Genomic DNA, 139,971 nt, shown 5'->3' on the forward strand with positions numbered 1-139,971 from the left:
GCCAAGCAGGGCCAGTGAGACTTGTGAAAGCAACGGAGGTGGGTATGGATGGGTCCAGTGGGTAGAACTTGCTTTTTCTCAGGTTGGCCTCCATTCTGACCCCTTCCGGCTCAGAGCCATAGAGAAAGCGTGAGCTATCAGAGGAGCGTCAACAGGAGGGAGAACATGCTGGGTCTCCTAACCGCAGAGATAGAAAGAGAGCTACCTTTTCTGACCCTCCTCCCTGCCCCCCTCCCCATTCTTCTGCTTTCTTTTTAAAATTTAAAGTTTCATGTGTGTGTTTTTGAGATCAGGTCTCTTGTAGCCCAGGCTGGCCTTGAACTCCCTATGAAGCTGAGGATGACCTTGAACTCCCCATCCTCCTGCTTCCACCTCCCAAGTGCTGGGGTTACAGGCATGTGTTACCATGCCTGCTTTTTAAAAGCTGTGCTGGGGACTGGACCCACTGTTCCATGCACGCTATACAAGCACTCTGTCAACTAAGCTAGTCCCCAGCACTTCCCTGTTCTTTTTGTTTTGTTTTGGTTTGGTTTGGTTTCGAGACAGGGTTTCTCTGTGTAGTTTTGGTGCCTGTCCTGGATCTCGCTCTGTAGACCAGGCTGGCCTCGAACTCACAGAGATCCACTTGGCTCTGCCTCCCGAGTGCTGGGACTAAAGGCATGCACCACTGCCACTCGGCTTCCCCATTCTTTTTCAGACACGATCTCCCCATGTATCCCAGGCTGGATTCAAACTCACAGGCCTCTTCAGTGTTCCAACTGCAGGGGCTACTGGTGTGTACCACTACACCTAAAAGTTTCAATTCCTTTCCCCCATTTCTTCTTTAAGGTTTCCTGTCATCCGTGGACCACTCCTCTGCTCGGACAGGTATGGCCAACCTTTTGACTTTCTGATACGTTGTCGTCTACAAATTCACGGCTGTCTTGGAATGCATCTGGCATGTAGACTGCAGGTTGGACATCCTTGTGGGCTTAAACCTTTCAGTGGCTTTCTGTCATCCTTCGGGGGAAAAATATCCTAAGAGTATCTTTGTCCAAAACATCCTCCTGTCTAACCCACTATGGTGGCCACTGCCTGTTTTTCCAGCATTTGAGAGGCTGAAAGGGGAAGATTGCAAGTTCAAGGCTGGGCTGGGTTATTTGGTAAGTTTAAGGCCAACCTGGGGTACAGAGCAGGACTTTGTCTCATTAAAAAATTAAAATCTTGGGCTACATAGTTAGGAGCATCATCTATTCTTGCAGAGGACACAGGTTCGTTTCCCAGCACTTACATGGCCGCTCACAACCAACTGTAACTCCAGTTTCAGGGGGTCTGACACTATATTTTGTCCTCTTAGGGCACCTGGTATGCATACATACCTCCTGGCAAGATACTTATGCACATAAAATAAAAACAAATACTTTTTAAAAATTAAAGCCCTTCTCTCAGATCTGGGTGCTATTTCTTCTTTATGGACTCTCCCAAACCACATGATCCAGTGATCAAGAGAAACCCAACTCAGAGGGATGGTGGCACACACCTTTAATCCCTTCACTCAGGAGACAGAGGCAGAAGGATCACTGAGTTCAAGACAAGCCTGGTCTACAGATCGAGTTCCAGGACAGCCAGGGATACCAGAGAAACACTGTCTCAACAAACAAACAAACAAACAAACACACAAACACAGAGGCCCACCTTAGAGTCACCCCAGATTGGGCTCTAGTTTTTCATGGAACACAACATATCTGAAATTAGATTTTCCAGACACAAAATGGAGTCACTGGTGTCAGCTGTAGCCAAGAAAAGGAAAAGGTGGACAGACATGAATTTGTCCTAGAAATCCTGTTTTTTTTTTTTAAAAAAAAAAAAAACCCCGGGGGCTGGAGAGATGGCTCAGAGGTTAAGAGCGCTGACTGCTCTTCCAGAGGTTCTGAGTTCAATTCCTAGCAACCACATGGTGGCTCACAACCATCTGAAATGAGATCTGGTGCCCTCTTCTGGCCTACAGTCATACATGTTGTACACATAATAAATAAATAAATCTTTAAAAAAAAAAAAAACCCCAAATCCCATAATAACAGCAACAACCAAAAAGCCATGAGTGGGTAGCACTTGCCTGTAATACCTTTGCTGGGGAAATGGAGACAGGAGTATCTCCAGGGCTTGCTATGCCAGCCTAGCTCAATTGGTGAGTTGCCAGTGAGAGACCCTGTCCAGATAAATAAATAGTGAATGGTACCTCCTGGGGAATGACACCCGGGGCTGGCTCTGGCCTCCACCCTCAGAACTATGCATGTGCAAGCATGGGAGATACACACACAGGGGCACTTGCTCACACACACACACACACATACACAGGCACATGCACGTGTGTGCACCTGCTTGCACACACACAAATACACACTGAGAACAGTAAGTAGAAGTGGGTGTGGCCTTGAAAACTGTCCCTGCAATGTGCCACCCTACTCGGCATTACTCCCTCTCCACTGCTTCAAGACCTGACAGTCTTCAGGCAAAGAAGATATTGTTGGGATCGCAGTGTGCTTTAAATACCAGATACACCATCTGATGTCGAAAGAGTCAGAAGCAAAATGGTCACTGCACAGGAACCAAGAATCTCACTTCATATTCTTTAACCACTTTTCAAGTCTTTGTCATGTAGAGGCAACCTGAAATTAAAAAAAAAAAAAAAAAGGAAAATAAAAACTTTGATGTATTCTTAAAAAAGAAAGAAGTGGGTGTGGTGGCAACCACTTCTAAGGCCAACAACCATCAGAAGGTTAAAAGAGAAGGAACACGCCGGGCGGTGGTGGCGCACGCCTTTAATCCCAGCACTCGGGAGGCAGAGCCAGGCGGATCTCTGTGAGTTCGAGGCCAGCCTGGTCTCCAAAGTGAGTTCCAGGAAAGGCGCAAAGCTACACAGAGAAACCCTGTCTCGAAAAACCAAAAAAAAAAAAAAAAAAAAAAAAAAAAAAAAAAAAAAAAAGAGAAGGAACACAAGTCACAAGTTCAAGGCCAGTGTGAGCTATGTAGCAGGATGTTCGGGGTGCGGGGAGGTGATGAGAAAGTCGGGAGGCTATGAATGGAGGGTTATTGTGTGGCTCCTGATAGTAATTATCACCAGAGACCCTGTTAGAACCACAGGCTTGGGATGGTGAGATGGCCCAGCAGATAAAGGCGCTTGCCACAAAGACTGGCAACCCATGTTTGATCTGAGTTTGATCTACCCATATGGTGAAAGGAGAGAACCAAGTCCTACAAGTTGTCCTGTGACACACACACACACACACACACACACACACACACATACACACACACACACACACACAATTAAAATTTAAAACAGAGGCCAGTCTGGTCTACAAAAAGAGTTCCAGACCAGCCAGGAAAACATGGTGAGACCCTGTCTGTCTCACATTCAATTTTTTTTGTTTGTTTTTGAGACAGGGTTTCTCTGTGTAGTCCTGGCTGTCCTAGAACTAGCTCTGTAGACCAGACTGACCCTGCACTCAGAGATCCACCTGCCTCTGTCTCCCAAGTGCTGAGATTAAAGGTGTGTTCCATCATGCCTGGCTTCACCCCCAATTTTTGGGGGCATTTTTTGAGACAGGGTTTCTCTGTTTAACAGTCCTGACTGTCCCAGAACTCACTTTGTAGACCAGGCTGGCCTCAAACTCACAGAGATCCTTCTGCCTCTGCCTCCCACGTGCTGGGATTAAAGGTGTGCATCACCACTGCCTGGCTTCACCCCCAGTTTTTAAAGTGAGAACCACAAGCTTGCAAACAAGCTGTCACAGCCTTATACAAAAACTTCTATATGACATTTCTTCAGCCCAGCAACTAACTCATCCACTTCAGACCAACACTTGCTATTAATCATTGTGTCCTGGGCTCATTGTTTCTAAATATCTGACCTAATCCTCCCATCTTGTGTTGAAAAATGTCCCCCTGAGCTGGGCATGGTAGCACAAACTTGTAATTTCAGAATGTTTTGGAGGTAGAGGCAGGAAGATCAGGAGCTCAAGGCTATACTAGAAAGTTTAAGATCAGGAGACACTGACAAAACCAAGGGCCCCGGAAGTGGTTAAAAGCAATACTTCCTGGATGTGTGGTGTATTAGGTAACTGTTCAGAGCCTCAGTTTTCTCATGTATAAAATGGGCATAGGAGTTATTATCTGTATCATGAGGTTTCCTGAAGGATCAGAGGATACACATTGCAATGACTCCATATATTCGTTGTTACTAAAAGGATCATGGTGGAAAGCTGAGGACGTGGTTCGGTTGATCAAGTGCCTCACCTAGCGTGCTTGAGGTCCTGAGTTTCATCCCCCACACCACAGAACCCCAGTCATGATGGCACTTGGAATCCCAGCAATTCAGAGGTGGACACAGGAGGATGAGGAGTTCAAAGTCACTGTTGGCTACATAGTGAGTTCAAGGCCGGCTTGCTATATAGACCTTGTCTCAAAAGGGGAAAAAAGGATTTGCGGTTATGATTTATTGAAGATGACGACTCTCTTCAAGGCCTAAAATAATGCTGAATAAGCCAGGAGTAGGGAAAGTAAATCTTCACAGGGTGTGTGAGTCTCATGTTCCAACAACTGTCTCGAGGAAATGATGTCATTATGGAAGAGGTAAGGAGAAAGAGAAAGGGCTGGAGAGATGGTCTCAGTGGTTAGGACCACTTGCTCCTCTTACAGAGGATGCAAGTTCAATTCCCAGCACCCATATCAGCCAGTTTACAACTGCCTGCAATCCCGTTTCAGAGAATCTGAGGCTCTCTTTTGGCCCTGAAAGGCATTGGTAGGCATATGGTGTGTATACATACACTCAGGCACAGGCACACAGGCATATACATAAAATGAAATAGAAAAATAAATCTTAAAAAAAAATGAGCCAAGCTGGGTAGTGGTGGCACACACACCTTTAATCCCAGCATTGAGGAGGTAGAGGCATGTGGATCTCTGTGAGTTCAAGGCCAGCCTAGTCTACAGATCAAGTTCCAAGACAACCAGGGCTACACAGAGAAACTCTGTCTTGAAAAACAAACAAAACAAACAACAGAAAAAGTAGAGGGTGAAGACGGGCCTCCATTGGTGGAGTGCCTGCCTTGCATGCATAAGGCCTAGGTTCCGTCTCCAGAATGATACAACATGGTAAAACATGCCTGTATTGCCAACACTGGGGAGGTAGAAACAGGAGGATCAGAAGAAGTTCAAGGCTGGGTCGGGGAATGTGGCTCCGTTGGCAGAGTGCTTGCCTAGCATGCACAAAACCGCAGCGTCTATCTCTAGTGCTTCATTAAACTGGGCATAGTGGTGCACGCCCCATTGGCATTGCTCTGTGACTTCTAACATTGTCTCCTGTGTCAAGCAACTCAAAGAAAACACAGATTCAAGTAACGGATTATTTTAATCCTGGGAGCTTCCAGGGCCTCCTGTTCCATGCCTGTGCTCTCTTTGTGTGTGCACACATGTGTGGGTGCATGTGCTGGAGTACGTGGGTGAGTGAGGCCAGAGGACAACTGTGACTTTCATCATTTAAAGGCCGTTCACTGGCCTGGAGCTTGCCAAGCAGGCAGGGCTAATGACCAGCACGTCCCAGGGATCCTCTTGTGTCTACCTCCCCAGGACTGGGATTACAGGTGTGTTCCATGTCTGAACTTTATTTATTATGTATACAGTGTTCTGCCTGCATGTATGCCTGCAGAAGCGGGCAACAGATCTCATTACAGATGGTTGTGAGCCACCATGTGGTTGCTGGGAATTGAACTCGGGACCTCTGGAAGAGCAGTCAGTGCTCTTAACCACTGAGCCATCTCTCCAGCCCCCTTTCTTTCTTTCTTCCTTCCTTCCTTCCTTCCTTCCTTCCTTCCTTCCTTCCTTCCTTCCTTCCTTCCTTCCTTCCTTTCTTTCTTTCTTTCTTTCTTTCTTTCTTAACACAAGGTCTCATGTATCCAGGTTGGCCTAGAACTTCCTATTAGCACGGGGTACTGTCAATCACTAAATCTACTGCCTCCACCTCTGGGGTGCTAAGATTACAGGCATGCACTACCACACCTGGTTTTGTGAGATGCTGGGAACGGAACCCAGAGACTCATGCATTCTAGGCAAGCACTCTACCAATTGAGCTACATTCCACCCTCCGACAGAGTTTCTCTTAGGTAGCCTTGGATTTGTGATCTTCCCGCCTCAGTCTCCCTGTCTGGGATTACATGCACGAATGCTCACATTCTGCCTCCCCTGCCCCCCACGGCCCCTCTCTGAGTGGTCCATCTCATTCCCACACTTCCACAGACAGCAGGTGTGGATAAGCAGTAGAGGCATGCCTTATGGGGTTACGACCTTGTGGGGCCACATTTCCGGGCCTGTCTTCTTTCCCCATTGCACAAAGCTGGGCCTCCGGCTGGAGCCTGGGTTATCTTGGAAGGGGTGTGTGTGCAAGATTAGGAGGTCTGGAGTCTGGACAGACAGGGAACCTTGTCTTTGGAGACACCCCTTCCCCCAAACACATGGTGGCCTTTTGTCTGTCAGAACTCTTGACACCCCTTTCATCTGACGCAGAAACAAGGAAATGGGAAGCGGATGTTGCAAAGGGCGTGCAGGGAGGAGAGTAATGTCTGCGTGTCAGGAATGGAGCGGGGGAGGGAGACAGGGCGACGATGCGCCCCGGTGCCATCTTTTCTTTTTTGTATTGGGAAAGTGTTCTGCACTGGGCTACATCACCGCCCCCCCCTTTAAATTTTAGTCTGACTTATTTATTCTCAGATGTGGGTGTGGGCTGGCTCATGCTATGACCCGTATGTGTGTGAGGTTGTCAGTCTTGGCAGCAAGCACCTTTACTCACTGAGCAATCTTGTCAGCCGCTCGTTGCATTTTCTTTTTTTAAAAATGTGGAAAATGAAATTCATTATATATCTATAATATGTACATATACATACATACTACAATACATGTATCTCTCTCTCTCTCTCTCTCTCTCTCTCTCTCTCTCTCTCTCTCTATCTATCTTGAGCCCTCCTAATAAGTCATTTATTGCCCAACTCTTGTATTTGACCTAACATCCTTGGGACTATTAGGTACAATCTTTTTAGAAAGGTACAAACAACTTCCACCAACCCAAAGGCTAAGAACGTTCTTGGATAGCATCTGAGCTCTATGGCAGAGATGGCCTCTCTTTCCTGTGTCCCGCCTACCTGATGTTCCCACCCAGGTATTTGAGAAATACCTTGACTTATGACTTTCTTTGTCCTTTGTTAATGTAAACCTTGATGACACTGTTACCCCACTGGGCCGTGGTATTTGGGGTAACCTAAATCTGATTCTGGACCATGGTCACTTCTTTTGGTTTCAGAATAAATCATCTTATTACCTTTCAGGTGTGAGCTGTGTTTTGTGTTAAGAGGGGAGGGGACCCTTTTAGTCACAGAATTATTCAAATGTATACAACGTGTACCAATCAGTCTGCTTTCACAATCATCAGCATTAGCTACTGTTTTTCTTTTAGTGTGTGTGTGTGTGTGTGTGTGTGTGTGTGTGTGTGTGTGTGTGTAGAGATGAGCATCAGATGTCTTTCTCTATCACGTCACTGCACATCTTATTTGTTAAGACAGGGACTCAATGTGAGCCTGGAACCCAATGTTTTGGGCAGGCTGGCTGGCCAGTGAGCCCCTGGGATTCGCCTGTCTTCCCCATTCAGCACTGGGGTTACAGATATCGCACCTGGCTTTTCCATAGATGCTGGGAATTGAAACTCAGATTCTTTTTTTTTTGGGGGGGGGTGTTCTCTGTGTAACCCTGGCTGTCCTGGAACTCAATTCTGTAGTTTGAAGCTATCCTCAAACTCACAGAGATCCACTTGCCTCTGGCTCCAAACTCAGATTCTAAAGCTTGTGTGGCAAGCACTCAACCCATGAGCCACCTCCCACGATCGCTCCACCTCCAGCATTCCTGCCAGCTCCTGTGTGCCACGCTCTGGATTATGGCATTCCTGTTGCTTCTAGGGAGCTGCAGTGGGGCCCATTACTCATGGTCTTTATGGAAGATCCTTGAGGAACCCTTTAACACGAATTCTCTGAGTCATTCTACACTTGCTTCCTGTCACTGTCCCAAGAGATGCAGCCTTCAGCAAGAGTGTTCAACTTATGACCATCTAGGTCCTCGATGAAGATAAACAGCAGCTTGGTTGTTTTCTTGTTGAAGAACCACAGAACCAGGCAATGTTGTAACTGGCAGTTCCTTTCTCCAGCTCATGAGAATAAAATGTGAAAATTAAAAAAAAAAAGTCATATTTTCTCCAGGCATGGTGGTGCATGCCTTTAATTCCAGCACTCAGGAAATAGAGGCAGGAGGGTCTCTGTGAGTATGAGGCCATCCTGATCTACAGAGTGAGTTTTAGGACAGCAAGAGATGCATAGTGAGACCCTGTCTCAAATGAACAAGCAAAAAAAAACCCCAAAAAAATTAATACAGAAAGGTTTCTACTCTCCTACCTACTTTCTCACCTTAGCTTTTTTTTTAAGCTCAGACTTACCTCAAACTCCTTATGTAGCTAAGGATGACCTTGAATTCTTAATCCTCCTGTTCTGCCTCCCAAATACTGGTATTTCAGGCTTGTGCCACTACACCGGGCTAAACTTCTATTGTTTCTGAAATGTGTAAAAGAAACTAGACGTTGTCTACCCTTTGCAGACTGGCAAAAGGTATCACCTACTCGAGCTGATGCACTGTATCAATAATTTCTCTCCCATTACTGCTCAATATTATTTTATGATATTTATGTACATTTTAGCCCTTTATCTGTTGAAGGACATTACTAGTTTGGGGCTATGAGTAAAGGTGAGGCAAACATGTGTGTACAAGTTTTCAACTGCCCAAGGATATAGAGGTCACAATTTTGGGTTTTAGTTAACCGGGTCTCTCATAGCCCAAGGTGTCCACTAAGTCCCTATGTAGCCAAGGCTGGCCCTGAATTCCTCCTGATCCGTTTCTGCTTCCAACTCCCAAGCTGTCATTGTCTTTTGTGTGTGGGAGGATTGGGATGTGAATTTTACTAGTGTGTGCTTAAGTGCAGAGGTCAGAGGACAACTTGTGGGAGTCAGTTCTCTCGTTCCATCCCGGGTGACTTTGGAATTGAGCTCAGATTGTCAGGCTTGGTGGCAAGCTCCTTTAACCTCGGAGCCATCTTTTCGGCCCCCAGGATGTGCACTTAAAATTAAGGTAATATTCCGTAAATTCCTATAGTATTTCCTACTCAAATACAAGAATTCAGGGACTTTGCAACGAGCCCGCTTCCACGTAACAGGGAAGCTTTGATCGACGTTCAGAAGTGACCGAAACCTTTAGAACGCTCTGGGGGCACCGCGCAGGACGTCTAGATGCGAGGGCAGTGACCATTTTGTTTCAGTGAAAGAGGACAAACACTCTAATCCCAGAACAAATGCGAAGACGATTTTGACAGGTAAGGACGCCACATCCGCGTTCCCGAAAGGACAAGTAGTCTTGCAGGGGATCCGTAGGGCACCTACGCACCGGCGCGCTAACGCCCCGCCTTAAGGGCGAAGTCAGTTTGTGAGGGCGGAAGTGCGCCCGCCCGGAAGCTGGAGGGTGGAGCGATGGGAATGACGCGCAGGAGCGCCAATGGAGTGCCGCGGCGGGCTTGTTGTCTTACACCGGTGGGTAAGGGCTAACGGTTTCCGGTAGTGGTAGCCCCCCCGGAGGTGGGAGCGAAGAGGCGAGGACGCGTCCCGAAAGCCCGGACCCCTGCAGCGCCTGCGAGATGATGGGCTACGAGGCGTCCGAGTTGGAGTCTATGGAGGGCGAAGAGGCCGTGGAGGCCCCGGGGCCAGCCCCGGAGCCGCGAGCCCCGGAGCCGCGAGCCCCAGAGCCCGAGCCCGAGCCGGGCTTGGACTTGAGCCTGAGCCCGAGCCCGTTGCCCGAGAGTCCGGAGCGGCGGGACGGCAGCCCGGGACGGCGGAAGGGGCGTCGGGGCGGCAGCCGGAGGGGGCGGCAGGTGAGCAGCGGCGAAGCCCCGGCCCCCTGCTCGCCTAGCGTCCGGGACTCCGCCGCTCACCGTTCCGCCCTCTACTCCCAGGTTCGTTTTCACCTGGCGCCGTCCTCCCCGGGGCGGTCCGAGCCGCTGCTCGCGCCCGGTGCACCGAGCGACGATGCCGCGGCGCCGCACGAGCTGGAGGCGCCGGCCCTGCAGAGCAGCCTGGCTTTGAGTCTGGAGCTGCAGCATGCGCGCGCCGCCGTCGCCAGCGGCCAGTTTGATGCCTCGAAGGCGGTGGAGGAGCAGCTGAGAAAGTCGTTCCAGACCCGCTGCGTCCTGGAGGAGACCGTGGCGGAGGGTGAGGGGGACAGGCGCCCGCCCCGGCGCGGTGGTCTGGGGGAAGGACGCTGCTCACCCTCGCTTTTCCTGCGCTCGCAGGGTTGAACGTGCCGCGCTCTAAGCGACTCTACCGAGACCTAGTGAGTCTGCAGGTGCCAGAAGAGCAGGTTCTGAACGCGGCGCTGAGGGAGAAGCTGGCGATGCTGCCGCCGCAGCCCCGAGCCCCGCCCCCGAAGGTGAAGGAAGGGATCGGGGATCTGGCTTCCCCCCCCCCCCCCCCCCCCCCCCCGGGCTCTCTTCCTCCATCCGGAATGTAACCTTGCATTGGGCCTCACCTTCCCCACAGGAGGTGCTCGGGCAGGGACCAGACATGACCATGCTGTGCAACCCAGACTCTCTCTGTTACGAATCTCCGCACTTGACAGTGGACGGGCTGCCCCCGTTAAGGCTTCAAGCCCGGCCCCGCCCTTCAGAAGATACCTTTCTCATGCATCGGATGTTGAGGCGCTGGGAAGCGTAGCCTCCACAACTCCCCATATTGCCAGTCTGTACTTTCGTTAAAACTGTTTCCTCACAGAATAAAGTTTTTTTTTTTTTTTTAAAAAAACAACTTAGTTCCTCGTGGGAAGAAGCTACCTGTAGGTGTAAATTTTCTTCCCTCCCCCCACGATGGCAAGTGGAAAGCCACCGTCTAAGTGTGGGGTCAGATTTTCTTTTCCGCTTAAATCACCTTTGTTTTGGTTAGAATTAGAATTTCAGACTTAGCCTTACATCATGGTGCCCTATCCCAGGACTTGGGAGGCCGAGACAGAAGGATCCTGTGTTCAAGGAGTCTGAACTATGCAAGTTATTTCTTTTAATGTGGTTTCAGGCTGGGTAGGTTCAGCTCAGTGGTAGTATCTAGTTAAGCATGTACAAAGCCCTAACTTTAATCCCCAGAGCGCGAGTGCGTGCGTGCGTGTGTGTGTGTGTGTGTGTGTGTGTAAGTGTATGCACAGGTAATAGAATGCTTTAGATTTCCACTTTGGCTGAGTGTGGCGATGAACACTTGTGAGGTAGACAGGAGGGTTGGGAGTTCCAGGTCAACCTAAGTTAGGGGATACTGTCTCAAAAACCACCATAGGGAAAAAAAATGCACCCTCACTCTGCCCCATTTATAAGAACAACTTTTAATGTTTTAATCTATATAGCTCTGGTTGTCTTGGAACTCATGTAGGCTGGTCTGGTCTTGAACTCCGATTTGCCTGCCTCTGCTTCCCAAGTGCTAGGATTAAAGGCATGCACCACTATACCTGGCTATTCAAATACTTCTGTTCAAAAAGTATTTACCCAAATGTGGGTATTAACATTAAATAACTGCTTGAAAGGAGACTTTCCCTATTTCATTTGAGTATTGCCCGTTTTGTGTGTGACTAACAGAGTGCTCAGTGTTTGTTCAATGCAAGGTTCCAGCAATCCTTGACAAACCAATGAAGACCTTCACTGTGCAAACCATCATGGGTCCTAGAGCAGGTTATTGGCTCCGGGCTCCACTTAACCCCACTGCCAAGCCCTCCAAAGTTAGCCTTCCACCTCACACTCCCATACACAAACACTTGTGGGGTTTCTTTTGGAGGAAGGTAAGTGGGACTCAAGCTACATACCAAAATTTGCATTACCCCTCCCCCTCTCCCCTTTCCTGGGTAGTGTTTAAGGACCAGGCTGTAGGCAAGTCAGTAAGGATGTTTTCTTAGTTGATTGATGAGGATAGGGCCTTGGCCCATTGTGGGAGGGGCAATCCCTGGGCTGGTGGTCCTGTGGTTCATAAGAAAGGCTAAGCAAGCTATGAGGAGCAAGTCAGTAAGCAGCACCCTTCCATGGCATCAGCTCCTGCCTTCAGGTCCCTGCCCTCCCCTACTTGAGTTCCTGTCCTGACTTCCTTTGAGGATGAACTGAGATGTCAGATCTTTGCTCATGGTTGTTTCATCACAGCAGTAGTAACCCTAACTAAGACAGGTACTAACAGTCTTCCACCCACGAGATACTGTCTCACCATGCAGCCCACCCAGGCTGGCCTCAAACCTCAAGAGATCAGCCTGTTTATTTCCTCCCAAGTCCTGGGATAAAGGGCCAGTGTGCAACAACCAGCAAAACCCAGCCTCCTGAGACTCTGGGATGGGCAGACCACATATTCCTACTAAGAGGTACCATCCCACTAGAAAGTGCCAGACACAGGTGCAGGGGCCACTGCCCTAGTTATCAAGTTTATTGTGCTGTTCTCACATTCCAAACCTAGCTCCCTCTCCCACCGGGGGACAGCAGAAGGAAGGATTTTCACAGTACCTGTGTGTCTCCTTACCAAACTTCCCCTCTAACACCCTTAGTCCATACATGGTCCACTTAAGTGCAGCTAGGAACAAAGGCCGAGAAGCGGGAATCTCCTTTGGAGAACAGGAGGAAGGGCCTAGAGAATTGGACATTCTCCCTTCCCATGCCCTAGGAGGACAGTCAGCAAACAGTCCATGCCATCCAGCCCAGCAGGCTGGGAGAGGAAGCTGATGTAATTCCAGCACAGCTGGGCTTACTCAAGTGCCGGAGGTGTCAGGGAGAAAACTTGGGAGAAGCAACTTAAGAAAAGCTCTCTTTACAGATCCAAGAAAGGAAACTTTTTGGAGTTAGACAGGAAAGACCTTGGGATAATTTCCTCTTCCCCCAGGTCCTCAGGAGCAGCAAGGGCAGCCTCTTCACACCTTCTGTTCAGAAGGCCACTTAGTGGCTGGGGGAACGGGCCTTGTGGAACAAGTACACAGGACGCTGGAAGCCTAAAAAGAGCACACAGAAGATAGGTGGGTAGGACCTTGAGATTCTCCACGGGGCCAGCACCCTCTCAACCAGGACCCATTCCTCCCAGTGACAAAGCAAGCCACTCTTACCTCTGGAGGTGTTACTCGGTGTGGCCACAAGCTCATAGCTGGAGAAGCCCACCTCTGGAGATGTCAGGTAGGAACTGAACTGTTCTGGCTTCAGCTGGATTCGAAAGTAGTTCTTATAGATTGTTTCCTGGAGAAACAGGGGAGGGGGGTCACTTCAGCTCACCATCCCTTCCCCTGGCCAAGAATGACAGACACCGTTTTCTCTTTGCTCACAAAGTCTGAGCTGGTATGGTGGTACAAGCCAGTCATCTCAGGTACTTAGAAGGCTGAAGCAGGAGGATGAAGAGTTCAAGATCAGCCTGCACTATGGAGCCAGTTCAGGCTAGCAGCTTAGCCAGTCTCGAAATAAAAAGGGCTGACTAGGTGGTTGGTGGCGTATGCCTTTGATAGCCCAGAACTCAGGAGGCAGAGGCAGGTGGATCTCTGTGAGTTCCAGGCCAGCCTGGTCTACAAATCGAGTTCTAGGACAGCCAGGACTGTTACACAGAGAAACCCTGTCTTGAAAAAACCAAATAAATAAATAAAAATAAATGGGGGAGGGGGGAAACACCCAAAACAAACAGGCTGGGGCTATAGCTCACTGGTAGGACACCTTCCCTGCCATTTGTGAAGTCTGGAGTTTAGTCCCCAGTGAAATAAAAAGATGATTATCCCCATCTCTACAGAAACCCAACTCACCGTCAGAGACTTTCTCCTGCAGTAGGAGGACCATGGTTGGGGCTCCAGAACCAGAATGCCCCCAGGGCGCAGATGGCGGTAGATCCGGCGGAACATGCGCTTCAGCCCCTCGTCACCCCAGTTCAGGTGCACCCACTTGGTGAGGCTGAGGCAGAGCACCACATCATACTCAGGTCTTTGGGCATCCACCAGCTCATCTCGGTCCAGGACATAGTTACCCTGAGGGCCAGAAGAGGGGAAAGAGGTCAGAAAGAGGGTTGAGAAACGCCACTGGCCCCACAACCACCTGCAGACTCTGAGACCAAGTCCTACACACAACCTCACTCGGCCCTGGGTGGCCTTCTCGGAGGCTCCTCCCGATAGATATTTCGGCCTCATGTTCTCTCTTCTCCCTTTCCTGCCTCTGCTTCCTCCCGTGCTAAACCAAACAAACCTAAACGGGAGCCTGTGCAGATGTAAACTGAACTAATTATCTGAGGGACAACTGGAGAATACTGGAATGCTCCCGAGGCCCCAGCCTGTGCCTACCCCAGCCCAGGGGACCTCATATACAAAGGCAGTGGTTCTAAAGACCAAGGCCCTTCCATATAGGCTCTTCCCATTAGGTCTGGTAACGTTTCAGGCCTATTCTTTCTCCAATGAAATGAAAAACGTTAGGAAACCTTTGGAAGGTAATTTCATCACCACTCCCCGAAGACATTTTTTCAGGCTAAGCCATGGGCAAACATTCCTCTGGATGGCCTAACAACTGCTCAGTGGACGAAGCTGGTGGAGAGGGGACATATGCTCTATCAGGCTGGGAACTCTCTCCTCACTGCCCCTCTCCTGCTATTCAGAGGCAGCACGGAGAAGACAGAAAGCCAAGCCTATTGGGTTCCTGACCAGTAACTTCAACAGTCTGTGCTGTATCCAGGGAAACGAAAAGAAGCTGATGCAAACATGGTCCCTATCAAAGGCCCCAAACTACACATACTGGAGTGCCACCAGTCTCCCCCTCCCCCAGGAGATTTGAGGGCAAAGTTCCATCTGGGCAGAGCAGTAGAGGTTACCCCCAAGGGAAGGTGGATTGTCTGGATTATAGTCCCCACTGGAAGCAGGACAAGTCAGCCCCCATATCAGGGACGAGAACCTTGTAGTCATGAGAAAAGACCAAATGTTAGAGCCTGAAGGTAGAGATCCCACTTTTCAGGTTACAGGAGCAGAGACAACACACCCAGTAGAGATTCTCTGGCCAATCCAGACTGTTCTCTCCAGATGTTCTTGTAAGGAGGAACAGATGCAGGGATACACCTCTAGGTCATGACCTTCCCCCCAACACATTCCTATTTAATCTCATCTTCACACTTGGACCCTATTCCAAGAGCCTCTGGACTCTCTTACCGTGACGAAGACGACATTGTTGGGGAAGACAGATGTGTCTGCTCCATCCAAGGGCACTTGGGGTGCAGCGATGGGACCCCGGCTGGCTGTCAGTGAGGCTGGGAAGCAGCTCCTTTTTCGGACAGTGGTAGTCCCTTCCTCCCCCTCTGTCCCTGGGTCACCCTCAGAAGTCTGGGCTTGGAGACGAAGCTCCTCAGATAGGTAGTGTCGGATATTTTGGCGGGCAGAGTGGATAAGCCGTGGATCAATGTCCAGCCCCACCATACGGGCAGGGCCCCACTTGCAGGCAATACTTAGGGTCAGATGGCCAACATTGCAGCCCAGATCTAGGACGTCCCGGCCTTGAAACCACTCGGGCTTCAATACCCGAAGGCGCACGTCCTCGCAGGAAGGATTGCGATAGCCATAGTACTTGCAGTAGTTCCCATACTGGAACTTTCGCTGTTGCTTTTTGAAGCCAGTGGCAGGTAGTGGGTGGTGATGACGGCCTCCCCCACTCCCTCTGCCCTTTTCCTTGGAACCCTGGCTTCCACCCCTAGCCCCTGCCTCCGACTTGCTGGAAGTCCTGCGACGTTTGCGATGTCGGGAGGAGGAAGATGAAGGTGCAGAGGTAACTGAGGCAGCCGGAGGGGCAGAAAGGGAGCCTGAGGAGCCCTGAAGGGCAGAGGGAAGGGGAGACACAACCTCATCCCTGCAGTTGATGGCTGTGTTGAGTTCATAAGGTTGAGGGGCATCTCGGCTCTGGCCCCTGTGCTGCTGCGTGGCACCCTCCCCATGGAGTGAGGGGGTGAGAGGGTCAGTGGGCAGCACGGCGTGGCTATCGTTCCCTCCAGATGCCTGCTGCTGCTGCTGCTGGTGGTGCGGTCCCCGGTGTCTATGGCGCTTGCGACCAATCTTGAGTGGCGAGGCAAGAACTACATGGGCCTCATCAGTGCAAGTGTTGAGACTGAGCGGGTCAGTGATATCTTTGGGGATGAGGATCTCCACAGGGTCTCGCCCCTTGGCCGGAAGTGGGGATGACTTTGGGGTCTCCGCATTGAGCGCTCGACTTACTTCCTCATCCAGGAGGCTATTCAGGTTCAGTGGATCAAATATATTGCCCCCCAGAAGAAAATTGGAGGGTAACACTGAGTCGCAGTCCGAGTTCACCCGCCGGCGCCTCTTGAAGGCCGGATGCTTGAAGCCTCCACCGCTCCCTCCCCCTACGTTACAGCTATTTCTTCTTTTGCCCCCGCCACCCCCGGGGGGTCGGTGGGGCTGGTAGCCATTGCGAGGTCGAGGAGGGGCCGGGGGACCCAGGTCCGTCCCGCCCCCTCCCCGGCGCTCCTCCCCCACGTCCGCAGGAGCAGTGGCTCGCCCGTGGGGCTCCCCGTGCGCCTGTGCCTGGGGGCCGCCCCCTCCGCTGGCTGCGGCCCCGGCCGAGTGCGCGCGTGGGCCCGGCCCGCGTTCCGTCCCGTCGCGGAGCTCCCCGGAGGCAGCCTCCCGGTGCGATCGCACCTCGGGGCCGCCCCCTCCGCCCGACTCATCTTTGAGCGGCGGCGGCGGGGCCGGCACCAGAAAGGGCTCCTTCTCCGCCGCCATCTCGATCATCTCCTCGCCCCGTTTAATTTCCCCTTCCCAAGCGAAGGTACCGAGAAGAGATCAAGGGGGAAGCCCCCTGCAACCCTTCCTAAGACCGCCTCCCTCCCTCCCCTTCCCCGAGTGCGCGCGCAGCTCCGCCTCGCGCCCAAGCGCCTCCACCTCCCGCCCGCGACACACCAAGCGCGCCCCACTCGCCCGCGAGACCAAAACAAGATGCCCGCGAGACCGGGACAAGCCGAGGGAGCCACTGCGCGTGCGCCGCCACCCTCGTCGCCGCCGCCACTACCACTCCGCCGCGAGCGCGCACGACGGGCGCGCGTTCCGCTCGCCCAGCAGCCACGCATGCGCACCCCGCCACCACCCGGGCTGCGCGCGCATCGGGAGTGCGACCCAACTTAACGGCTCCGAGAGTTTAAATACAGCCCCCCTCCCCTCGCTGAGAGCCTCCCCCTCCCCCAGCCCGAGACGCCCACCGCCCCACACGGACACCCGACTTCCCTTCGCCGCTAAGTCCAAGCCCTACTGATATCCTTTGTCTCTGCCGTGCGATCCCACCCACCGTAGGCGGGGAACGGGAGCTGGTGTGAAAAGGTCTCCTTGACACCCGACCCTTGTTCCTGAGGAATGGGTCTCCGTGGTCTCCGCCCGGCTCTAAACCCAACAACCTCCCTGCCCCGCCTCCTTCCTCCCCCATCCCCGCCCCTCCTCGAGGGCGCCTGCGCACAATCCTTTCGGGCTTGCGCGGGTAGAAGGAGCGACACGTGCTGGCGGTGACGCCCCGCCCCTTCAGCCCTGGGGGCGGGGAGCGTGACGTCGCTTCCTCGGGTTAGGTACACGCAGCGTGCGTCAGCACGATTCCAAGGGGTGTGCGCGTTTCCCAGCGAAAGGGGCGGGGCGTGGATTATTCATGAGATCTTCCCTCTTCCTTCCGCCCATCTAATTAGAATTAGGGGGACTTAATGGGAGTCGTAGGGGGAGAAGGATAAAGTAGGCGAGGAATCAAGCACGCTGCCTCAAGAACTGTTATCAATAAAACGCAATACATCATTTGAGATAGTTTCTGAATTGAAAACAATTAAAAAAGAGCACTAAAACATCCGACGGGGTCCAAGTTCCTCTTCCCCTGAGGAGGCCCAGCCGTTCTCGCGACCCTCCTCCTTTCCCCAACTGCGAACACCTAGAGAACCACGCCTTCCCCCCGCCCTACACCTACGTCTGGACTCGGACGCCTCCGCCAAAGTGCGGCGCCTGCGTATCAGTCCCCAGTGGCGTTGTCAGCGCCAGCGCCATCGCGGGTGTTGATCCTGCAGCACTGAAGCTGCAGCTCTGCTCCACTTTACACACGAGCGAGTGTGGGCGGGAAAGGGTAACGACTCGCTTTCCCCCCTGCTCCGGTCAGTGGGGAGCACTGATTCCAGTCCCCAGAGTGATGGCTGGCCGAGGTTCCCTGCCAACAGACTGTCAGAGCACTCTAGAGGCAGGAGTGGAGCTCAAGATGGTCTCAAACAAAATATAAAAGCGTGAGGGGGACGAAAAGATAAGGGTTATAGCATGAAAACAGGAAGGAGAAGGCGATTTGAAGCAGAGATACGAGAACGAAGTGCCTCAGGCGCTCCGCTGTCTATCGGAAAAAAAACCGGCACCCGCGAGGATTATGGGACTTGTAGTTTCACCAGGCCTTAGTTTGGAAGATGGCGGTATAACTCTAGCCGCGCAAACGCAAAGCGGCTTCCAGGTGCGCATGCGCACCACCTCTGAGCGCACGCCGCTGGGGGGCGGAGTTTGTCCGCGTCCTCGCGCCTCCTCTTGGTGGCGGGAAAAGTAGGTCGAGGTGGAAAGGCTGTGCGGAATGGCTGCGACAGCGTAGGCTGCGCCTCGTCTTTAGGTCCTCGTCGCCCCGGAAGGTAGTTGGCTTTTATCCAGCTGCAGAGGAAGGTGTTAGGTGCGGGGAGTCCTGGTCCCTGTCGGCTGAGGAGAAATTTTCTCCTCAGCGCCACAGCCGCCCCTACGCCTCTGCCCTCGGAGTCGCTCATTCAAATCACTCGCAACAAAAGTAACCGAGTATCGTGGCGGGAAATGAGGCCGAGCGGGAGCCGAGGGGAAGAGGCGGTCAGGGTGGGGGAATAGCAAAGCGCTGCTTGACGCTTTGGGGGAGGCGAGGGTGGTTGGACTGCGTGGGACCCCGTTTTTAATGGCTGGCCCAGAGAGAGCTGGTGAAGAAAGAAGACCAGTGAAAGTTTTTATTTTGGGGTTTTCTCCGTGGGGGCGGGTATTTAAGCCCCGCATCTTTTTTTTCCAGACAGGGTTTCTCTGTGTAGCCCTGGCTGTCCTGGAATTCATTCTGTAGCCCAGGCTGGCCTCGAACTCCAGAGATCCGCCTGCCTCTGCCTCTGGGATTACAGGTGAGCCCCGCCGCCCAGGCAGTGGCGCCGCATCGTGGTAGCTTGTAAGCCGAAAGGGGGCGCTCCGTGAAGGCGGAGGACACGTGCTCCTTGCAGTGAGGACATCCCCGAGGGCTAGCCTGAGGTTCTGGGACAGGGTCAGGGACGGACACGAATGGAGGCTGTCCCGAGACTGATGTCAAGAATAGAAATAACGTCAGCTGTGGCGAAAGAAAGTGTTTTGCTCACAAGTGACCACATCCTCGCCCCCTCCCTCCCCTTCCGCAGACAAGGTTTCTCTGTGTAGCCCTGCCTGTCCTGGAACTCACTCTGTAGACCAGGCTGGCCTCGAACTCACAGAGATCCGCCTGCCTCTGCTTCCTGAGTGCTGGGATTAAAGGCGTGCGCCACCACTGCCCGGCTTCTTCCCCCCCCTTCCCCGAAATAATACACTTTACCATGGATTTGATTTGTAAATTTCTATGGAAAGTTTAATTTGGTTAATTACTTCTGAAAGTAAGTCAAGGCAGATACTCCTAGTCTTTCTTTTCTTGTTAAATGTTTAAAAGGTTTGCCGAGCTTGTATGCGTGCTCACAAAGGGAACTTAAAAAAAGGTTATGAGAATAAGCAGGAATGCATAGGCTGTTGGACATTTATGTCAAAAGGCCAGTAACTCCATCTTTTTTTTTTTTTTTTTTTGTGGTTTTTCGAGACAGGGTTTCTCTGTGTGGTTTTTGGTGCCTGTCCTGGATCCCACTCTGTAGCCCAGGCTGGCCTCGAACTCACAGAGATCTGCCTGGCTCTGCCTCCCGAGTGTTGGGATTAAAGGCGTGCGCCACTGCTGCTGGGAATTAACTCCATCTTAAAGGAAATGAAAATTTTTATCTTGAAGTTTTATTACTGTTTATTTGTTGTGTGGGGTGTGTTTGTGTGTTCGTGTGTGCACATGTCATAGAGCATGTGGAGGCCAGAGGACAACCTGTTTCCCCACCACCACCACCATGTGGGTTCTGGGATCAATCTCAGGTCATTAGGCTTGGCAGCAAGCACTCCTGCCCACCAAGCCATCTCCCCAGCATTTATTGATTTGTGTATTTATTATTTAATTATTTTCAGAGACAGGGTCTTGTCTCGAAGTCACTTGTAGCCCAGACTGGACTCAGAGTTGCAGCAAACGACTTCATCAGTCTCTTAAGTGCTGGGATTACAGCCTCCAGCCACTGACTGTCTTAAATGAGATTTTCCCTGTATATACGTGTTCTGCCTGCACACCAGGAGAGGGCACCAGATCTAGACAGTTGTGAGTTACTGGGAATTGAACTCAGGACCTCTGGAAGAGCAGCCAGTGCTCTTAACCTCTGAGCCATCTCTACAGCCTTAAATGAGATTTTTTAAATTTTTAGGTTTTTAAATTTAAAGGTTTTTCCTTTTTCTTTTTTTGGCAGGGATTTTCTGTAGGTCTCAAACTAGAACTCACCCTCCTGCCTCACCCCTAGAGCTGGAATTCAGACATGACTCACTATCCCAGCTTAAAGGAGGTTAAAATTAGTCCTTTTTAACAGCGGAGTCTTGCAATATAGCCCTCAAATTTGAATTCTAAATCCTGCCTTAACCTCATGAGTGCTGGTATTAAATAGAGTCTTTTTGAATTTTAGAAACTCTTGGAATTTATGATAATAGACAATACTGAAGGATTTGCTTTTCCTTAAGGAATGGAGAATCAATATAAAGAGGGAATAATTGCATATTCAGGAGGGGGACATCATAAGGTGCATAATTAATGCTTTTTGACAAATATTGGCAGCACTAAATTAAAATATATTTGTAAACATATTTTTAAGTTTATGAGTATATGTTATTTATAATAATGGTTTCATTATGATAAATTTGCCATGTGTATATTTCGATCATATCCACCCCAACTAACCTCCAACTACCTCTCTTATTTCCATCTTACCAGTGGCTTCACCTTGAAAATGTTTCTCTCCTCAGCAACTAGTGCTGCCTTCGGATCTTTGTAGAGGGGTGGGGTCTTATGAGTCCCCTCCTTGCTTTTTTTTGTTCACTGAGGTATGGTCTTGTGTAGCCCATGCTGGCCTTGAATTTCTCATCCTGATTAGAGGTTTGTGTCATCATGCTCAACATACCAGATTTGGTCTCTTATACTCTTAAAATCTGTGGAGAAATCCAAGAAGGTTATTTTATTTTATAAGTAAGTATGTGTGTGTAAACCATATATGTATGAATGCCTGAATAGGCTGGAAGAGGGTGCCAGATCCCCGGGAGCTGTGATTATAGGCAGTTGTGAGCCACCCAACATGGATGTTGAGACCTGAACTTGGGTTCTCTGGAAGAGCAACAAGCATCTGCCCTTATCCTCAGAACTGTCTTTCCAGCTGGGATTGTCTATCTTTTTTTTTTTTTTTTTTTTTTTTAAATTTCCCTCCCTCTCTCCTTTTCCTATGAGAGAAAAGAGAAATTAAAACCTCAAATGGAGACTGGGGAGATAACTCAGCAAGTAAATACCTACCTTACAAGTAGAGGATCCCTGACGTGGTGGTGTGGGTCTGTGACCTCAGCACTGGGAGGTGGCACAGTTGGATCCTGGGGGCTTGTTGACCAACCAGTCTCTCTGAAATGGCAAGCTCCAGGTTCACTGAGAGACCCTGCCTCAGAAATATAAAGTGGAAAATGATGAAAGACTTCATATCATCAGCTCCGCCTTCACACTCTCACAAGTGCAAGTTGATATTTTGCGTATTTATTAACTAGTTTTTTCCTCTCTCTGGACCAGTTTCTTAATATTTGTTATTGTAGAAGAAGCAAATTCATCTCAAACAGGGAGCAGCAGCTTGACTTATCAGAAAGTAACTTCCTGGATTTCTCTTATCTATTAATTGGGGTAGAATTGTTGAAAATAATATTCATCTCATTCCATCTTCAGATTAAGTGGAGCTGTTTACTATACATTACTGCTTATAGAGTTGCTACATCTTATTAATGTAATAGTGCAATAATGCTCCATAACTTTTTTCTTTTTTATGAAAAAATTAATTAGATCTATTCATTTCCTTTGTGAGCATTTTATCTGAATGTTATGTATGTACACCATTTGTGTGCTTTGGTGTCTGCCAAGGTCAGAAAAGGGCATCTGAGCCCCTGAATTGGAGTTACAGATGGTTGTTAACCACTGTGTGGGGGCTGGGAATTGAACCTCAGTCCTCTGCAAGATCAACAAATGCTCTTAACTGCTGAGCTATCTCTCCACCCCTCCTCTCTCTTCCCCTCCCCTCCCCTCCTCTCTCCTCTTCTCTTCTCCCCTCCCCTCCTATTCCTTCTCATCCTCGTCATCCTCCTCCTCCTTCTCTTCTCCCCCCCCCCCTGTGTGTGGTGTGTGTGTGTGTGTGTGTGTGTGTGTGTGTGTGTGTGTGTGTGTGTGTGTGAGAGAGAGAGAGAGAGAGAGAGAGAGGGAGAGAGAGAGAGAGAGAGAGGTGGGGGGACAAGGTCATACTCTGTAGCCCTGGTTGGCTTGGAACTCATACCATGCTTTTCTGGAACTCACAGAGACCTGCCCACTACTGCCTTCCAAGTGCTAGAATAAAAGTATGTGCCACCATACCTAGTTCATCTGTAATTTTTTTTTTGAGACAGAATTTCTCTGTGTAGCCCTGGCTATCCTGGAACTCACTCTGTAGCCAGACTGGCCCAAAATTCAGAGATGTGCCCACCTTTGCCTCCTGAGTGCTGGGATTAAAGGCGTGCATCAATCCCTGCTGTAATTCATAATTTGTATTTTTTTCTCTGAGGGCAATGACTGCAGAGGCCAGAAGAGGGCCCCATTTTCTGGAGCTGGAGTAACAGGCAACTGTGAGCTACCTGATGTGGAAGAGCTACAAGCATTCTTAATCACTTGAGTCATCTCTCCAGCCCTATGATCTATAATTCTCCCTAGTTAGTTGGAGCTCCGGAAACATATTAGTCTGCAGCTCTGTATAGTTTTAAATAAGTTGTTTTTTCGTTTTGTTTTATTTTGAGGCCTGATTTCACTGTGTAGCCGTCTGTCCCAGAACTCACTTTGTAGACCTGGCTGCCCCCTAACTCACAGAGATCCACCTGCCTCTACTTCACAAAATAAGGTTTTGAAGCTAAATATTCTTTTTTTTTTTTTTTTTTTTTTTTTTTGGTTTTTTGAGACAGGGTTTCTCTGTGTAGCTTTGCGCATTTCCTGGAACTCACTTGGTAGCCCAGGCTGGCCTCGAACTCACAGAGATCCGCCTGGCTCTGCCTCCCGATGCTGGGATTAAAGGCGTGCGCCACCACCGCCCGGCGAAGCTAAATATTCTAAAGTTTGCAGTTTGTGAAGAGCATTCTTTTTTTTTTTAAAGAGTATTCTTTTATGTATTTAAACAATTCAGTTTTTGAATTTGTGTGTGTGTGCTCGCGCAAATGCATCAGAGTAGAGTATAGTGGCTAGCTTCATACACACACCTTGCATCTACCTAAAACTGCTCCTCAGAGACATTTTGATCAGTTCTTTGTGTTTTCTCGAGCTGGTTTATGAATATAACCGGTTATGTAAGCGTGCATTTTAAATAGCCAAATGTCACATCAAGTTCACACATTTTCACTCTGCCTTTTCTCTTTTTACAGGGATTTCTCATGATCTGCTTTGAAATTATGGAGTTGAGAGAAGAAATATTTGTCATATGTGGCCAAATTAATACTCATTTTGCAACCTTTTATTCAATTGTTTTTAGCTTGTATTCAGGATTATAGTTAGGGAAAAAAAGAGATCAAATTATTGTTTCTCCCCCCAGTTTCCACTTGCCTTTTTTTTTTAAATGGAGCAAATGTATGTGGGGACTAACAATGATGAATTAAGATGGAAACAGTATGAAAATATGCTCCTTACTATAGAAGAAAAGTAATTGCTTCAGAACAGCACGCCTGAATTATTCATATGTGTGTGTGCACATACAGATACATGAAAAGGAGCGGGGGAAAACGCCAGAGGATAATTTAAAAACACTTTACATTTAGCTTAATGTGGCCAGTGCCTTCTGAACTCATCTTGTGATTTAACGGAAGGCACCTTATACCTTGGGGTCTATCTCGTAGATTTGCTGTGAGAGTTAAATGCGATGATGCGTAAATGGTAAAGAAGAACATAGTCTATGCTCAATATGTGTCAGTGACTAGGAAGAACAAAACATTGACTTAGTGTAGGACAACTGAGAGTCCATTCCTGAGGATGAACTGTGATGGTCAAAGATATTTTCATTGCTAGGTTTTAGTGTAGAAGAGTAAGATAGAAGATGCTAAGTTCTAAGGGGACTCTTGCTGGTTGTCACATGTTTCAGAGCTATAATCAGTAGAATCCAGTATTCTGAGAATTTTTTTTTGGCTTGAATGTTGAAATAACAGAAAAACAAAGGTTTTTCTTTCTTTTGCATAGGGACCTCTGAATTAGGTTGGAGAATTGCCAAGTTATCTGTGTCCTAAGTATTTGGGGGAACTTTGTGAAGAGAGTCACCTTTCACTCCCAGCACTGACCATGCCCTACTACCACTACTCCAATACTACCTCTGCTTCCATCACTGCTGCTACTGTGTCCATCTAGTTAAGTGCCTGCCTTATATCAGGCATTCAAAATACTGAGGCCTGTGTCTCAGACCTGTAATCCTAGTTATTTTGTTGAGTGAGGCAGGAGGGTTACAAGTTCAAAGCTTGCCTGGGTTACAGAGTGAGTTCAAAGCCTCCAAAAGAATTCAAGGCCAGCCTTAGCACCTTACGGAGACCCTGTGTCAAATAAAAAAGGGCTGGGACTATAGCTCAGTGGTGAAGTGTTTGCCTGGCCAGCATGTACAAAGGCCTAAGTTTAATATCCAGTACTGAATAAACATAAAACCAAGCATTGTTGCTTATCTTCAAAGCTGCAGCAATCTGAATGCCCAGGCACAAAATCAGTACTGATGTAGGGTAGGAATGGAGTGAAGAAGGTGGAAGTATTGTCCTGGGTCCCAGACAAAGAAATCTAATCCCAGAAGACGGAAAAAAAAAAAAAGGAAGTTTAAATGATGTCTAACCAAAGTATAATAATTTCTTCTAACAGAGGCAAGGAAAGTGTAGTTTCTGAACTGGATGATGGCAACATTACAGAATTATGAAGGTGAGCCAAGGATGAGAGGTGTTCGCTTCATACATTTCTCTCTCGTTTTCCTTCCATTCATCCTTTCCTTCAAAGAGGAATTCTAGACCCATGTTATCTGTTCAGTTTGTTCAAATTGCCATTTTCCTAGTTGCATTAAGCAAAATAAATATGACTTAGAAACAGTCCTGTGGGGCTGGAGAGATGGCTCAGAGGTTAAGAGCATTGGCTGCTCTTCCAGAGGTCCTGAGTTCAATTCCCAGCAACCACATGGTGGCTCACAACCACCTGTAATGAGATCTGGTGCCCTCTTCTGGCCTGCAGTCACATATGCTGTACACATAATAATAATAATAATAAAAAAAAAAAAAAAAAAAAAAGAAACAGTCCTGCTTGGGACCAGAGAGATGGCTTAGTGTTAAGAGCACTGCTGCTCTTCCAGAGGACTCAGAGGTGGTTCCCAGCACCCACATCAGACAGTTACAGCTGCCTGTAACTCCAGCTCCAGGGGACTGGATGCCCTTTGGCCTCCATGGGCACCCACATGCCAAAGTTCACACACATTCACATAAATTAACAAAAATGAATAAATCTTTAAAAAAAACAGCCATGCTCAAAGAATGTATGAATTTACAGGGAGAAAAATGCATTTAAGTATTTATAATATGAAGTTAAATACGCTGAATGCCATGAGAGAAGTACAAAGTGTTATAGATGCCCAGAAGAAATAGATTATCACTTATACCTGGTGGGATCAGTATGCTTTTCATAGAGGAGATGGCATCAGACTAGGCCTTGGGAATTTTATTGTGTTTTGTTTAGTTCAGAGACATTCCTGTGTGCATTTTGATCAGTTAAAATTAAAAATAGATAAAAAAGATTAAGCTTTGAGTCATTTCTAAATGCTCAATAGTTTTTTTTAAAGCTTATTCTCACGAAGTTAAAATGAGCCTATTTTTAAAAAAATCAGTTCACACTTGAATAATTCACCTTCCTACATGCTTGTATTAATCATTTTGAATTAATGGTACAAAACTTGGAGTATGTTAGAACCAACTGATCTTGTCAAATTACAAATTTCGGGGTCTCACTCTCAGCTGCTTAAAGATAATCTCAGGGCTAGGGGGATGGGGTGTGCAGGGAGGGACTGAGAGATGTGGATTTGTTGAAAGCTCCTTCCATCGAATTCTGACTTGACTACTCCATGGGCAGTGTTTGGCCATCTCTGTTGACATGAGTTTCCTAAATTTTATTTGATCCTTCAGAATCTGAAAAAGGGACAAAGAAAACCTTTGCTCCACCTACACAAAAAACACATAACATGAAACCCCAGCCTAAGTCATGGAAGGAGGAAACCCTGGGGACCAGTTCTCCAGAGGCCGAGGCCAAGCCAAGCCGCCTGAAAGCCAGCTCAAAGAAGAGGGAGCATGGTCCAAGTGGGGGCCAGGAGAAAAAGCGAAAGGCTCAAGACAAACTGGCTGAGAAGAAAGGAAAGGTACGTGTCACACGCCAGTGGGACAGTCCCTCCTGCTCTGTTTCCTGGATAAGCCAGATAAACAGAATCCTTTTGTGTTGGGGGGGGTGTTACTGAGGAATGATCCCTAGACCCCATGCATGGTAGGCAAGCATCGTACTACTGAGCTATTTTTTCATTCCCAGGGGCTTTTAGCCCCGGCTGGCCTGGAACTTCTTATGTAGACCAGGCTAGACTCAAACTCACAGAAATCTGCTTATCTCCGCCTCCTAACTGCTGGGATAGAAGGTGTGCACCACCACACCTGTGTTGTTTTTAATTTTGAGATGGGGTCTTTCTCTGTTTCCCAGGCTGCTCTTGGAATTGCAGCCCTTTCACTGCCACTTCCTTCCTGAATACCTGGGGTTGTGGGCTTGTTCTGCCATTGTTTATCTCATTTTCTTTTCTTTTTGGCTATTTGTTTGTTTGTTGTATTTTGTTTTTCAAGACAGGGTTTCTCTGTGTAGCCCTGGCTGTTCTAAAACTCCCTCTGTAGACCAGGCTGGCCTCGATCTCAGAGATCCACCTGCCTCTGCCTCCTGAGTGCTGGGATTAAAGGTGTGCACCACCACTGTCTGGCCTTCATCTTATAAAAAAACACTTGGTTTTGAGACAGGGTCTTGTAGCCAATCCTGGCTTGGATCTTGTTTTGTAGCCCCAGGCTGGCCTGGAACCAATGGTAATTCTCCTGTCTCACCTTCCCAAGTGTTGAAATTAAGATGTAAGCCATTATACACAGCTTTTTCAATATTTATCTTTTTTAAAGATTTGTTTGGGTTGGGGATTTAGCTCAGTGGTAGAGTGCTTGCCTAGCAAGTGCAAGGCCCTGGGTTCGGTCCTCAGCTCCATAAAAAAGAAAAAAGAAAAAAGAAAAAAGAAAAAAGACTTGTTTATTTATTATGTATACAGTGTTCTTCCTACTTGGTGCCAGAAGAGGGCACCAAAATCAAATTATAGATGGTTGTGAATCACCATGTAATTGCTGGTAATTGAACTCAGGACCTCTGGAAGAGCAGCTAGTGCTCTTAACCTCTGAGCCATCTCCTGTTTTTTCAATATTATTCATTAAAAAATTCATTTTTTTATTCATTAAAAAAATTTCCAGTTTCTTCTGAAAGAAGCCAATATGTTTTTAGTTTTTTTTGAGATGGAGTCTCATGTAGCTCAAGGTGGCTATGAACTTGCCATGTAGCCAAGGCTGGCCTTGAATTCCTGATTCTTCTGCCTCTGTCTCCCTAGTGTTGAGATTACAGATGTGTGCCACCATGCTGCATTGTCAAACATGTTTTGATGAAAGTGTTTAGCTAGAAATAATGGGACAAGGTGGGATAAAGACTCGAGCAGAAATTCGAGGAGATGCTGAAGAGTTTCCTTTTCACCAGCTCTCTTGTCCCCAGGAGATCTGGGTAGTTTGTTGATGCCGTTGACTTGATACCTATGGTTGTTTTAATCTGCTGCTCTATGTAAACAAGGCTTCCCTGACTGGTCAGAGGTGAGAAACTGAAAAGACAAGCAATTTTCCTTCCTTTCCCCAGTCTCTGCAGGAAAAACCAACTCTTACCAACGCAGAATTTGAGGAGATTTTCCAGAGTGTACTGCAGAAATCCCTGCAGGAGTGCTTGGGTATGGCCTGGTGTGAAGAGAAAAGGCTTCCTTCCATTAGGCAGAGTGGCCGTCATCCTAGGGGTAATATAAGTCGACAGCTTCTTTCTTTCCTGCCTTCCTGAGAAAATCTTAAATGATACTTGAAATATTTAATTTCAATAATGTGATTTCAATTAATGTCAATAGGCCTGTGCTAAATCATGTAAGAGAAAGGTGAAAGAAAACTCTTTTGGAAAAGTAGGTGATACAGATCCACATGGCCTCACCTGAGTTTTCCAAATGCAATTTTAATTTACTCATATATGTTTGCAATCTACTTAGAAAAGATAGTTTCCCCAGATTTGGAGAATGTACTTTATGTGCATGTATATTTAAATTACATTTTATTATTTATTTTTTAGTGTGTGTGTGAGTGAGCATGCATGCCTTTGGTTTGTGTGTACAGGTGAGAGGAGAGCTTGTAGGCATAGCTTCTCTCTTTGTACTATGTGGGTCCTGGGGATTGAGCTGGGGTTATCAGGCTTGGTGGCAAGTGCCCCTACCTGCTGAGCCATCTTGCTGGCCCATATCTGTAATACTGGTTTGATTCTTTTTAGGGATTTGGTTTTTATTACTATTTATTTAATGTCTCTGTGTTTAAGTATATGCACAAGTTTGTATGTGTCTGTGCTAACGTATATAGATGCACGTATGGATGCATGTGTCAGCTCGTGTGGATTGAGGCAGGAAGTCAACCTTAGTTGTCGTTTTTCAGGCTCTACCTTGTTTTTGAGACAGTGTCATCACTAGCCTGGGGCCCAGCCAATTCCTCTAGTCTAGGCTGCTAGGAATCTTAGGAATCTGCCTGTCCCAGTCTCCTCAGTGCTGGGATTACAAGTGCATGCCACCACACTTGATTTGTTTTGATTTTCATGAGTTAAGAGGATTGAACTCAGGTCCTCATACTTGTAAGGCAAACACTTTATCAGCTGAACTATTTCCCCAGCCCTTGGTTTGTTTTTTAGAATAAAAAGTGCTGTCGTATAGGAGTTTGAGGAAAAATAAGATAATTTTATTGTATACATGTACTATATTTTATTACATGGCCGCCCTGGAATGAGGCTGATCAATATGGAAAGGCTTGCAGAAAGATAAGGATTTTAGTTTCTCTTGAATTTTAATGATTTCAAGTTCTATCCTGTGACAAAATACCAAAGGTAGACTCTTCTAAGCACAGAGGTAAGATATGTGAATGGAATGCTGTGGTTGAGAAATACTAGAGCATTTGTTTTCCTTTGTGTCTTCTCTGCTTGTAATGCTTTGTTTTGGAAGGGTTGGGGTCTGGCCTTAATTTTGCAGAGACTTCCTGTGCCCAACCCATAATACCTACCAAATCAGACAGAGAACCAGGAATTGCTCCTTCAGCAGATAATGAAAATGCTGATGGGTAAGTTTATCCCAGAGGGACAAGTTGAACACAGGGTGGAGGTGACATGGGTAAACTGTGACCCGTCTTCCAGTCTGTCTATTTAGTCATCTATTATACTTACATTGATTTCTCTTGGCTCAGGAAAGATGCCTGTTAGAGTTAGGAAGGAAACAGGCAAGGAGTTGGATAAAATGACCTCAGGAGACCTTAGGAGGCCTGGGAAGTTGTATGTGTCTTTTGGGAATTGAACCCAGTTCCTAGTGCATGCTAAGTATGTGCTGGACCACTGAGTTACATCTCCCTATTCAAGTCTAGAATTCCTGTTTCCTTTTAACCCCTGGACTCTTTCAAAGGATTGGCATTGCAAGTGTCTCTCTGAAAGTTTTTTATTTGAACAATATCATTCTCAGGGAGAAGGTAATAGTATCTGATACTCCAGAGATTGCATCTTCTCTGGAAGAGGAAGTGAGCTCTGAGACAAGGATATCTAAGCCAGGCCAGCCAGTTACTGAACCCTCTAAGAAGAAATTCAACAGACTTTTTTCAAGCAAAAGAAAGAAGAAAGCTGGTAAGTATCATCATATGGACTCTAAAAAAGATTTTCTATTTATGTGTATGTATGCGTGTCTGTGTGAGTGTATACCATGTGTATGTGGGTATGTATAGAAACCAGAAGAGGGTGTTGGATCCCCTGCAGCTGGAGTTACAGGTGGTTGTAAGTTGCCCAAAGTGGGGCCTAGAGCCAAACTAGGATCCTCTCTCTAGCTCCCAGACACCCTTTTTACATTTAAATAATATTATTTATTATCAGTGGCGGGCATGCACATACCGTGGTGTATGTGTGGAGGTCAGAGAACAATTTTTGCGAGTCAGTTCTCTCCTTCCACTGTGGCTTCTGGGGATGGCCATCTTGCCTGCCCAAGTCAGTTGTCCTTGAAACCTGGTTCAAATACTTATTCAAGAAATTAGAGGATGGGATAGTGTTAGGCTAAGATTTTTCTGCCCCAGGCTTAGAACTTTCTGGTGATCCTGTCACTATTTTTTATTGCCTACAGAGATCCTGTCACAATGTCTTGTTTTATTTTCCCAGAAGATGAGAAAATCCAAGATGGACATGAGTGCAGTCTGAAAGACAAACAGAAGACAATGATTCAGGATCATTCTCAGATCCGGGGCCAGCAGAAAGAAGAGGAAGGTGGTTTTGGTGAGCTCAGCTGAGTGTGGAAAAACTTGGGCTGAAAGTTCGAGATGGGGGAGATATGCAGTGACTAGGATGCTAAGGAAACCACAGATAATATCTCTTTCACAGCTGCTTCTGAGAGGACATGGGAAGAGGGAGAAAGAGACAGATTTCATCTGTTTGGTTACTTATTCACACAGTCTACACTCTGTGCCTGGTACTTTAGATGGTGTCCAGGAAGAAAACTAAGGTGTGGCCAAAAAAGCGAATAGAACAGTTAGGAGAGGGTGATGTAACAACGTCAGGCAAGGAGAGAATTTTATGAAAGAGAGAGCACCCAGCCATGTCAGATGCAACCCCAGAGAAGTCAGGATGAGGATTTAGACATGTTCAAGTACATCACAATTAGTAGCTATCAGGGTTTCGGTTGTGGCTGCTGTATGAGTTGAGCAAGGTGACTGGCAGGCTATAGTTGGTTAAGAATTGGCACTAAGATGACTTAGTTGTTAAAATGCTTGCCATGCAAGCGTGAGGACCTGTGACAGATCACTAGCACCCACATAAAAAGCACCCACATAATGGCACACTCCTGTAGTCCTTGTCCTGGAGAGGTGAGACAGGAGAGTCCCTGGGGCTCACTGGCCAGACAGTCAAGGTGCAGTGAGAGACCATCTCAAATTTTTGTTTTTTCTATTTTATTTTTTCGAGACAGGGTTTCTCTGTGTAGCCCTGGCTGTCCTGGAACTCGCTCTGTAGACCAGGTTGACATCAGACTCAGAGATCTGCCTGCCTCTGCCTCTTGAGTACTGGGATTAAAGGTGTGTGCCACCATGCCCAGCTCCAAAACTTTTTTCAAAGGTGGAGAAGCCATTAAAAAAAGACATTCAATGTTGACCTTTATCATCTACATGCATGTGTACACATGTATACATGTATACACACATAAACACTCCCCACCCCCACCATTAATTTAGATGTGAAAAGTAAGAGGGGGAAAATGGTCGATAAAAGGGAGTGAAGTGAAAATTATAGTATGGTTTTTCTTTTTATAATTACCTTTTTTTTTTTTGAGACTGTGTTTCATGTAGTCCAGGTTAGCCTTGAATTTACCGTGTAGTTGAGGATGACCTTGAATTCCTGATCCTTCTGCCTCTCCCTCCCAAGGGCTAGATTACAGGCATGTGCTGCCTTTATTGTATGTGTAACTTTATTGTAAAGGAGAGGGTTAGGAGGTAGCTCAATGGTAGAGCAGTTTCCTAGCTTGTACAAACACCTGGGCATGCCTTTCAACACCATCACAATGAAAAGTGGAAACACAACACAACAGTAGTAACATGGGCAAATAAAAGCAATGCCCCAATGGAAGCGGGCAGTTGAACATATTTATATGCCAAAGGATAGTTATTTATAGAGGGAGGGATGAAGAGATAGGACTGGGAAGAGCCAGAGAATTTATTCTTCATCTGAAGGCTGAAGTCTTTGATGGAATGAAGGTTAGGATGGATGAGGTAGGAACTCATTTCTTTCTTCTGTTTTTTGGTTTGAGATTGAACCCAAGGCCTTTTATATGCTAACCACGAAGTCTGCCACTGAATCACTTTGCTAACTTACTATTTTCATAGTAGTTCTTAGTGACTTATATGATGTGTCTGATATAGGTGCAAGAAATGATGAACAAGGGCCAAGGAGATGGATCAGTTGATAAAATGTTTTCCACAAGTATGAAGGTTTGCGTTCAAATCCCCAGAGCTCACATAGAATTGGATGCAATAGCACACACATGTAAACACAGGGAGATAGGAGGTGGAGACAGGAGAATCTTTGCAAGCTTAATAGTCACTTATCCTGGCATATACAGAAAGCAAAAAAAAAAAAAAAAAAAGAAAGAAAAATGAAGGTGACGTTGTCTTCTGATCTCCACACACATGCTGTAGATGTACATGGCCTGTATTTACATACATGCCACAGCATGCTTGTACCTACATTCACACACACACATAGATAAAACAAAATATCAAAGAAAAATGATGAACTGGGCTGGGTGTGGTGGCACACACCTTTAATCTCAGCACTCAGAAGGCAGAGGCAGGCAGATCTCTGTGAATTTGAGGTCAGCCTGGTCTACAAAGTGAGTTCTAGGACAGCCAGGGCTACACAGAGAGAGAAATCATATCTCAAAACAAAACAAAACAAAACAGAAAACAAAATGATGAAGCAAACAACCTCCCCCCTAAAACAAAAAGAGATGATGAACTAATCTGATAACCCTTCCTTCATAGAAATTACAATTTAATGTGTCAGATAGATAATAGATGTATCAAATAATGATGATATGACCTTGAGAAATTAGGTATAAGAAATAAAATAGATCACTCAATGTATCAGTAAGTTTAAAAAATAAAAAAAATAGGTAATAATTTGGAAGAAAACAGACTTAGACACATTAAAAAAAAATCGAGCTGGATGTGGTGGCCCATGTCTTTAGTCTTAGCACTCAGGAGGCAGAGGCAGGCAGATCTCTGTGAGTTGGGGGCCAGCCTGGTCTATGTAGTGAGCTCCAGATCAGCCAAAGATACATATTGAGATCATGTCTCAAACAACAACCTAGAATGGTAAGTATAAGGACCAGTGAAATAAAAATTCAGCTAGTGTCTGATAATGTGCATATATGTACATAGTTTAAATTTTTCTTTGCGTGTATGTGAGCATATATATATGTATTCATGTTGTGTTTGTCCATGTTTGTGCAAGTACATGCACATTCATATGTGTGTGTAGGCCAGAGGCAACCTCAGCTGTTGGTCCTCAGGAACTATCTGTCATTTGTTTTTGAGACGGGCTCTCATTAGCTTAGGTTGGCAGGCCAGTGAGCCCTAGGAATCCACCGGTCCCCATCTCCCCAGTGCTGATTACAAGTATTTGCCCCTGTTCCAATAATTAAAAAAACCTTTTAAGTTAGTTTAATTTATTTGTGTGTGTTTGTGTACATGTACATGTACATGTTCCTGACATGTGTGGAGGTCCCAGACAACTTGCAAGAGTTGGTTCTCTCTTTCTACCATATGGGACTCAGGGATCAACTTAGATCATCAGGCTTGGTGGCAGGTTCCCTTAACCGCTGAGCTGTCTCATCAGCCTGTGCTCATCTTCTTTTCACATGGGTTCTGGAGATTGAACTCAGGACTTGTAATGAAAAGTACTTTACTGACTGAGTCATCTCTTCATCCATACATTTACATAACTTTTTATCGTAAAAGCGTACATTGGTTTATATATTCTTGGAGAGACACACTCTGGAAAGACTGCAAGCACCAGCTTGGTAGTAAGCCTGGACTTAATACAATTACATGATAAAGGAGGAGCTGGAAGTGTGATCTCTCGATCAGCTTGTTTAGGGCTTAATCACCCAAAGGGAAGATCTAATTAGATTATTTCTCAAAAGGAGAACTAAGAAGTTTGTCAATGAATCACTTTTTTTCTGTTTTTTTTTTCTAGTTGCCAAGGAGAGGAGAGCTCTCCTGGTATAGGATGTAGAAAGGGACTGACTATCATAAATACAATCTGTAATAAATGTGGTGAGGAAAAACAACATCATGTCATGAAAGGAAACAGTGGAGCCCTAAGTAAGGTTAGGCCAGCCAGTGAGTACATTCCTATGGAGACTGTTTCAGCTAAAACCTGAAAACTAACTAGAAGTTATCTAAGTGGAGGGTAGGAGGAAGTTTTAGGTACGATAAGATAATTTGGTATATTCTGAGTATCTGTGTTCTGTGATCAGGGGAGGAGGCACAGGGAGCGGCTTCAGAAACATGGAAAGAGATAGGCAATAACTCAATAAATAAAAACAAAATTGTACCAGGCTTTTTCTTTTGGGCTACCAACTAGTTCCCAAATCATTGACACAGAAGCTTATTATTAGTTTTGAAAGCTCAGCCTACCTTAGGCTCATTTCTGGCTAGCTCTTTTAACTTGAATTAACCTGTTTCTCTTTATCTATCTTTTGCCTCGGGGCTTTTTACTTTCTTTTTGTATATCTTACTTTCACTGCTTCTCATGTTTTCTGGCTGGCGGTTGCCTGTCTGGCTTTGGGTAACTCCCTCGTTCTCTCCTCCTCCTTCTCTTGTTCTGCCTTTCTCTCTTGAGCCTAGATTCCTCTTCTTATTAATTCTCTCTACTCACCAGTCCTGCCTATCCTTTCTCCTGCCTAGCTATTCGTCTTTCAGCTCTTTATGAGACCAATCATGTGCCTTAGGCAGGCAAGGTGAAACAAATGCAACACATCTTTACATAATTAAACACACATCCTTACATTGTTAAACAAATGCAGCATAAACAAAAGTAACACACCTCTACACAGTTAAAGTAATGTTTTGCAGCATAAACAAATGTAACACATCTTTACCTAGTTAAAATAATATTCCACAACAGAGATAGACGGTAACTCAATAAAAGAAAATACCATAGACAAGAGAGATGGTTCATCACTTACAGACGACCTGAGTGTGATTCTCACCACCTAGGTCAGGTGGCTCACGACCACCCATAATTCTAGCTGTAGGGGATTTGATGCCCTCTTCTGGCCTCCATGGGCACATGCACTCATGTGCAAACATACAGATACATATATGTACCCAGATGTATAAATATAAATAAAATATTTGAAAGGCGAATACCATATAGTGAGAATTTCATCCCAAGGGCAGTGAGAAGCCATTGGTGGGTTGTATCCAGATGAACAACATCTTCAAATTAATGTTTGAAAATGGTCTTCATTAGAGAATGGAGTGTGGAGGAGGACAAGTCTATTAATAACCGAGTGCTATTATCAGGATGTGTAGTGGCAGCTTGGACTAGGATGATGAAAGCAGAGATAGAAGTGTGTGGTTTTATAATATTTTAGAGATAAAATCATAAGAACTAGGTAATGATTAGTAATTGGTAGCCTATGAGAGAGGAAATTATCAAAAAAGATTGGTCTCTGGCATAATCATTTACGTGACAGGAAATGGAAATGGGGTAGAAGAAGACGGTGTGGGAGATGATTAAATATTCTGGTTTTGGTGCATAAAGTTTGAGCTCCATATGAGACGTCTAAATAGAGTAGGACGGGGAGAGTAGCTCATCAATAGAGCTTGTGCTCAGCATGTATGTGGTCCTGGGCTCAGTCCTCAGCACCACAAAAGTTATCAGTACAGTACAGCATTACCATACGATATACTACCATACAGGCGTCAAAGAGCAAAGTCACTTAATTCATAACAGAAGCCAAAAGTGTACAACTGTGTATCATCATGTATGAAAAATGGATTTAAAAACCGTAGGGCTGGGCGAGCTGGGCTTAGGGGACAGTGTGGTGTGAGGAGAGAAAACCTTTGGCTGAGCTTTGGAACCCTGAGTTTTTGAGACTGGATGGAGAACAGAAAGAACTGAGCAAAGGGAAGAGACGGAAACTGCCAGGAAGCTGAGAGGACACAGGGGATGAGGTATCACAGAGGACAGATAGCTAGCCTTTCAGGAAGGAGCCATCAACCAGAATGCTCTGGACATGTGCTGGTTACATCAGTCTCCATTGTCATGCAGCCGCATACTCGCACATGGTGAGCAGCAAGCAGATCTTTTTGTTCCCCCTCTCTCATTTTGTATTAGTTCTTTGAGAATTTTAATAATATTTTTTTATATCATATTCACTCTTCCCTCAACACCTCTCAGATCCACCCCACTTCCCTACCCACACAACCTTTTGTTCTGTCTCTTTCTCAACTTGTCAAGTACAAAGAGCTGCCCCACCCTCTTGGGTGTGCGGCTTTCCACTGGGGTGTAGACAGTTTTCTTTAAGATCGAGGCTCTCTTTTCTAGTTTTGCTGGGTCACCTCCATAAATACCAAACTATTAGGGGCAATTGTATTGGTAATTGTTTTTATTTGCTTGCTTAGTTTTTGCTTTGTTTTGTTTTAAGAGACAGGATCTCTTGTAGCCCAGGCTGGCCTTGGACTCCCGATCCCCCTGCCTCCTAAGTTCTGGGATGACAGCCCTGAGCTACTGCACCAAGTTAGTGAGGTGCTAGTGATAGGACCCAGGGCTTCATATATGCTAGGCAAACACTCCACTGATTAAGCTTCACCCCAGCCCCAGCAGCTGTCATTTCTAACTAACATATCATTCCCAATTAGTATTTTTTTTATCTTGTTTTAAATTTTATTTTATGTGTGTGGGTATTTTGCTTGCATGTATGTCTGTGCACTGTGTGCATGCTTGGTGCCTGCAGAGACCAAAAGAGGTCAACTCCTTTTGAACTGTAGTTATAACTGATTGTGAGCCACCATATGGGTGCTGGGACTTGATCCCAGACCCTCTGGAAAAACAAGTGCTGGTAACCACTGAGCCATTTCTCCAGACCTCAGTATTTTATTTTTAGATGAAGTACTTAAGAAATGATCCATACATAGTATAATGATGTTTTGAAAGGACCCAAGTGTAAGTCTGAGCCATGATTCCAGTGGGATGAGATTAGACATGGGTGAGGTATATCCCTGCGTTTGAAGATGTTTTAAGTAAAATTTGACAGTGGGTAAAAATTTAACACAGTAAACTTACAGGCAAAACATTGTTTGATGATATCAAATCTTTTTTGTTTGTTTGTATGTACATGTGTAAGTGCATGTGCATATGTGTATATGGTGTGTGTGTGTGTGTGTGTGTGTGTGTGTGTGTGTGTGTGTGCGTGCGCGTGCGCGCGCACATGTGTACTAGAGATCAACCTTAGGTGTCTTCCTCAGTTACACTGTTTTCTATTCTGAGATGAGGTCTCTCACTGAACCTGCACGTCACTGATTCAGCTAGGCTGGCTGGCCAATGAACTCCAGGGATCCTGCTTTTATCTTCCTAGCACTGGGATCAAAGGTGTGCACTGCTGTGCCTAGATTTCACATGGATGCTGGAGATCAAACTCAGGTCCTCATGCTCTTGGAGTGGATGGGATAGCCTGGAGGGCTGCAGGCCGAGCTAAAGTGAGAGTTGCAGGACTCTGAGCAGCTGAGGTGGGGAGGACAGGGCACGCTGTCAGAGGATGTTTGGACATGTGACTTTCTGACTTGACTGGGTCATGCAAGAGTGGGAGTAGGTTACTGAGGAGGTGTATGGAAAAGGGCCAAGAAATGAAGATGGGGTGCTCCTGGGGTATTCCTGTGATGTGATTGTCATCTGAACTGAAGGCTTGAAGTGGAGAGGTAAAGACTGAGTAGGATGCCACCATCTTTTCGAGACAGTAGGGCAAGATAGTGCCTAATGGAGGGCACCTCAGAGAAAGGGTTTCTGCAGGAGGGAGAGGCTTAGTAGCAGTGGAAATAAAGAAGTTTGCCCTACTTTCTGCCTCGAGAGATGTGGGGACTGTGAGAAGAAACAGACTCCACTTAGAGATCTGAGGTAGTGGTTGAGTGGGGGCAGTGTCATTAGCATCCAGGTCTCAAAATGAAGATGGGGGTGATGGAGATGGCTTGGTCAGTAAAGTGCTTGATGAGCAAGTGTGAGGACCTGAGTCTGGGCCTTTGTTAAAACCCACATGAAAGAGCTAGGTGCAGTGATGTGTGCCTCTAGGCCCAGTGCACAGGGAGCAGGGGCCGGAAGAATCAGGGAGCTCCAGGTTCAGAGAGATCCCGCCTTAAAAAGTAAAGTGAAGGGGGCTAGAGAGATGTCTTAGTGGCTTTTGTAGAGGACCTGAGTCCAATTCACAGCACCCAGGTCAGGTGACTCACAACTGACGTTAACTTCATCTCCAGAGGATCCAATGGCTATGACTTTCTCCATGAGCACTGCACTCCACTCACACACTCCTACATACACATAACTAAAAATAAAAATAAACTCTTACCAGGCATGGTGGTGCATGCTTTTAATCTGGGCACTTGGGAGGCAGAGGCAGAGGCAGACGTAACTCTGAGTTTGAGGGCAGCCAGCTACACAGTGAAACCTTGCCTCAAAAAAAACCCCACAAAAACAAACAAACAAACAAAAAAACAAACACAAAACAATAAATAAATAATTCTTAAAAAAAAAAAGATTTATTATGTATACAGTGTTCTTTCTGCAGGCCAGAAGAGGGCACCAGTTCTCATTCCAGATGGTTGTGAGCCACCATATGGTTGACTGGGAATTGAACTCAGGACCTTTGGAAGAACAGCCAGTGCTCTTAACCTCTGAGCCATCTCTCCAGCCCAAACAAATAATTCTTTAAAAGCCCATGTGCATGTGTGTACATACACGCACACACATACACACATAACCCCCAAATCACATACCCCAAAAATAATAAGATGGGGTGCAGTAGGGAAGGGTGCTGATCATAAACCTCTAGACACACACACACTCACGCACACACGCATGCACACACACACACACACACATACAAACACGAGCATGAGGATGTGTGAATAGTTGTTTCTCAAGCTTGTGAAGTTTCATAGAATAAAGTGGAAAAGTTGAGTGGATATAAGTGGAGGTCTGAAAGGTGATGAATAAAAGAAAGCCATGGCCTTGGTGTGGGGACAAAGTAAGTGGTTAAGAGAGTACTGCTGGACCCAGACCTGGGTCTTGTGGAGGAGGATGAACTCTGGACATTGGTCTTAAAGGATGCAACTTGGTCATTTTTTTATTTTATAATTAACTTAATTTCACATATCAGCCACGGATTCCTCCATCCTCCCTCCTCCCACCCCCCAGCCCTCCCCTCCAACCCACACCGCATTTCCATCTCCTCCAAGGCAAGGTCTACCCTGGGGAGTCAGCCCAGCCTGGTAGACTCAGCCAGGCAGGTCCATTCTCTTCCTCCCTACACCAAGGCTGAGCAAAAGAGTCCCAGCATAGGCCCCAGGCTCCAAAAAGCCAGCCCATGCACCAAGGACAGGTCCGGCTCCACTGCCTGGGGGCCTCCCAAACAGTTGAAGCTAATCAACTGTCTCACTTATCCAGAGGGCCTGCTCCAGATCCATGGGGGCTCCTCAGCCATTGGTTCACAGTTCATGCGTTTCCACAAGTTTGGCTATTTGTCCCTGTGCTTTTTCCAATCATGGTCTCAATATCTCTTGCTCATACAGTCCCTCCTCTCTCTAACTTTGTCATTTTTTAAGGATTTATTTTGTTTTTAATTATGTGTATGCATGTGTCTGTATGTGGATTTGTGTACATGAGTGCAGTGCTTTCTGAGGCCAGATGAAGAAGTAGGATCCCTGTGCTGGCTAGTTCTTTGTCAGTTTGACACAAGCTAGAGTCACTGGAGAGGAGGGACCCTCAATTGAGAAAGTGCCTCTGTAAGATTGGCAAGCCTGTAGGGCATTTCTTAATTAGTGATTGATGAGAGGGCCCAGCTCATTGTGGGTGGTGCCACCCCTGAGCTGGTGGTCCTGGGTTCTCTAAGAAAGCAGGCTGAGCAAGCCATGGGAAGCAAGCCAGTAAGCAGCACCCCTCCATGGCTTCTGTATTAGCTCCTGCCTCCAGGTTCCTGCCCTGTTTGAGTTCTTGTGACTTTCCTTTGTTGATAAACTGTGATGTGGAAGTGTAAGCCAGATAAGCCCTTTGCTCCCCATGTTGCTTTGGTCATGGTCTTTCAACACAGCAATAGTAACCCTAAGACAGTCCCCGAGGGCTGGAGTTACAGGCAGGTGTGAGATGCCCTGTGTGGGCTGGGAACTGAACTGGGGTCCTCTGAAAGGGTAGCATGTGTTCTGCTCTTAATCATTGAGACAGCTGTTCAGCCCCACAAGCTTGTAATTTGATAACAGAAGGATAAATCAGTTGAGATTTGGGTAAGAATTTCAATTACAGATACTGTGCACAGAAGAGGTGCTGGTTAGTACTTAGAGACTATTATATTAGTGTGATGTCAGAGAGTCGGACCCACTGGCCTGGAACTCACCAAGTAGGCTAGGCTAGTTAGCCAGTGAGCCCTAGGGAATGTGCCTCTCTCTGTCTCCCCAGTACCAGGATCACAAGCACCCATCACCATGCCCAACATTTTTTACATGGGTAGTGTGTGGATCTAACTCAGTTCTCCTGCTTCCAAGGAAAGCAGCCTCCTAGCCCCAAGCTTTCTGTTTCTTTTTTTTTTTTTTTTTTTTTTTTCCGAGACAGGGTTTCTCTGTGTAGCTTTGCGCCTTTCCTGGGACTCACTTGGTAGCCCAGGCTGGCCTCGAACTCACAGAGATCCACCTGGCTCTGCCTCCCGAGTGCTGGGATTAAAGGCGTGCGCCACCACCGCCCGGCCTTTCTGTTTCTTTATGATAACAGGATGGACCCTGTGGCTTTGCAAAAGTTAAAAAAGTATTCTACAGAACACTGAGTGGAAGTTAAGGCATTTGTGAGCTGCCCCATGTGGATGCTGGGAACTAAACCCTTGGAAAACGGTGCATGCTGGGCTAAGGCAACCTTTCTGTTTGATGTCACTACAGGAAGCATCACTTGTGCCTGGTAGAGAGAAGATGACAGTTTAAGGCTTGAGTTCTAAGGTCAGCTCTGTCACCGAGTTAGGTTGACCTTCAGCAACTTGTCTTCCCCGAGCTTTCACTCGGCTGTTTTAATTCAGAGACTTGACTAGATAGTATGTCTGCGATATGATTCAGGGGCCATCGGGAAAGTTACATTGAATTTAGTTGGATCGAAGAAGGATGAGTGTGTTTTTGTCTCACCTTCGTTTCTCCCCATCACAGGCCAGTGTCTCATCTGGGTCCAGTGTTCCTCTCCAAAGTGTGAGAAATGGAGGCAGCTGCGTGGAGGCATTGATCCCTCAGTTCTCCCAGATAACTGGTCTTGTGATCAGAATCCAGGTAGAAAGGAATGGAAATGTTTTCCTTCAGTTTTTATTACCCCTCCATTTCTTTCCCAACGTGTCTCCTTTCAGTTAGGTACAACTCAGATCGAGCTGGCATTGAGGGTCCTTGTGGGCACTGGGAAGGGAGGATCTTTCTGTTCTGTGGGAGGAGGGAAGGGTGGCCTGGGAACCTTTGTGAGTACACCGAGTGAATTCCACCTGTGTCAGCCTTGCCTGATGGTATTAGTGCTTCCTGGAATATGGGTGTTGGACTGTGGATAGAGAGGGATATATGACTCGGGGAAAAGCAAGTGAGAAAGACCCAGTGAGCTTAGCATTCATTCTAGAATGTTAGAAGGGGTTAGCTGGGACAGATTATGACCATCTTGTCCAGCACACTTATTTTCCAGACGAGAAAGCCTCTTAGAGAAACGACCCCCACACTGCTCCACAGAGGGGCAGAGTCACACTGGGATGGGGCAGGACCCCCTTGCCTGGAGCTGCATTTCCTCTATGGGTTTCTGGTCTCTCCCACCTGCAGCCTGTACCACTTCCCATTGCCCTGTCTGTGGTCTGCCTCCTGGTTTCATTCTTTGAGCCTCCTGTTTCTATAGTCCTTCTCTTTTGACAGACCTGAACTATAATCACTGTGATATTCCTGAGGAGACCTGGACAGGGTGTGAGAGCGATGTGGCCTATGCCTCTTATGTTCCAGGATCCATCATCTGGGCCAAGCAATACGGTTACCCCTGGTAGGGCACCATGACAGAGAGCATCTTTCCTGAACTTGGGAGTGGTAGAGTCATGCGGGGAGGAAAGGATATGGCAATCATTTGTCATAGATGTGGTACCTTCATTAGAAAGAGCATCAGTGAGGGAAAAGACAGAGGGCTGAGCTGGAAGCCTTTGGAAGACTGTAGGTTTCAGGGTGGAGGTGGGATCTCTGGAAAAATGGGTCCAATGATACTGCAGTGAGTGGGGGGGGGGGGAAGAGGAGGACCTAAAGCAATCTCTTGTTTTTGAGACAATGCTAGCCTTGAACTTGAAATCCTGCCTAAGCTTCCCTAGTACCTGAATTGTAAGGCACATGCCACCAAGCCCTGATTCAAGGCATTTAAAAATGTTGAGATGTGAGAGGCATGCAAAGTAAAGAGAAGGATGGTAGGTTAGCCTCTTTTCTGGTGACAGTCAGAGGTTCTGTCCACAGCCTTGCTAGGATGACCGAGATTTCTTTGATGCTGGTGGAAGTCAAGTCAGTAATTTGGCTAACGGAGTATAGCTTTTGGATCTTCTACAAAACATCTTGCTCTTTTCCATGTGTGCATGATGGTGAGGTTGTGTTCTGATCATAACCTCTTTCTCTCCCATTCCATCCCTCTTCCCCAGGTGGCCAGGCATGATAGAATCTGACCCTGACCTGGGGGAGTATTTTCTTTTTGCATCTCATCTTGATTCCCTGCCGGTGAGTTTCTTGGTTCTGCCGAGCAGCAGCATAACCATCCTAACATGTTTAGAGTTAGAAACATGGATGTAGCCAGTAGACACATGTGGAAGCAAACACTTAACTGGAGTGACAGATATGGAGGGAAGATAAACACACAGAGAGAGGAACTTGTATTGAGATACATTTGCTTCCTAGCATGGCGTTTTTGTTTTGTTCAGTACACATTGCTTGGGATTCCTGAGGTCAGCGTAGAGGAACAGTGGAGTGAGCTGGGTAGGTGAGCCAGGGCTCAGGGAATATACGAGCTCCAGCATCTTCCCCGTGAATCCCCCTCCCTCCCCCACACTCTGTCTTTCTCTACCATTTCTGACAAGGGAAAAGCAGAGAGAAGGGCAGGAACCAAACAAGCCCATCTTTTGTTACAGTCCAAGTACCATGTGACATATTTTGGAGAAACAGTTTCTCGTGCGTGGATCCCAGTTAGCATGCTGAAGAACTTCCAGGAGCTGTCCCTGGAGCTAGCCAGAGTGGTGAGCAAACTTTGGGCATCTGCTGTGATACAGGGAACAGGGCATTTTTGTGTGTGAGTCTTCGTTTGCTGTTGTTTGAGAGAGGGTCCCAGGCTTGTTTGGAACTCACTGTGTAGTCAAGGATGACCTAGAACATCTGATCCTCCTGCCTCCAACCTCCTAAATCCCAGGATTACAGGCAAGCACCACCATACCACTTTCTGAGTCAGTTTGGGAGTTGCAGCGGTAAGGGCCCAGGTTAACTCAGGGTTTCTCAATCCCAGCACTGTGGGCATCTTGGTCCGGATAGTCCTCTGCATGCAGGTGTTAGCAGCACCTGTTCTGCATGCAGGTGTTAGCAGCATCCCTGGACACCGCAGCATCCTCTATCCTATGTCTTGACCTCTTCTAGTTGTGACAGCTAAATAATTGTCCCCAAACTTTGTCTCCTGGGAGACAGTCTTCCCTAGTTGAGAAGCATGTGGTTAGCTAAATCGTATTTCTTCCCTATAATCATTTGGGGTTTAACTAGCCTTAAAGTGAGCAGAGATCCTGAAGCCCAGTGTGATGACCTTTGGAATTATGGAGTTGGGAGAAAAGATGTTTGTTGTATGCCTACTATTCAATCGAGCTACGAGCATTAAACTGCTGGGTTCAGAGGAACTCGTGAGAAGCTAAAAAGTGGAGTCCCCTGAACTTCAGTCTTCTTTTCCTTCAAATCCCTGTGTGATTCACTGTGGAGGGCACTAAAGCATCAGAGGTTTATTGGGAAGGAGAGTGTTGCTTAACTATCAGTTCCAGATACTGACATGACACACTGTTCTTAATCTTCCGGGGCTCAGAAACAACAACTGTAGCTAAGATAATGCCAAGTCAGGGGTGGTGATTCACATCTATAATTCAGCATTCAGGAAGCTGAGGTAGCAGAGTTGCTGTGAATTTGAGGCCAATAGGCTGTAGTGAGTGCCTGGCCAGACTGAGCCACAGTGTGTGAAGAAAGAGAGAGAGAGAGGGAGAGAGAGAGAGAGAGACAGAGAGACAGAGAGACAGAGAGACAGAGAGAGGTAGTGGTATGTTGTGGTCACTTTTCTAATATTATTATTATTAATTTTTCTTTTAAAAATATTTATTTTATTTTTAATTGTGGATATGTGCACTTCATGCAAGTACTTACAGAGGCCCAAAGCTTCAGATCCCCTGAGGCTGGAGTTTAGATGGTTATTAGTTGCCTGATGTGGATGCTGAGAACTGAACTTGGGTCCTCTGGAAAAGCAATACTTAGCTGCTGAGCCATCTCTCTAGCCCCATATTGAATAATTTCAAGAATTATTAGTTATTTGAGAGTTTTTATGTTGACTATTTTTAAAGATATATCTATCATGAACTCTAACCTTCTATCTTAGAAAAAATGCAAGAACAAGGACTATGGCCAGAAACTGGAGGCAGCCATAAGGATGGCTCACAAGGCAGAGCAGATCAGTGTTCAGGTGGGCGAGTGCCCAGCCCACAGGCTGGGTCCCCCTGCTGCCCCACAGCCGGGATCTGTTTTCCCTGCCTGGCCGGGTTTCCTGATGCCTAAGCCATCCACTCCTTTTCTGCCCTGGGACAGGTGGTGTCTTCTCTCAGCCCAAACACAGTTTTTACCCTCAAATCCCTCTGGAAGGATAAGGGTGGGGTAGAGAATGACACGTGAAGTTTTCTTTCCTAGTTACTTGTCCCATCATGAATAAACTAGAAAAGAGATTATAATTAATCTCCATTAAAGGATCAGATAAAACTAATGTGATATTTCAAGTGAAAATGGTTTGGAAGATGAACACAGACTTTGTCATCACTAGAATCTAGAAGACAGGGCAAAAGCTGGGTCTGGGAGGGTGGTGGGGGACACTGTTGTAACCTGGGAGGGTGGTGGGGGACACTGTTGTGTCTGGGAGGGTGGTGGGGGACACTGTTGTGTCTGGGAGGGTGGTGGGGGACACTGCTGTAACCTGGGAGGGTGGTGGGGGACACTGCTGTGTCTGGGAGGGTGGTGGGGGACACTGTTGTGTCTGGGAGGGTGGTGGGGGACACTGTTGTGTCTGGGAGGGTGGTGGGGGACACTGTTGTATCTGGGAGGGTGGTGGGGGACACTGCTGTGTCTTGGTTCCCCAGGAGCGGGTTAACTTGTTTGGTTTCTGGAGTCGATACAATGGATCTGACGGCCGTGGGGAAGGGAAAGGTAGGAAAGTAGTGGCGGGAGGGTGGAGAGCCCCTTCTCCCTGTCGGACCCAAGCCTGCACCACCCTCCCCATTCCAGATTCTCTAGTGGGAGCTCTTGTGACTGTGACCCAGGAGAGGATGAGACAGGGTATGTGAGTGTGATGAGTGCGACCGTGGTGACATGGGAACCATCCCGAGGGCTTGGCAGGCAGGGTTGGAAGATGGAGTTCCAGAAATCACCTCCACCTCACCAGATGCATCGTGGATACATAGTCTTCCTTCCTTTCTCTCGCCTAGATTTGATGGTCTGTGAGCCCAGCAGCCCCGAGTCTTGTCTGGAGAAAGAGAAGGACTCAGAGGAGGAGAAGGAGGAGAAAGAAGAGAAGAAAGTAAAGCTGCTTTAGAAAAAGTTCTTGTGACATTTCTGCTTGGGATTCCTGGAGGGATGCGGTTGGCATAGAGTGGCGGTCCCTGTGAACCATCCAGCCCCAGGCACTGACAGGCTGATCTCACCCTGAGGCTCCCAAGGGTGGGGTGGTGGCGGGGGAGTTTTCCTTCCTCGCCGTGGGACTTTCTCAGCCTTTTAGGAGATTCCTTCTTGAGCACAGTCTCAATTTGTGCTGTGTTCCTTTGGTTCTTCATGTAATTTTGGGGAGCCCCTAGTGTTTTTTCCACTTCTTTCTCCTGGGTGGGAACTTAAGATGTCACCCCTTTTCTTAGTATCACTGTGAAACATGCATTTTTCTCTTTCTCTTTTAGTTTATTGGGTTTTTTTTTTGGTAAAAAAATTATTACATTTATTTACTTGGGGGTGGGAATGCATGCCAGAGAAAAATTTGAGGGAGTTGGTTCTCTCTTTCTACCATGTGGGTCCCTCCAGCGGAACTCAAGTTGTCAGGCTTAGAGCCACTGAAACATCTCACAGTCTCTAATTTACACCCCCCCCCCGGCTTAATTTCCTTCGTATGCATTCAATCTTTGCATTGACTGGTACTAAACAGGATGGGAAGGTGACCACATGTTTTCTATGTCCTGCTACAGGTTTAAACTGCATCAGGCTGCAACAAAACCAAATTTGACTTTCTGAAGCCCACCATTATTCTCTAGCACCCCTCTACTAAAGAGAGAATATGTGTGCAGGTGCATGTGTGTGTAGGTGTGCACACATGTATGTGCAAATGTATGCGGAGGCCACAGGTCAATCTCAGGTGTCATTCTTCAGGTGCCATCCACCTTGGTTTTTGAGCTCTATCTGGAACTTGTCCATTTAGTAGGCTGGCTGACAAGCCCCAAGGATGCACCTGTTTTCATGTCTCTGGTGCTAGATTACAAGTGTGCCCCATCACATGCAGCTTTTTTAGTTTGTTTTTTGAGACAGGGTTTCTCTGTGTAACAGTGCTGGCTGTCCTGGAACTTGCTTTGTAGATCAGGCTGGCCTCGAACTCATCACACAGTTTTTTTATGTGTGTTCTGGAGATTGAGCTCAGTTCCTTGTGTTTGCATGGGAATCACATGACTAGGTGCCTCCTCAGTTTTAGGAAGAATTTTGTGATTCAATTTACTTTTTTCTGTTTTTTCCCTGTTGAAGGACCCAACTTTGCCTAGACCCAAGCCAGCTAAAATACAGACCAAAAAAAACAAGTCAAGAGGTAAGGAAGACAGCCGGAAAGGGGCAAGTCCCATAGGTAGGAGGGCAGAGGCAGAGAGTAAGTGTTTTCCAATAGCTGTGCTGGGATGAATCTCCTCTCCAGGACCTGAGAGTACAGGCTGGGCCAATGCCAGGGAGGAAGTCACAGTGCCTCGTTCTTGTTTCCAAAGACTTAGGTGAAAGGTGTAGGGCTCAGCTTGGTCACCAAGGTTGAGTTCTTGGAGAAGGCTGGTTCTGAGGAGAACCGTGGTGGGGAGAAGACCCTGGGTCAGCAATGTCAAGATGGCTAGAGCTGAGGGAACCTGCTGGACTGAGAATGAGCAGGAGATGTGGGACGAGGCAGAAGCAAAATGTGTGGCTACCGTCTGCCTTGCCAAGCTATCAACACATTTTCTTCATGCTTGGGGACTGGGGCTTTACAGGCCCAGCAGGAGGACGAGCCAGGACTCCAAAAGAGAAGACTGTGAAGAAGTCTCTGGGCAGTGAGTCTGCATTCCCTCCTGGACCCGTTTTGGGAGGGAAAGAAGAACAAGGAAATTCAGACCTGGACCATCCAGGTAGGGCTCAGAGACTCGAGGGCCGTGGGGAAATGAAGACCTTGTCTGCATCTCCTCTTCTTGGGTCATTTCTGAACAATTCTATAACTCTTCATGCTTTTGTGCTGCAGTAGGAGGGTTGTGAAGTTGAGGCTGGCTGTTTGTACATGAGTTCTAGGCTAGCATGGGCTATGTAGTGCGACCCTTTTCCAAAACATCAAAAAAAAAAAAAAAAAAGGGCTAGGAAGAGGAGAAGGAGAATAAATGAAATTCTGAATGAAAGACCGTGTCTCAGATTGAACCTAGAACATACTTTATAAACTTAATTGTGGCCAGTTATAGTATGGAAGGCCTTTAATCCTAGAACCCAAGAGGCAGAGGCAGGCAACTCTCTGAGTTTCAGGCCAGCCTGGTCTATATAGTCTAGGCCAGCCAGAGCTACATAGTGAGACTCTATTTCAAAATAACTAAATAAACAAACAAACTTAGTTGTTACTAATTTGATTAAATCCAAGGATAAGCCAATGGTAAAGAGCATTTATTGATGTGGGCTGGCTATGTGGATGCTTGATGCTTCCATGATGTTCTCTCTAAGTCTTTCAGTGGTTCCATTACTAGATAGTTGGCATTTTACACTTATATGTTTTGTTTGTGTGTGCATGTGTGCATGCCATGGTGCAGATGTAGAGGTCAGAAGGCAACTTTTGGGAGTCAGTTCTCTCCTTCTACCATGTGGGTTCCCCCACTGAACCATCTTACTGACTTGTTTTATTATTGAGACAAGGTCTCACTATGTAGTCCTAGCTGATGGGGAACTCACTATGTAGACCAGGCTGCCCTTGAATTCACAGAGATATACCTGCCTTTGCCTCCAGAGTGCTGGAATTAAAGGTGTACACCACCATGCTCAGCTTCTGATTTTTTAAAATATAATATTGTTAATTCTTTTTTTAAAATGTTTTGAGACAGGGTTTCTCTGTGTAGCTTTGGAGCCTGTCCTGGAACTCACTCTGTAGACCAGGCTGGCCTAGAACTCACAGAGATCCACCTGCCTCTGCCTCCCGAGTGCTGGGATTAAAGGCGTGCACTACCACCGCCCGGCTAATATTGTTAATTCGTTTTTAGAACTTTTCCTCTTTCTTTTTTGGGGGTGGGGATGGGGTGAGATTTAAGATAGGAAATCTCTGTGTAGCCCTACCTATCCTGGAACTCATTCTTGTAGACCAGGCTGGCCTCGAACTCACAGAGATCCACCTGCCTCTGCCTCCTGAGTGCTGGGATTAGAGGGCATGTGCTACCACCGCCCAGTTTAGGAATTCCTTACAGTGTATTTTGGTCATGTTCACACCTCCGCTTCTCCTATATCTATGCTCTTCACACTCCTCTCCCTAATCACACAGCTTGAGTTTTCTTCTTCCCTCACCAGTTTGTCCAGCTAGTCTTGGAGTGGGGCCTGGCCTGGAGTGTGGTTGCCCTACCAGGGGTCAGTCATAGATCAAAGAAAACTGACTTTCCCTCTCCCATCAGTGATCAAGCTAAATCAAGCACTGGCTGCTCTTCCAGAGGACCCAGGTTCAGTTTCTGGCACACACACGACAGCTCACAACCATCCATGACTCTAGTTCCTGGGGATCCAACATCCTCTTCAGAGCCCCCTGGGCACTTCCCGTATGTGATGCATATACATGCAGGGAAAACAACAATATCCACAAAATAAAATTAAATCTTCCTTAAAAAATGCCAGCAGCATCTCAGCCTGTAGTGAGATTTCATGTCCTTTCCACACTGAATTTTATCTGTTTAAGCTTGTGTAGATCTTATACCTGCTGTCACAATCACTGTGAGTTCATTTGTGCAACTGTCCTGGTGTGTTCAGAAAATACTGTTTCCACCACCTCTGGCCCTTATACCGCCTTTTGTCCTGACCCCCCTCTTTTCTTAACGATCCTTGAGCCTTCGGTAGAGGGGTGTGGTATGTCCTGATGAGGACTGAGGTGCCACAGTCTCTCATTCTCAGGACGTTGACCAGTTGAGCGACTCTGTTAATTGTCACCTGATGCAAGGAGAAGCAGCTCTGACCAGGTTGAGAGACGCACAGATCTGTGGGGACAGCAGTGAAGTTGTTAGAGTCACTTTAATTCCATGTCCATTAAGTAGAGGATGGGAGTGGATTTTCCTTAGGGCCTAAGATTGTCACACACAGGTTCTTGGACCCTTTAACAGTGCCAGGTCAGGGTTCCATCTCATGGAATGGGCCTTAGATTTTTTTGTCATTTTATGTATTTATTTTTAATATATATATATTTAAAATTTAATATATATACCTATTTAAAATTTTTATATGTATGGGTGTTTTGCTTGCGTATATATCTGTGTACCACATGCATGCTTGGTGCTCACAGGGGCCAGAAGAGTGTGTCATATCCTCTGGAACTGGAGTTACAGGTGGTTGTGAGCCACCGTGTAAGCACTGGGAATTGAAACACAGTCTTCTACAAGAGCAGCATGTTCTGTTAACTGCTGAGCCATTTTTCCAGCTCCTTGACATTTCAGATAAAAATGTACTAAGTAAGGCTCAGAATTGTTCAGATTTGTTCAAGACCCGTGTTGACTACACAGCTAACACAAGGCTGGAGTCCAGGTGTGATCTGAAAGCCCATGTTGCGAATTCTGATGAAGACTATCCTTCCAGATGCTTTAAACATAAGAATCCAGAAATCTGGCTTGTAAAACATCAGGATAGGTTGACTTAATGGGACTATCAACTTTGTCCTTTTTTCTCTTTAGGCCCTAAAAAAAAATTTAAGACTCCTGAAAGCAAGGCCTCAGCTACTAACTTACTCAAGGAGAAAGCATTTAAAATTGTATCAAAGTGCTCTGCTCCATCAGCTCCACACGGGGCTTGTCCATTGGGAAAGGAAGATCTTGGGCCTCAGGAGCCCCTGACCCAGGAGGCAGCAAGTTTCCCCCCTGAAGAAGATGGTTCCAGTGACCTGGACTTGGAGCAACTCATGGAAGACATTGAAGAGGCAGAGGAGAGAGGGGAGTCGCAGCAGAGGGATGGCTCAGAGGAGTTCCTGGCGGGTCTCTTTGAGGAGTAGTGTGCTTTGGTCCTTCTACTGCTAACTACCTCTCAGTGATCCTGAGCAGATGTTGAATGTCGGGGTTGGTGACCTGCTCCAGGCTTCAGGTCAGAGCTGTGCATCCTGGGTAATAAAGCAGGTCTCTGGGGTCACTGTTTAGGCTGGGCTTCCTTTCATGTCACTATGGCAACCTGCCTTCTCTGGAGGGTATAGGAGGCTGGGGACAGCAGCAGGACCCAGGCCTGGGGAACCTTCAGAAAAGCATCTCTGTGAGTCCTGGCTCCCCAGCTTCCTGGAAGCAACATGGCCTTAGGAATGCATTGTGACCATCTGGTGTTTAGTTCCCTGTCTCACACCATCTATCTAGGGTTGTTGCCGATGTCCAGTGTGGTGGTCCATGGGAACCAGTCACTGTGTACTGGTTATTACCCTCCCAGATGTGGGTGTATATCATGTAGACTGGCTGCCAGCATTTGGGACATCCCCTGCCTTGGGCAGCTAGAAAAAAGTGATAGAGGAGGGGATCTTAGAGGCCAGAAGTTAAGGGTCACGTGAGTGACTCTTAATTATATTCATTTAGGCAAATTCTGTGGATTGTTTTTATTTTTGTGAGGAAGATCTAGGAAGTTAGAAAAGGGAACTGGGAATTTCTGATTTTCTCTGAGCTCAAACGCCCTGACGTGTGGATTTCTGTCTCTGGCCATGGGTATCAGTGACCCATGAGATTTTGTCTCTGGCTGTGGGTATCAGTGGAAGCTGGGAGTCTTCCTACTAGAAACACAGGTGACTCTGAGATCGTCACCCAGACCCACTCATTTGGCCTTTACGATGGAGTACACAGTCTCTTCCTGGGGGTTCCCATGGACGGGCTGGCAGGGTGGTGTTCCTGGGGAGGCTGAGCTTGAGAGGGCAATGGAGGCGTACACGATGTTGTTATCCTGTGGGGACAAGAGGTTAGATGGCAGCAGTGCAGCTGTGGCCACCATAAAGCAGCAGCTGCAGCCTGAGTGTCCTGCCCACACCTGCAGCAGCTGCAGCCTGAGTGTCCTGCCCACACCTTCAGCAGCTGCAGCCTGAGTGTCCTGCCCACACCTTCAGCAGCTGCAGCCTGAGTGTCCTGCCCACACCTGCAGCAGCTGCAGCCTGAGTGTCCTGTAACACCTGCAGCAGCTGCAGCCTGAGTGTCCTGCCCACACCTGCAGCAGCTGCAGCCTGAGTGTCCTCTCCACACCTGCAGCCTCCACCCTTCTGCCTCCTTCTTCAACATCCCTTTAACTTCCCTCAGGCCTGAGTCTGAGTGGCTTACCTTGGGGTTCTCTTTGGGATCCATATATTGCCCTAGAGAAAAAGGAACACAGAGTGCTAAAGTCAAGGGAAGGGAGACAGATGGCTGGGAGTTCCAACAGTGAGGTGAGGACCTTGGTTACATGGGAGGGACAGGGTGATGGAGGGAAAGGTGGAAATACTGAGGGATGCTTATGTAAGTGTGGGGTCTTGGGAGAAGAAGGCAGAGCCAGGTGGGGAAACAGGAAGCTGGCAGAATTTACCTTCAGGTTCAACATTCCCAGTGTTTTCAATGAGGTCCCTGAATAGGAACAAATGGACAACATATCAGAATCTGGACAGGAAAAGGTTAAGACATTAGGTGCTGGGCTACAGAGATGGCTCAGTTAGGAAAGTAAGTGTCATATAAACACGAAGTCCTGATTGTAGACCCAGGACCCTCAGAATGCTGGATGCTGGAGAAGCAGAGACAGGCAGATAAATCCCTGGAGTTCACTGGCCTGGACTAACAGTAGAGCTCTAGAGTCAGGGTCAGACCCTGTCGCAAAAGATAGAGTGGAGGGCTGGAGAGATGGTTCAGCTGGCAAAGTGCCCACTTCACAAACACGAAGACCCAGATTTGGATCCCCAAGGATACATGTAAAAACCGCTGGAGGGCCTGGAGAGATGGCTCAGAGGTTAAGAGCACCGACTGTTCTTCCAGAAGTCCTGAGTTCAATTCCCAGCAACCACATGGTGGCTCACAGCCATCTGTAATGAGATCTGGCGCCCTCTTCTGGCCTGAAGGGATATATGCAAGTAGAACACTGTGTGCATAATAAATAAATAAATTAAAAAAAAAAAACAAAAAAAGCTGGACACGATGTGCCTGGAGATTGGGAATGGAGAGAGGAGGATCCCTGAAGCTCATTGTCTGGGCAGCCTGGCCCAACTAATGAACTCAGGTTAATGAGAGACCCTGCCTCAAAATAAATATTAAATAACGGTGGGAGAAACTGAGGGGAGTCACCACATAGACCTCTGGCTTCCACACACATGCACAGGTGCACACGCACACACACACAACATACATGCAGGAACACAAAATAGAGAACAAATGACACACCATTGATCTCTGGCTTCTATATATGTGGGCACATGTGGATGTGCACCTGCACATGTATACACACAAGAAAATGTAATAACACATACAGAACTGGGCATCGTGGGCATGCTTGTACTCTCAGTGCTCAGGAGGTGGAGATAGGGGACTCCTGATGTTCACTGGCCAACCAAGCTGGTCTAACTTGTGAGTTCCAGACCAGTGGGAGACCCTGTCTGTACCTAACCAAACAAAACATACCCAAACAATAATAACAACAATAACAAAAATCCAGAACCCAAGGTGAAATGACTTTGTGGGTAAGGCCAGACCATCAAGACTGACAACTTGAGTTTCATCCCAAGGATTCACAAGGTGGAAGGAAATAGAAAGCTCTCAGAAGTTGTCCTGTGACCTCCACATGTGGACCATGTCAAGTCATACCCACACACATGTATACACATGCACACAAACAAATAAAATGTAATAATTATTTAAAAGAGTGGATGGCACCTGAGAACACACACACACACACACACACACACACACACACACACACGCACACACGCACACACGCACACACGCATCAGGAGCTGGTTCCCTCTGAATGGTCTCTGCCATCCTCAGTGACTCTAGATGAGCATGACCGAGTTCCATCCTCAGAATTAGACCTTCTCTGGAGGAGAATGAGAGGCCATTGGGAAGGTGGCCTGGCTGAGGTCCCTCAGCACTAGCTAAAGGGGAGTCATTCTAGGAAATCGGCTTGCCCTGGGCAGGAACAGAGACTACAAATAGGAAGAACCAAGTCTATCCTCTCTCACTACCCTGAAAACTAGAAGATAAGAAAGTTTCAGATCTCCTGGGGAGGTGCTCAGGCTAGGTTCAAGGAAGAAAGGACCTGAGATGGGACTGGAGGAAGGGCATCTGGCCAAAGAAGCCACGGGGAGAGGAGAGATGGAGGGAGCTGGGATGCAGTGTTGCTAGTGGATGCTTGAGTTATCTGCACAAGGCTGTGGGTTCCATTCCAGCACCTCATAAACCCGGTGTGGTACAATGCCTGTCCTTCCAACAGTTGGGAGGTGGAGGCAAAAGATCAGAAGTTCAACATCATCTTGGCTACAGTGAGTTCGAGGCCAGCCTGGACTAAATGAGACCCTGTTTCAGAAAAAAGGGGTTGGAGGAGGAAGGGTGAGAGCAGGCCATGTACAGTAGGAAAAGAAGAGGCAGGAGAGAAGGGTGGAGAGGTTGGGAGGTGGATAGAAAAGGGCAGAGATGTGGAAGATCTGGAACAAAGGATTCTGGGGCAGCGGGGCTCACTGACCATAGAGACAGACAGAGAGAAGAAAGGAAAAGATGGGAGAGCTGTTGAATCCAGGCGGATGTTCAAGGCTGAGAGGAACCAGAGACAGAGAGGGAAGCCCAGGAAATGGAAGGAGAGAGGGAGGAAGTCTGACGCCTAAAGGGGGTGTTGTTCTGGGAAGGAGACTCCTGAGACCCTCTGCACTCCTTGTCACTGAGATTCTGGTGCCTGAGGAGCCTGAGGTCATAGAGGACAAGGAGGGAGCAGACAGGATGAGTCAGTGGTTAGGGAGATGTGAAGAGCCCTGGGTGTGGTCCTTCTTTTTTTTTTTTTTAATGAAATTTGAAGAGGCTGGAGAGATGGCTCAGTGGTTAGGAGCACTGGCTGCTCTCGCAGAGGACCCGGATGGTGCTCACCTGGCTGGGGTTTCAGCTTTAGTCCTCTGTCCTGTGGGGAAGAAACAGTGTCAGTGTGACATCAGTGCTGATCCTCCATCATCCCTCTCAGCTGTCCTGTGTGTTCAGACCACCTTCAGAGGACAGGGGAGCAGAGAACCTGCCCCAGGCAGTCAGAGAGGAGCCTGAGCTCCCTCTGCTGGGCTGTGTCCTACACAGCAACCTCCCCAGATCTCTGCTTGGTCCATGTCCACCCCTGTCTCCTCTGCTTCCTTCACCCACCTTGAGTTCCCCGCACTCCACACCTGCCTCATCTACTCTGCATTCACCAGACTTCCTTTGTGTGCCTTTAGAGATCGCCTCTGTCTGGATTATATTTAATCTACTGATCTTTTTGTCTTGGTGCATTAATTATTAAGCTTTTTAAAATTGTCACTTATTGATTATATGGTAGGAGGTGTGCCACAGTTTTCATGGAGGTCAGAGGGGGACTTGTTGTAGTCCATTTCCTCTGTGTGGCTCCCAGGCTTCCACACTGACTCCTTTTAACCTCTGAGGGCTACTGTAGCTTTTTTTTTTAAAACAAAACAAAACAATTATTATTATTTATTGATTTATTTAACTACTGTAGCTTTAAAAGTTTTTCGTTGATGTTGTTTTGTTTTGCTTTGCTTTAAGAAAATTATCTGCACCTCTTTTGGTGTGGATGCCATGAGAGCAGATAGATGCCTGTGGGATTCAGGAGAGGGCTTCGATCGATATGGCTGCAGCCAGAGTTACAGGCGGTGGTAAACTGCCTGTTGTGGGTGCTGGAGCAGAACTCAGGTTCTCTGCCAGAGCAGCCAGTGCTCTTAACTGCGGAGCCATTCCTCCAGCCTCCTGTTGCAACTTTGATAAACTCTGGGATCAGGCAGCAGGAATGCTCCATTGTTGGCCATTTTTGTTGTTATATCATCTCATTTTGTTTTCCAGAATGTACGTGAATTTGAGAAGATGAATTGTTTTTACAAAACTCCCATTGTACTTTAGATAGAAATTATATTGAATTTACTGATTATTTTTGTAGTACAGACATCTTTTTTTAAAAAAACCTTAACTCATTTTCATTGTATGACTGTTTGCCTGCTGGTATGTCCGATTGCCACACAAGTGTCTGGTCCCTGTGGCAGTCAGAAGAGGGCGTCAGATCCCCTGGAACAGCAGTTACAGGTTATTGTGAAACATTGTATGGGTGCTGGAATCAAAGCCTGGTCCTCCGCAAGAGCAGCCGGTGCTCTTAACCAATGAGTCATCTCTCCAGCCTCCTAATATAGACATCAGAACTAATTTTTCCACTTTAAGAATGAGATGATTCCTACTCACCCGCTTCCTCATTCTTTCAACAATGTCAGCCACTGTGTTTTGAGAACAAGTCATTCGGTGCCTTAGGTTCCCTAACAGTTTTTCCCTAACTGTTTTTTCCCCCTTTTTTTGAGACCGAGTTTCTCTGTGTAGTTTTTTTTTTGGGGTGTCCCGAAGCTCGCTCTGTAGTCCAGGCTGGCCTTGAACTCACAGAGATCCACCTGACTCTGCCTCCTGTGTGATGGGATTAAAGGCGTGTGCCACTGCCAACTGGCCTTCCCTAAGTGTTTTTAGATTATAATTTTAGTTTTAGAGATTTATTTTTATTTGTGTGTGTATATATGTGTGCATGACTATGTATGCCATCCTGTTCCCTTGGCCAAGGAGGCCAGAAGAGAGCGCTGGGTGCCTGAAGCTAGACTTACAGGAGGTTGTGAGCTGCTCCATATGGGTGCTGGGAACTGAACTTGGGTCCTCTGCCAGAGCAGCAAGTGCTCTTAACTCCTGAACCATCTCTCTCTTTTTTTCTTTTGACTTACAAATACACTTTGTTTGTTTGTTTGTTTTTGTTCAGCTCTGTGAGATCTACACAGGCACGTCAAATAGATCCCCAACTCAGCTGGTTAGCCCACTCCTAACTAACCCAAACAATTGAATTGTTTTCATTTTTTAATTGTTTGGGTTAGGTTAGGGTTAGATTTGAATGAAAAATCTTCATAACAGGCTCACCTATTTGAAATCTTTGTTGTATTTGGGAGGTTATTGACCATTTAGGAGGTGCAGCCTTCTGGAAGAGTTATGTGTCACAGGAGGTGCGTTTTGAGAACATATTGCTCTCCCTCACTTCCAGCTTTCTCCCTGGTTTTCTGCATGTGATGAAGATGTGACTTCTCAGTGTCCTGCTTCAGCTGCCCCTCCACTATTAACCTTCCTTCTGGGACCGCAGGCCAAATCAAACTCTTCCTTCCACAAGTTACTTTTGATTATGAAGTTTTATCACCACACTGGAAAAGTAACCGCCATTACACACTCTCAAACACACTTCCTGTTTCAGTCCCTATATGGCTTGGTTGTTTCACCAGAGTGTTTCTCAACACACTCAGACTTGTTCCTGTTCCCTGGTCCCCATGTCATCCATCTAATCACTGAGTGTTGGTTTGAGGTCTTCTGCACCCAAGGACGACTTTGAACTACTGATCCTCCTACCTGGCCCTTCCACACACTGGAGTTACAGACATGCACTACCACACAAGGCTAATCACAAAGTCTGAAAGCTTTTGCCTCGACATTTTCCTGGTTCTGGCCATTCATCCCCATGTGCAGCTCCACTGTGGCAAAATGACACAGCCTGGCCCCCCTCCAGTCTGTTCTCTGCACCCTAAGACTGTAATGTCAGAATCCAGCTGCTGCTCAGGCCACAGCACCGCCCTTCACCTCTCACACAGACACTGTCCAGACACTGTTCTCTCCTGCTGACCTGCTTCCATCCAGGTCTCGGGTTTCTGACCTGGGCAGTGATTTTAGTCACTGACGGTATTAGTGACCACACATCCTGTTCCCTTTCTTGCCTCCTTCCTGGTCCAGCTTGTGCAGAGAAAGCACCCCTATCCTCAGAAGGAAATAAAAAGAACCCCCCTTCCCTCTTTAGAGGCCCGGTCATGTTGGTGGAGCCTGAAATCTCCTTAGAGTGCACTGCCACGTTGATATCTACCTTTCTGTCTGTCCATGGCATCGATAACTTTTAGTAAACTCCTTCCTCCCCGGTTATCTGTCCCAGTGACCCTCTTGAATCCCCATCTGAGACCTTTCACACACACTGATGTCATCATAGCAGGGTGCTGTGGTGGCCACTGCATTTGTCCTGTTGTATCAGAGGCTTGGGGACCTGATTTACCAGGTTCCCTCTGGTCATCTCCTGCCTCCTCTACCAGCACCACACTGCTCATTAGTTCCTGAGATGTTTTCCCTTTCCTGGATGCCCAGAGAGTGTCTTCTGTATGACTCTCAGCCCTTTCCTGGCTATTTTGTGGAAGAGAGAGGGTTGAGATAAATTCTCATATAGTCTAGGCCAGCCTTGAACTCAAGATCCTCCTGCCTCCATCTCCCAGGTGTACTGAGCGAGGTGTGAATCATTGTTACTGTCATTATTATCATTTTTAATTGTATTATATTTATTTATTTACTATGTGTGTGAGTTTCCACACGACATGGTATGCATGTTTTGGAGGACAATGTCCAGGACTCTGTTCTTTCCTTCAGCATGTGGGCTCTGAGCATTTCCAGTGCCCTGACCTCCTGAGCCATCTCTCTGCCTCTGGCTGTCACTATTTATTTTTTGACATCTTATATTATTTTTCTTCCTCTGGAGAGTTCCTCTATTTACCTGTCCTTCCTCTGACTGTGTCTATCAACACCTCAGCTCCTCCTGAAAACACTCAGCCCTTGGATGGCTCCCCCATCACCTTGCAGTTACAGGGAAACCAGATGTTCATCTACTTGGGATCCTGCAGTTTCAAGCCAGACTTTGGGAAGTGGAGCAATACAGCTTTGCTGAGGTGACTTCCGGTCCCTTGTGTTTTCCCCTCCCCTAGTTTCTCCTGGGCAGCCCATTTCTCCTCTGTAAGCAAAGGGGAGGATTGATGACCTGTGTCTAGGTCAACAGGGAAAACTGAGACATGACTGGACTGTGCGGTTCACAGACTTAACCCTGCAGAACCTCACCTGAGGAAGCGGCTTCAGGCAGAATCCCAGTGAGGATAGCAGTACAGGGCTGCGGTCAACCAAACCAAAACAACAGCAGCAAACAGACCCCAGTTAATCTAAGCACAAGCCTCAGAGCCTGACTGGGGAAAGAGGAGGGGGCCATCAGGGATCTGCCCTGGGGAGACAAGAATCCACCCTTAGACATTGCTCCTCTAACGCTGCCTACCTTACTTCTTTTTAAAGACAAGGCCACTCACTTGTACCCGAGGCTCACCAGTTAGGCCAGTATAGCTAGCCATCCAACCTCAGGGATCATCCTGTCTCCACCTCCTCAGCACTGGGATCACATGGAGTATGGTCATGGAACCTCCAGCTTGCATGGCTAACACTTTCCTGACTCAGCCATCCCCTGACCCACGGATCTGTGCTGTCATCAATCCCCTTCCAGGACTCTGGTGTGGACTGTTCTGTGGAAACACTCACGAAGTGTGATGGGGGTGCTGTCTTGGACCACTTACCTTTCCTTCTCCTCCACCCGAGGAACACTATCAATCCCAAAACCCCAGCCAGGAGTACAGCGGCAGCCACTGCCAACCCAACTGTGGTTCCCAGACCCAGGGGCTGATTCTTCCCGCTCTTCTTCCCTTCTGTGGCTGTAAGAGCAGTTCTGGTGAGTGCAGAAGTTGCAGAGGTGGGGCTTGGAGAGGTGGTCTTGGGGGCTGGGAGGAGACAAAGAAAGTCAGCATGGAACTTCCCTGGCAGGAATGGTGTTCTGAGGATGCCTCTGCTGCACACTTTGCCCCTCAGACTACTGAAGCAATGCACTCCAAGGAACTGGAGTCACCCAAGGAGTCTCATGCTGGGAGAAGGAAAAGGCTGAAGTCTGGAGAGTTCACACAGTCCTGTCAACTCCTCAGATCAACCTGCAGGAGAGACAGGACAGAGACAGTGATGGCTCACTGGGGGCGGGGCCACACCGGAACTGGGACTGCTCAGCTCTGCGCATGTCTTGTCTTCTATTTAAGCCTAAACCTCATGTCAGGACCTGTCAAAACCCCAACTATGGAGTTGGGCGGTTGTCACTGAACCTCCAGTATGACCATGCTGTGTAAATCTCTTTCCTCTGCTTTTCACTGTGACTGTCTCTTTAACTGTCCTGTTGAGGACAGATGGCCAAGCCTGGCTTGTTAGAGCTGCCGGGGCCCAGGTTCTGATCCTGCACTCAAGTAACAAGTGGGTCCTTCTTTAATGGGGGATGGGCACACATGGGTATCTTGTCTCCTTTAGGTGATGTCTGATGAGGAACAGCTCTTAGAAGCTCACACAGGAAGAAGAGAACATTTGCTGAGGCTGAGAATCTGGTGAGCAAGGACAACTCTCTACTTGCTGGTAGGAATGTCCCCAGACCCTCATGTCATCCCTTACAAAGAGCAATCTCTAAGTCACGGAGATCAAAAACAGTCATTTTCTAATGACAGTTCTTGTTAGAACAGGAGTAGCCTGCAAGTGTGGACAGTGCTGCTCTAAAGACCTGAGTTATTGAATGGAAATCTCAGGACCAGGCACGGCTTGCCTCCCTATGGGTTATTGGTCAGCAAGGTCCAGAAATCCCAATACAACATAGACTACTGTCATTGCTCTTGGATGCCCACCATAGCTAGATGATAAGAACCTATTACTGAAGACACTGCTCGATTTTGATATAGATATGATCAAAATACATTGTAGAAATGTATGAAATATTTAAATAATCAAATACTACTAAAAATCTTTTTGCCATTTATTTTATGTATGTGTACAGTATGTGTCTGTGAGTGTATATATATGCACCTACACACATATGTGCACATGAACATGTGTACACACACACATGCACAGGCAGGCACACACACACACACACACACACACACACACACACACACACACACACACAGGATAGAGATGTGATCTTGATTATATATGTGGAGGCCAGAAGAGGCATGTGGTGTCCTCTTCCAACATTCTCCACCTGTTCCTCAGAGGCAGGGTCTCTGTGAAATGGGGGCTCGAGTGCCAGCTAGGATGAAGGCCAACAAACTCAGCAATCCTCCTGCCTCCACCTCCTTGGAACTGGTGTCACAGGATATGCAGGGACACACAGCTTCCTAGGTAGGTGTTGGGGTTTGAACTTTGGTCCTCACGGTTACAAAACCAGTGCTCTGAACCACTCTTAATATATATATTTTTAAAGATAAATTCCATGTAGTCAAGATTAGCCTTGAACTTGCTGTGTATTAATGAACTTCTGATCTCCTTACCTCCACCTCCCAAGAGCTGGGATTACAGGTTGCACCACCCCACTTTAAAAAAGGTCACTTTTTAAGTTGGCACACACCTTTAATCCCAGCATTCAAGAGGCAGAGACAAGCAGATCTCTGTGAGTTTAAGGCCTATCTAGTATACATTGCAAGTTCTAGGCTACCTAGAGCTACATAGTGAGACCCTGTCTAAAAAAATCATTTTCAAAGGTATAAATATATATAATATAAGATATATCATTTGAACTATGTAATATATGGTTCAGTGTCTTATAGCACATTCATTCTATGGAGCAGCCAACCAGCACTATTCAGTTCCAGACCTTCTTTAAATAAAGAATTTTCTTTGTTGTCCTAATTTTAGCAGGGAATGTAGGCAAATGTGTGTGTGTGTGTGTGTGTGTGTGTGTGTGTGTGTGTGTGTGTGTGTGCACATAGATGTGTACATATATATTTCCTTCTTTCCCAGAATGTCCCAAAAGAACAAAGCAAAAACCAAGTTGTTGGAAGTATAGTGGTAGAGTAATGAAATAGTCTCATTAGCAATTGCCATGGATAGAGTTAGGCAATAAGAAAGTGTGTCCTGAGGGAGAAAAGGCAGGTCAGCAACCGAGGAGATGCCTCAGTCCTGAAGTATTTGCCTTGTGTCCTGGCCAGTTATTTTGTCAATGTGACACAAGCTGTAGTTATCTGGGAAGAGGAACCTCAACTGAGAAAATGCCTCCATCACGTTGCCTGTAGGCAAGTCTGTAGGACATTTTCTTGATGGGTGATTGATGTGGGAGGCCCAGCTCACTGTGGGTGGTACCATGTCTGGGCAAGAGGTCCTTCCTGGGTGCTATAATCAAAGCAGGCTGAGCAAGCCATGGAAAGCAAGCCAGTGAGCAGCACCCCTCCGTGGCTTCTGCTTCAGTTCCCGCTTCCAGGTTCCCTTCTGGAATTCCTGCCCCAACTTCCCTTAATGATGGAATGTGATTGGGATTTGTAAGCCAAATAAACCTTTTCCTCCCCAAGTTCTTTGGTCATGGTGTTTTTTCACAGCAACAGACACTCCAACTAGGTCACCTCTGGATCACAAAGTCCTGAGTCGCATCCCCAGGGACCTGTGTGTGTTGCCATGCACTTGTAATCCAGCACTTCAGGGGGAGAGAGGCAGATCCTGGGGCTCACTGCCAGCTGGCCTAGACCACTTGGTGAGTTCCAGGCAGGAGAAAGACCTAATCCCTGATGAAAGAGAGAGACAGAGACAGAGACAGAGAGGGAGAGAGATCTTTCACTAGGAGTGTTTTACTTAGACATGAAAGAGAAAAACTGCAAAGGAGAGGACTATTGAACTTGGCTACAAAAGTGAAATTATGGAAAAAGAATTGATTAGCCAACCACAGGGTTCTTTTCAATATTTGTTGCACATATTTCTCCAGGTGTGACATCTTTGCCCTAAATGAGGACATTTTGCTCTGATAAAACATTTCTTTTGAGGTCTGTGGATGCAGCTCAGTGGTGGAGTGCTTGCCTAGGGTGCACGAGGCCCTGAGTCCATCTCAAGCAGGGGACACAGGAGTGGTCACACACCCTTGTGATCCCAGCACTTGGCGAGTGGAGGCAGGAGGGTCAGGAGTTCAAGGTCATCCTCAGCTATATAGTAAGTTTGGGGCCAGCCTGGACTACATGAGACTCTGTCTTACAAAAAATTGAAGGAAAAGAAAAGTGTCTTTTATCATTAATTTTAATATTTTAAAAACAATGGGCATGAATATTCAGTTATTGAATTAATTTTAAAAATACTGATGAAGAACTCACAGTGGAGGTGAGGAGTAACTCAATGGCAGAGCCCTTGTCTAGTGTGCATGTGGCCTTGGGGACCATCTGAAGTCCGGCTAAAAGAAGAAAAACATGGTGTGTCTACCTGAAGCACAGAAAGGCATGGCTGCCTTAGATTGATCGTTCTACAAGCACCTAATAGATTATCGCCAAGGCTGGAGACATTAGGAACGGAGGAAGAGGGAGGAGGTGGAAGAACAGAAACCATTTAGGGAAACATGTAGGAGACACAGGAAATGCAGGTGTAAGGTGCCTGTCAGCTCTGGCTGTGGAGTTTATCCTGAACAAGCACAGGGTTAAGATGAGGAGTGGTTTGTCAGGGGGAGGCAGGTGGGTCTAACCTGGAAGGGACAAACCAATTTATCACTGGCACTGTTGAGAATTGGTGATATAATAAATGATAAGTGATTTTTATTTGACTGTTAATTTTATATTTTATTTTTTAAAAGTATTTTTTATTAACTTTTGGCACACACATAATGGCGCATGAGTGTGTGTGTGTGTGTGTGTGTGTGTGTGTGTGTGTGTGTGTGTGTGTATGGCTGATTTTTGTTTTGTTTTGTTTTTTCCAAACAGGGTTTCTCCTTTTAGTTTTGGAACCTGTCCTGGATATCGCTCAGTAGACCATGCTGGCCTTGAACTCACATCGATCCACCTGACTCTGTCTCCTGAGTGCTGGGATTAAAGGTGTGCTCTACCAGCGCCAGCATGTGAGACTAATCTTAAGTGTTCCCTTCCTCAGATGTCATGCACCTTATTTTTAAGACAGACCGCATGAGCACCTGTAACCGCAACACCATGGGAGACAAGAGGATCAATGGGGCTTCACAACCCATCAGCCTAGCCCTAAACAGTGAGCTCCAGGTTCAGTGAGAGACCCTGCCTCAAGGGAATAAGGTGGGTCTTATTAGAGGAGGAACCCTAATGTCCACTTCTGGCCTTCCCACGAACAAAAATGGAATATATGTACACACACACACACACACACACACACACACACACACACACACACAAATGCACACATATGTGTGCACTTGAGTACAACATATATACATGTTCTAGAAAATCAAGATAAAAGAAAAGGCAAGCAACAGCGTGAACTCCACAGAGGCCACGTGTCTACTGATAGAGATGCTTGGAGGTAAAGGGTCCCGTCTGAGGCCTGTTCCTCACCAGCATGACCTTGGGCAGGTGTTGAATTCTGCTGGTGTCTGTGTCTCTCTGTATAATGACCACGAGAGTGCCCAGCATTGGTGGCCAGGGTAATGTCCACATAGTGACTAGGCTGGGCCTGTGTGCACTCTGTGTGGAAGCTGCAGTTACAGCTGCCATGGAGGAGGAGAAGTGACCAGAGAACCTGATCATGGTGAGAACGTGAGGGTCTGTGTGGGAAAGATGGGGATGGGGAGGAAGGAGAGGAAGAGGGAAATGAAGAAGTAGAAAAGAAACTGGGGCAGGGAGAGGTGAGGGATGTGTCTAGAGACTGGTGAAGTGGGGGGACCCAGAGGAGGAGGGGTTCACGTGACCAGAAGGCACCTACTGTGGAAGGCACGAGATATGGTGTAAAGTCTAGATCTAACGGAGACCCTGACACGGGACCAGGTAAAGGCCGCTCCATCCTGGAGAGGTCAGATCCACGTGGATTTGTGTCAACGAGGGTGGGGTGGGCAGGGCGGTAGTCAGTTTGGAGAAAGGAGCAGGAGACTGGGCCATCTGGGAAGAGCTGAGGCTGGGGGTGGGGTGGATCTGAGGGCAATGAGGGGCAGCTCAGAGAGAGCAGCTAAGGTTTGTGGATGGTTGTGGGGAAGAGGAAAGGTGGAGTTGTCAGAGCTCTGGGGAGGGGACAGAACACATGAGAGGAATCTGAGGGAAGAAACAGAAGTGTAGGATCGCTAATGACATGTATGGTACAAGGAAGCCAGGGCCACCAGGGCCTGACCTGGGATGTGCTCACCAGGAGTGATGGTGAGTTGCGTCCCACTGATTGACTGCCACATCTCCGTGCAGTTTTTTATGCTCAGTTGAACTCGGCAGAAGTACACTGTCTGGTCCTTCTTCTTCAAGTTCAGGATTCTGAGGACTCCGGATGTCTGAGGCTGTGTCCAGTTCAGGATGAGCCGGTTCTTGAAATGTTCATATATGTAACCCGAGGAAGAGTTGTAGATCAATTTCCCATGGAAGCGCTTCCATCTCCAGAGAATCCTCATCTGTGGATCCTTTGCCAACTCCGGGGGGAAGTAGAAGGAGAAGGGGATTGTGATGGAGCCGCCCTGGACACCAGAGATGTGTGCTGGCTGGTCGACTCCAAAAGCATTTGTCCTGTGACATCTTGCTGAGTTACCTGGGAAGGATGAGGGAGAATCTGAAGTCTCTGCAGGGGATGGAAAGGACAACCCAGAGCTTCCTGAGTCATCAATGCAGGCAGCTGTGGGACACAGGGCAGGACTGATCTTAGGTCCCACTGTCCCATATGGGACAGGACAGACAAGGAAGGGTTGGGATGGACCCACTCTGAGGATGAACTCTCTCTTGGGGCACAGAGGACTGACTGGATCCTCTAGCAGACACCTGTCCACATGACAGCCCGCTCTTCCCAGCCCCACTGGCCCCTCCTGTGGTTAGGGCAGAGTCCCTGCTAACAAGGTCCCCAAACTCACCAGCTTGCAGACATGCAGCTGACAGCAGCAGAAGCAGGATCCAAGTCATGGCCTGATTCCCTCCAGGAAGTGAGACCAGCAGAGTCATCAGGCAGGAGAGGACCTGTGAGGGACACTGGGGTGCTCAGGAGTCAGGAGAGAACTGGGTTAAAATGACCGTCATCCACCGAGGCTTCTCATGTGGAGGACAGAGTGGGGCAGGACCTCCCCATCTCCACCTCCTTGTGACCAGCAACTTCCTTCATCATTCTGGGTTCTTTCTCACACTGCAGAAGATCCGCCCAGTGGTCACTGACAGGATGGCCATGCCCTTGAGCCCAGGCCCCGTTTTTGACAGGAAGAAATGGAACTGACCTCACCATGCCGGGCTCTCCTCTCTTCCACCTTGATCTTCTGTCTTATCCAGTCCTGTCCATTTCCCATGTGGCCTGTAATCACTGGTTCCTCACCTCCAGATTTCCTCCACTCCTGCCCTCCTCATCATCATCTGTTTCTCATTGTGTCTCTCACCATGCTGGTTGTCTGTCTGTCTGTCTGTCTGTCTGTCTCCCCCTCTCTCTAATAACCTCAGGCACAGAAGTGGTCAGTTTCTGCTCACTTCAGACACAGCGAGGATGGAGGTGATGAGGAAACACATTCAGTCCCAGCCCTAGCTCGGTGTCCCCACCACCATCTGCTCTTTGTCCTCTTCTTGTCCTTCAGGGACTCTTCACAGCACCCGGCAGAACCAAGGCCCAGGGGACACTCTCACCCTGGCCTGCTCTCTGCTGCCGAGTCTGTAACCACCCTGGGCTTCCTGGGTGATCGTCTCCCTCCCCTAGACAGTGACTCCAAAGGTACTCCAGTTTCTGAAGGAGACTTTCTACATCGCACCAACCTTCCCACAACTCAGAAGAGGATGCCAAGGATCAGAGAAGCCCTGGCACATGTCACATGACTGTCACATGCATGGTTGACTGGACTTCATCCCATCAAGTACTTGTAGTCCTCCACTCCACACAGACTTCAGCCTGCCTGCTCCGCACAGCATCGGTACTCCCCTCAAAGGTCAGGGATCAGCTGCTAGGCTCCCAGGAGGCTGTTCCCACAAAGCACTTGAGTGACTCCCTCTAGCTGTGGCTGTTCTAGAACCTTCTTTGGATGAAGTTGGCAAAGAAGACTCACAGCAGCAATGTGTCACTCATGACATGTTGCCTGGGACATCTCTGACAGTGGACACACTGCTCCGTGACTAGGGTGGAGATGTGAGGGTTGGGGGCAAAAGCTGTGGTGACCTCAGGTATGGTTCTGTAGGAGGGTCATCCTCCCCTTCCTCAGACAAGGTTCCATCAGTTCTGTGGAGGACAAGATTGTAGCAGAGGAAGTGGCATCCTTCTCCCTGAGTGACATGTGCAGAGGCGACTTCCCATTTCCTTAGATTCCTGCACTGATTGCCTTCTCCATGCTTCCCTCAGGTGACTATGCAACCACCTCTGTCACATCTGCTGTCTCTGCTGTCCTCACAGTCCCCACAGTTCCCATGGTCCTCTGATTTATTGACCTGAGCCAGGCCCAAACACTCATGGTCTCACTCCCAGCAGCACATGGACACACTTCTATATCCATCCATCCTGTTTTTGGAGATGCAGAGACACAGAACCTTTGGGATGAGTTGGGCCCCGTCAGGAGAGGGTATTGGGGCCTATTGAATCTGTCAGAAGGGCCCCCCTAACCTTTATTGAATGTGGTCTCATGTAACCCAACAAACAGCCAAGATAACCAAAACTCCAAAGAGTCAGCCAGGTCATGGAGGCAGGTCATCTGTTATTTCACTTTGGTTGCAGATACTTGAAGATGTCACCAGTATTTTCTTCAGACTCACTTAAACAAATTTTGTTACTATTAATAGTTTCATTTAAACAGCATATATGTTGAAGAGGAAAATGATCGTTTCTCTGTTTCTGTGACCTCAAATTCAGTGACCCGGGAGTTTCTGCCATTGGCCTTGGCTATCTGCAGAAGCTGGGAAACTTCCTACCTGAGGAGTAGGAGACTGAGCTGGTCACCCATCCCCACTCACTGGGCCTTTAGGACACTATAGAGTCTCTTCTTGGGGTCCCCTAGGCAGGGGTACAGAAAGTGCTCATGCTGAGGTTGGCAGCACATGAGGGAGATGAAGATGATGATGTCATCCTGGGGGAGAAAGAAGAGGTGAGATGGGGGCGGGGCAACTGTGCTAATGTAAAGTCTCAGGTGCAGCCTGAGTGTCCTATCTACACTACCAGCTGCCATCCTTCCAACCTCTCTAACATCTCCTCCACTCTCCTCAGGACCCAGTCTGGGTGAGCTAGTCTGGGGTTCCATCTGGGGTGTGTATCTTGTCCCTGGGGAAATGAAATCAAGGAGTGACAGGAAGGGTGGAGAGTTGGATAGTTTTCATCATTGAGATTATCTGCTGTGTCAGGGCCCACAAGGCCTTCACTGTGCGTTATTTGAGGAAAGTTTCTGGAACTGGATGGTTCTGACGGAAATAGGAAAGGTTGAGCCTGTTCTCCTCCACCTCTGTCATGGGAAAACACAGCTAGGTATAAAATCAGAGTCTGAATGCTGAGGACACCATCAGGAACTGGAGTCTGAAGAGTCACAGAGTCAGGCCTGAGACACCATGTGTACTCAGGATGAGGACTGGGTAAACATGTGGTGGCAGATCAGCTGTGAAAGGTGCCTTGTGTGATTGTGTGTCTCTGCGTGCAGGTGCCTGTGTGTGCAAGTGAGTGTGTGCTCATGTATATGGAGGCCAGAGGACAACATCCAGCATTACTACTCAAGACACTATCCATCTCAGGTTTTTTGTTTGTTTATTTGTTTGTTTGTTTTAGGTTTTTGTTGTTTAATTTGGTTTTTGTTTCTTTTTTTAGATTTGGGGGGTTTGGTTTTTTTGTTTGTTTATTTTTTTTGGTTTGTTTGTTTGTCTTTTGAGACAAGGTCTATGTAGCCATTGCTGGCCTGGAACAGGACATATAGACCAGTCTAGCCTCAAACTCACAGAGATCCACTTGCCTCTGACTCTGTCTCTCAAAGTTAGAATAAAGGCATACAACACCATGCCTAGCCCAACTTGCTTTAAATTTTTAAAATTATTTTTTTATTCTGTGGGGGCAGGACACACACATGCTACATCCTGTGCAGCAGCCGGTTCTCACACTGCTGTCTGACACACCCATGGTCACGTGTGTGCAGAAGACCCACGTGTGCACACCACAGCCCAGGCTGCTCTTCCACAGAAAGTGCCTCTCCCCTGTGACAGCATCATGGCTGCAGAGCCCAGTCACTGCTGTTGGGGGAAATGGGGTTGGCACTGCAGGAGACTGATTACAGTATCCTGGACATAAAAAATATCCACAGCGGGGTTCCTATGGTGATTCAACTAAGGACTTGAAACTCCAACTGAGTCCATGACTTTGGAGTAAGGATCCAGCAGTTGGCAGCCAGTGAGGCTGAGCACAAGGGGCAGTTGAGATCCTGAAGGACCAACAGACCCTGTTGAATAAAAATGCTGGGGTCCAACACCTGACATATGGCAGCCTCGTCAGGCCCAGCCCTTCATGCAGAGAGTTAGCAATCCAGTGACCTTTTACCCACAGACCTCAGACTGTAAGGCAAGGACAGAAGAAGCCTGGAGGTGAGTAGTCATGACCAGGAGGATCTTCTCTCAGACCTGACTGAGCATAAAGACAAGGTTCATCTGGTAGAGTGCTTACCTGCCTGGCATGCACAGAACACTGGGTTCTATCTCCAGCAGGAGACAAAGGGACAAAGGGACACAATTGAGACAGTGTTTCATGTGCCTAGGCTAACCTCACACTCAATAGGCACTAATGACAGCCTCCAGTTCATGGTCTTGCTATCTCTACTGTCAATCATTGGATTACAGGCATATTCCACCATTCCTGGCTTCCTCTAGTACTTTTTTTAATTGACTGGCTCAGGCCAGGGAACACAAATCCCCAACACTGGTAGCCATGCTAGAAGCCATGTCTGCTCCCCATTCCAACAGTAATGTTCCTTTACCCTGAGGGGATTTGACCTAAACCTTGTTGAGAATGTTGGTGCTGTGAAGTCTTTGCTGTGGGCTCCTTTGCTGTTTCTCCCTTTTGAACAATGGAAACTGACATGGCAAGTCACATGACCACTGGAGTATCATTCATGAGGTCCGTCTCTCTCACCAGCTACCTGGAAGGAGGGTATGATGAACCGATACTCCCATAGGTGACTGGCCAGACCATCATCCTGCAGCCTGCTCGTGTGAACACCCCAGGGATGCTCAGAGGAGACACCACCCCAGCTGCCAAGATCCCTGTGACCATTGCTGCTGCTGAGTTCAGCCTCAGGAGGCTTGAATCCAGTTACACCACTGCAGACATTTCACAGCTGCCTCAGGAGACTTCACTTCAGCCAGGAGAAGCCTGGGTCACTTCTCCATGACCCCTCCTGTCTTCAACTGGTCTCGTGGTGTTGGGAACAGTTTCTTCACAGACTCAGCAAAGGTTCAAGTCTATACACAGTGCAACATTTGTTAAAAAGTGTTATTAACTCCATGGACAGACAGGAACAGAATAGATGTGCTCTTAGGACCAGAGAAAGACTAGATGATCTGAAAAGAGGAAATCAGAGCCCACACGGCAAAAGCTTGGCTTTTCTTCTTGTACCTGTCCAAGGTCGGATGTTTTACAGCAGGAACCTGCAGCCATGTTCTCGGATTCCCAGTCAGGAGGTAGGGAATCCAGTGAGATGCAGGATGTGTGGTCATCAATCCCTACTTTGATGTAAACTGACCTCCCTGGTGAGAGATCCTGGTCCCTGGAGGTCTAGTATCTGGGGACTGACAGACAATGTTTGTCTCTGAGAAGGAGAGGACAATTTTCCAGAGTCAGTTTCCTCCCTGCACCGTTTGGGTTCCCAGATTGAACGCGGGTGACTGGGCTAGGCAAACACCTTTTCCCACCGAGCTATCTAGTTGTTCCTACTTTTCTTTTGTCCATTAATATGTAATTGTGAAATACATGTTTTAAAATAAATTTGGAAAATGTTATGACCATCATTTATCCCCTTTAGGAATCCACATTATTTTTTCTGACATGGTCTCTCATTGTTCTAGAACTCAGCAATTAGACTAGATTAGCTGGACAGACAGCTCCATGACTCTAGCTGTCCATCACCTCCCTGGCTTATCATGTGGGTGCTCCCAATCAAACTCAGGTCCTCCAGCCTGTGTGCAAGGCTTTTCTGACAGAATTATCTCTCCAGCTCGCTTGCATGCCTCTCATAAAAAAAATTCCCCAAACAGCCTGTCTTAATCAATGTTCCATTGCTGTGAGTAGACACCACCACCTCGGCAAGTCTTATAAAGAAAACATTTAATTGGGGTTGGCTTACAGTGTCAAAGGTTTAGTTGATTATCATTATGGTTGGAAGGTTGGGGGTATACATGGTGCTGGGCAGGTAGCTGAGCATTCATCATCCAGATAGGCTGGCAGCAGGAAGAGAGAGGGAGACATTGTTCCTGGCTAGAGCATTTGAAATGAGAAAGCCCACCCCAAGTGACCCACTTCCTCCAACAAGCACACACATCCTAACTTTCACAGCATGATGACAAAACATACAAATCCTTGAGTCTATGAAGGCCATTTTTTTTCAAACCACCACACAGCCCCTCACCTGCTCCTTGGGATGACAGGCTTTCCCCTGGCTGGGGTTCATCTTTAGTCTGCTGGCCTGTAGGAGAAGAAACAGTGTCAGTGTGGCAGCCATGCTGATCCTCCATCTGCCTCTCAGCTCTTCTCTGTGTTCAGACAACGTTAGGAGCCCAGGGCAGCAAACAGCTCTGTAGCAGCCATTCAGGGACAGCTCTGAGAGTCACCAGGTCCTGAGGACAGTCCTCAGCTGTCCTTCTGCACAGCACAGCCAATCAGAGGACAGCTCTCCTTTGTCCCTTGTCCATGTCCTTCTCCCTCTGCTTCCTTCCCCTGCCTTGACCCCATGTCTCCTCCCTGCTTTCCCTGCTCTGCACTCACCAAGCCTCCCTTTTGTCTCCCTGGAAACTGGCTCTCTAGCTTTCCCTGTGAGTGCAGGCTGCTGCCACCCTGCAGATTCAGTCTCAGGGGTCGAATCCCAGTCAGACTTCTGCTACCTCTCAGGCTGCTGCTCTCCAGCTCTCAGATGCTCCTCTTACCTATTGGAGGGTTGAGCTCTTCTGAAGACCAGGGGCCACATCTTCAAACATTAGTTCTGCTCTCTCTATTACATTCCACTCTCTGCTCATCTCTGTTCCTATCCTGCAGTCTTCTAGTCACCATGGCTTTAAATCTGCTCTGAACACAGTCCACACTTGGCTCTTGTTTTGTGTGAGCACAAGGTCTCAACGAGCTCAGGTTAACCTGCAACTTTCTCTGTATCTGCAGATGGCCTTCAACTCCGGATCCTCTTGTCTCTATTTCCCAAATGCTGAGTTTAGAGATGTTCCCAGCTTGTCCCCATATTTGTTTCTCAGAATCCTTAAGAAAGCTGGAAGACAAGTAATTTGTCTTTACATAAATGCAATAGGAATTGAATAGGGATTGCATTGATTTCTATATTCTTTTTCAGTGTAAGGACTTAGAGTATACATTTTCCATTATGCAAATATCCTTACTTTTTTTAGTACTTCCTTAAATTTTTTAAAAATTTGTTTTTGGACTGTATTATATATATGTATATATGTATGTATATGTTTGTATAATTGCATACATGCACACACATGAGGATGGCAGAGAACCACCTTGGTCATTGACCTGCATGATCTGAGACATCCCCATATTCACTTGATATCCTTAGGGGCAGGCTCTGTGTTCATCTACACCTGATCCAGCTGGTCTCTAAAGAAAGTAGGAGACAATTCAGTCCTTGTTTAATTAAGTCACATTCCTGTCCTTCTGTTCTCTTTACTTTTCCCTGCACATCTTTACTTTTCTCCATGTCCCACAGCTGAGAACACTCAGAGGGTAAGCTCAGGTGAGGGCCTGTCCAGGACCACTTACCTTTGCTTCCACCAGAGGAAGACCATCAACACATAGACGGGGGTTATGAGCACAGCCGTGGCCACCACCACCCCGACCGTGGCTCCCAGGTTCACAAGTGCAGGATTCCTCAGGTCCTCTGTGTCCTCCAGGCCAGCTGTGGTGACTGTAGAGGTGACGATGGAGGGGCTCTGCATGGTGGTGCTGATGGCTGGGGAGAGATGAGAAGTGAGCAGATCCCCCTACATGAGGGAGGGATGGGGTGAGTGTCACACCTTGTCTCCTCTGTGGGATGTGGGATAGGGAACAGCTGTTAGAATTTCACAGAGAGGGAATACATGCTGAAGGCTGAGACTCCAGGAGAGCAAGTTCGAATGCACACTTTCCACCTGTCCTGGAGGTGGGTCCTCAGATGGTCATCTGGTCACAGATAATTATGCCATAGAAATACAGTTGTTTTTTTCACAGATGTAGGTAACATGCAGACATGTCTCAGTCCACAGAGTGTTGGCTGCTTGTTGCCTTAGAACCCGAGTTTCATCCCTAGTAGTCATGTAGAGAGCTGCATGAACTTGTCATGGCCTTTAATCTTAGCCCTAGGGGCAGAGGCAGGAGATCTTTGTGAGTTCAAAGCCAGACTCATCTATGTGCAGAGTTTCACACCAAAGAGGGCTAGTGAGCTGTAATCCCAGCACTTGAAACTAGTGAGAGACCCTGTCTCAAAATAAGGGAAGGACACCTGAAGTTGTCCTCTGGCCTACATATGCACGTGAAGAAATATGAACATTAACACACACACACACACACACACACACACACACACACACACACACACACACACCTGGAATAACAGACTTACATGTTCACACACAGAGAATACATAAAAATATATAACAGAAAATACATAATTTTAGCCAGAAGTGTACAGTTCAGTGCAGGACAGAGTACATTCATTTGCTCTACAAACATCACTGTTATTAATTCCCATAAGTTACCTATTTTGAAACACTAGACCAACAGTTCCTAACCTGTTGTTCGCTGTCCCCATAGTGGTGAATATAAGACATCTTGCATATCAGATATTTACAGTATGATTCATAACAATATCAAAATCACATTTATGAAAGAGGAATGAAAATAATTTTATGGTGAAGGGTGGTCATTACAACATGAGGAACTGTATTAAAGAGTCTCTGCATTAGGAAGGTTGAGAATCACTACTCTAGACCCGAGAAACCGCTTCTTTCTCTCCCTTCCTGGAGCCCTGGCAGCTGCCGGTTGACATTAAATCAGGTCAACAGGGTGGTCATAGAGACTGTGCAGAGAACTGTGCTGTGGGCGTCCTCTCACAGGGTGGCTTTAATCCAGTCAAGAGCCACTGCTGGATGTGGTGGCAGCTGACTCTAATCTCAGCACTTGGGAGGCAGAAGCAGGTAGATTTCTGTGAGTTCCAGAATAACCAGGGCTAAATGGTGAGGCCCTGTATTATAAAAACTAAAATACTAAAATATAAAAAAAAAGCCACAGAGCAAGACTGTGATCAACAACTAAGCACAGAGTCTCCCAGCTGCTGCGGGGCCATGTGAAGAGCACAGGTGTGACAGTCACAGAGTGACGAGGCTGGACCTCAGTGTTCCCTGTGCATGGGACTGCAGTTACTTCTGCTGCAGAGGAGAGGCAGGGATCAGAAGACAGAGCAGCCACATCATGAAAATGGGGACATTATTTCCCAAGAGCCTTGGAGCTTGTGTGGGAGAGGTGAGGGTAAGAGGGTAAGGAAGGAGAGGGGGGGTTGTGAAAGTGGAGGAGACAGGGAGTTGGGTAGAAAGAGGTGAGGGATGTGTGCTGAGGAGCTAGGAGGGAAAATGGGGGGCTGTGGGGACAGGTGGCAGTTTACACGTGGACCAGAGGACTCCAAGAACATCCAATGGGCACTTGCTGTTTGTTCTGGGCTTAGTTTGGAGCTGTGTGGAGATGCTCCATACAGGGACTCAGGGGAGCCCTGCCACAGGACCAAGTGAGTCAGTTACATCCTGGAGAAGTCACTCAGTTGAGGTCCTGGAGAAGTGGCCTGGCCTGCAGTGTTAGTTTGGGACAGGTAGGGGGTAAATTGACTGGGGGGGGGGGCAGGCTGAATCCTAGAGAGGGCATAGGGTTCCATCTTAGAAGAAAATGACAGACAAGGTCAGAGGAGGCAGGAAAGACTTGTCACAACAACAAGGGAAAGATCTGTTGGCAGAGGCATGGACAGAGCCAAGGGAAAGGAATCTAAAAGAAAGCTCAGAGTCATGGAGCCTGAGGGGACATCTAAGGGACAAGGAAGCCAGAAGCATCAAAGTCAGAGCCAGGGTGGCTCACCATGTGTGACGGTCAGCTGGGTCCCTTCAATTGACTGCAAACCCTTCATGCCTTCTGTTGTGTTCAGTTGAACTTGGCAGAAGTACTTTGTCTGGTCCTTCTCCTTCAAGTTCAGGATTCTCAGGACTCCAGATGTCTGAGGCTGTGTCCAGTTCAGGATGAGCCGGTTCTTGAAATGCTCATGTGTGTAACCTGAGGAGGAGTTGTAGATAAATTCACCAAGGAGGTGTTGCCATTTCCAGAGAATCCTCATCTGTGGATTCTGTGCCATCTCCCAGGGGAAGGAGAAGGAGAAGGGGATCTCGATGGAGCCGCCTTGGACACCAGAGAGGTTTGCTGATTGGTTGACTCCAAAGGTACTTTTTTTCTTGGATCCTGGTGAGTGACCTGGGAAGGATGGGAGAATCTGAAGTCTCTGCAGAGAATGGAAAGGATGACTCAGAGCTTCCTGACCCTTGACCCACAGGCAGGTGTGGGCCACAAGGCAGGACTGTCCTTATGTCCCACTGTCCTATATGGGACAGGACAGACAAGGAAGGGTTGGACTGGACACACTCTGAGGATGAGCTCTCTCTCAGGACAGTCTATCTCTCTGGCTCCTCTAGCAGACACCTGTCCACATGACAGCCTGCTCTTCCCAGCCCCACTGGCCCCTCCTGTGGTTAAGGCAGACTCCCTGCTAACAAGGTCCCCACCACTCACCAGCTTGCAGACATGCAGCTGACAGCAGCAGAAGCAGGATCCAAGTCATGGCCTGATTCCCTCCAAGAAGTGAGACCAGAAGAGCCATGGGGAAGGATAGGAGCCCTGTGCAGGGACACTGGGGTGCTCAGGAGTCAGGAAGAATCGGGGTAAAGGGGCACACAACCCCTGAGTCTTCTCATGTGGAGGACAGAGTGGAGGCAGGACCTCCCCATCTCCACCTCCTTGTGACCAGCAACTTCCTTCATGATTCTGCCTTCTTCCTTCCCACATTGCAGAACATCCTTCCTTGTGGTCACTGACAGGATAGCCATGCCCTTGAGCCCAGATCCCATTTTTGCCAGGAAGATATGCAATTGACTGTAGATGAAATTCTAAACAGTCTTATTAAAAGAAACACAGAGCCAAATACAGAGTTAAAGCCTAAGCGATCAGAGCAAGAGACACGACTCCCTTTAGCTTACCACTAGCTGTCATCCTTCCCCTGAGAGAGAGACCTTCTTCCTGTGTGTGTTGTCTTTTACTGCTTTCTCGTTCTGCCTTCTCATTGGATCTAATCCCAGCCACATGACTTCCTCATCACTGCCTGTCTATACAGACCTCCTGGTCGCTATGGTTGGTACTGGGATTAAAGACTCAAGGGTCACCACGCTTGGCTGTGTCCTTGACCACACAGAGACTCTGCCTGCCATGTGATTGGATTAAGGGCGTGGGCTACCACCACCTGAATTCTGTTCCTGGCTCACTAATGACCTCTGATCTCCAGGCAAACTTTATTTATTAACATACAAATAAAAACATATTTCAGCACAATTAAAATATCACCACCTTTCCCGTATTATTCTAATAAAAAGAAAAAAGATTAGAAAAAGTTATAACTAATGTAAGAAAAACTATATACAATAAGTACATTAACTATATACAATATATACAAGCAATAAATACCTAAACCATGTCTAGTCCATTTGTATTTGACGAACTCAGAGAAAATATTCCATTATCTATCCTATGTTGGTAAGTCCAAAATGTACCTGATTCACTTTATATTCTAACTTGTATTACTAACAGAGAACTATCTTATAATGTATTCCAAATTTATACACTTAACACATCTTAGTGAGTTTCTTTTGTGAAATTCTTAACAAGGAAAACTATAACTATAACTATGTAATCTTCAACTTGCTATAACTATAACTATGTAATCTTCAATGCCCTCAGAGACCCCAGAAGGAAATTATATTACCTAAAAAACCAGGAAGTTTCCATTCGTTTGGCTATTTGTCCCTGTGCTTTATCCAACCTTGGTCTCAACTATTCTCCCTCATATAAACCCTCCTCATTCTCGCTAATTGGACTCCCAGAGATCCACCCGGGGCCTAGTCATGGATCTCTGCATCCAGATCCCTCAGTAGTTGGATGAGGTTTCTAGCATGACCATTAGGGTGTTTGGCCATCCCATCACCGGAGTAGATCAGTTCGGGCTGTCTCTCGACCATTGCCAGCAGTCTGTTGTGGGGGTATCTTTGTGGATTTCTGTGGGCCTCTCTAGCACTTTGCTTCTTCCTATTCTCATGTGGTCTTCACTTACCATGGTCTCCTATTCCTTGTTCTCCCTCTCGGTTGATGATCCAGCTGGGATCTCCCGCTCTCCCAAGATGAACTATGAACCAATGACTGAGGGGACACCAACTGGATCAGGCCCTCTGAGTGGGTGAGACAGTTGATTGGCCTGATCTGTTTGGGAGGCATCCAGGCAGTGGGACTGGGTCCTGTGCTCACTGCATGAGTTGGCTGTTTGAAACCTGGGGCCTATGCAGGATTGCTTGGCTCGTCCTGGGAGCAGGGGACTGGACCTACCTGGACTGAGTCTACCAGGTTGATCTCAGTCTGTGGGGAAGGCTTTGCCCTGGAGGAGATGGGAATGGGGGTGGGCTGGGGGGAAGGTGAGGGGGGCGGGAGGGGGGTGAACAAGGGAATCCGTGGCTGATATGTAGAACTGAAGTGTATTGCAAAATAATAATAATAAAAAAATAAATAAATAAATAAAACAAAACAAAACAAAACAAAAAACAAAAACCAGGAAGTGCATGTAAGCAGCTTCCAAAAAAATGTGAGTTGACAGAAACAGCCAACTGCCTGGACAGTCACCGAGATTTCTCCACAACATTGGGGCATCATCTTCAGCCTATAGGCTTAGCATATCTGACAGACTCAACTGTGAAGTGAGATGTACACATGGCCTACAGTTCGACCTCACATTCGGTAAGAGTAGTTCATGTACCAGAAACACCTGAATTCCACTAGTGTCCTATCATGATTCAGGATTTTAAATTCTGGAAATTGTTGATGTTTTTGAAATTCAGCTGTCCATTCTTCTTGGCTTGTGGTTGTGGCTTTAGCAACAGGCATCCTCTGAGGCCAGGACCATATGGCACCATCCCTGAAGTGGCCTTTGCAATCTGGAAAAGGTACAGTGCCCCTTTCTTCAAAGGCAGCTGTACAGGCAGGGGACCGATGGCTTCTGATGTGCAGTGGAACAGTAACTGAAACAGTTATTCTTGAAAGAGTAATTAAGCTGACAGAGTCTAACCTCTCAATGGTAGACTGGCATTTAATAAAAGAGTTGAAGCCACTGACAAGCCGAGAAGAATGGGATGCAGAGAAGAACGGGATGCCGAGATGAAGCTCAGAGCAGCAATGTGTCACTGATGACATATTGCCTGGAACATCTCTGAGAGTGGACACAGCTGATCTGTGACTGGGGTGGTGGCGTGAGAGGTTGGGGCTGTGGTGACCTCAGGGCTGGTTCTGCAGGAGGGTCATCTCATCTTTCCCCATGTCATGGATCCATCAACTCCCCATAGGACAGGAAGACAAGATTGTACCAGAAGAAGTGGCATCATTTTCCCTGAGTGACATGTGCAGAGGCGACTTCCCATTTCCTTAGATTCCTTAACGGATTGCTTTCTCCATGCTTCCCTGCAGTTGGCTGTGCAACCCACCTCTGTCACATCTGTCTTTTTTTTTTTTTTACAGTCCCCATTGTCCTCAGATTCCTTGACCTGAGCCAGACACGAACTCTCATAGCCTCACTCCCAGCTGCCCAAGGACACATTTGTATATTCATTGCACCTTTGGCCTGTCCATGGCACAGAATCTTTTTTTTTTTTTTTTTTTTTTGGTTTTTCAAGACAGGGTTTCTCTGTGTAGTTTTGGTGCCTGTCCTCAAACTCACTCTGTAGCCTGTGCTGGCCTCAAACTCACAGAGATCTGCCTGCGTCTGCCTCCCGAGTGCTGGGATTAAAGGCGTGCAACACCGTCCAGCAAGGCACAGAATCTTAAGGATGAATTGGCCACAGTTTTACAGTCATTCAGGACAGGGGACAAGGCTATTGTACTTTTCCAAGGGCTCTTTTTCCTTTCTTTTGGCGGGCGGTGGTGTCTCATATAACCCAAGCTGGGCCTTGAACGTGTTATGTAGCCAAGGATGACCTTAAACTCCTACAGATCCTCTTCTCTGTCCTCCCAAGTGTGACAGGTGTGACAGGTGTGCCACATTTGTGCCCCATTATCTCAGGCTAGATATTGATCCTAGGGTTCTGTGTGTGCCAGGCAGGTAAGTACTCTACTAGATGAACCACATCTTTATCCTCAGTGAGGTCTGAGAGTGTGTCCTCCTGGTCATGAGTACTCACCTCCAGGTCTTACTGGCTTTGCCCTACTGTCTGGAGTCTGTGAGTAAAACTTCAATAATTTCTAAGTCACCAAGGAGGGGCTGGACCTGACGAGGCTGCCATGTGTCAGCTGCTGGTCCCCAGCCTTTTAACACAAGTGGGTCTGGTTGGTCCTTCAGGATCCCAGCTGCTCCCTGTGCTCAGCCTCACTGCTGCCACCTGCTGGACCCTGAATCCCAAGTCATGGGCTCTGTTCTAGTTTCAAGTTCTCTGTTGAACCCCCATAGGGGCCCTGCTGTGGGATGATTTCTCTCCAGGATGCTGTAATCAGTCTCCTGTAATGCCAACCCTGTTTCACCCAACAGCAGTGACTGGGACCTGGAGCCATGATGCTTTCACAGGGGGAGGGGCACTTTCTGTGGAAGAGCAGCCTGGGGCTGTGGTGTGCCCACGTGGGGCTTTTGTATACATGTGAGGCCATAAAATACCTCTTCGGTTCTGCAGAAAGAAGATCAAGTGTCTTACTGCAGAACCATTTTAGTTAATAAATTCATCAATTGACAATTCTGAACCTATTTTCCTGGTATGTCAATGGTCATATAGTGAGCCTTTTTGTCCCCTATGCCAGGGAGTTTCTTTTTGACCCAGAATTTCAATCTATTTTGGGCAGGGAGCATGAGACATCCTATTCTCTTTTGGAACTGCTTCGAGCTGACACTGGGGTGTTGTTGTCAACGCCCAGAAATGTCAAAAGGCTAGTCAAAGGCTGGGCAATGGGGCATTTGTCAGGAGCTTGTGGTTATCTGACCCAGCTGTTGAGACAGGGATCAATCACATTGGCTGGGCTGGTCCACATCTGCTCTCCACAAGTCCAGAGACCATAGTCATTGGGGCAGTGTAATCAGCAACTGAAGCTTGGAGGTGACTGCCAGCCAAGTGGAAACCTGTTGAGACAAATTTAAACTAGGAACAGAAGTTAAAATTTGTGAACTTATTTGGAAGTTTCAGGCCCATAATCTGAGTAATTGGGAAGGGCAGGAGTCCCAAGACCAGGAGAGAGAAAAATACCATCCTTAGGAATAGACAAGTGGGGAAAATTTAAGCTGTACTTAATTGGAGTCCTTTTGACCTCTGTTTAGAGAATCCAAGTTTTGTGACTCTTTTTAATCCTCTGAGGCCTATATGAATTATCTTACAAAATGACATAAAAGTTTAGGATGCATTAGTATTACCAATCTGGACTGAAATCCATGTCATAGACAAAGCAGATAATGTGATCTGTAAAACAGCAGAAGTGGACTCAGACCATTTTTGAGTTCAAGCAAAAACTACAGATTTGGGTTGAAAACATGTGCATTTTCCTTCTGACCAGACATCCAGGTGTAGATTAGACAGAGATTTCTTTGGCCTGATGACAAGCACTTTTAAGTTTATATTTAGATGACAACCAAACTAAATCTAAAATGTTGAGCTTGTGACTGAACAGTAAGTAGTCACTGTTCTACCAGCTTATCAGAACTCTATTAAATGTTAAGCTCTGACCTTTTATATCATAGAAGGGGAAAGAGATCTGAAACATTTCTCATAATCTAAATCATTCATTTATATCTTCATCACTTGCATTTATCACTTGCAATAATTATATAAATTATTTTCTGAGATCCTCAAAGCTTATAAGCGTTCATATCCTCCGACCTTTATATACTTTAAACTATTCTTAGACCCTTAAAACCTGCCTAGACATTCATATCCTCAGACCTTTTTTTCAGACCCATATTTAAACCTTTATAACTTATTTCAACACTCATATCTTAGAACATTTTCTTAAAAATGTGCTAACAAGCTGGCTATAGCCTTGTGGGAGAATCTGGTTGCCCGATGCTGCCAAGCTGACAAAGTAATAGCCAGCCTAGCCATCAATACTACAGAAATCTTAGAAGGATAAAATTATACCTTAGTGCAGATGAAGCAGCTTCTGAATCTATTAAAAATGACAGGGACCATCCATTCTTAGTTAGCCATACCCAGGTCTCCATAGCGGTGGAGGCAGAAATATCAAAACAGTATAAATCTTCAGCCCCAAGTCCCCTAAGGGGAGAGTTTTTTGTTTGGCAGAAGGACAAGGGGAAAGCTGACCTTATTTGTCTAGGCCAAAGGGGTATAATCCATTCTCCAGTGTCCTGCTGCTTGTCCACAGTCTGGACTGTGTCCTGGAGGCAGGTGTTGCATCAGGGCTTCTTGCCCTGTGGTTAGCATTGCCATAATCCAAGTGGAGACATTGTTGTGCCCCATAATCTTCTTTGGAGACCTTGAGTCACTGCTAGGATCTGGGAGTCTCTGTCTGATATAATAAAATTTTTAATCAAGATTTTTAAATGCCATATTCTGCAGATTTCTGAAGTATGAGGGCTGTCGAAGTATATCTGAGTAGACAAACATTGTTTCTATTTACTTCTTTTAAGCTCAACCTTGAAAACACTTGCAAGGGACTAAGTAAAGCTCATACCTATCATTAATTACATCAGTCCCATAGCCTTATAAATTTAAATATTTTTAAAAGTGTTCTTAAAAAGGTTAAAGTCTCTCAGATGTCTTCCTGCAGTATCAAAAAAGTAATCTCTTTTACTTCAAGAGGAAGAAAACATGGCATAACCATAATCAGTATAAGGTAAAACCAAGCTCCAAAGTGCACACAATCCCCAAGTTCAACATCTTGGATTCATTCACAATCCTTTTAATTGTTTAATTTGGAGGCTTGGCCTAAATTATTTCTTGACCTCATCCTTGGAAGCATATACATAGCTTGCCTTCTGTGAGAGTCACTAGGACCTGAAGCTGGTCCTCAGCTGTCCTTGTGCATGGCACAACCAATCAGAGGACAGCTCTCCTGGTCCTCTGCCCTTGTCCATGTCCTTCTCCCTCTGCTTCCTTCCCCTGCCTTGAACCCCATGTCACCTCCCTGCTTTCCCTGCTCTGCACTCACCAAGCCTCCCTTTTGTCTCTCTGGAAACTGGCTCTCTAGCTTTCCCTGTGAGTGCAGGCTGCTGCCACCCTGCAGATTCAGCCTCAGGCTTCGAATCCTAGTCAGACTTCTGCTGCCTCTCAGGCTGCTGCTCTCCAGCTCTCAGATGCTCCTCTTACCTAATGGAGGGCTGAGCCCTTCTCAAAACCTGGGCACTTCCCACATGTGATGCATATACATTCAGGGAAAACACCCATATACATAAAATTAAATTAAATCTTTTTTTTAAATGCCAGCAGCATCAGGCTGTAGTGAAATATCATGCCTTTTCAATAATGAATTTTATCTGGCCTAAGCTTTTGTAGATCTTATACTCTTTGTCACAATCCCTGTGAGTTCATATGTGCGACTGCCCTGGTGTGTTCAGAAAATACTGTTTCCACCAAATCTGGCTCTTACACAGTCTTTTGCCCTGACCCCCCTTTCTCAAAGTTCCTTGAGCCTTCGGTAGAGGGATGTGGTATGTCCCAATGAGGACTGAGATGCCACAGTCTCTCATTCTCAGGACGTTGACCAGTTGAGCGACTCTGTTAATTGTCACCCGCTGCAAGGAGAAGCAGCTCTGACCAGGTTGAGAGACGCACAGATCTGTGGGGACAGCAGTGAAGTTGTTAGAGTCACTTTAATTCTATGTCCATTAAGTAGAGGATGGGAGTGGATTTTCCTTAGGGCCTAGGATTGTCACACACAGGTTCTTGGACCTGTTAACGGTGCCAGGTGTGGGTCCATCTGATGGAATGGGCCTTAGAATTTTGACATTTTATCTATTTATTTTTAATATACATATTTAAAATTTGTATGTGTATGGGTGTTTTGCTTGCATATATATCTGTGTACCACATGCATGCTTGGTGCTCACAGAGGCTAGAAGAGGGTGTCATTGTGGTGAGCCACAAGAATATGTGGAATATAATGAGTCCAGCAGTATATAATAAACTATACCTTGACTGATCAAGGGTCCTTCAAGTGGGAAGCCATTTATCATGGAATATTTGGTGTTATTCAGCTTTATTATTCAGCTGCTCCTTGTGATGAATTTCTTGTGCTCATAATCCCCATAGAACGTGTATGTGTGAGCATCCTGCTCAGGCCAGTATTTGGGTAAGTTCACAGAGGCAGGGCCTTCTGCCTCGAGCTCCCTGCTCTCCTTTAGCCATTGAACTGAGTATCTGACTTCTACAAATTACCCCTTTAGCTAGGGCCAGCCCCAAACAAAGCACTGAAGGGCTGGGAGGGGACAGAATAGCTGAGACCATCCCTTGCCTTCAGGTCTAGTGGCATTCCAGAGCAACTGACTGAGAACAAAGGAGGTTTTTGCATATCTAGGTGGTGTGAGAGGTGGAACAGGATTCCTGGGAGACAGAATAATGTGGCCAGAGAGAAGGGAGGAAGACAGAGATTCTGTAGAGGGTAAGGCAGATCTTCACAGAACAGCTACTATATTAAATGTCCAGGATTAGGCAGTGGTAGCACAAGCCTTATATCCTAGCATTCCAGAGGCAGAGATCCTTTTGGATCTCTGTAAGTTCAAGGCCACACTGTAAACAGAACCAGGCAGTGGTGACAGACACCTTTAATCCCAGCGCTTGAGATCTCATGTCTTGCTTGGGATAACGTGCCTTTAATCCCAGGAAGTAATGTCAGGGACATAAGGCATGAAAACCAGGAACTAGAGGTTTTTTAAACTTTTAGGTTTTTGAACAGCATTTCAGCAGAGATCCATTTGGATGAGGACTCAGAGGCTTCCAATTTGTGGAAACAGGATCGGCTGAGAATTTGGTGAGGTGATGTTAGCTGTGGCTTGTTCTGCTTCTCTGATCTTTCTAAGGCTTTAACCCAAATTTCTGGCTCCATATTTTTTACTAAATAAGACCATTTAGAAATTCATCTACAGAGAGGAACTGAATGTGAGGATGGAGCTGAAGCTGTGTAGACAGCTTTGTCATAGAGGAATAAAGTAAATGGACAAAGAGTTGGTGAATCTAGATTCATTACCCCGATGTTGGTAGCGTCTCTTCTGGGCCCCTGGGAAGAATATTATAAAGGCTGGTCCATGAATAATATTTGAGATGTCATAACCTCTGGAACTGGAGTTACAGGTGGTTGTGAGCCACCGTGTGAGCACTGGGAATAGAAACCCAGTCTTCTAGAAGAGCAGCAAGCTGTGCCAACTGCTGATCCATTCTTCCAGCCCCTTGACATTTCAGATTCAAATGTCCTAGGTAAGGCTCAGAATTGTTCAGATTTGTTCAAGACCCATGTCGAACACACAGCTAACACAAGGCTGGAGTCCAAGTGTGACCTGAAAGTCCATATTCCTTATTCTATCCTTTCAGACGTTTTAAGCATAAGAATCCAGAAATCTGGCTTGTAAAACATCAGGATAGGTTGACTTAAAGGGACTCTAAACGTTGTCCTTTGTTCTCTTTAGGTCCCCAAAATATAAATAAATAAATTAAGAGGCCGGGCCGTGGGAACACACGCCTTTAATCCCAGCACTTGGGAGGCAGAGGCAAGTGGATCTCTGTGAGTTTGAAGCCAGCCTGGACTACTGAGTGAGTTCCAGGACAGGCTCCAAAGCTACACAGAGAAACCCTGTTGGAAAAACAAACAAACAAACAAACAAACAAACAAACAAAAAACTTAGCGTTTCTAAAACCAGGCCTCAGTGACCACTTACTTGAGGAGAAGGAAATTTAAGTTGTATCAAAGTGCCCTACCCCACCAGCTCCACACGGGGCTTGTCCATGGGGAAAGGAAAGTCCTGGACCTCAGGAGCCCCTGACCCAGGAGGCAGCAAGGATCCCCCCCTGAGGATGATGGTTCCAGTGATCTGGACTTGGAACAACTCATGGAGGACATTGGGGAGGCAGAGGAGAGAGGGGAGTCGCAGCAGAGGGATGGCTCAGAGGAGTTCCTGGCGGGCCTCTTTGAGGAGTAGTGTGCTCTGGTCCTTCTACAATTCACAGCCTCTCAGTGATCCTGAGCAGATGTTGAATGTCGGGGTTGGTGACCTGCTCCATGCTTCAGGTCAGAGCTGTGCACCATGGGTAATAAAGCAGGTCTATGGGGCCACTGATTAGGCTGGGCTTCCTTTCATGTCACTATGGCAACCTGCCTTCTCTGGAGGGTATAGGAGGCTGGGGACAGCAGCAGGACCCAGGCCTGGGGGAACCTTCAGAAAAGCATCTCTGTGAGTCCTGGCTCCCAAACTTCCTGGGAGCAACATGGCCATCGGAAAGCATTGTGACCATCTGGTGTTTAGTTCCCTGTCTCACACATCTATCTAGGGTTGTTGCTGATGTCCAGTGTGGTGGTCCATGGGAACCAGTCACAGAGTGTGCTGGTTATTACCCTCCCAGATGTGGGTGTACATCGTGTAGACTGGCTGCCAGCATTTGGGGCATCTCCTGCCTTAGGGTAGCTAGAAAAAAGTGATAGAGGAGGGGATCTTAGAGGGCCAGAAGTTGAGGGTCACATGAATGACTCTTAATTAGATTCATTTAGGCAAATTCTGTGGATTTTTTTTTTATTTTTGTGAGAAAGGTCTAGGAAGTTAGAAAAGGGAACTGGGAATTTCTGATTTTCTCTCAGCTCAAACGCCCTGACGTGTGGATTTCTGTCTCTGGCCATGGGTATCAGTGACCCATGAGATTTTGTCTCTGGCTGTGGGTATCAGTGGAAGCTGGGAGTCTTCCTACTAGAAACACAGGTGACTCTGAGATCGTCACCCAGACCCACTCATTTGGCCTTTACGATGGAGTACACAGTCTCTTCCTGGGGGTTCCCATGGACGGGCTGGCAGGGTGGTGTTCCTGGAGAGGCTGAGCTTGAGAGGGCAATGGAGGCGTACACGATGTTGTTATCCTGTGGGGACAAGAGGTTAGATGGCAGCAGTGCAGCTGTGGCCACCATAAAGCAGCAGCTGCAGCCTGAGTGTCCTGCCCACACCTGCAGCAGCTGCAGCCTGAGTGTCCTGCCCACACCTTCAGCAGCTGCAGCCTGAGTGTCCTGCCCACACCTGCAGCAGCTGCAGCCTGAGTGTCCTGCCCACACCTTCAGCAGCTGCAGCCTGAGTGTCCTGCCCACACCTGCAGCAGCTGCAGCCTGAGTGTCCTGCCCAAACCTCCAATCTCCCCCCTTCTGCCTCCTTCTTCAACATCCCTTTAACTTCCCTCAGGCCTGACTCTGAGTGGCTTACCTTGGGGTTCTCTTTGGGGTCCATATATTGTCCTAGAGTAAAAAGAATATGGAGTGCTGAGGTCAAGCTGTGACAGGAAGGGAGACAGATGGCTGGGAGTTCCAACAGTGAGCTGAGGACCTTGGTTACATGGGAGGGACAGGGTGATGGAGGGAAAGGTGGAAATACTGAGGGATGCTTATGTAAGTGTGGGGTCTTGGGAGAAGAAGGCAGAGCCAGGTGGGGAAACAGGAAGCTGGCAGAATTTACCTTCAGGTTCAACATTCCCAGTGTTTTCAATGAGGTCCCTGAATAGGAACAAATGGACAACATATCAGAATCTGGACAGGAAAAGGTTAAGACATTAGGTGCTGGGCTGCAGAGATGGCTCAGTTAGGAAAGTAAGTGTCACATAAACACGAAGTCCTGATTGCAGACCCAGGACCCACAGAACGCTGGATGCTGGAGAAGCAGAGACAGGCAGATAAATCCCTGGAGTTCACTGGCCTGGACTAACAGATGAGCTCTAGAGTCAGGGTCAGACCCTGTCTCAAAAGATAGAGTGGAGGGCTGGAGAGATGGTTCAGCTGGCAAAGTGCCCACTTCACAAACACGAAGACCCAGATTTAGATCCCCAAGGACCGATGTGAAAAAAAGCTGGACACGATGTGCCTGGAGAGTGGGGTGGAGAGAGGAGGATCCCTGAAGCTCATTTTCTGGGCAGCCTGGCCCAACTGATGAACTCAGGTTAATGAGAGACCCTGCCTCAAAATAAATATTAAATAACGGTGGGAGAAACTGAGGGGAGTCACCACATAGACCTCTGGCCTCCACACACATGCACAGGTGCGCGCGCGCGCGCGCGCGCGCGCGCGCACACACACACACACACACACACACACACACACACACACAAACATACATGCAGGATACAAAACAGAATGGAGAGTAACTGAGAGACACACCATTGATCTCTGGCTTCCACACACCTGGGCACATGTGGATGTGCACCTACATATGTATACACACAGGAAAAGTAACAACACATACAGAACTGGGTATGGTGGTGCATGCTTGTAAGCTCAGTGCTCAGGAGGTGGGGACTCCTGTGTTCACTGGCCAACCAACCTGGTCTAACTGGTGAGTTCCAGACCAGTGGGAGACCCTGTCTGAACCAAACCAAAGAAAAACAACAACAAAACCCCAAAACCCAAGGTGAAATGACTTTGTGGGTAAGGCCAGACCATGAAGACTGACAACCTGAGTTTCATCCCAAGGATCCACAAGGTGGAAGGAAAGAGAAAGCTCTCAGAAGTTGTCCTGTGACCTCCCATGTGGGTTATTTCAAGTCATGCTCACACACATGTATGCACACGCACACAAACAAATAAAACGTAATAAAATAATTATTTAAAAGAGTGGATGGCACCTGAGAACACACACAGACACACTCACACACACACACACACACACACACACACACACACACACACACACACAAGAGACTGGTTCCCTCTGAATGGTCTCTGCCATCCTCAGTGACTCAAGATGACATGATGGTGTTCCGCCAAAGGAAGAGACCTTTCCTGGAAGTGGAATGAAAAGCCATTGGGAAAGTGCCCAGGCCGAGGTCTCTCAGCACTAGCTGAGGGGAGTCATTCTAGGAAATGGTCTTGCCCTGGGCAGGAACAGAGACTAGAAATAGGAAGAAGCAAGTCTATCCTCTCTCACTACCCTGAAAACTAGAAGACAAGAAAGTTTCAGATCTCCTGGGTAGGTGCTCTGGCTGGGTTCGAGGAAGAAAGGATGTGAGATGGGACTGGAGGAAGGGCATCTGGCCAAAGAAGACACAGGGAGAGGAGAGATGGAGGGAGCTGGGATGCTTGAGTTATCTGCACAAGGCCCTGGTTCCCATCCCAGCACGTCATAAACCGGGTGTGGTCCGATGCTTGTCATTCCAACAGTTGCAAGGTGGAGGCAAAAGATCAGAAGTTCAAGGTCATCTTGGCTTCATAGTGAGTTCAAGGCCAGCCTAGACTAAATGAGACCCTTTCTCAGAAAAAAAGGGTTGGAGGAGGAAGGGTGAGAGCAGGCCATGTACAGTAGGAAAAGAAGAGGCAGGAGAGAAGGGTGGAGAGGTTGGGAGGTGGATAGAAAAGGGCAGAGTTGTGGAAGATCTGGAACAAAGGATTCTGGGGCAGCGGGGCTCACTGACCATAGAGACAGACAGAGAGAAGGAAGGAAAAGATGGGAGAGCTGTTGAATCCAGGCAGATGTTCAAGGCTGAGAGGAACCAGAGACAGAGAGGGAAGCCCAGGAAATGGAAGGAGAGAGGGAGAAAGTCTGACGCCTAAAGGGGGTGTTGTTCTGGGAAGGAGACTCCTGAGACCCTTTGCACTCCTTGTCACTGAGAATCTGGTGCCTGAGGAGCCTGAGGTCATAGAGGACAAGGAGGGAGCAGACAGGATGAGTCAGTGGTTAGGGAGATGTGAAGAGTCCTGAGTGTGGTTCTCCTTTTTTTATGTTATTTGAAGGGCCTGGAGAGATGGTTCAGTGGTTAAGAGCACTGGCTGCTCTTGCAGAGGACCCGGATGGTGCTCACCTGGCTGGGGTTTCAGCTTTAGTCCTCTGTCCTGTGGGGAAGAAACAGTGTCAGTGTGACATCAGTGCTGATCCTCCATCATCCCTCTCAGCTGTCCTGTGTGTTCAGACCACCTTCAGAGGACAGGGGAGCAGAGAACCTGCCCCAGGCAGTCAGAGAGGAGCCTGAGCTCCCTCTGCTGGGCTGTGTCCTACACAGCAACCTCCCCAGATCTCTGCTAGGTCCATGTCCACCCCTGTCTCCTCTGCTTCCTTCACCAACCTTGAGTTCCCTGCACTTCACACCTGCCTCATCTACTCTGCATTCACACAACTTCCTTTGTGTGCCTTTAGAGACCGCCTCTTTCTGGATACTATATCACTCTACTGATCTATTTGTCTTGGTGCATACTATTCTCTTTTTAATTACTGTAGCTTTCTTAAATTGCCACTTATTTATTATATGGTCGGGGGTGTGCCACAGTTTGTATGGAGGTCAGAAGGAAACTTGAAGCCGTCAGTTCCCCCCACATTGAGGCTCCCAGGCTTGGATACTGACTCCTTTTACTCTCAGAGGGCTACAGTATTCTTTAGAAAAATCTATTATTCATTTATTTATTTAGCTACTGTAGCTTTTAAAGTTTTTTTTTATTGTTTTGTTTTTAGAATTTTAAAATTATGTGCACCTGTTTGGGGTAGAAGCACATGAGAGTAGAAGCCTGTGGGATTCAGGAGAGGGCTTCAGACAGGCCTGCAGCCAGAGTTACAGGAAGTTGTCAGCTGCCTGATGTGGTTGCTGGGAGCAGAACTCGGGTCCTCTGCCAGAGCAGCCAGTGTTCTTAACTCCTGACCCATCTCTCTGTGTTTTCTCTTTTGACTTATAAATACACTTTTCTTTGTTTTTTTCACAGCTCTGTCAGATCCACACAGGCACTTCAACTGTAACCCCAACTCAGCTGGTCAGCTTACCCCTGTGCAGGTTTGAGTGAAAAATCTTCATAACAGGCTCACCTATTTGAAATCTTTGTTGTATTTGGGAGGTTATGGACCATTTAGGAGGTGCAGCCTTCTGGAAGAGTTATGTGTCACTGGAGGTGAGTTTTGAGAACGTATTGCTCTCCCTCACTTCCAGCTTTCTCCCTGGTTTTCTGCATGTGATGAAGATGTGACTTCTCAGTGTCCTGCTTCAGCTGCCCCTCCACTATTAACCTTCCTTCTGGACCGCAAGCCAAATCCAATTCTTCCTTCCACAAGTTACTTTTGATTATGAAGTTTTATCACCACACTGGAAAAGTAACCGCCATTACACACTCTCAAACACACTTCCTGTTTCAGTCCCTATATGGCTTGGTGGTTTCATCAGAGTGTTTCTCAACACACTGAGGCTTGTTCCTGTTCTCTGTCCCCATGTCATCCATCTAATCACTGAGTGTTGGTTTGAGGTCTTCTGCACCGAAGATCCTCCTGCCTGCCCCTTCCACACTCTGGAGTTACAGACATGCACTATCACACCAGGCTAATCACAAAGTCTGAAAGCTTTTGCCTCGACATTTTCCTGGTTCTGGCCATTCATCCCCATGTGCAGGTCCACTGTTGCAAAGTGACACAGCCTGGCCCCCTCCAGTCTGTTCTCTGCACCCTAAGACTGTAATGTCAGAATCCAGCTGCTGCTCAGGCCACAGCACCGCCCTTCACCTCTCACAGAGACACTGCCTAGACACTGTTCTCTCCTGCTGACCTGCTTCCATCCAGGTCCAGGATTTCTCACTGGGCAGTGATTTTAGTCACTGACATATTAGTGACCACACATCCTGTTCCCTTTCCTGTCTCCTTCCTGATTCAGATTGTGCAGAGAAACCACCCCTATCCTCAGAAGGATATAAAAAGATAACCTTTCCCACTTTTGAGCCCCTGCCATGTGGATGGAGCCTGAAATCTCCTTAGAGTGCCCTGCCATGTTGATATCTACCTTTCTGTCTACCCATCACATCGATAACCTTTAATAAACTCCTTCCTCCCCTGTTATCTGTCCCAGTGACCCTCTTGAATCCCCATCTGAGACCTTTCACACACACTGATGTGCTGTGGGATGGTCTGTATGTCAAATTACTCTGATTGGTCAATCAATAAAGCACTGATTGGCCAGTGGCTAGGCAGGAAGTATAGGCAGGACTAAGAGAGAGGAGAAAAGAAAGAACAGAAAGGCAGGAGTCACTGCCAGCCGCCACCATGACAAGTAGCATGTGAAGATGCCAGTAAGCCACAAGCCACATGGCAAGCTATAGATTTATAAAAATGGATTAATTTAAGATATAAGAACAGTTAGCAAGAAGCCTGCCACAGCCATACAGTTTGTAAGCAATATAAGTCTCTGTGTTTACTTGGTTGGGTCTGAGCGGCTGTGGGACTTGCACGTGACAAAGATTTGTCCTGACTGTGGGCCAGGAAGGAAATCTCTAGTTACACTGATGTCATCATAGCAGGGTGCTGTGGTGGCCAAGCATTTTTCCTCTGGTATCAGAGACTTGGGTACTTTATTTACCAGGTTCCCTCTGGTCATCTCCTGCCTCCTCTACCAATACCACACTGCTCAAGAGTTCCTGAGATGTTTTCCCTTTCCTGGAAGGCCAGAGAGTGTCCTCTACACCACTCCCAGCCCTTTCCTGGATATTTTGTGGAAGGAGGAGGGTTGAGATAAATTCTCATATAATCCAGGCTAGTCTTGAACTCAAGATCCTCCTGCCTTCACCTCCCAAGTTTTCTTACTGAGGTGTGGATCACCACTGGCTGTAAGTGTTTTCATTTTTTAATTGTATTAGATTATTTTATTCACTGTGTATGTGAGTGTGCACACACCATGGTGTGGTGTGTTAGAGGACAATGTCCAGGACTCAAGCTCTTTCCTGACTCAGCCATCCCCTGACCCTGGAATCTGCTCTGTCATCAATCCCCTTCATGGACTCTGGTGTGGATTGTTCTGTGGAAACACTCAGGAAGATTGATGGGATGCTGTCTTGAACCACTTACCTTTCCTTCTCCTCCTCCCGAGAAACAATATCAACCCCAAAACCCCAGCCAGGAGTACAGCAGCAGTCACTGCCAACCCAACTGTGGTTCCCAGACCCAGGGGCTGATTCTTCCCGCTCTTCTTCCCTTCTGTGGCTGTAAGAGCAGTTCTGGTGAGTGCAGAAGTTGCAGTGGTGGGGCTTGGAGAGGTGGTCTTGGGGGCTGGGAGGAGACAAAGGAAGTTAGCATTGAAGGTGATTGGGATGTGTAAGCCAAATAAACCTTTTCCTCCCTAAGTTCTTTGGTCATGGAGTTTTTCACAGCAATAGAAACTCGAACTAGGACACCTGCTGGCCCTGAGTCCCAAGTCATGGGCTCTGTTCTAGTTTCAAGTCCTCTGTTGAATCCCCATAGGGACCTGCTGTGGGATGATTTCTGTCCAGGTTGGTGCAATCAGTCTCCTGCAGTGCCAACTCCATTTCCCCAATAGCAGTGACTGTACCCTGCAGCCATGCTGCTCTCACAAGGGTGGGGCACTTCCATGGAAGAGCAGTGTGGGGCTTTGGTGTAAGTGGAAGTTTCTGTCCCTTCAGCAACTCCCAAATACCTGGCAGCTGCTTCCCAAATTACCACCCAGAGACTTAAATAATTAATTTATATTATATTATATTATATTTTATCATATCATATCATATCATATTATATTATATATTAATATAACTATGTATAAATGCTCTGCTGGTAGCTCAGGCTTATTACTAACTGGCTCTTACACTTAAATTAACCCATAATTCTTATCCATGTTTAACTTGGTACCTTTTCTCAGTAGGACAGTCTCATCTTGCTTCCTCTGCATCTGCCTGAGGACTCCTGACTCAACCCTTCCTCTTCCCAGCATCCCCAGGGACCTGTGTGTGTTGCCATGCACTTGTAATCCCAGCACTTCAAGGGGAAAATAGGCAGATCGTTGTGGCTCACTGCCAACTGTCCTAGTCCACTTTGTGAGTTCAGCCCAGAGAAAGACTCATCAAAGGAAACATAGGAAGAGAGAGAAAGAGAGAGAGAGAGACAGAGAGACAGAGAGCTAGAGAGAGGGAAAGAGAGACACAGAGAGAAATCTATCACTCTTTGTTTAGACATGAAAGAGAAAATGTGCAAAGGAGAGTACTATTGATTTGGCTACAAAAATGAAATTATGGAAAGAGAATTAATAAGCCAACCACAGGGTTCTTTTCAATACTTGTTGCACATATTTCTCCAGGTGTGATATCTTTGCCCTAAATGAGGACATTTTGCTCGGATAAGACATTTCTTTTGAGGGCTGTGGATGCAGCTCAGTGGTGGAGTGCTTGCCTAGGGTGCACAAGGCCTTGAGTCCATCTCAGGCAGGGGACACGGGATGGTGAAACGTCCTTTTGGTCCCAGCTCTTGGGAAACAGTTCAAGGCCATCTTTAGTTATATAGTAAATTTGAGACCAGCATGGACACATGAGACTCTGTCTTAAAGAAATGGAAAAAAGAGAAAAATGTCTTTTTATCATTAATTTAAAAAATTTAAAAATAATGGTAAAGAATATTCAGTTAATGAATTAATTTTTAAAATGCTGATAAAAAACACTGATGGAAGAACTCATAGTGGAGGTGAGGTGTAAGTCAGTGACAGAGCCCTTGTCTAGTGTGTACGTGGCCCTGGGGACAAGAGAATAAAACATGGTGTGTCTGCCTGAAGTAGAGAAAGGCATGGCTGCCTTAAATTGATTGTTCTACGAAGCACCTAATAGATTATCGCCAAGGCTGGAGACATTAGGAACGGAGGAAGAGGGAGGAGGCTGGAAGAACAGGAGCCATTTAGGGAAACATGTAGGAGACACAGGAAATGCAAATGTAAGGTGCCTGGTGGGTTCTGGCTGTGGAGTTTATCCTGAACCAGCAGAGGGTTAAGATGAGGAGTGGTTTGCCTGGGGGAGGTGGGTGGGTCTAACCTGGAAGGGACAAATCTGCTTATCACTGGCACTGCTGAGAATTAGTGATATAATTAATGATAATTGATTATTATTTGACTATTAATTTTATAATTTATTTTCTAAAATGTAATTTTTATTCAAGTTTTGCACACACAAAATGGCACATGAGTGTGTGTATGTGTTTGTGTGTGTGTGTGTGTTTGTGTGTGTGTCAGAGGTTAACCTTGGGTATTCCTTCCTCAGATATCATACACCTTATTTGTAAGACAGACCACGTGAGCACCTGTAACCGCCACACCGTGGGAGATAGAGACAAGAGGATCAATGGGGGGCTTCACAGCCGATCAGCCTAGCCCAAAACAGTGAGCTCCAGGTTCAGTGAGAGACTCTGCCTCTAGGGATGAACGTGGGTCTTACTAAAGGAGGATTCCTAATGTTCACTTCTGGCCTTCCCAAGTACAAAAATGAAAGCACCTCCCCACACACACATGTGAATCCATGCACACACACACACACACACACACACACACACACACACACACACACACATGCATGTTTACACCATATGTACACATGCCACAAAATCAAGACAGAAGAGAGGCACGCAATAGTGTGAACTCCACAGAGGTCATATGTCTACTGGTTGACAGATGTTTGGAGTTAAAGGTCCATTTCGAGGCCTGTTCCTCACCAGCAGGACCTTGGGCAGGGGTTGAATTCTGCTGATCTCTGTGTCTCTCTGTACAATGACCACGAGAGTGCCCAGCAGTGGTGACGGGTGGCCGGGGTAATGTCCACACAGTGACTAGGCTGGGCCTGTGTGCACTCTGTGTGGAAGCTGCAGTTACAGCTGCCATGGAGGAGGAGAAGTGACCAGAGAACCTGATCATGGTGAGAACGTGAGGGTCTGTGTGGGAAAGATGGGGGATGGGGAGGAAGGAGTGGAAGAGGGAAATATGGGAGGGAAAAAAGAAACTGGGGCAGGGAGAGGTGAGGGATGTGTCTAGAGACTGGTGAAGTGGGGGGACCCCGAAGAGAGGGGTACACGCGACCAGAAGGCACCTACTGTGGAAGGCATGAGATATGGTGTAAAGTCTAGATCTAACGGAGACCCTGACACAGGACCAGGTGAAGGCTGCTCCGTCCTGGAGAGGTCAGATCCACGTGGATTTGTGTCAACGAGGGTGGGGTGGGCAGGGCGGTAGTCAGTTTGGAGAAAGGAGCAGGAGACTGGGCCATCTGGGAAGAGCTGAGGCTGGGGGTGAGGTGGATCTGAGGCCAATGAGGGGCAGCTCAGAGAGAGCAGCTAAGGCTTGTGGGTGGTTGTGGGGAAGAGGAAAGGTGGAGTTGTCAGAGCTCTGGGGAGGGGACAGAACACATGAGAGGAATCTGAGGGAAGGATCAGAAGTGTAGGATCCCTAATGACGGTACAAGGAAGCCAGGGCTACCAGGGCCTTACCTGGAATGGGCTCATCAGGAGTGATGGTGAGTTGGGTCCCAGGAATTGACTGAAACTCCTTCATGCCTTCTTTTGTGTTCATATGAACTCGGCAGAAGTACACTGTCTGGTCCTTCTTCTTCAAGTCCAGGATTCTGAGGACTCCAGATGTCTGAGGCTGTGTCCAGTTCAGGATGAGTCGGTCCTTGAAATGCTCATGTATGAAACGTGGGGTGGAGTTGTAGATAAATCCCCTGTGGAACTGCTTCCATCTCCAGAGAATCCTCATCTGTGGATCCTCTGCCAACTTCCAGGGGAAGTAGAAGGAGAAGGGGATTGTGATGGAGCCGCCTTGGACACCAGAGAGGCGGGCTGGTTGTTTGACACCAAAGCCATTTACTTTGTTGGATCCTGGCGAGTTACCTGGGGAGTATGGGGATCTGAAGCCACTGCAGAGGATGGAGAGGGCCACCCAGAGCTTCCTGAGCCATCATCCATAGTCAGGTGTGGGACACAGGGCAGGATTGTCTCTATGTCCCACTGTCCCATACAGGCCTGGACAGACAAGGAAAGGTTGGACTGGACCCACTCTGAGGATGAGCTCTCTCTTGGGGCACAGAGGACTGACTGGCTCCTCCAGCAGACACCTGTCCACATGACAGCCTGCTCTTCCCAGCCCCACTGGCCCCTCCTGTGGTTAGGGCAGAGTCCCTGCTAACAAGGTCCCCACCACTCACCAGCTTGCAGACATGCAGCTGACAGCAGCAGAAGCAGGATCCAAGCCACGGCCTGATTCCCTCCAGGAAGTGAGACCAGCAGAGCCATCAGGAAGGAGAGGAGGACCTGTGGGAGACACTGGGGTGCTCAGGAGTCAGGAAGAATCAGGGTAAAATGACCCACATCCACAGGGCCTTCTCATGTGGAGGACAGAGTGGGGCAGGACCTCCCCACCTCCACCTCCTTGTGACCAGCAACTTCCTTCATCATTCTGGGTTCTTCTTTCTCACACTGCAGAAGATCCTCCCTGTGGTCACTGACAGATGGCCGGGCTCAGGCCCAGCCCCCACTTTTTACAGGAAGATATGGAATTGACTTCACCATGCCGGGCTCTCCTCTCTTCCACCTTGACCTCCTGTCTTATCCAGTCTTGTCCATTTCCAATGTGGCCTGTAATCACTGTTTCCTCACCTCCAGATTTCCTCCACTCCTGCCCTCCTCCTCCTTTGTTTCTCCCTGTGTCTCCTCCCACCATACTGGTTGTCTGTCAGTCTGTCAGTCTGTCTGTCTGTCTCTCTAATAACCTCAGGCACAGAAGTGGTCAGTTTCTGCTCACTTCAGACACAGCGAGGATGGAGGTGATGAGGAAACACATTCAGTCCCAGCCCTAGCTCGGTGTCCCCACCACCATCTGCTCTTTGTCCTCTTCTTGTCCTTCAGGAACTCTTCACAGCATCCAGCAGAACCAAGGCCCTGGGGACACTCTCGCCCTGGCCAGCTCACTGCTGCAGAGTCTGTAACCACCCTGGGCTTCCTGGGTGATCGTCTCCCTCCCCTAGACAGTGACTCCAAAGCTACTCCCAGTTTCTGAAGGAGCCTTTCTACATCCCACCAACCTTCACAAACCTCAGTAGAGGATGCCAAGGATCAGCGAAGCCCTGGCACATGTCACATGACTGCCACATGGCAGGTTGACTGGACTTCATCCCATCAAGTACTTGTAGTCCTCCACTCCACACAGACTTCAGCCTGCCTGCTCCATGCATTCTCTGCACTCTCCTCAAAGGCCATGGATCTTCTTCCGGGTTCCCAGGAGGCTGTTCCCAAAAAGCACTTGAATGATTTTTTCTAGCTGTGACTGCTCTAGAACCTTCTTTGGATGAAGTGAGCAATGAAAGGTCAGACCAGCAATGCATCCCTTATAACATATTGCCTGGGACATCTCTGAGTGTGGACACAACTGGCCTGTTACTGGGGTGAAGGGGTGAGACATGGGGCGGAGGTTGTCTGGACTCAGGGCTGGTTCTGTAGGAGGGTCATCCTCCCCTTCCTCATGACATGGTTCCACCAGTTCCGTGGTAGACAAGATTGTAGCAGAGGAAGTGGCATCCTTCTCCCTGAGTGACATGTGCAGAGGCGACTTCCCATTTCCTTAGATTCCTGCACTGAAGGCCTTCTCCATGCTTCCCTGCAGGTATCTATGCAGCCACCTCTGTCACATCTGCTGTCTCTGCCTTCCTCACAGTCCCCATGGTCCTCATATCCCTTGACCTGAGCCAGGCTCAAACAGTCATGGCCTCAGTCCCAGGTGCACATGGAAAACACTTCTATATCATCCATCCATCCTGCCCTTGGAGACTCAGAGACACAGAATTTTTGGGATGAGTTGGCCCTAGATGGCTAGTCAGGAGAGGGGATGGGACCTATTTTAAATGTCAGAAAGACCACCCCCTCCCTTTATTGGATGGGTTCTCATTTAGCCAAGGCTGGGCCTTGAACTTGTTATGTAGACAATGATGACCTCAAACTCCTACAGATCCCTCTTCTCTGCGCATCCAAGTGATGGAGTGACAGGTGTGTCCCATCATGCCCCTTGTCTCCTGCTGGAGATAGAACCCAGGGTTCTGTGTGTGCCAGGCAGGTAAGCACTCTACCAGACGAACCACATTTTTCACCTCAGTGAGGTCTGAGAGGGGGCCCTCCTGGTCATGGATACTCACCTCCAGGCTTCATTTGCCCTACTCTCTGGGGTCTGTGGGTAAAAGGTCAGTGGTTTCTAAGTCACCAAAGAGGGGCTGGACCTGACGAGGCTGCCATATGTCAGCTGCTGGTCCCTAGCTTTTTAACAGGACTTGCTCTGGTTGGTCCTTCAGGAGCCTAGGTGCGACTTGTGCTCAGCCTCACTGCTGCCACCTGCTGGCCTCTGAATCCCAGGTCGAGGTCTGTGCTCTAGTTTCAAGTCCTGAACTCAGTTGCATCCCCTTAGGGACCCTGCTGTGGGATGATTTCTGTCTAAGATGCTGTAATCAGTCTCCTGCAGTGCCAACTCCATTCCCCCATTAACAGTGTCTGGGCCCTGCAGCCATGATACATTCAAAGGGGAGGGGCACTTTCTGTGGAAGAGCAGCCTGGGGCTTTGGGGTGTGCACAGGGCTTCTGCACACATGTGACCATGGGAGTGTCAGACTGCAGTGTGAGAACCTGGCTGCTGCTCAGGTTGTAGCACATGTGTGTCCTGCCCTCACAGAATAAAGAAGGAAGTGTAATTTTAAGTATTTAAACACAAGGTGGGCTGGACATAAGGATGCATTCCTTTAATTCTATTTTATTAGGGGGGGGGAGGCAGAGGGAGAGGCAAATGATTCTTTTTGAGTTCCAGGCTATCCTGATCTACATATACAGTTCCAGGCCTGCAAGAGCTATACAGTTACAGTTTCAAAAAACAAAAGCAATCAAAATAAAAAACAAAATCCAAAACAAAGAACATAAACATGCAAAAAAGAACCAAAACCCACAAGGTGAATGGTGTCCTGAGTAGTAATGCCTGAGGTTGTCCTCTGGCTTCCACATACACAGACTCACTTGCAAACACATGTACATGAACACAGACACACACAATCATGCAAGGCACCTTTCACAGCTGATCTGTCACAACATGTTTACTCAGTCCTCATCCTGAGCAAACATGGTCTCCCAAGCCAGGCTCTGTGACTCTTCAGACTCCAGTTCCTGACAGTGTCCTCAGCATTCAGACTCTGATTTTATACCCAGCTGTGTTTTCCCATAACAGTGGTGGCTGAGAACAGGCTCGGCCCTTTCTATTTCTGTGTGAAAAATCCAGTTCCAGAAACTTCCCTCAAATAACCCTCAGTGCAGACCCTGTGGGTCCTGACACACCAGATAACCTCATTGATGAAAACTGTTCATCTGTCCACACCTCCTGTCACACTAGTTTTCCTAGAACTCTTTGAATTCTTTTTCTGAATGACAACATACAGACCCACAGTAACCTGTCCAGACTGTGTCCTGAGGAGAGTGGAGGAGATGCTAGAGAGGGTGGAAGGATGGTGGCTGGTGGTGTAGACAGGACACTCAGGCTGCACCTGAGACTTTACATTAGCACAGTTGCCCCGTCCCCATCTGACCTCTTCTTTCTCCCCTAGATGAAATCATCATCTTCATCTCCCTCATGTGTTATCCAACATCAACATGGCACCTCCCTGCACCCCTGCCCAGGGGAGCCCCAAGAAGGGACTCTAAAGTGTCTTAAGGCTGAGTGAGCAGGGCTGGGTGACCAGCTCAGTCTCTTGCTCCTCTCCATGAATTCTCCCAGCTTCTGCAGATAGACAAGGCCGGAGGCAGAAACTTGCATGTCACTGAGTTTGAGGTCACAGAAATGGAGAAACTCTCAATTTCCTCTTCAACACTATATATTGCTTAAATGAAACTATGAATAGTCACATGATTTGTTTGAGAGAATCTAAAGGAAAAACTGGTGATATCTTCAAGTTCTCTGTCTCCTACCAAAGTGAACTAACACATATCCAGCCTCCACGACCTTGCCGACTCTTTGGATTTATAGTTAGCTTTCTGTTTGTTCAGTTTTGAAACAGAGTCTTATGTAGCCCAGGCTGACCTCAAGCTCAATAGGTACTAATGATAGCCTCTAATTCATGGTCTTGCTATCTCTACAGTCAATCATTGGGATTACAGGAATACGCCACCTTGCCTGGCTTCCTCTAGTACTTCTTTTAACTGACTGGCTCAGGCCTGGGAACCCAACTCCCAAATACTGGTAGCCATGCTGGAACCCATGTCTGCTCCCCATTCCAACAGTAATGTTCCTTCACCCTGAGGGGATTTGACCTAAACCTTGTTGAGATGGTTGGTGCTGTGAAGTCTTTGCTGTGGGCTCCTTTGCTGTTTCTCCCTTTTGAACAATGGATACTGACATGGCAAGTCACATGACCACTGGAGTAACAGCTTTGAGGCCCCTTCTTTGTGCCTAGGTGTCTGGAAGGAGGAGATGATGAATGGACACTCCCATAGATGACTGGCCAGACCATCATCCTGCAGCCTGCTGGTGTGAACACACCAGGGATGCTCAGAGGAGACACCACCCCAGCTGTCAAGATCCCTGTGACCATGGCTGCTGCTGAGTTCAGCCTTAGGAGGCTTGGATCCAGTTACACCACTGCAGACATTTCACAGCTGCCTCAGGAGACTTCACTTCAGCCAAGAGAAGCCTGGGTCACTTCTCCATGACCCCTCCTATCTTCAGCTAGCCTCATGGGAATTGGGGAGAATTTCTTAATAGACTCAGCAAGTTGATATGCCATGAGACATGATTAGTAAGTGTGATGATATATTGTGCACCCCAATAATTTTTTTCTGGGGATCAGAGGACAGAGCCAGCCACTAGATTAGACATAGATGTCAGAATGTGATGGCACATATCCTTAATCCTATCACTGGGAGACAGTGATTTGTGTGGAGATCTGTCTGGATCTCTGTGAGTTCAAGACCACACTGGGAACAGAGCCAGGTGTGGTGAAACACACCTTTAATCCCAACACTTGAGATCTCATGCCTTTGCTTGGGAAGCATATATGCCTTTAATTCCTGGAAGTAAGATGGCTGGGCAGAGAAAGGTATGTAAGGCATGAAGAAACAGGAACTCACTGTCCTGAGACTGAGGATTTCCTAGAGGTAAGAGCTAGTGGCTGGCTTGTTCTATTCCTCTGATCTTTCAGCTTTCACCCCAATCACTGGTTCTGGGATTTTTTTTTTTATTAACAAGACCGTTCATCAATTTCTGCTAAAAAAAAAAAAAGTGTTGATAGCCCCAGGGACACACAGGAACAGCAACGTTGTGCTCTCAGGACCAGAGACAGACATAGGACATCAGAGCCCACATGGCAGAAGTGGGGGTTCTCTTCTTGTACCTATCCAAGGACAGGATGTTTCACAGCACAAGACTGCACCCATGCTCTCTGATTCCCAGGCAGGAGACAGGAAAGTGATAAGATGCAGGATGAGTGGGCATGAATCCCCACTCTGACGTAAACTGACCTCCCTAGTGAGAGTTCATGGCCCCTGGAGGTCTGTTAGCTGGAGACTGACAGAAAATGCTTGTCTCTGAGAAGGAGAGAAACATTTTCCAGAGTCAGATTTCTCCTTGCACCATTTGGGTTCCCAGAATCAAATGCAGATCATTGGGCTAGGCCAAAGACATCTTTTCCCACTGAGCTATCAATCTGCTCCCCATTTTTCTTTTCTCCATTAATTTGTAATTTTTAAATACTTGTTTTAAAAATAAATTAGAAAAATGTTATGATCATCATTTATGCCCTTGAGGAATCCACATTATTTTTTATGACATGGTGTCTCATTGTTCTGGAACTCAGCAATTAGACTAGACTAGCTGGACAGACAGCTCCACGACTCTGGCTGTCTCTTGCTTGTCCATGGCTGGGATTACAAATTCCCATCACCTCCCTAGTTTATAATGAGGATGCTCCCAATCAAACTCAGGTCCTCTAGCCTGTGTGTAATGCTTTTCTGGGGAAATGATCTCTCTGGATCCCTTGCATGCCTCTCATAAAAAATTCCCCAAATAGCCTGTCTTAACCAAACTTCAATTGCTGTGAAGAGACACCATGACTAAGGAAACTCTTATAAAGGAAAACATTTAATTGGGGTTGGCTTAAGTTTCAATAGTTTAGTTGATCATCCTCATGGTGGGAAGGTTGGTGGTACACAGGCAGACATGGTGCTGGAGAAGTAGGTGAGCATTCTACGTTCAGATAGCAGACTGCAGGAAGAGAGAGGGAGACACTGGTCCTGGCTTGAGGATTTGAAGTATGAAAGTCAGCCCTCACTGACTCAATTCCTCGAACAAGCCCACAACTACTCTAACAAGGCCACACATCCTATGCGCCACTGCCTTGTGACAAAGCATACCAATCCTTGAGCCTATGGGGGCCATTCTTATTCAAACCACCACACAGCCCCTCAGCTGCTCCTTGGGATGACAGGCTCTCCCCTGGCTGGGGTTCACCTTTAGTCTGCTGGCCTGTAGGAGAAGAAACAGTGTCAGTGTGGCAGCCATGCTGATCCTCCATCTGCCTCTCAGCTCTTCTCTGTGTTCAGACAACGTTAGGAGCCCAGGGCAGCAAAAGGCTCTGTAGCAGCCATCCAGGGACAGCTCTGAGAGTCACCAGGACCTGAGGACAGTCCTCAGCTGTCCTGCACAGCACAGCCAATCAGAGGACAGCTCTCCTGGTCCTTTGCCCTTGTCCATGTCCTTCTCCCTCTGCTTCCTTCCCCTGCCTTGAACCCATGTCACCTCCCTGCTTTCCCTGCTTTGCACTCACCACGCCTCCCTTTTGTCTCCCTGGAAACTGGCTCTCTAGCTTTCCCTGTGAGTGCAGGCTGCTGCCACCCTGCAGATTCAGTCTCAGGGTTCGAATCCCAGTCAGACTTCTGCTGCCTCTCAGGTTGTTGCTCTCCAGCTCTCAGACGCTCCTCTTACCTATTGGAGGGCTGAGCCCTTCTGAAGACCAGGGGCCACATCTTCAAACATTAGTTCTGCTCTCTCTATTACATTCCACTCTCTGCTCATCTCTGCTCCTGTCCTGCAGTCTTCTAGTCACCATGGCTTTAAATCTGCTCTGAACACAGTCCACACTGGCTCCTGTGTTGGGTGAGGAAAAGGTCAATGAGCCCAGGTTGACCTGCAACTTTCTATATATCTGCAGATGACCTTGAACTCTTGATTCTACTCTCTGTAATTCCCAACACTGGGGTTAGGGTGTCCCCCATTGTGTCCCCATGTTGTTTCTTAGAATCTTGTTAATTTTAGAAGACAAGTCATTTATTTTTACAAAATTAAATTGGGATTTGAATTCCAATTGCATTGAATTTTTAGAGTGTTTTGCATTGTAAAGACTGAATGTATAAAATTTTCCCTTATGCTAATATCCTTACATATTTAAGTATTTCCCTCCTTTTAAAATTTATTTTTCATCAGTATGTACATTGGCATGTGTGCACACATGTATGGATGGTAGAGGGGATGCTTGGAGAAATTTGTTATGAGAGGCATGCAAGGGATCTAGAGAGGTGGTTCCCTCAGGAAAGCCTTGCACACAGGCAGTGTCCTTGGGCACTGTCCTGAAGGAGCTTTCACCTATGTTTCTGAGACAGGTCTGTCATTGGCTCCTCACTGATTGGGCAAGGCTGGCAGCACAGTCAGCGTCAGGGATCCTACTCTCTCTGCTCTCCTACTGTCTGCCAGCATTGAAGTGGGTCCTGGGGATGGAACCCATGTCCTTGTGTTCCTGGGTGAGCACTTTACCCACTGAGCTCGCTCCTGGCTGTTCTGTAACTTCTCAGCACTGTTCTGTTTTTAGGGTACAGAGCTTTCAGCTCCTTTAGTGCGGCTTCTTCCCAGACATGTTCTTTTCATTTGTGGGTTTATTACTCACCATGGTCTTAATTTCTGTTTTAATACCATATCCTCAACTCAAATAGCTCTATTCAAATGAGCAGTTACCCCAGAGGCACCCACAGGACCCCTTGAATCCCTTAGCACAGACTCTGTGTTCATCTCCAGTAGTTCCTCCAGTTTCCAGCTGGGATTCTAAGGAAGGAGGTGCAGATTCAGTCCTGGGTGAGTTCTGCCTCCTTTCTCTCCCTGTGTTCTCTGGACTCTGTGCTGCACAAGCTCGTCCTTCTCCATCTCCCACAGCTGAGAAAACTCAAAGGGTAAGCTCAGGTGAGGGCCTGTCCAGGACCACTTACCTTTGCTTCCACCAAAGGAAGACCTTCAATACACAGACGGGGGTCATGAGCACAGTCGTGGTCACCACCACCCCGACCGTGGCTCCCAGGTTCACAAGTGAAGGATTCCTCTGGTCCTCTGTGTCCTCCAGGCCAGCACTGCTGCCTGCAGAGGTGATCATGGAGGGGCTCTGCATGGTGGTCCTGATAGCTGAGGAGAGATGAGGAGTGAGCAGATCCCCCTGGATGAGGGAGGGAAGGGGTGAGTGTCACAACCTTGTCTCCTCTGTGGGATGTGGGATAGGGAACAGCTGTTAGAAGTTCACAGAGAGGGGAACACATGCTGAAGGCTGAGACTCCAGGAGAGCAAGCTCAAATGCACACTCTCCACTTGTCCTGGCGGTGTATCCTCAGATGGTCATCTGGTCACAGATATTTAGGCCATGGAAATACAGTTGTTTTTGTCATAGATGTATGTAACATGCAGATTTGACCCAGTCCACAGAGTGTTGGCTGCTTGTTGCCTTAGAACCTGAGTTTCATCCCTAGTAGTCATGTTGAGAGCTGGATAAACTTGTCATGGCCTTTAATCTTAGCCCTAGGGGCAGAGGCAGGAGATCTTTGTGAGTTCAAAGCCAGCTTCGTCTATATATAAAGTTTCACACCAAACAAAGTTGAGTGAGCTGTAATCCCAGTACTGAGGAAGTGGAGACAGGTATGTCACTGGGGGTCACTGGCCAGCCAGCCTAGTCTACTTGGCAAACTTGAAGCTAGTGAGAGACCCTGTCTCAAAAATAAGGGGATGACAATGAATATGTCCAATAGGGTCCACATGCCCAGGAAGAAATGTGAACATTCACACACACACACACACACACACACACACACACACACACACACACACACCTGAATTAACAGATCCACATGTTCACACACAGAAAATAAATAAAGATATATAACAGAAAATATGTAATTTTAGCCATAAGTGTACAGCTCAGTATAGGGAAGAGTACATTCATTTGCTTTACAAACATCACTAAGGTGAATTTCCACCTTTACTTATTTGGAAACACTAGACCAACAGTTCCCAACCTGTGGCTCGCTACCCCACAGTGGTGAATATAAGAACATCCTGCATATCAATAATCACAATACGATTCATAACAGCAGCAAAATCACAGTTATGAAAATAATTTTGTGATGGGGGTTCACCACATCATGAGGAACTATATTAATGGGTCTCTGCATTAGGAAGGTTGAGAATCACTACTCTAGACCCAAGAAACAGCTCCATTCTCTCCCTTCCCTGAGCCCTGGCAGCTGCTGGTTGACATTACATCTGGTCAACAGGGTGGTCATAGAGACTGTGCAGAGAACTGTGCTGTGGGCGTCCTCTCACAGGGTGGCTCAATCCAGTCAAGAGCCACTGCTGGCTCAACACTTGGGAGGTAGAGGCAGGCAGATTTCTGTGAGTGCCAGAACAATCAAGACTAAGTGGTGAGACCCCGTCTTATAAAAACTAAAACACCAAAATATAAACAAAGAGCCACAGAACAAGGTTATAACCTACAAGGAAATACACAGAGTCTCCCAGCTTCTGTAGGGCCATGTGAAGGTTAACAGTCACACAGTGTTCCACTCTGTGTTCCCAGTTACTTCTGCTGCAGAGGAGAGGCAAGGGTCAGAAGACAGAGCAACCACATCATGAAATAGGGACATTATTTCCCAAGACCCTTGGAGTTTGTGTGGGAGAGGTGAGGGAAAGAAGGCAAGAAAGGAGACGGGGGTTGGAAATGGAGAGGAGACAAGGGAGTGAGTACGGAGAGTAGAGGCATGTGTGCTGGGGAGCTAGGAGGGTAAATGGGAGACTGTGGTGCTAGATGGCAGTGGATGGTAGGACACCAAGAACATCCAATGAGCACCTAGTGTTTGTTCTGGGCCTAGGTTGGAGCTGTGTGGAGATGCTCCATACAGGGACTCATTGGAGCCCTGCCACAGGACCAAGTGAGTCAGCTACATCCTGGAGAGGTCAGTCTACCTCCAGGTCATGTGGAAAGTGGAATTGGCCAGGACTGACTGCAGTGTTAGTTTGGTTCAGAAAGAGGGTGAACTAGGAGGGAGGACACAAGCTGAGGTCTAGAGAGGGGGGGGGGGTTGTGTCTTAGCAGAGAGTGACAGACAAGGTCAGAGGAGACAGCAAAGGCTTGTCACGACTACAAGGTAAAAATCCTGTTAGCAAAGGCCTGGGCAGAACCAAGGTAAAGGAATATGAAAGAAATCTCAGAGGCATGTAGCCTGAGGTGACATCTAGGCGACAAGGAAGCCTGAGACATCAAAGCCAGAGCCAGGGTGGCTCACCATGGGTGATGGTCAGTTGAGTCCCAGGAATTGACTGAATAATCTTCATGACTTCTTTTGTGTTTATATGAACTCGGCAGAAGTACACTGTCTGGTCCTTCTTCTTCAAGTCCAGGATTCTGAGGACTCCAGATGTCTGAGTCTGTGTCCAGTTCAGGGTGAGCCGATTCTTGAAATGCTCATGTATGAAAAGTGGGGTGGAGTTGTAGATAAATTCCCCATGGAAGTGCTTCCATCTCCAGAGAATCCTCATATCTGGATCCTCTGCCAACTCCCAGGGGAAGTAGAAGGAGAAGGGGATCTCGATGGAGCTGCCCTGGACACCAGAGAGGCGGGCTGGTTGGTTGATTCCAAAGCTATTTACTCTTTTGGATCCTGCAGAGTTTCCTGTGAAGAATGGTGAGAATCTGACCCCTTTACAGGGGATAGAAAGGACAATACAGAATATCCAACTCTTCACCTACAGGTTGGTGTGGGACACAGGGCAGAATTATCCCTATGTCCCACTGTCCCATATGGGACAGGACAGAAAAGGAGGGGTTGGGATGGACCCACTCTGAGGATGAGCTCTCTCTTGGGGCACAGAGCACTGACTGGCTCCTCTAGCAGACACCTGTCCACATGACAGCCCGCTCTTCCCAGCCCCAGTGGCCCCTCCTGTGGTTAAGGCAGACTCCCTGCTAACAAGGTCCCCAAACTCACCAGCTTGCAGACATGCAGCTGACAGCAGCAGAAGCAGGATCCAAGACATGGCCTGATTCCCTCCAGGAAGTGAGACCAGCAGAGCCATCAGGCAGGAGTGGAGGACCTGTGAGTGACAATGGGGTGCTCAGGAGTCAGGAAGAATCAGGGTAAAATGACACACGAACCCAGGGCCTTCTTCTCCTGTGGAGGACAGAGTGGGGCAGGACCTCCACACCTCCACCTCCTTCTGACCAGCAATTTCCTTCATCATTCTAGCTTCTTCCTTCCCATGATGCAGAAGACCCGCCCTGTGGTCACTGACAGGATGACCATGCATTTGAGCCAGGCCTCGCTTTTGACAGGAAGATATGGAACTGACCTCACCATGCCGGGCTCTCCTCTCTTCCACCTTGACCTCCTGTCTTATCCAGTCTTTTCCATTTCCCATGTGGCCTGTAATCACTGTTTCCTCACCTCCAGATTTCCTCCACTCCTGCCCTCCTCCACCTTTGTTTCTCCTTGTGTCTCCTCCCACCATCTGGTTGTCTGTCAGTCTGTAAATCTGTCTGTCTGTCTCTCTAATAACATCAGGCACAGAAGTGGTCAGTTTCTGCTCACTTCAGACACAACGAGGATGGAGGGGATTAGGAAACACATTCCGTCCCCAGCCCTAGCTCGGTGTCCTCACCACCATCTGCTCTTTGTCCTCTTCTTGTCCTTCAGGAACTCTTCATAGCACCCGGCAGAACCAAGGCCCAGTGGACACTACCGCCCTGGCCTGCTCACTGCTGCCGAGTCTGTAACCACCCTGGGCTTCCTGGGTGGTCGTCTCCCTCCCCTAGACAGTGATTCCAAACTACTCCAGTTTCTAAAGGAGCCTTTCTACATCCCACCATCCTTCATACACCTCAGAAGAGGATGCCAAGGATCAGAGAAGCCCTGGCACATGTCACATGACTGTCACATGCATGGTTGACTGGACTTCATCCCATCAAGTACTTGTAGTCCTCCACTCCACACAGACTTCAGCCTGCCTGCTCCATGCATGCTCTGACTTTCCTCAAAGACCAGGGATCTGCTGCTGGGTTCTAAGGAGACGGTTCCCATAAAGCACTTGAGTGACTCCATCTAGCTGTGGCTGTTCTAGAACCTTCTTTGGATGGTATTGGGCAAAGAAGGCTCAGAGCAGCAATGTGTCACTCATGACATGTTGCCTGGGACATCTCTGACAGTGGACACATTGCCCCGTGACTGGGGTGGAGATGTGAGGGGTAGGGTAGATGTTGTGGTGACCTCAGGGCTGGTTCTGTAGGAAGGTCATCCTCCCCTTCATCAGACATGGTACCATCAGTTCTGTGGAGACAAGTTTGTAGCAGAGGAAGTGGCATCCTTCTCCCTGAGTGACATGTGCAGAGGCGACTTCCCATTTCCTTAGATTCCTGCACTGAAAGCCTTCTCCATGCTTCCCTGCAGGGGGCTGTGCAGCCGCCTCTGTCACATCTGCTGTCCCTGCCGTCCTCACAGTCCCCACTGTTTCCATGGTCCTCAGATCCCTTGACCTGAGCCAGGCACAAACACTCATGACCTCACTCCCAGCAGTACATGGACACACTTCTATATCCATCCATCCTGCCCTTGGAGACACAGATGCACAGAATCTTTGGGATGAGTTTGTTTCAAATGGTTATTAAGGAGAGGGAATGGGTCTATTGTACCCATCAGAAACCACCACACACACTCCTGTTATTGAATAGGGTCTCATATATCTCAGGCTGGGTCTTGAACTTCCTGTGTAGGCAAAGATAGCCTTGAACTCCTACAGATCCTCCTCTCTGCCCTCCCATATACTGAGGGACATGTGTGTCGCTTTGTGCCCCTTTATCTCCTCCTGGAGATAGAGCCCAGGGTTCTGTGCAGGTAAGCACTCTGCCAGATGAACCTTTTCTTTATCCTCAGGGAGGTCTTAGAGGGGGCTCTCCTGGTCTTGACCACTCACCTCTAGGCTTCCTTTGTCCTTGCCTTACTGTCTGGGGTCTGTGAAAAGGTCACTGGGTTGCTGTATCTCTGGAGGAAGGGCTGGACCTGACAAGGCTGCCATGTGTCAGGTGTTGGACCCCAGCATTGTTACACAACAAGCCCATGTGGGTTCTGTAAGATCCCAAGGGCCCCTGTGCTCAGCCTCACTGCTGCCACCTGCTGGACCCTTAGTCCAAGTCATGGATGCTGTCCTAGTTTCAAGTCCTCAATTGAATCCCCATGGGGACCTGCTGTGGGATGATTTCTGTCCAGGATGCTGTAATCAGTCTCCTGCAATGCCAACCCCATTTCCCCCAACAGCAGTGACTGGGCCCTGCAGCCATGCTGCTTTCCCAGGGGAGGTGCACTTTCTGTGGAAGAACAGCCTGGGCTGTGGTGTGCACACGTGGGTCTTCTGCATACAAGTGACCATGCGTGTGTCAGACAGCAGTGTGAGAACCGGCTGCTGCACAGGATGTAGCATGTGTGTGTCCTGCCCCCACAGAATAAATAAGTAAATGTAGTTGAAACTCTTAAAACCAAAGGTAGGCTAGGCATGATGGTGCATGTCTTTAATTCTAGCATTTAGGAGGTAGAGGGAGAGGCTAGTGGATCTCTGTGAGTTTGAGGCTATCCTGGTCTATATGTTCAATTCCAGGCCAGCAAGTGCTATGTAGTGACCTCTTATCTAAAAACTAAATAAAACAAACAAAAAACCCCAAAATCAATCAAACAAACAAACAAAAACCTACAAAAAAAATAAAAAACAGAGGTGGATGGTTTCCTGATTAGCAATGCCTGAGGTTGTCCTATGGCTTCCACTTACATGAGCACACATTACTTGCACACACATGCACTTGCACAAAGACCAATACAAATCACACAAGGCACCTTTCACAGCTGATCTGCCATCACACATTTACCCAGTCCTCATCCTGAGTAAACTTAGCCTCCCAGGCATGGCTATGTGACTCTTCAGACTCCAGTTCCTGACAGTGTTCTCAGCATTCAGACTCTGATTTTATACCCAGCTGTGTTTTCCCATGACAGTGGTGGCAGAGAACAGGCTCAACCCTTCCTATATCTGTCTGAACCATCCAATTCCAGAAACTTCCCTCAAATAACCCACAGTTCAAGCTCTGTGGGTTCTGACCCAGCAGATAACCTCATTGATAAAAATCTGTCCATCTGTCCACCCCTTCTGTCATACCACCTATCCTTCCACTCCTTGATTTCTGTCCCCCAGGGACAAAATACAGACCCTAGATGGAATCCCAGGGTGATATGTCCAGACTGTGTCCTGAGGAGAGTGGAGGAGATGTTAGAGAGGGTGGAAGGATGGCGGCTGGTGGTGTAGACATTACACTCAGGCTGCACCTGAGACTTTACATTAGCACAGTTGCCCCATCCCCATCTGACCTCTTCTTTCTCCCCTAGGATGACATCATCATCTTCATCTCTCTCATGTGCTGCTCAAACTCAGCATGAGCATCTTCCCTGCACCCCTGCTCAGGGGAACCCCAAGAAGAGACTCTACAGTGTGTTCTAGAGGCCCAGTGAGTGTGGCTGGGTGATCATCTCAGTCACCTACTTTTCTGGTATGAAATCTCCCAGCTTCTGCTGATTCCCAAGGCCAGGAACAGAAACTCATAAATCATTGAGTGGAGGTCACAGAAACTGAGAAACACACAGTTCCTTCTTCAACATTATATATGTTGCATAAAACCCCCCAAATACCCAAATACAAAAACAACAACAAAACAAACCCGAAAAACTATTTATGGTCACAAAATTAGTCCAACTGAATCCAAATAGAAAAATGGTGACACCTTCAAGTTCCCTGTCTCCATCTGAAAGTGAACAAATGGATGACCCGTCTCCCCGACCTCTCTGTACCATTTAGAGTTTTTGTTGACCTTGTTGTCTGTTTATTTCAAGACAGGGTCTCATGTAGCCCAGGCTGGCCTCAGGCTCAATAGGTGCTAATGAGAGCCTCCAATTCATGATCTTCCTTCACTCCCTGTCTATGGCTGGGATTACAGGTATATGCCACCATCCTAGACTAGATGGGCCTTTGAGGAAAGGAAGCCCAACATGGGATCCAATCAAGCCATGGTCTGTCACCTGAGGAGGAGCATGGAGGGATTGGGACTGTGGCTGAGATGTCAGTGTCCAGGGAGAAGGGGAGAGAGGAACCAGCGTTCTGAGTGTGGACCATGGTCCCTGCCTCTCCCTGTGTCCCTTGTCATGTACACAATATATCACTCTCTAAGAGGTCTCACATAGAGTGTCAAGATAGACACTGAGATGGATTGCTGGGAGTAAGATATTTATTAAAAAGTGTTATTAATTGCATATACACAGAGGAAACAGCACAGTAGGGCTCTCAGGACCAGAGACAGACAAATTGACATGTGTTCTGATGGGAGAAAATCAGAACCCACATGGCAGAAGTGGGGGTTCTTTTCTTGTGCTTGTCCAAGGACAGGATGTTTCACACACAAGAGTGCAGCCATGCTCCCTGATTCCCAGGCAGGAGGCAGGGAAGCAGGGAGATGCTGATGTGTGACCACCCCATGATGTAAAGTGACCTCCCTGGTGAGAGATCCTGGCCCCTGGAGTCTGTTAGCTGGGCAAAAACAGATGTCTCAGCAGGTGCCTTTGGGTGACCCTGAGAGGAAGAGGACAATTTTCCAAGTCAGTTTTCTTCTTGTACTATTTGGATCCCTAGAACACAAACCCAGATTATTGGACTAGGCAGCAGGTCCCTTTTTTCACTAAGCTATTTTGCTGGCTCACACAATTTTTTGTTCAAAGGAACTCACGAACGTTAGATTGACAGCTGTGGAACCTGCATGGAAGCAGACTAGACCCTCTGCATACAGGAGACAGTTGTGTAGCTGGGTCTGTTTGAGGGGCCCCTTGCAGTATGATTAGGATCTCTCCCTGGTGCATGAGGTGGCTTTCTGGATCTCATTACTATGGTTGGACACCTTCCTCACCCTTGAGACATGGGGGAGGGGCTTGGTCCTGTCTCAACTCAATGTACCAGGATTTGCTGTCACCTCATGGGAGAACTTACTCTTTTGAGGAGGGGATTAGGTGGGGTCGGGGGAGCAGGAAGGAGGGATGAGAGGGGGAATCTGTGGCTGGTATGCAAAATGAACAAAATATTTTTAAAAAACATTTAGAATATGTTATTATCATGATTTATCCTCCTGGGCTATCTACATTTTTCAAAAAATGATATTGCTCCTACTGGCTTGGAACTGACCGATTTGGCTGGAGTATCTGGACAGCCAGCCCCATTTTTCTGTAAGGCTCTTGCTTGTCCAGCCAGGAGATTACAATTCCTGCCACCCCACAGGCTTATATGTGGGTTCTCCAGCTCAAGCTCAGGTCCTCCTGCCTATGTGCAAAGCTTTTCTGACTGAATCATCTCTGTTCCCTTGGATGCCTCTCATAACAAACTTCCCCACGCAGGCCCTCACCTGTATCTTGGGATGACAGGCTCTCCCATGGCTGGGGTTCACCTTTAGTCTGCTGGCCTGTAGGAGAAGAAACTGTCAGTGTGGCAGCCATGCTGATCCTCCATCTGCCTCTCAGCTCTTCTCTGTGTTCAGACAATGTTAGGAGCCCAGGGCAGCAAACAGCTCTGCAGCAGCCATCCAGGGACAGCTCTGAGAGTCACCAGGACCTGAGGACAGTCCTCAGCTGTCCTTCTGCACAGCACAGCCAATCAGAGGACAGCTCTCCTTTGTCCCTTGTCCATGTCCTTCTCCCTCTGCTTCCTTCCCCTGCCTTGAACCCATGTCACTTCCCTGCTTTTCCTGCTCTGCACTCACCATGCCTCCCTTTTGTCTCCCTGGAAACTGGCTCTCTAGCTTTCCCTGTGAGTGCAGGCTGCTGCCACCCTGCAGATTCAGCCTCAGGGGTCGAATCCCAGTCAGACTTCTGCTGCCTCTCAGGCTGCTGCTCTCCAGCTCTCAGATGCTCCTCTTACCTATTGGAGGGCTGAGCCCTTCTGAAGACCAGGGGCCACATCTTCAAACTTTAGTTCTGTGCTCTCTCTATTACATTCCACTCTCTGCTCATCTCTCCTCATGTCCTGCAGTCTTCTAGTCACCATGGCTTATAACTTCTCTGAACACTGTCCACACTTGGCTCTTGTGTGAGGACAAGGTCTCAATGAGCCCAGGTTGACCTGCAACTTTCTATGTATCTGCAGATGACCTTGAACTCTTGATCCAACTTTCTGTAATTCCCAACGCTGTGGTTAGGGTGTCCCCCACTGTGTCACCATGTTTGTTTCTTAGATTCTTGTTAATTTTAGAAGACAATTTATTTTTATAAAATTCAATTGGGATTTGAATTCAGATTGCATTGATAATTCGAGTGTTTTGCATTGTAAGGACATTGTATAAAATTTTCTCTTAAGCAAAAAATTTTTTTCCGTATGCAAATATCCTTACATATTTTAGTATTTCCATATTTTTAAATTTATTTTTCATCAATATGTGCATTGGCATGTGTGCACACATGTATGGATGGTAGAGGGGATATTTGGAGAAATTTGTTATGAGAGGCATACAAGGGATCTAGAGAGGTGGTTCCCTCAGGAAAGCCTTGCACACAGGCAGTGTCCTTGGGCACTGTCCTGAAGGAGCTTTCACCTATGTTTCTGAGACAGGTCTGTCATTGGCTCCTCACTGATTGGGCAAGGCTGGCAGCACAGTCAGTGTCAGGGATCCTACTCTCTCTGCTCTCCTACTGTCTGCCAGCATTGAAGTGGGTCCTGGGGATGGAACCCATGTCCTTGTGTTCCTGGGGTGAGCACTTTACCCACTGATCTATCTCCTGGCTGTTCTGTAACTTCTCAGCACTGTTCTGTTTTTAGGGTACAGAGCTTTCAGCTCCTTTAGTGCGGCTTCTTCCCAGACATGTTCTTTTCATTTGTGGATTTATTACTCACCATGGTCTTAATTTCTGTTTTAATATCATATCCTCAACTCAAATATCTCTATTCAAGTGAGCAGTTACCCCAGAGGCACATGCATGTCCCCTTGAATCCCTTAGCACAGGCTCTGTGTTCATCTGCACTTGCTCCCCTGATTTCCAGCTGGGATTCTAAGGAAGGAGGTGCAGATTCAGTCCTGGTTGACTTCAGCTTCCTGTCCTTGTGCTCTCTGGACTCTGTCCTGCACAAGCTCGTCCTTCTCCATATCCCACAGCTGAGAAAACTCAGAGGGGAAGCTCAGGTGAGGGCCTCTCCTGGACCACTTACCTTTGCTTCCTCCAGAGGAAGACCATCAATACACAGACGGGGGTTATGAGCACAGCTGTGGCCACCACCACTCCGACCGTGGCTCCCAGGTTCACAAGATAAGAATGCCAATGGTCCTCTGTGTCCTCCAGGCCAGCTGTGGTGACTGCAGAGGTGACGATGGAGGGTCTCTGCATGGTGGTGCTGATGGCTGAGGAGAGACGAGGAGTGAGCAGATCTCCCTGCATAAGGGAGTGTGGTGATATATTGTGTAACCCAATATATAGTATATCCTAATAAATTTATTTGGGATTAGAAGGAAAGAGCCAGCCACTAGATTAGACACAGAGACCAAACAGTGGTGGTACACACCCTTAATTCTGTCACGGAGGAACCAGAGATCTGTCTAGATCTCTGTGAGTTCAAGCCCATATTGGAAAGGTGGCACATGCATTTAATCCCAGCACTTGAGATCTCATGCCTTTGCTACCAAGTATTTGGGAAGCACACACATCTTTAATCCCAGCACTTGGAAGGAAGTAAGATAGCAGGGCACAGAAACGTGAGTATAAGGTATGAGTAATCGGGAAGTCTCACTCTGGAGGCTGAGGAGTAGGTAAGGTAAGCTTGGCTGTGGCTTGTTCTGTTTCTCTGATCTTTCAGCTTTCACCCCAATATCTGCCTCTAGGTGTTTTTTTTTTATTAATAAGACCTTTTAAAATTCGTGTTACAAGGAAGGGATGGGGTGAGTGTCACACCTTGTCTCCTCTGTGGGATGGGGAACAGCTGTTAGAAAATCACAGAGAAAGGAACACATGCTGAAGGCTGAGACTCCAGGAGAGCAAGCTCAAATGTCCACTCTCCACCTGTCCTGGAGGTGTGTCCTCGGATTGTCAATTAGTCACAGACAACTAAGCCACAGAAGTACAGTTGTTTTTGTCACAAATGTATGTAACATGCAGACAAGACTCAGTCCACAGAGTGTTGGCTGCTTGTTGCCTTAGAACCCGAGTTTCATCCCTAGCAGTCATAAAAAGAGCTGGATGAACTTGTCATGGCCTTTAATCTTAGCCCTAGCAGCAAAGGCAGGGGATCTTTGTGAGTTCAAAGCCAGCCTTGTCTATGTATAGAGCTCCACACCAAACAGAACTGAGTGAGCTGTAACCGCAGCACTGAAGAGGTGGAGGCAGGCATGTGCATGGAGCTCACAGGCCAGCCAGCCTAGTCTACTTGGCAAACTTGAAGCTAGTGAGAGACCCTGTCTCAAAAATAAGTGAAGGACACCTGAATTTATCTTCTGGCCTCCACATGCATACAATGAATTGCAAGCATTCACACACACACACACACACACACACACACACACACACACACACACTCACACACATACACACACACACACACACACACACACACACACACACACACACACACACCTGAATTAACAGACCCACATGTTCACACATACACAGTATATAAAAATATATAACAAAAATAAATAATTTTGTCCATAAATGTACAGCTCAGTGCAGGTCAGAGTACATCCATTCTCTCTACAAACATCACTAAAGTTAATTTCCACAACATTTACCTATTTGGAAACACTAGACCAAAAGTTCCCATCCTGTGGTTTGCTACAAACACAGTTGTAGAATATAAGATATCCTGTATATCAGATATTTACAATATGATTTATAACAGCAGTGAAATTACAGTTCTGAAGTGGCAATGAAAATAATTTTTGGTTGGGAGGTCACCACATCATGAGTAACTGTATTAAAGGATATCTGCATCAGGAAGGTTGAGAACCACTACTCTAGAACTATGAAACAGCTCCTTTCTCTCCCTTCCCGGAGCCCTGGCAGCTGCTGGTTGACATTACATCAGGTCAACATTGCAGCCATAGAGACTGCACAGAGAACCCCACTGCTGGATGGGGTGGCCCATGACTCTAATCTCAGGACCTCAGAGGCAGAGACAGGCAAATTTCTGTATGTTCCAGAACAGCCAAGGCTAAATGGTGAGACCCTGTCATAACAACTAAAACACCAAAGTATGAAAAAAGAGCCACAGAGCAGGATTGTGGTCAAGGACTATGCACACAGTCTCCTAGCTTCTGTAGGGCCATGTGAAGGGACAAGGGTTAACAGTCACACAGTGTTCCACTCTGTGTTCCCAGTTACTTCTGCATCAGAGGAGAGGCAGGGATCAGAAGACAGAGCAGCCACATCATGCAATGGGGACATTATTTCTCAAGAGCCTTGGAGCTTGTGTGGGAGAGGTGAGGGTAAGTGGGTAAGGAAGGAGAGGGGGGGTTGTGAGAAGGGGAGGGGACAAGGGAGTGTGTAGGGAGAGGTGAGGGATGTGTCCTGGGTAGTCAGGAGGGGAAATGGGGGTGGTGGTGACAGGTGGCAGTTTACATATGGATCATAGGACACCAGGAACATCCAACGGGCACTTACTGTTGCTTCGGTTGGAGCTGTGTGGAGATGCTCCCTACAGAGACTCATTGGAGCCCTGCCCCAGGACCTAATGAATCAGCTACATTCTGGAGAAGTTAATCCACCTCGAGATCTTTGGGAAAGGGAAGTGGCCTGGACTGCAGTGTTAGTTTGAGACAGAAAGGGGTGAACTAGGAGGGAGGACACAAGCTGAGGCCTAGAGAGGGCTTGGCTTCCATCTTATCAGAGAATGGCAGACAAGGTCAGACGGGGCAGCTAAGACCTGTCACAACTACAGGGAAAGATCTGTTGGCAGAGGCCTGGCCAGAGGCAAGGGAAAGGAGTATGAAAGAAATCTCAGAGGTGTGGAGCCTGAGGTGACATCTAGGGGACAAGGAACCAGAGGCATCAAAGCCTGAGCCAGGGTGGCTCACCAGAGGAGATGATGAGTTGAGTCCCAGCAATTGACTGCCAACTCTGCATGCCTTCTCTTGTGTTGAGCATAATTTTACAGAAATAAGTGGTCTGGTCCTTCTTCTTCAAGTCCAGGATTCTGAGGACTCCGGATGTCTGAGGCTGTGTCCAGTTCAGGATGAGCCGGTTCTTGAAATGCGCATTTATGAAAGGTGGGGTGGAGTTGTAGATAAATTCCCCATGGAAGTTCTTCCATCTCCAGAGAATCCTCATCTGCGGATCCTCTGCCAACTCCCAGGGGAAGTAGAAGGAGAAGGGGATCTCAATGGAGCTGCCCTGGACACCAGAGAGGCGGGCTGGTTGGTTGACCCCAAAGGCATTTACTTTGTTAGATCCTGCAGAGTTACCTGGGAAGGATAGGGAGAATCTGAAAACACTTCAGGGGATGTAAAGGACAACCCAGAATGTCCCAGCCTTCACCCACAGGCTGGTGTGTGACACAGGGCAGAACTGTCCCTATGGCTGGGACAGAAAAGATGGGAAAGGTTGGATAGTTCCCTCTCTGAGGGATGAGCTCTCTCTTGGGACACAGTGGACTGCCTGCCTCCCCTAGCGGTCACCTGTCTGCATGACAGCCTGCTCTTCCCAGTCCCACTGGTCTCTCCTGTGGTTAGGGCAGAGTCCCTGCTAACAAGGTTCCCACCACTCACCAGCTTGCAGACACGCTGCTGACTGCAATAGAAGTAGAATACAAGCCATGGCCTGAATCCCTCCAGGAAATAAGACCAGCGGAACCATCAGGCAGGAGAGCAGGCTCTGTGGACAGACCCTGGGGTAGCAGGAGTCAGGGGAGAATCAGGGTAAAATGACCCACATCCCCTCAGCCTTCTCCTTTGGAGGACTGCTGGGGGCAGGATCTCCCCATCTCCACATCCTTGTGATCTGCAACTTCCTTTATCATTCTGGCTTCTTCTTTTTCATGTTGCAGAAGATCCTCCCTGTGGTCACAGATAATGGGGCCGTGCTCTTGAGCCCAGCCCCCTTGTTTGGCTGGAAGATATGGTCTTGACCTCACCATGTCAAACTCTCCTCTCTTCCAGCTTGACCTCCTGTATGCCCAGCCTTTCATATATACCATGCTGCCCCTCTCCCTCCCTCCTTATCTCTGCCTCCCCTCCCCACTCTCCCATACCTTCTCCTATCTTTCTGGTTCTCTGTGTGTCTCAGCCTCTCTCTCATCCCAACAAAGAGGCAGCCTGGACCAGCACATGCTTTTCAGGGAGAGAAAAGCTGACCCATGTCTCTGACCAGCTGAGTCCAATGCTCAGCTAAGAGATGCTGATGACGGTGGTGCTGGAGTGGATGCTTCCTCAGCCCCCAACTCTAGAACGTGGTCCCTAATTCTGCTCTTTGCCTCCTTCTACTTTCCTTTGACCCCTCACATTTCCCAGGCTGAACCAAGGGCTGGTGGACACTCACAGACCTGGGCTGCTCCGTGTCTTCTAGTTCAAAATATCCCTAATTTTTCTCGGTAACAGTCCCCCTTCCTAGACACGGGTTCTAACCCTTATCCTGTTTCTGCAAGAGCCTTTCAGCCCTCCCACCCACAGAGGAAGCCCTGGCTCAGGCCATGCCATCATCATGTGGCAGGTCTGAGGGGACTCCAGTCTCACTCAGTCCTTGTAAGCTTTCTGCTCAGCACAGAGGTGTCAGCCTGGCTGCAAGACATCACTCAGCCTTACCTCAAAGGCCAGGGACAGGTGATACCTTCCATTAAGCTCTAGAGATGACTTTCTCTAGCTCTTGTCATTCCAGAAAATTCTATGTACTAATTGAGCAAAGATGGCTCAGAGTAGCAATGTGTTGCCCATGACATGTTGCCTGGTACATCTCTGAGAAAGGACACACTTAGACGTGACTGAAGTGGAGACATGAGAGGTGGGGGCAGAGGCTGTGATGACCTAAGGGCTGGTTCTGTAGGAGGGTCATCCCACCATTCCCCATGACATGGTTCCATCAGTTCTCCAAAGGGTAGGATGTAGCTGGAGTTTTCCTTCCCTGGCCCACAGTCAGGACAAATCTCTGTCACCTGCCAGTCCCACAGCCGCTCAGACCCAACAAAGTAAACATAGAGACTTGTATTGCTTACAAACTGTATCGCCGTGGCAGGCTTCTTGCTAACTGTTCTTATATCTTAAATTAATCAATTTTTATAAATCTATACCTTGCCACGTGGCTCATGGCTTACTGGCATCTTCACATGCTGCTTGTCATGGTGGCTGGCAGTGTCTCTCTCTGCCTTGCTGTTCTTTCTTTTCTCCTCTCTGTTAGTCCCGCCTATACTTCCTGCCTAGCCACTGGCCAATCAGTGTTTTATTTATTGACCAATCAGAGCAACACATTTGCCATACAGAACATCCCACAGCACTTCCCTCCCCTTTTTTTATTCAAAAAGGAAGGTTTTAATCTTAACAAAGTAAAATTACATATAATTTGGGAATTTGGGCGTAGCTTCTCTTACTACTTCCTGCTGGAGGGGGGCGCTGTATCTTATGGGGACACAAAGAAAATTTTAGAATTATGGAATAGTCCTTGAGGGTGTATTGTCTGAGCCAGTTGCCTTCAAACCATTCTGGATGTTGGATCATCTGGGCCATAGTGTCATCAGAGACCTTTTAGGGTGTCTTGGATGGTCAAACTTGATATATCTTAATCTGGAACAAATCCATAGCCTCTGGCTTTCTGTGGAAATAAAAGCAGAGACTCTTTTCCAAAGCAACACATCCTTATATCCAATTTTGGAGTCAAGGTACCTTTAAAATATACATTTTGGCATAACTCAACAACTTTTACAATCAAATGTTTTTCTTCAGTTACGAATATCAAAGAGAACATAATCCAGATTCTCTGTGTGGTAGTCATCTTTACGTGGCTTATTTTTTATATTACCTTGAGCCTATTGCTTTAAACTGCAGCATTCCAAGACTGAAATGGTGCTGTGGCTGCTGGCTCTGTCCACTTCAGCTTCCCAACATGGCGGTGGTACATTTTCTGCCAGCTCTGGGAGCCATCAACTCTCAGAAATAGTGGGTCTATGCTTCTATCAAAGCAGCGTGTAGCCCAGAAACCTCTTTTTTTTGTTTTGTACTAGCAAAGGCTAAATCCACGACACAGCTTAGTGTGCCACTTGCAGAGACCTCATTCCAGCCATACTGCAGATCGAGCGCGCACGCTAGGAACCCACCAGTAGCTCAAACTGGCAGGCTGCCGCTCATTTGTGAGAGACAATTAGGAAGCTGTTCTTAGCTCCAATTTAGAATCTTTTCTCAGGTTTTATGTGGAAACATTGCAACTCTTTGGGCACCAGTAGGAGGACAAGATTGCAGCAGAGGAAGTGGCATCATTCTCCCTGAGTGACATGTGCAGAGGCGACTTCCCATTTCCTTAGATTTCCTGGCATTAGCTGGGTGGTGGTGGTGCACACCTTTAATCCCAGCACTCGGGAGGCAGAGGCAGGCCTGAGCTACCAAGTGAGTTCCAGGAAAGGCACAAAGCTACACAGAGAAGCCCTGTCTCAAAAAACCAAAAACAAACAAGCAAAACAAAACAAAACAAAAAAGATTTCCTGGCATTGATTGTCTTCTCCATGCTTCCCTGCAGGTGTCTATGCAGCCGCCTCTGTCACATCTGCTGTCCCTGCAGTCCTCACAGGCCCCATGGTCCCCAGATCCCTTGACCTGAGCCAGGCACAAACTCTCAGGGCCTCACTTCCAGCTACAAAAGGACACTTCTGTATTCATTGCATCTTTGGACATGCCAAGGCACAGAGTCTTTTTTTTTTTTCCAAGAAAGGTTTCTCTGTGTAGCTTTGGTGCCTGTCCTGGAACTCACTCTGTAGACCAGGCTGGCCTCGAACTCACAGAGATCTGCCTGCCTCTGCCTCCCGAGTGCTGGGATTAAAGGTGTGCGCCACCACCGACCAGCAAGGCACAGAATCTCAGAGATGAATTGGCCACAGTTGTACAGTCAGTCAGGACAGGGGTCAAGGCTATTGTACGTTTCCAAGAATTTTTTTTTTTTTTTTTTTTTTTTTTTTTTTTTTTTTTTTGCAAGCAGGATAGTGTCTCATGTAGCCCAAGCTGTGCTCCCAAGTGCTGGGTGACAGTGTGCCCCGTTTGTGCCCCGTTATCTCCTTCTGGATATAAAACCTAGGGTTGTGTGTGTTCCAGGCAGGTAAGCACTCTACCAGATGAACCACATCTTTATCCTCAGTGAGGTCTGAGGGGGGGGGGGCGGGGGGCGGCGGGGGGAACAAGCAAAATGAGAATAAAATCAGTGGGAGAAAATCTCTGAAAGAGCTATGAAAAAGCTGTTGTAAATGTTTTTCACTGACTGGCTAAAACAAAGACAAGCCCCAAGGAAATTTGCTATCAGAAATGCCAGCCTCAATGCGCGCTAACGAGGCAAGTGTGGTTCTGATGCAGGGCCAGTGTCAAATGAAGGAGAGACACCTGTTAAAGCCAGCTGAGGAGAGAATGGGAATCTCCCAATGTCCCATAGTTGAGAATGTAAAATGCGTCTTCAAATCTTCCGTTGCAAAAGTAAAAAACTTTGTTCAAACCTCCCAGGCAAGAATTTGTAAGCAAGTCTGGTAAAAAAGAACTTAGAATTTGACTCTCAGACCCAAAAAGAACTATGGGAAATGGAGTCCATAAACCAGCTTGCAATAAGGGACTGACGCATATTGCAGAATTTGGCAAATTAAGATATATACATGTGACCACTGACACTTATTCGGGATTTTTAATGGCTAGTGCACAACCTGGGGAAGCTACAAAACATGTAATTATGCACTGCTTGAAGTGTTTTTCGTATATGGGTTTACCAAAAATTATTAAAACTGATAATGGTTCTGGATATAGTAGTAAGGCATTTCAACAATTTTATACCCAATGGGAAATCATACATAAAACAGGTATTCCTTATAATCCTCAGGGACAAGGTATTGTAGAAAGGGCTCATGGCAGTCTTAAAATACAACTTCAAAAAATAAAAATGGAAACGGAAGAAATTTACCCTCAATCGCCACATAATGCATTAAATCATGCTTTTTGTTCTGAACTTTTTGAATATGGATGTCCATGAACAGTCTGCCGCAGATGGATTTTGGCACAGTGGCACCCAAGCGACTTTTGCTCAAGTGAAATGGAAAGATCCCTGCTCGGGATTATGGAAGGGTCCCGATCCTGTTTTAATATGGGGTCGAGGACATGTTTGTGTTTTTTCACAAGAGGAGAATGAAGCTCGGTGGTTACCCGAGCGTTTGGTAAGGGGCGTGGAACTAAGGAAGGTCAGCTCCAAGGATGTTCCTATAAAGGAACCAGAATGAAAGTGGCTCGATTAGTGTTTCTGAGGTTTTGTCACTGGTTAATGCAAACAGTGAGGAAATAGAGTTCGGAGCTGTGCCGCTTTGGGCTTTACTAGCGCCTTTAGAAAAATACTTTATATCACCTAATAGCTGCGCAGTATTTGGCGAAGAGCTTTACAGCAGCTAAATATGGTAATTTCACCCTCAGCTTGAAGTGAAGTTTTTCCAGCAGAACAAACCAAAAGTACTTAGGGGAGCTATTATGAATTTGGGTGAAGGGACAGCCTCTAGTTAAAAACCGTCTACCGCTGACAGTGCATCTCTGCCGGTTCCGAACGGCTGAGAGAACTGGCAACTTTGGAGTGTGGCGTCATCCTGGGAAGGTTACAGTTCCCTACCAACAACTATCACAATTCACTCACTAAATCCCAGTGCTTTATAGCAAAGCTGACTATAAACTCTAAACTTTAGAAATGATGGGTGCATTTCCTGTCTAGTTAAGAGAATATTTCTAATAGAGATTGTGATAATAACTAAGAGTAAGTAGTAGAAAAAGATAAATAAGATATGTGAGTTTGTAGAAATTCTGTCTTGTTAGATCTGTGTTAAGAAGTCTTTTGGTGTTTGCTAAGTTAAATATATGCTAATGGTAGCCCTATATAAGTTTGTAAAATAGATCTATAGAGTTCATTTAAGAATATAAGCTTGCAAGAAGTATCTAAGGTAGTCTTAAGACATGTAGTAATAAGCTTGTAAGAAGTAAAGATACTGCTGTTCGGTGGTGGCGCACGCCTTTAATCCCAGCACTCGGGAGGCAGAGCCAGGTGGATCTCTGTGAGTTCGAGGCCAGCCTGGGCTACCAAGTGAGTTCCAGGAAAAGGCGCAAAGCTACACAGAGAAACCCTGTCTCGAAAAACCAAACAAACAAACAAAAAAAGAAGTAAAGATACTAGTTGTAAATGTAAGTTTAAATAAGAAATAAAATAAGAAGTATATAAGAAGTAACAAGAAATATATTTGCTAAAGTAGTGTTATAGTTTCCTTAAGGAGTATAAATAAGTAGATGTTAATACGTTATATGTGAAATATAAATGTTGAATGTGAGTCTAAATGCTTTGCAAGGCAAAAAAATGTCATATGTGAGTTTGTAAAGTGTAAATGTTAAGTGTGAGTCCATTCTTAATGTATATGGTGAACGAACCTGAGACACAGAAGGTTAGTGTCCCAGTAGACTGCAAAGCAGGCAGTCTGAATGGTCTCAAAAGCTCCAGAAGTCACTAAGAAGCTAAGAATGGCGGATGCCAGAACCAGCGCAACAAGGCATCCACAGCTGAGATCTGTGGAAAATCAACACAACACAGAAAAACCTGAGCTAACATCAAAAACGGTGCGGTTTAGAATACTACTGTACCTAAAAAGGTCTCTGTCTGTGAGAACAAAAGTTGCAGAGACGCTTGTTTGAACTAAAATAGTTAACTGCAAAAAGTTTTGGTTGTAAAACGTCTCTTCATATTTGGAAGTGAAAGCCTGATACCAGAATTTATTTCTTGTTTGAACTTTTTGAACTTAAAATGAGATAAAACCACAAAAAGATTTTGGTTATGGATTTCTTCATATTTGGAAGGCTAGTAGCAGAATTTATCATTTGAATTTTGGGACTTAAGAAATGAACAATAGAGATTTCATTGCAATGGGACAATTTTGAGTTTGTTTATAGTAATGACCTAGGAACTGTTTGCTGGAATTGGGTTAAAAAATGGAACTGTTTAAATGAAGAAATTTGTTTCTACCTAGACTAAAGATGCAATTTTGCGTATGCATATATGCTTTATTAACTGGTGATTCATGAATTATTTTATGGAACTGTTTATGTAAAAATAGAATTACTTATGGAACTGGTTTTGTGTTACAAATGGAACTGTTTAAACAGAGAAGTTTGGGTTTTATAACTAGGCTTGAGATTTGCTTAAAAAATTAGAAAAGGGAGAGTCAATATTCCTTAATCTACTTAATTTAAAAAATATTTTCTTTGAGTGGATTAATGTCATGTTTTGTTAGTAAGAAATGCAAATGGAGTTTACTAAGAGACTACTTTTAAAGTGTAAAGAGTTTTATTAAGAAGCTGCTTTTGGATGTTTTGCTAAGTTTTCAAAGTGTTAATGGTTAATTGAGAATACTGCATTTTCAATATGGGTTTATAGGAATTGTGTAAGTTTGGGTTCCTCTAACTAGGTTTGAGTTTTTGTTTAAAAAATTATAAAGAAAAGGAGGAGTTATGAGGTTGAATTGTGTTTGCAGAAATGTTTAACCTATTGATATTAATGCACCCTGGTTTTGTGGAGTTAAGGAAATATTTAAGCTGGATGTGAATACATCGAAGTTTTTCCTATGTTAGCAATAAAATTCAAATGATAAGACGGAGAAAATTGTTAAATATATGTAGCACTATATATACTAATTCAAATGGTTCTGTTAAGAGTTTGCTTTGTGTTGTAAGATTGAGAGAATTGTGACTATGTATAGCAATATTTATGTTAACCTGTTAATGGTAATGATGAAGATAAGGGATTCTTTAAGTTTGTAGTTACCTTAAGAGTTTTTGGTTTAGAAAGGGCTTGAGGCAGCTAAGACTGCTGTAGCCACCTTGGACCTAATTGAAAAGAGAAATGCCATCTTTATCATCCTCTACTCCCGTACTGGGAGGTGTAACAGCTATGGAGATTGCTGTAAGCCATTATTAATTAGTTATTTTTTATATATTAAGAAAGGGGGACCTGTGGGAGCCCATTTTCGACTTCCTTGTGGCTTTACCCAGCAGGTCCGAATAGAGGATGATTAGGACCACGGGCCTGAGTGCAGGTGTCTGAGATGGTCTGCACTTGGCTGTGCTGGGGGAGGAGGTCTTTTGCTCCACCCCTTGGTGTCTCTATAAAAACCCTGGGGCAGAGACAGTCGGGGCCCGTTGGAAAAGGTTCTAGGCCCTCTCGAGGCTATCCTTTATTTTCTATCTGTTTCTCTCCGCAAGATTCTCTGCAATAAGTCCTTCTATCTAATATTTCCTGCTGCTCGCACTCAAGAAAACTCTGGGGAACTGTGGGGGTGGTGGGTAAACGCCCCACAGTTTTCCTTTATAAGTCACTTGACCTTTTTCCTTTGCTGCTCTTAATAGTCTTTCTTTATTCTGTACGTTTAGTTGTTTAATTATTATGTGGCGAGGGGACTTTTTTTGGGGGGGTCTAGTCTGTTTGGTGTTCTATAGGCTTCTTGTATCTTCATAGGCATTTCCTTCTCTAAGTTGGGAAAGTTTTCTTCTATGATCTTGTTGAATATATTTTCTGTGCCTTTGAGTTGGTATTCTTCTCCTTCCTCTATCCCTATTATTCGTAGGTTTGGTCTTTTCATGGTGTCCCAAATTTCTTGGGCATTTTGGTTCATGACTTTGTTGACTTTAGTGTTTTCTTCAACTGATGAATCTATTTCTTCTACTGTATCTTCAACGCCAGAGATCCTCTCTTCCATCTCTTGCATTCCATTTGTTATACTTGCATCTGAAGTTCCCATTCGTTTACTCAGATTTTCTATTTCCAGCATTCCCTCTGTTTGTGTCTTCTTCATTTTTTCTATTTCCCTTTTCAGGTCTTGGACTGTTTCCTTCATCTGTTTCATTGCTTTTTCGTGATTTTCTTTCAGGGATTTGTTTTCTTCTGCTTTATTTGTCCTTTCCTCTAGTTTTTTTTAATAGCGTTCTTCCCATTTTTTGTTTGTCTTTTCCTTAATTTCATTTGTGATTTCTTCTATATAAGCCTCTACCCTCTTCATAATGTTATTCATAAGGTTGCTTTCTTCTGCTTCTTCCATTTTGTGATGTTCAGGTCTAGCTGTTGGAGGAGGCCTAGGTTCTGGTGATGCTGTATTGTTCTTCATTTTGTTGAATGTACTTCTGCCTTGATGTCTGCCCATCTCCTTGTGGATTCATTCTTGGTCTTATCAGCGCTCTTGGTCCAGACACAGCTGACAGATTCAGGAAGCCTCTCTCTCTTGTCCAGATGGGAGCTCTTGTCCAGATGGGAGCTCTTGTCCAGATGGGAGCTCTTGTCCAGATGGGAGGTCCGGGGCAGGATGGGAGGTCCAGGGCAGGATGGGAGGTCCAGGGCAGGATGGGAGGTCCAGGGCAGGATGGGAGCTTAGGGTTGGTCTCCAAGTCTCAGGAAGTGGCTGGGGTCTTAGGCAGATGGGTGTAGGGACAGGGCATGGAGATTGCAGGGTCTGCCAGGAGTCTTGGAGAAGGGGAACCTTCTTGGTAGGGGCGGAGGGGATCCTGCCCAATGGCCAGAGCCTGGGGCCAAGTTGGGCAGGTCTTCCCCAGAATGGCTGGTGTCCAGGGATGGGATCTAGAGGCAGGCATCTCTGGGTCTGAGCCCAAGCACTCACCTCTTGTCCAGAAAGTTCATTCTTTAAATAAGAAAAAAAAAAGAAATTTTCTATTCATTTTACATACCAACCACAGATCCCCCTCTCCTCCCTCCTTCCATTCCCTCTAGCCTTCCCCTCCCATTCACTCCCCATTCCCACCTCCTTCAAGGCAAGATCTCCCATGTGGAGTAAGCAAAGCCTGGTATATTCAGCTGAGGCAGGTCCAAGCCTCTCCTCCCTGCACCAAGGCTGCGCAAGGTGTCCCACCATAGGCACTAGGCTCCAAAAAGCCCACTCATGCACCAGGGATGGATCCCTCTCCCTCTGCCTGGGAGTTGCCTAATAGTTCAAGCTAAATAACTGTCTTGCCTATCCGGAGGGCCTAGTCCAGTACCATGGGGGCTCCATGGTTATTGGTCCACAGTTCATGCATTTCCACTAGTTTGGCTGGCCATCTCTGTACATTTTCTCATCATGATCTCAATGTCCTTTGCTCATAGAATCCCTCCTCTCTCTTGTCAATTGGAATACTGAAGCTTGGCCTGCCACCTGGCTGTGGATCTCTGCATCTACTTCCATCAGTTACTGGATGAAGGCTTTATGATGACAGTTAGGGTATTCACTAATCTGATTATTGGAGTAGGCCAGTTCAGGCACCCTCTTGACTATTGCTACTAGTCTAAGGTAGGGTCATCCTTGTGGATTCCTGGGAACTTCCCTAGGTTCCTGTTTCTTCCTATTTCCATGATGTCTTCATTTATCATGGTATCTCTTTCCTTGCTCTCCCACTCTGTCCCTGTTCCAGCTTGAACCTCCCTGTTCCCTTATGTTCTCATCCCCCATCCCTTGCCCTCCATTACCACCACCCGCCCCCAGTTTGCTCATGTAGGTCTCATCTATTTCTCCTTCTGTAGGCGATCTAAGCATACTTCTTAGAGTCTTCCTTGTTAGCTAGCTTCTCTGGAGCTGTGGGTTGTAGTCTGGTTATCCTTTGCTTTACATCTAGTATCCACTTATGAATGAGTACATACCATGCTTGTCCTTCTGAGTCTGGGTTACCTCACTCAGGATGATATTTTCTAGTTCCATCCATTTGCCTATAAATTTAATGATATCATTGGGGTTTTTTGTTTGTTTCTTTTTGTTTTTTGGGTTTTTTTCTTGTTGTTTTTTACTGGTGAGTAGTACTCCATTGTGTATATGTGTCATATTTTCTTTATCCATTCTTTGGTTGAGGGGCATCTAGGTTGTTTCCAAGTTCTGGCTATTATGAGTAATGCTGCTATGAACATAGCTGAGCATGTGTCCTTGTGGTATGATTGAGCATTCCTTGGGTATATGCCCAAGAGTGGTATAGCTGGATCTTGAGGTAGATTGATTCTCAATTTTCTGAGAAACCACCATACTGATTTCCAAAGTGGCTGTACAAATTTGCATTCCCACCAATAGTGATGGAGTGTTCCCCTTGCTCTGCATCCTCTCCAACATAAGCTGTCTTCAGTGTTTTTGATCTTAGACATTCTGACAGGTGTAAGATGATATTTCAGAGTTGCTTTGATTTTCATTTCCCTGATGACTAAGGATGTTGAGCAATTCCTTAAATGTCTTTCAGCCATTTGAGATTATTCTGTTGAGAATTCTCTGTTTAGCTCTATAGCCCATTTTTTAATTGGACTGTTATGTATTTTGATGTCTAGTTTCTTGAGTTCTTTATATATTCTGGATATCAGCCCTCTGTCAGATGTGGGATTGGTGAAGATCTTTTCCCATTTTGTAGGCTGTCTTTTTGTCTTATTGACTATATCCTTTGCCCTACAAAAGCTTCTCAGTTTTAGGAAGTCCCATTTATTAATTGTTGCTCTCATTGTCTGTGCTACTGGTGTTATATTTAGGAAGTGGTCTCCTGTGCCAATGCGTTCAGGACTTCTTCCTACTTTCTCTTCTATCAGGTTCAGTGTAACTGGATGTATGTTGAGGTCTTTTTGATCCACTTGGACTTGAGTTTTGTGCATCATGACAGATATTGATCTATTTGCAATCCTCTACATGTTGACATCCAGTTATTCCAGCCCCATTTGTTGAAGATGCTTTCTTTTTTCCATTATGCATTTTTGGCTTCTTTGTCAAAAATCAGGTGTTCATAAGTCTGAGAATTAATGTCAGTGTCTTCAATTCGATTCCATTAGTCTACATGTCAGTTTTTATGACAGTACCAAGCTGTTTTTTATTATTATAGCTCTATAGTAGAGCTAGAGGTCAGGGATGGTAATGCCTCCAGAGGTGGCTTTACTGTACAGGATTGTTTTAGCTATCCCATGTTTTTCGTTTTTCCATATGAAGTTGAGTATTGTTCTTTCCAGGTCTGTGAAGAATTGTGTTGGTATTTTGATGGGGATTTCATTGAATCTGTAGATCGCTTTTGGTAAGACTGCCATTTTTACCATGTTAATCCTACCTATCCATGAGCATGGGAGGTCTTTCCATTTTCTGATATCTTCTTCAGTTTTTTTCTTCCGAGACTTAAAGTTCTTGTCATATAGGTCCTTCACTTGCTTAGTTAGAGTTACCCCAAGGTATTTTATTTATTTGTGGCTATTGTAAAGGTCACGTGATGTTTCTATGATTTCTCTCTCAGCCCATTTATCATTTGTATATAGGAGGGCTACTGATTTTTTTGAGTTAATCTTGTATCTTGCCACATTACTGAAGGAGTTTATTAGCTCTAGGAGTTCCCTGGTGGAGTTTTTGGGGTCACTTATGTATACTATCATATCATCAGCAAACAGTGAAAGTTTGAATTCTTCCTTTCCAATTTCTATCACTTTGGTCTCCTTTTGTTATCTTATTGCTCTAGCTAGAACTTCAAGTTCTATGTTGAATAAATATGGGGAGAGTGGACATCCTTGTCTTGTTCCTGATTTTTGTGGAATTGCTTTGAGTTTCTTTCAATTTAATTTGATGTTGGCTGCCAGTTTGCTGTAAATTGCCTTCATTGCGTTTAGGTATGTTCCTTATATTTCTGATCTCTCTAGGACCTTTATCATGAAGGGGTGTTCGATTTTGTCGAAGGATTTTTCAGCTTCTAATGAGATGATCATGTGGTTTTTTTTCTTTGAGTTTGTTTATATGGTGTATTACATTGACATATTTTCATATGTTGAACCATTCTTGCATCCCTAGGATGAAGCCTACTTTGTCATAGTGGATAATTTTTCAATGTGTTCTTGGGTTCTGTTTGCCAATATTTTATTGAGTATTTTTGCATCAATGTTCATGAGGGAGATTGGTCTGTAATTCTCTTTCTTTGTTGCATGTTTGTGTGGTTTGGGTATCAGGGTTACTGTAGCCTCATAAAAAGAATTTGGTAATGTTCCTTCTGTTTCTATTGTGTGGAACAATTTGAAGAGTATTGAAATTAGCTCTTCTTGGAAAATCTGCTTGAATTCTGCACTGAAACCATCTTGGTCTGGGCTTTTTTTGGTTGGGAGATTTTAATGACTGATTCTATTTCCTTAGGGGTTATTGAACTATTTAAACAGTTTATCTGGTCTTGACTTAACTTTGGTATATGGTACCAATCTAGAAAATTGTCCATTTCTTTCAGATTTTCCAATTTTGTGGAGTATGACCTAATGATTCTCTGGATTTCCTCATTGTCTGTTGTTATGTCTCCTTTTTCATTTCTGAGTTTGTTAATTTGGATGTTTTCTCTCTGCATTTTGGTTAATTTGGGTAAAGGCTTGTCTATCTTGTTGATTTTCTCAAAGAACCAACTCTTCGTTTCATTGATTCTTTGTATTGCTCCCTTTGTTTCTATTTTTTATTGATTTCAACCCTTAATTTGATTATTTCCTGGCATTTATTCCTCTGGGTGAGTTTGCTTCTTTTTGTTCTAGAACTTTCAGGTGTGCTGCTAAGTCACCAGTGTGAGATTTCTCCATCATCTTCATGTGGGCATTTAGTCCTATGAATTTCCCTCTTAGCACTGCTTTCATAGTGTCCTATAAGTTTGGGTATGTTGTACTTTCATTTTCATTGAATTCTAGGAAATCTTTCTTTCCTTATTTCTACCTTGACCCATTGGTGATTCAGTTGGGCATTATTCAGTTTCCATGAGATTGTAGGCTTTCTGTAATTTTTGTTGCTGTTGAAATCTAACTTTAAGCTGTTGTGGTCCAACAAAATACAGGAGGTCATTCCAATGTTTTTGGATCTGTTGAGATTTGCTTTGTAACCAAGCATGTGGTCATTAGAGAAGGTTCCATGGGGTGCTGAGAAGTAGGTATGTTCTTTTGTGTTAGAGTGGAATGTTCTGCAGATATCTATTCAGTCCATTTGAGTCTTAATGTCTATTGATTCCCTTATTTCTCTGTTAAGTTTCTGTCTGGTAGATCTGTCCATTGGTAAGAATGGGGTTTTGAAATCTCCCACTACTAGTGTGTGGGGTTTGATGTGTGATTTAAGCTTTAGTAATGTTTCTTTTACAAATGTGGGTGCCCTTGTACTTGGGGCATAAATGTTCAGAATTGAGACTTCATCTTGGTGGATTTTTCCTGTGATAAATATGTAATGTCATTCCTGATCTCTTTCGATTGATTTTGGTTTGAAGTCTATTTTGTTAGATAGTAGGATAGCTACACCAACTTACTTAAGTCCATTTGTTTGGAAAGTCTTTTCCCAGCCTTTTTCTCTGAGGTAGTGTCTGTCTTTGAAGTTGAGGTGTGTTTCCTGTATGCAGCAGAAGGTTGGATCCTGTTTTCATATCCACTCTGTTAGTCTATGTCTTTTTATAGTCAAATTGAGACCATTGATATTTTTGGATATTAATGACCAGTGATTGTTAATTCTTGGTTTTTTTGGTGCTAGTGTTATGTGTTTCCCTCTTTTGTATTTGTTGCTATGGGATATTCTATTGCCTGTGTTTTTATGGGTGTATCTAACTTCCTTAGGTTGGATTTTTCTTTCTAGTGCTTTCTATAGGGCTGGATTTGTAAATAGGTATTGTTTAAATCTGGTTTTATCATGGAATATTTTGTTTACTCCATCTATGGTGATTGAGAGTTTTGCTGGGTATAACAGTCTGGATTGGCATCCATGGTCTCTTAGTGTCTGCATAACGTCTGTCCCAGACCTTCTGGCTTTCAGACTCTCCATTGAGAAGTCAGGTGTTACTCGGATGGGTCTGCCTTTATATTTTAGTTGGCCTTTTTCCTTTGCAGCTCTTAATAATTTTTTTATTCTCTATGTTTATTGGTTTGATTATTATGTGGCAAGGGCACTTTTTTTGGATCCAGTCTATTTGGTGTTCTGTAAGCTTCTTGTATCTTCATAGGCATTTCCTTTTTTAGGTTGGGAAAGTTTTCTTCTATGGTTTGGTTGAATGTATTTTTTTTTGTGCCTTTGAGTTGGTATTCTTCTCCTCCTTCTGTCCCTATTATTCTTAGGTTTGGTCTTTTCATGGGGTCCCAGATTTCTTGGACGTTTTGTGTTATGACTTTGTTGACTTTAGTGTTTTCTTTGACTGACAAATCTATTTCCTCTATTGTATCTTCAACACCAGAGTTTCTCTCTTCCATCTCTTGCATTCTGTTTTTTTATGCTTGCATCTGTAGTTCCTGTTTGTTTACTCAGATTTTCCATTTCCAGCATTCCCTAAGTTTGTGTCTTCTTTATTGCCTCTATTTCAGTTTCCAAGTCTTGAACTGTTTCTTTCACCTGCTTGATTGCTTTTTCTTGGTTTTCTTGGCTTTCTTTTAGGGATTTATTGATTTTTTTTTCCAATTTTTTGATCATCTTTTTCTCAATTTCTTTAAGGGAATTTTTCATTTCCTCTTCAAAGGCCTCTATCATCTTCTTAAATCATTTTTAAGGTTGATTTGTTCGGCTTCTTCTGCATTGGAATGTTCAGGTATTGCTGATGTAGAACCACTAGGTTCTGATGGTGCTATATTGGTATTTATGTTGTTGACTGTATTTTTGTATTGGCATCTACTGATCTCTTCCTCTACTCAGTGCAAGTGTTGTCTGTGTCTGAGGGAGCCTCTCTTGATCCTATGGGAGCTCTTGGTCCAATCGGTACTGATGGACTCTTTGTCTCGGGGGCAGTTCTTAGTCCAATTGGCACTGGTGGGCTCTATGTCAGGAAGCAGCTATTCCCAATTGGTGCAGGATGGGCTTATGGCTGTGGCGGTCACTGGTGCCACCGGGGATGATTGGTTTGGCGAATGGGGTTGGGGAAGAATCTGCTGCCTAGTCTATTGGGCTGTACTGGCTAGAGGGCAGGGGGGAGGGGCAGGGAATGTGCCCCCATGGCCTAGGGGCTAGAGACCTGGTCTGCCCAGTCTGGAGATGGGGCCTTATTTGTTCCCAATTGGTGCAGGGTGGGCTTACGGCACCTATTAACTGTTCTTGTTAACTGAAGTATGTCAAACCGGAACATGGTTTTTATGCTTAAAAACTCACCCTGAGAAAGACTCAAGGCTACACTGGAATCCCAAACACTCAGTGTAATCCCCAGCCAACTAATAAAGACTCTATTGTCTTAAGCCAGAGCCCACATAGTCTTCTCTGGTAGGTACCCCACCACAGGTATAATGACACTGGCCTGTAATTACAACCTGCAAGAGAGGGAGAAGAAGAAACAGAATCAGGAGTTCAAGGCCATACTGGGTGTGGTGGCCCAGAATGCCTTTGTATTCCCCAACTTGAATCAACCCATTTTCACCCTATTTTAGTTATGGTTTCTATTCCTGTGATAAAATACCATGACCAAAAGCGACTTGGGGAGTGTGATGGCTATTCTTGTTTGTCAACTTCACTACCTCTGGAATTAATTGAAACCACAAAATGGAGGGGCACACTTGTGAGGGATTTTTGCTTAGTTAAATGGGAAGATTTACTTTGAATTCAGATCTTTGTAGTGAGAAGACACACCTTTAATTCGGAACTTTTGAGGTGGCAAGACCCACCTCTAATCTGGTCCATGCCTTCTGCTGGAAGTGTATATAAGGACATGGAAGAAGGAATCATTGGCTCTTTGCTTGCTTGCTCTTGCCTCATTGGTAAGTCCATTCCTTCACTGAAGGTAGAACCTACTTCTTTGCAATTCTAGTGTTTACTGAGGACCAGTTGAGATATCCAGCCTAGTGGACTGAACAACTACTGGATTCTTAGACCTTCCACGCCTAAGCAGCCATTGTAAGTCATTATGTTGTATATCAGAGCTTGTAAGTCATTCTAATAAACCCCTTTCTATGTATATATTCATTCTATAAGTTCTGTTACTCAAGAGAACCCTGGATCTTACTCATCCCTCTGCCAAACATCTTTGTCCCCTACTCCTCTTCCACTTTCTCCCTCTTCTTATTCTTCTTTTTGTATTTTTTGAGACAGAGTATCTCTATGTACCCCAGATTTCCTGAAATTTACTATGTAGACCAGGTTGGCCTTGAACTCACAGAGGTCCATCTTCCTCTGCCTCCCTTTTGTTGGCTTTGAAAGTGTGCACCACCATGCCTGGCTTATTTGTCCATTTCTTAATGAATGCACAGGTTCATCTCTATGTTATATATCCTGTTTATTTACTTTGTATTGTGTTAAAGATTTGCTTTCACTTTATTTACTTATTTTATTTTATTTTTTGAGACAGGGTTTCTCTTTGTAGCCCTGGCTGTCCTGGAACTCACTCTGTAGAAACAGACTGGCCTCGAACTCAGAGATCCACCTGCCTCTGCCTCCCAAGTCCTGGGAAAAAGGTGTGCACTGCCACGACTGGCTTTATTTTTACTTTTTATTCTTGTATAGTTATGTGTATTTATGAGTGTATGTTATATGTGTGCAGGTGCCCATGGAGCCCAGAAGAGGTCGCTGTTTCCACTGGAACTGGAGTTACTAGGTGTTGTATACTGCCCACCAAACCAGAGTCCTCTGCCAGAGCAGTTATCACTCACAAGCACTGAGCCAACTCTTCAGACCCTGTCCCGTTTATCATAAGGCTTGATCAGACTTTGTCATGTCTGCAGGCAAGCTTGGACAATGATACATTTAAAAAAATTTAGTTGACTCTGTGTGTATGAACATTTTGCCTGTATGTATGTGCACCACCTGTATGTAGGGTCTGTGGCGGTAAGAAAAGATTGTCAGGTCCCCTGGAACTGGAGATGGTTGTGAGCCACAATGATGATGTTGTAAATCAAACTTGGTTCCTCTGAAATTGCAGCCAGTGGTCTAAACCACGGAGTCATCTCTCCAGCTCCAATAATTTACTCCCCCCGCCCCCCGCCCCCCGCCGCTAATCTTTTAGTTTGTTGAGGGCTAGACTTGTAGATGCTAGCAGGGTCTTTGGGTTTCTGTTTCTCATCGTCTGGACCTAAGCTGGCTCATGGCTCCTTTGGAAATGGACAGTTCTTTTTTCTTACACACACATGTGCACAGTGGAGTCACACCCGAGTCCAGGGAATGTTTTCATTTAATCTTTTGTGTGAGTTTGCTTGTCTTTCTGACTTTATACATTGAAACTCTAACTACTAACATGACTGTCTGGAAATCCCGACTTTGAGAAGGTAATAAAAGTGAAATGGTATTTAACTTAAATCTTTTCATTGTTCTTGTTTTAATTTTTATTTATTTTTCATGGCATTGTGCCTGCATATGTCTGCCTGAGGGTGTCAGATCCTCTGGAATTGAAGTTACAGACAGTTGTGAGTCACTATGTGGGTGTTGGGGATTGAACCCAGGTCCTCTGGAACAGTAGCCAGTGCTCTTAACTCCAGAGCCATCTCTCCAGCCCCTTTACTTAAATCTTAATTTAAGTTAACTGAGATGTTTTGTTTTATTTTTCTTTCTTCTAATTTGGTCTTGAGTTCTTTCCTGAGAGTCACTAGTATTCTAAGCCTGCCTTAATGAAGCTCCTGTGTATTACACACTCATTATACTCTAGTGAGGAGCAGGCACGTGGTTCAGCTGTAGACACCTGCCTGGAATCCCCCAGGGAGGGCCTGGGGAGTGGCTCAGTGGTAGAACACCTGCCTAGAATCCCCCAGTGAGGGGCTGAGGTGTGGCTCAGTGGTAGAGCACCTGCCTAGAATCCCCCAGTGAGGGACTGGGGTATTGCTCAGTGGTAGAGCACCTGCCTAGAATCCCCCAGTGAGGGGCTGGGGTGTGGCTCAGTGGTAGAGCACCTGCCTAGAATCCCCCAGGGAGGGGCTGGGGTGTGGCTCAGTGGTAGAGCACCTGCCTAGAATCCCCCAGGGAGGGGCTGGGGAGTGGCTCAGTGGTAGAGCAGTATCTAACATGCACAGGCCCTGGGATCCATGCCCAGAGTCACAAAAATAAAAAACAAACAACAACAAAGGTACAAAAGCACAAATGAATACAATAAAAGTAGCAACATCAGGATAAGACTCTTAGTTTTTCCCCACATTCCCCCGATTGTGATTGCTCACTACACACAGTTCTCCAAGCTGTTACCCTCGGGAGAAACTTATAGGTGCAAGGTACAAGGGATCTGCATTATTGCTCACAATTTCCAAATATGCAGTTAAACAATAAAAATTTCCAAAATTAAAAATAAAGAACAAGCTGGAAGTAGACAGGGTGGTTTCATGGTTGTAATCACAACACTCGGGAGGTGCAGCGAGAGAGCAAGGGTGTGAGGTGTGAAGACCTGTCTTTTTAAAAATGTATGACTAGGGAGACAGTTCAGTAGGCAAGGGCACAAACATGAGGGTGTGAGTTCGAAACCCCAGCACCACACAAAAAAACTGATAGGAACGTGCGCTGGAACCCCAGGGCTGTGGGTGACAGAGACAAAGGGTCAGTGACCCCTCTAGCCACCAGCCTAACTCCAGGTCCACCACATACAACCTCTTGCATTAAAAAAGAAGACACAATGCAAAAATATGATCTCATTTATATAAAACTTGATTTATCTGTGTGGTACATAGAGAGATGTTTAAAATGGTGACCCAAGTGCTATAGTGGGTAAGCCAGGGGTAGCTTCATTTTTCCATCATTTGCTGTTCATCCTTTAGATGGCCACACTCAGGCTCTCTATCCACACAGCCTCAGATCCCTCGGGAGCATTCAGGTGGGACAGACGAAGGACAGAAATAATTCCACTTCATTGCGGACAATGAGCTTCTTTGGGTGGATGTCGTCTGGCAGATCCAAGCTGGAGGTCATTTCCCAGGCATCCACAAAGGCCACTTGGAGACCCACAAAGGCAGCTCGGAGGAACCTGTTCACCTGGAGTGTGAGCCAGTCACTGCCATACACGGATTTGTAGCCAGTATTGGCCAGTTTGATAACCACCAGAGTACTGGGTTCCCGGTCCAGCAGGGCTTTCACAGCTGCCCGAATCCCTGCCAGTCTTCGAGCAATGATGGATGGACGGAAGGTGGTAAGGTGGGCTCCCACACCCAGCACCACCACCGTGGAGGGTCCTCCAGCCAGGCCATGCAGTTCTCTGGCCACAGAGTGCAGGGAGGCCACTGGGGTGCGGAGAGAGCGCAGGGGCCAGCCGTGGGCCCTCCAGTGTAACACTGTTCCCCGAGTGGTGTCCACAGCCATCAGGGGACCTGCCTGATATGTGACATGTAGATCAACTGGCTTCAGGGCTGTTGGAAGGAGGAGAAAGAAAGTATTAACATAGGGGATCAGCAAGATGGCTCAGCCAGTAAAGGCGCTTGATGACTTGAGTTTGAACCTCTAAGATTCATAGATAGAGAATTAGCTCTTGCATGTTGCTCTCTGATCTTCTCACATACACTATAGTACATGATTGTACACACACACATACACACACACACACACACACACACAGAGTAGTAAATTTTTAATAATAAATTAACAGGATTGTGAATAATTTTCTTGTACAAATAAAGGTTCTTCTTCCTCTTCTTCTCTTCTTCTTCCTCTTCTTCCTCTTCTTCCTCTTTTTCTGACATAAGATCTCACTAGGTTGCCCTGACTGGCCTAAAACTCACTATATAGACGAGGTGTCAGAAGCCCTGGAGCTGGATTTACAGACCATTGTGAGCTGCTATGTAAGTGCTGGTAGTTGAACCCAGGTCCTCTGGAAGAGCAGCCACAGTGCTCTTAACCACTGAGCCATCTCTACAGCCACTATATATGAACATTTTTAATCATCCTTATACACATGATCATGTCACTTCTTCCTTCTTTTCTTTTGTAGGGCTGGGGAGAGAACCTCGGGCCTCTCAGGTGCTAGACAAGTTCTCTACTACTGAGATACACTCCCTTAGCCCTTCACTGGACCATCAAGGCAAGTGCTCCATCACTTGGGTATGGTAGGGGCATGGCTCAGGGGTAGAGGCCTTGCCTTAGAGGGGCTGGAGGAAGGGTGACTCAGTGGTAGAGGACTTGCCTATAATCTTCTAGTGACACACTGGAGTGTTGCTCAGTGGTAGAAACTTGCTACACAAGTACGAAGACCTGAGTTTGAGCCCCAGGACCCTCATTTTAAAAGAATCAAACATGGTGTCTTGCAGCTGTAATTCTAGAGATGGAGAGATACATATAGGATTTTTGGAGCTTGATGGACAGCCAGCCTAGCCATTTGGAATGTTCTAGGCTAATGAGAGACCTTGTGTCAAATAACGCTCTGTTATGAAGTGTGTGTGTGTGTGTGTGTGTGTGTGTGTGTGTGTGTGTGTGTGTGTGTGTGTTCTGTAGCTCGTGCTAGATTTTAACCTTCTTTGTAGCTGAGAATGGCCTTGAGTTCCTAATATTCCCGCCTCCATCTCTAGAGCACTAGGACTACACGTGTGCACTTCCACACTCACGCTGAAGAAGTATTCATGTCTCCACTTACAGGTGGGACACTGAGATCCTAGAATGTTCAGTATTTTACCATGATCGCAATGACGGCAGGAGATGTGGCTCAGCTCATAGAAAGCTTGCCTAGTGTGGCTAGGGCTAGTGAGATGACTCCTTAGGTAAAATTCCTGCTGTGCAAGCCTGAGCACCTGAGCTCCATTCCTGGAAGGAAGGAAGAGCTGACTTCTTATTGAGAGCTGCTGGTAGCAAAAGACTGTGGGAGTATACAGCAGGTGACAACTAGT

General features: G+C 46.7%; 8 protein-coding genes across 12 annotated transcripts; 2 read left to right on the plus strand and 6 right to left on the minus strand.

Annotated features, from left to right (window-relative positions):
- The first annotated feature begins 9,582 nt into the window (after nt 1-9,582).
- On the plus strand, nt 9,583-11,680 carry Ppp1r35 (protein phosphatase 1 regulatory subunit 35). Of its 2 annotated transcripts, XM_052754107.1 has the most exons (4): nt 9,584-9,991; nt 10,073-10,328; nt 10,409-10,545; nt 10,656-11,680. In XM_052754107.1, exons 1-4 carry the CDS (start codon nt 9,758-9,760, stop codon nt 10,827-10,829), a joined length of 801 nt encoding a protein of 266 aa, XP_052610067.1. In that variant the 5' UTR covers nt 9,584-9,757; the 3' UTR covers nt 10,830-11,680. The 2 variants fall into 2 exon arrangements, with proteins under 2 accessions (XP_052610066.1, XP_052610067.1); XM_052754106.1 differs by having other exon boundaries at nt 9,583-10,328.
- An 844-nt stretch (nt 11,681-12,524) lies between these two features.
- On the minus strand, nt 12,525-17,283 carry Mepce (methylphosphate capping enzyme). The gene is made up of 4 exons (XM_052754100.1): nt 15,280-17,283; nt 13,900-14,118; nt 13,222-13,348; nt 12,525-13,110 (listed from the first exon to the last, which is right to left on the minus strand). Exons 1-4 carry the CDS (start codon nt 16,867-16,869, stop codon nt 13,058-13,060), a joined length of 1,989 nt encoding a protein of 662 aa, XP_052610060.1. The 5' UTR covers nt 16,870-17,283; the 3' UTR covers nt 12,525-13,057.
- A 323-nt stretch (nt 17,284-17,606) lies between these two features.
- On the plus strand, nt 17,607-51,470 carry Zcwpw1 (zinc finger CW-type and PWWP domain containing 1). 4 transcript variants are annotated; one of them, XM_052754102.1, is made up of 17 exons: nt 17,607-18,764; nt 25,355-25,411; nt 26,656-26,885; nt 28,439-28,589; nt 29,847-29,934; nt 30,327-30,484; nt 31,010-31,120; nt 41,794-41,910; nt 42,526-42,646; nt 43,281-43,356; nt 43,764-43,868; nt 45,251-45,334; nt 45,999-46,065; nt 46,344-46,435; nt 47,635-47,695; nt 48,117-48,251; nt 51,018-51,470. In XM_052754102.1, exons 2-17 carry the CDS (start codon nt 25,384-25,386, stop codon nt 51,329-51,331), a joined length of 1,938 nt encoding a protein of 645 aa, XP_052610062.1. In that variant the 5' UTR covers nt 17,607-18,764; nt 25,355-25,383; the 3' UTR covers nt 51,332-51,470. The 4 variants fall into 4 exon arrangements, with proteins under 4 accessions (XP_052610062.1, XP_052610061.1, XP_052610064.1 ...); XM_052754101.1 differs by having other exon boundaries at nt 17,611-18,764; nt 31,007-31,120; XM_052754104.1 differs by lacking the exon at nt 25,355-25,411 and having other exon boundaries at nt 17,611-18,764; nt 31,007-31,120.
- A 109-nt stretch (nt 51,471-51,579) lies between these two features.
- LOC128120785 (paired immunoglobulin-like type 2 receptor alpha) lies at nt 51,580-70,379 on the minus strand. The gene is made up of 6 exons (XM_052754993.1): nt 66,193-70,379; nt 65,490-65,876; nt 59,745-60,136; nt 55,395-55,425; nt 52,620-52,651; nt 51,580-52,386 (listed from the first exon to the last, which is right to left on the minus strand). Exons 1-6 carry the CDS (start codon nt 66,278-66,280, stop codon nt 52,126-52,128), a joined length of 1,191 nt encoding a protein of 396 aa, XP_052610953.1. The 5' UTR covers nt 66,281-70,379; the 3' UTR covers nt 51,580-52,125.
- On the minus strand, nt 68,248-76,374 carry LOC128120786 (paired immunoglobulin-like type 2 receptor beta). The gene is made up of 6 exons (XM_052754994.1): nt 76,287-76,374; nt 75,585-75,971; nt 73,248-73,437; nt 72,246-72,327; nt 71,890-71,946; nt 68,248-68,364 (listed from the first exon to the last, which is right to left on the minus strand). Exons 1-6 carry the CDS (start codon nt 76,372-76,374, stop codon nt 68,248-68,250), a joined length of 921 nt encoding a protein of 306 aa, XP_052610954.1.
- Nucleotides 76,375-86,515: 10,141 nt separating this feature from the next.
- LOC128120297 (paired immunoglobulin-like type 2 receptor alpha) lies at nt 86,516-97,112 on the minus strand. The gene is made up of 7 exons (XM_052754108.1): nt 96,888-97,112; nt 96,172-96,573; nt 92,770-92,970; nt 89,765-89,795; nt 87,433-87,470; nt 87,184-87,215; nt 86,516-86,849 (listed from the first exon to the last, which is right to left on the minus strand). Exons 1-7 carry the CDS (start codon nt 96,973-96,975, stop codon nt 86,724-86,726), a joined length of 918 nt encoding a protein of 305 aa, XP_052610068.1. The 5' UTR covers nt 96,976-97,112; the 3' UTR covers nt 86,516-86,723.
- A 6,097-nt stretch (nt 97,113-103,209) lies between these two features.
- Nucleotides 103,210-108,175, minus strand: LOC128120787 (paired immunoglobulin-like type 2 receptor beta). Its single transcript, XM_052754996.1, has 4 exons — nt 107,992-108,175; nt 107,290-107,676; nt 104,953-105,142; nt 103,210-103,222 (listed from the first exon to the last, which is right to left on the minus strand). The coding sequence occupies exons 1-4, from the start codon at nt 108,077-108,079 to the stop codon at nt 103,210-103,212; spliced, it is 678 nt and encodes a 225-aa protein (XP_052610956.1). The 5' UTR covers nt 108,080-108,175.
- A 5,349-nt stretch (nt 108,176-113,524) lies between these two features.
- On the minus strand, nt 113,525-118,905 carry LOC128120788 (paired immunoglobulin-like type 2 receptor beta-2). The gene is made up of 4 exons (XM_052754997.1): nt 118,818-118,905; nt 118,128-118,514; nt 115,274-115,463; nt 113,525-113,537 (listed from the first exon to the last, which is right to left on the minus strand). Exons 1-4 carry the CDS (start codon nt 118,903-118,905, stop codon nt 113,525-113,527), a joined length of 678 nt encoding a protein of 225 aa, XP_052610957.1.
- Nucleotides 118,906-139,971: the final 21,066 nt, after the last annotated feature.

This window comes from Peromyscus californicus, unplaced genomic scaffold (genome assembly GCF_007827085.1).
Source record: "Peromyscus californicus insignis strain IS unplaced genomic scaffold, ASM782708v3 Scaffold_2__1_contigs__length_46816999, whole genome shotgun sequence".
Lineage (NCBI taxonomy): Eukaryota > Metazoa > Chordata > Mammalia > Rodentia > Cricetidae > Peromyscus > Peromyscus californicus.

Coding starts and splice junctions, on each gene's coding strand:
- Ppp1r35 (XM_052754106.1), top strand. CDS start 9,758: ATGATGGGCTACGAGGCGTCCGAGTTGGAGTCTATGGAGGGCGAAGAG. Junction 10,329..10,408: donor GGAGGAGACCGTGGCGGAGG/GTGAGGGGGACA, acceptor CTGCGCTCGCAG/GGTTGAACGTGCCGCGCTCT. Junction 10,546..10,655: donor CCCGAGCCCCGCCCCCGAAG/GTGAAGGAAGGG, acceptor CCTTCCCCACAG/GAGGTGCTCGGGCAGGGACC.
- Mepce (XM_052754100.1), bottom strand. CDS start 16,869: ATGATCGAGATGGCGGCGGAGAAGGAGCCCTTTCTGGTGCCGGCCCCG. Junction 14,119..15,279: donor ACAATGTCGTCTTCGTCACG/GTAAGAGAGTCC, acceptor TCTGGCCCTCAG/GGTAACTATGTCCTGGACCG. Junction 13,349..13,899: donor GCAGGAGAAAGTCTCTGACG/GTGAGTTGGGTT, acceptor CTGTTTCTCCAG/GAAACAATCTATAAGAACTA.
- Zcwpw1 (XM_052754101.1), top strand. CDS start 25,384: ATGATGGCAACATTACAGAATTATGAAG. Junction 43,357..43,763: donor CTCATCTTGATTCCCTGCCG/GTGAGTTTCTTG, acceptor CTTTTGTTACAG/TCCAAGTACCATGTGACATA. Junction 47,696..48,116: donor CAAAAAAAACAAGTCAAGAG/GTAAGGAAGACA, acceptor GGGGCTTTACAG/GCCCAGCAGGAGGACGAGCC.
- LOC128120785 (XM_052754993.1), bottom strand. CDS start 66,280: ATGACTCTGCTGGTCTCACTTCCTGGAGGGAATCAGGCCATGACTTGG. Junction 65,877..66,192: donor AGCTGCATGTCTGCAAGCTG/GTGAGTTTGGGG, acceptor CATCCTTCCCAG/GTAACTCAGCAAGATGTCAC. Junction 55,426..59,744: donor GTGATCCCAGTGCTGAGGAG/GTGGAGACAGGA, acceptor TCTTCCCCACAG/GACAGAGGACTAAAGCTGAA.
- LOC128120786 (XM_052754994.1), bottom strand. CDS start 76,374: ATGGCTCTTCTGGTCTCACTTCTTGGAGGGAATCAGGCCATGACTTGG. Junction 75,972..76,286: donor AGCTGCATGTCTGCAAGCTG/GTGAGTGGTGGG, acceptor CATCCTTCCCAG/GTCACTCACCAGGATCCAAG. Junction 72,328..73,247: donor TTCCTCTGGTGGAAGCAAAG/GTAAGTGGTCCT, acceptor TCGACCCCTGAG/ACTGAATCTGCAGGGTGGCA.
- LOC128120297 (XM_052754108.1), bottom strand. CDS start 96,975: ATGGCTCTGCTGGTCTCACTTCCTGGAGGGAATCAGGCCGTGGCTTGG. Junction 87,216..87,432: donor TGGGAATGTTGAACCTGAAG/GTAAATTCTGCC, acceptor TTTTTACTCTAG/GACAATATATGGACCCCAAA. Junction 86,850..87,183: donor ACCCCAAAGAGAACCCCAAG/GTAAGCCACTCA, acceptor TTGTCCCCACAG/GATAACAACATCGTGTACGC.
- LOC128120787 (XM_052754996.1), bottom strand. CDS start 108,079: ATGGCTCTGCTGGTCTCACTTCCTGGAGGGAATCAGGCCATGTCTTGG. Junction 107,677..107,991: donor AGCTGCATGTCTGCAAGCTG/GTGAGTTTGGGG, acceptor CATTCTTCACAG/GAAACTCTGCAGGATCCAAA. Junction 105,143..107,289: donor TCAACTGACCATCACCCATG/GTGAGCCACCCT, acceptor ATCTCTCCTCAG/CTATCAGGACCACCATGCAG.
- LOC128120788 (XM_052754997.1), bottom strand. CDS start 118,905: ATGGTTCCGCTGGTCTTATTTCCTGGAGGGATTCAGGCCATGGCTTGT. Junction 118,515..118,817: donor AGCAGCGTGTCTGCAAGCTG/GTGAGTGGTGGG, acceptor TATCCTTCCCAG/GTAACTCTGCAGGATCTAAC. Junction 115,464..118,127: donor TCAACTCATCATCTCCTCTG/GTGAGCCACCCT, acceptor GTCTCTCCTCAG/CCATCAGCACCACCATGCAG.